The 144179-nt window shown below is 40.9% G+C and overlaps 1 long non-coding RNA gene across 2 annotated transcripts; it reads left to right on the forward strand.

Annotated features, from left to right (window-relative positions):
• Positions 1-39774: 39774 nt before the first annotated feature.
• On the forward strand, positions 39775-82839 carry LOC103104770 (uncharacterized). 2 transcript variants are annotated; one of them, XR_008913018.1, is made up of 5 exons: positions 39791-39901; positions 53935-54000; positions 54189-54311; positions 73124-73260; positions 76210-76514. It is a non-coding gene; the product is annotated as an uncharacterized LOC103104770 (long non-coding RNA). The 2 variants fall into 2 exon arrangements; XR_008913019.1 differs by lacking the exons at positions 73124-73260; positions 76210-76514 and adding an exon at positions 82546-82839 and having other exon boundaries at positions 39775-39901.
• The last annotated feature ends 61340 nt before the right edge of the window (positions 82840-144179 follow it).

Below are 144179 nucleotides of genomic sequence, written 5' to 3' on the forward strand. Positions count from 1 at the left end.
CCTGAGGACAAGGGTTTTGTGATTACTATTCTTAGGAAGTAGAACTGTTTTTATTCTTGATGTTAAGAACTATTATTCCCAAGGATAAGGGATATTGATATTCTTGTTAGACTTGACAGGGGCTATACTATTATTATCCTTGAGCACTCTATGGTTTCTTATGGCAGAGGCTTTGTGATCATTACTGTTCATGACAGTCTAAGTTGATTTCTTGAAGATGAGGTTATTTCAGTTAGAACTCATGAAGGCAGAGGCTACTTTTCCTCTCCCTAATTCTAACCTCATAGTACCCAGTCCTTGAACCTTAAGCAGCACTCAGTGAATATTGGTTGATTTTTATTGCCAGAATGTCCCCTGGTAATCCTCTATTGAAGAGATTCTAGACAAAAACACTGTTTCTTCTTGTCTATGTCTTTCTTATCATCCATCTCTTTTCTTCCTTTTCCTTTCCACTCACAAGAGGACCTCCTTCAATTCTGACACTCCTATTGATTTTTGTCCCTTAGCACCAGTCTTGAATCTGCTATTATCATAGTCCTCTCTTCTTGCCATTTAATTTCCTGAAATCTCAATTTGCCTTCAGAACTATATTGAATTCATCAGCATTTTCTATTTACTTTCTATGACTTCTCTCTGAATTGCTCTCTCCCCACCCCAGTTCTTGCTCATTGATTCTTGGACAGATTCCTATGCTATCACATATATATATTTGACCACCACTATTTTATTTTTTAAATAATGCTCAGTCTAGACCCAGGTTAGTTAGAAGAATGGGAGAGAGAAATAAAGGATAAATAAATTGAGAGAAATACAAATAATAATCACCATAATAACAATTGTGGATTAATTAGCAAAGGTACCACCAAGAGGGCGGTGGCCATGGAGTGCAAGTATGGCTGAGGCAAGAAGTCATCATAAACCATCCAAAGTTCATTACAGGTGTACGAGGAAGGGATAGAAAGAACTCCAAAGAATTCCTTCATTTCTGAGTCTCCCCCCACCTCAACCGCTCCCTCCAGGGAGAGGCTGAAGTCCTTGTTCCGAGACGCCTCATATCCCTTTCGCCTCTTGAGTAACAGTCTAGAGGAAGGGAGGAGAGAGCAGAGTGTCCAGAATTAAGATGAACAAAGTGACAGTGGGGCCGAGAGGGGGGAGGTGAAGCTCCCGCCAGGTCTTTGAGCCTCTGGCTCACTGGCTCGGTGGGATATGCAGGTCCATCGGAGGTGGGAATGGCTCTGGGAGGCTTTCTCCTACTCCTCCCAGGCTATGCACACCTGCTAACATCACTTTGAGGCCTCTCTGGGCAAGCTCGATGACAAGCTAGGGGTCCTGAGCGACGCAGAGGCCTAGCGCTACACTCCGCAGCCGCCGATGGTGTCCAGGAACAAGAGAGGAAATGAAGGAGACTCACATGTGTGGAAAGGATCTCAATCTATTCATATTTGTGTCTTGTGAAGTCAGTGGTGCTGGAGTCCCTTCTTTTATCTTCTAAAGATTATCTATCTCTGATATTCACTTTTTCCTACTGGAAAAACTGAAAAATAAAGGTGGCATTATCTCAGAAGGAGAAGTCTACTCAAGATCTGCTATTCCCATTTATACTCATGAGTTCTATTTGGCTTAGCTATACTCATTGGGGAACAAGGAGAAACAAAAGGAAATTGAGAAAACTGGTCTACATAATTTTTAAAGAATTTGACCGATATTTTTAATACACATTGAATCTTGATGATTGTTATTGTTTCTGAATTTTACTCTGTTATATCTCTAGAGTACTTTAGAAAGAGCGGTATGTGTGATCCTTCAACCTAAGAAAGGGAAAAAAAAACCCTCAAGAAAATTGGGTGAAACCTGAATAGCCAGTTCAGTGTCTAAGTGGGCAAAATACTGCTACATTTGGTGTCAGGCAGACATGAGTACCATGCTGCCTCAGTCAAATACTAGTTAGTTATGTGAGCCCAGTGAAGTTATATGGCTCTTGGTCTTTTCTAAACCATGTCATCATTCTCCTTTCTCTTATTCTACTTCCAACACAAACTCCTTGAGGACAAAAACTTGCTTGCTTTTCTTTATACTTAACTGAGATCCCCAAGGGACTAAAGATACCTAGAGACATTCCAGAGAAATAGAACAGACTTAGAAATTGGTAAAAAACAGTTATACAAAACATACAAAGTGAAATAAGCTGAACTAGGTAAACAATGTACAAATTCGCTACAGCAGTGTAAATGGAAAGTACAACCGCAAAACAACTGAAAATGAAACTTGTGAATTATAAAGAAAAAGCTTGACACCAGGAAGAGATGAGAAAATATCTTCCCACCCTCTATACCCACTTCCATGTCCATTCCATTCAAGAGATGAAAATCCATGGTTTCAGGATTTAAAAAAAATAAATTTTGGGGGTTTTGCTGGTTTTTTCCTCTTCTTTATCTCCTTAAATGTGGGAGGAGTAGGGATGCTTGTAGTGGGTTTTTGTTGTAATAATACATTTTAAGGTTAAAGGAGGTGGGGGAAAGGAAGGAAGAAAGGAAAATGAGGGATGGTGAGACGATTTTTGAGACTAAGATGAAAATAATTACAGCAGTCCAGTGTGTGATGCACACTTAACCCTCTCCACTTCTTCAGGTTCTTTCAGCCTCTTATTCCTAGAAGAATCATCAATTCATTATTCTTGTTGTTTCTGGAAGGGCATGACAGTTATCTGGTGATCGTGTTTACTCTTTTTTTTTTACATATATTTTATTTGCTCATTTCCAAGCATTATTCGTTAAAGACATAGATCATTTTCTTTTCCTCCCCCCCACTCCCCATAGCCGACGCGTAAATCCACTGGGCATTAGATGTTTTTTTGATTTGAACCCATTGCTTTATTGATAATATTTGCATTAGAGTGTTCATTTAGAGTCTCTCCTCTGTCATGTCCCCTCAACCGCTGTATTCAGACAGTTGCTTTTCCTCGGTGCTTCCACTCCCATAGTTTATCCTTTGCTTATGAATAGTGTTTTTTTCTCCTGGATCCCTGCAAATTGTTCAGGGACATTACACCGCCATTAATGGAGAAGTCCATTATGTTCGATTATACCACAGTGTTTTAGTCTCTGTGTACAATGTTCCCCTGGTTCTGCTCCTCTCGCTCTGCATCACTTCCTGGAGGTTGTTCCAGTCTCCATGGAATTCCTCCACTTTATTATTCCTTTTAGCACAATAGTATTCCATCACCAACATATACCACAGTTTGTTCAGACATTCCCAAATTGATGGGCATCCCCTCGTTTTCCAGTTTTGGGCCACCACAAAGAGCGCAGCTATGAATATTTTTGTACAAGTCTTTTTGTCCATTATCTCTTTGGGGTACAGACCCAGAAGTGCTATGGCTGGATCAAAAGGTAGATATTCTTTTGTAGCCCTTTGGGCATAGTTCCAAATTGCCCTCCAGAATGGTTGGATCAGTTCACAACTCCACCAGCAATGAATTAATGTCCCTACTTTGCCACATCCCCTCCAGCATTCATTACTTTCCTTTGCTGTTATGTTAGCCAATCTGCTAGGTGTGAGGTGATACCTCAGAGTTGTTTTGATTTGCATCTCTCTGATTATAAGAGATTTAGAACACTTCTTCATGTGCTTTTTAATAGTTTTGATTTCTTTATCTGAGAACTGCCTATCCATGTCCCTTGCCCATTTATCAATTGGAGAATGGCTTGATTTTTTGTACAATTGATTTAGCTCTTTGTAAATATGAGTAATTAAACCTTTGTCAGAGGTTTCTATGAAGATTTTTTCCCAATTTGTTGTTTCCCTTCTGATTTTAGTTACATTGGATTTGTTTGTACAACAGCTTTTTAGTTTGATGTAGTCAAAATGATTTATTTTACATTTTGTGATTCTTTCTATGTCTTGCTTGGTTTTAAAGCCTTTCCCCTCCCAAAGGTCTGACATGTATACTATTCTGTGTTTACCCAATTTACTTATGGTTTCCTTCTTTATGTTTAAGTCACTCACCGATTTTGAATTTATCTTGGTGTAGGGTGTGAGGTGTTGATCTATTCCTAGTCTCTCCCACACTGCCTTCTAATTTTCCCAGCAGTTTTTATCGAATAGTGGATTTTTGTCCCCAAAGCTGGGATCTTTGGGTTTATCGTATACTGTCTTGCTGAGGTCGCTTTCCCCCAGTCTATTCCACTGACCTTTCTTTCTGTTTCTTAGCCAGTACCAAGTTGTTTTGATGACTGCTGCTTTGTAATATAGTTTAAGGTCAGGGACTGCAAGGCCCCCATCATATGTGGTTTTTTTTTCATTATTTCCCTGGATATCCTTGATCTTTTGTTCTTCCAAATGAACTTTGTTATGGTTTTTTCTAAATCAGTGAAGAAGTATTTTGGTAGTTCAATGGGTATGGCACTAAATAGATAAATAAGTTTGGGTAGGATGGTCATTTTTATTATATTGGCTCGTCCTATCCATGAGCAGTTAATGTTTTTCCATTTGCTCAAGTCTAGTTTTAGTTGTGTGGAGAGTGTTTTGTAGTTGTGTTCATATAGTTCCTGTGTTTGTCTTGGGAGGTAGATTCCTAGGTATTTTATTTTGTCTAAGGTGATTTTGAATGGGATTTCTCTTTCTAGTTCTTGCTGCTGAGCTGTGTTGGAATTATATAGAAATGCTGATGATTTATGTGGGTTTATTTTGTATCCTGCAACTTTGCTAAAGTTGTTGATTATTTCAATTAGCTTTTTGGTTGCATCTCTAGGATTCTTTAAGTAGACCATCATGTCATCTGCAAAGAGTGATAACTTGGTCTCCTCCTTGCCTATTTTGATGCCTTCAATTCCTTTATCTTCTCTAATTGCTACTGCTAGTGTTTCTAGTACAATGTCAAATAGTAGAGGTGATAATGGGCATCCTTGTTTCACTCCTGATCTTATTGAGAATGCATCTAGTTTATCCCCATTGCAGATGATATTAGCTGATGGTTTTAGATATATACTGTTTATTATTTTTAGGAATGACCCTTCTATTCCTATGCTTTCTAGTGTTTTTAGTAGGAATGGGTGTTGTATTTTATCAAATGCTTTTTCTGCATCTATTGAGATAATCATGTGGTTCTTGCTAGTTTGCTTGTTGATGTGGTCAATTATGTGGATGGTTTTCCTAATGTTGAACCAGCCCTGCATCCCTGGTATGAATCCTACTTGATCATGGTGAATTATCCTTCTGATCACTTGCTGGAGTCTTTTTGCTAGTATCCTATTTAAGATTTTTGCATCTATATTCATTAGGGAAATTGGCCTATAGTTTTCTTTCTCTGTTTTTGACCTGCCTGGTTTTGGAATCAGTACCATGTTTGTGTCATAAAAGGAGTTTGGTAGAACTCCCTCTTTGCTTATTATGTAAAATAGTTTGTATAGTATTGGGATTAACTGTTCTCTGAATGTTTGATAGAATTCACAGGTGAATCCATCAGGCCCTGGGGACTTTTTCTTAGGAAGTTCTTTGATGGCTTGTTGGATTTCATTTTCTGATATGGGATTATTTAAGAATTCTATTTCCTCTTCTGTTAGTCTAGGCAGTTTGTATTTTTGTATATATTCATCCATTTCTCCTAAATTGGTGTATTTATTGCCATATAATTGGGCAAAGTAATTTCTAATGATTGCCTTAATTTCATCTTCATCGGAGGTGCTGTCCCCCTTTTCATCTTTAATGCTGTTAATTTGCTTTTCTTCCTTCCTTTTTTAAATTAGATTGACCAGTACTTTGTCTATTTTGTTTGTTTTTTCAAAGTACCAGCTTCTTGTCTTATTTATTAAATCAATAGTTCTATCACTTTCGATTTTATTAATTTCTCCCTTAATTTTTAGGATTTCTAGTTTGGTTTTCTGCTGGGGGGTTTTAATTTGATCGCTTTCGAGCTTTTTCATTTGCATTTCCAATTGATTGATCTCTGCTCTCCCTTGTTTGTTAATATAAGCATTCAGGGATATGAATTTACCTCTGATTACCACTTTGGCTGCCTCCCAAAAGGTTTGAAAGGATGTCTCTCCATTGTCATTTTCCTCGATGAAATTATTGTTTCTATGATTTCTTCTTTAACTAAATGGTTTTGGAGTATCATATTGTTTAACTTCCAATTGGTTTTAGATTTGGTTTTCCATGTACCATTACTAATCATTATTTTTATTGCCTTGTGATCTGAGAAGGCTGCATTCATTATTTCTGCTTTTCTGCATTTGTGTGCTATGTTTCTGTGACCTAATGTATGGTCAATCTTTGTGAATGTGCCATGTGGTGCTGAGAAGAAGGTGTATTCCTTTTTATCCCTATTTATTTTTCTCCATATGTCTATTAATTCTAATTTTTCTAAGATTTCATTCACTTCTTTTACCTCTTTCTTATTTATTTTTTGATTTGATTTATCTAAATTTGATAATGGTTGGTTTAAATCTCCCACTAGTATGGTTTTATTGTCTATTTCTTCCTTCAATTCTCCTAGTTTCTCCATTAGAAATTTGGGTGCTATATTATTTGGTGCATACATGTTGATTAATGATATTTCCTCATTGTCTAGAGTCCCTTTTAACAAAATATAATTACCTTCCCTATCCCTTTTGATCAGGTCTATTTTTGCATTGGCTTTATCAGATATCATGATTACCACTCCTGCCTTCTATCAGTTGAGGCCCAGAAGGTCTTACTCCATCCCTTAATTCTGACCTTGTGGGTGTCAACCCGCCTCATGTGTGTTTCTTGAAGACAACATATGGTAGGGTTTTGGATTCTAATCCATTCTGCTATTCGTCTACATTTTATGGGTGAGTTCATCCCATTCACATTCAAAGTTATGATTGTCATTTGTGGACTCCCTGGCATTTTGATAGCCTTCCCTAATTCTAACCTTTTCTTCTTCAGCTCTACCTTTTAGTCCAGTGATTTACTTTGAATCAGTCCCCCTTGTCCCCTCCCTTGATGTTTCCCTTTTTAGTCCCTCCCTTTTTGTTCCCTCTCCCTCCCCCCTCTCTTTCCCTCCCTTTTTGTTCTCCCTCTCCCCCTCCCCCCCTTGGTTTTCCCTTCTCCTTACCCTTGTTGGGTAAGATAGAATTCAAGATCCCAATGGATCTGGATGTTTTTCCCTCTCAGAGTTGATTTCCCTGAGATTAAGGTTTAAGTAAAAAAAAAACCCTCTCTTCCTCTCCTTCTTATAGTTTTCTTCCCCTCCCCTTCCCATGTGAATCTTTGTGTGAGAAAGATTATTCTATTTGGTCTTTCTTTACCCCCTATTTATACATTACATTTTCCCCACATATTAGTATACATAGATTGATATAAATGTAGTCCTTATAGAAGAGAGTTTGAGTAAAAGAAGAAGATAACATTTTTCCCCTTTCCTTAATATTTACCTTTTCAGGTATTCCTTGCTCTTTGATTTTCGGTATCAAACTTTCCACAGAGCTCTGGTCTTTTCTTTGCAAAAAGTTGGAAATCTTCTATTTTGTTGAATGCCCATACTTTCCCTTGGAAGTATATAGTCAGTTTTGCTGGGTAGCTGATTCTTGGTTGGAGACCCAGCTCTCTTGCCTTTCTGAAGATCATGTTCCATGCCTTACGATCATTCAGAGTAGAACTTGCAAGGTCTTGTGTGACCCTGATTGGCATTCCTTTATATCTAAATTGTCTTTTTCTGGCTTCCTGTAGGATTTTTTCTTTTGTTTGATAGCTTTGGAATTTGGCAATTACATTCCTGGGAGTTGTCTTTTGGGGGTTTAGTGTAGAAGGCGTTCTGTGAGCTCTGTCAGTGGCTGTATTGCCCCCTTGTTCTGGGCAATTTTCTTTGATTATATCTTGTATCACCATGTCAAGTTTGGTGTTTATTTCTGGCTTTTCTGGGAGTCCAATTATTCTTAAATTATCTCTTCTCCCTCTATTTTCCAGATCTGTCATCTTGTTGGTGAGATATTTTATGTTCTCTTCTAATTTCTTGGTGTTTTGGCTTTGCTTTATTAATTCTTGCTCTTTTACACGATCGTTGTCTTCCAGCTGCCTGATTCTGGCCTTTAAAGCCTGGTTTTCCTTTTCATTTTCATCACACCGGTTTTGTAGTTGCGTGAATTTCTTTTGCATTATTTCCAACTTTTCCTCCCAGAAGGCTTCCATCTTTTTGGTCATTTCTGATTCAAATTCTTCATGGGTTTGTGGAGAGTTTCCATTTCCTTTGGAAGGTTTTGGAGCAATTTCTCGTATATCATCTTCTATCTTCTCTGTATTTTGGTTCCATAGAATGTGTCCAAAGTCACCCCTTTCTTCTTATTTTTCTTGGAATTTTGGGGCTTCTGTGGAGTTTGCCATCTCTGAATGTGGAGGATTAGCTTTTCTTATCTCTGTCTGGTGTTCAGAGGCTTTAGTCCTGGGCAGATTGTCAGTTCTATGAGGTTTCCCTGGGTTAAATTGAGTATGCCTCACTGGAACTGGAGTGGAAGGATCGGACCAGGGGGCCACACTCTCCCCCGGCTCTCTGGGTCGGGTTGCTTTCCAGAAGTTGCCTCCAGAATAGCTGGCCGTGAGGCTGTTTCGTCGGCCTGTGGGGGGATGGGCTGCGGCTTCCCGGAACTCCGAGGGCAGTGACTTTCACTGAGACTTGGATAGCAGGATCCAGCCCGTGAGGATATCTTGCCCGCCCTGAGGGTTGCTGTTGTTTTTTCAGATGACCCTGCTCTCTGCGGGGGTGGGGGGAGCTCCAAGGGCAGTGACTTTCACTGGGACTCGGATAGAAGGCCCTGAGGGTTGTTGTTGTTTCAGAGGACCCTGCTCTCTGAGCGGGGCGGGGCTGCGGCTTCCCGGAGCCTTGGACTCTGTGCTCCTACCCCTTAGGTCCAAGTGATCTCGGGTTCTGGCTTTTGAGGGGGGCCGTACCTTCTGATCCAGGTCCACGTCCAGGAGGAGGATTCCCAGGGTCTATTCTGTTGATCGTCTTGAATTTCGGCGCCTTAGGAGCTTATATTTTGAGATCGGTCGGGAAGGGTTTTCCGGAGATCTGAACTTTAGCTTTCTCTAAGCCGCCATCTTGACTGGAAGTCCTTGATTGTGTTTACTCTTAAAAGTAACAGGGATATTTCCTTTGGGTTTGAAGCAAGATGATTCAGTTCAATCTTGTGAACTCCTAAAGTAGCATGGATTTTTAATTTATGTTTGCTGAGTAATACACATGTGAGATGATAAATTAAGAACAATTGTGTGAGAAGTGGATTTTTATTTTTATTTGATCAGAGATTTAGACTTCCCTTTCATTTGTTTTGAATTTGGGTCAAACAGCAACTAGGCAACATAGATACTGCCCCTCTGGGTGGTGTCAGGATAATTTCGGAACTGGGATTGGTTCCTGGGGAGTGATGTAAAAAAGCTAATGGATGTAGTAAGAATTTATAAGATGAAAGCCAGCAGGAAGTTCCGGGGGGGGGGGGGAGCATTTTCTGAGACTGAGATTCAGAGACAGACACTGAGTTGTTAGGCTCTGGGTTATTAGAGTAGGAAATTCTTCATCTCCTTTCTACATTTCTATCTTATTTTCTTTTTCTTATTAATAAATCTAGCTATTAACAGTCTTGTGTCTTAAGGGTTACAGTTTTTGGCGACCACCCATTCTAATCATCTGATCATTTTGGCTTGATCATTTTGGTCAACTGTAATCAGCTGGTGTGATCTTAACTCCTAAAGGTGTGGGGATTTTTCTTTTCAGTTAGTTAAGTTACATAGATGTGAAAGGACTAAAAAAGGTCAATTGAGATCACCTCATGATCTTGTAACATTCAATAGAAAAGTGACATTTCCTTCTATGTGGTTGAGGCCTTGAAGTGAAATGATTAGTTAAGGTCAATTGAATTCAGGTGGTGATGATTTTAACTCCAAAAGAAGCATGGCTTATTCTTTTGAGTGGATGCAGGATGATAAATGAAGGCCAATTTGATATCAGCTCTTGACCTTGTTCATTGAGGTCAATTTAAAAGAGCTGGTAATCTTGTTAACTTTTAAAGGGGTACAGCTTTCTCTTTTGAACTGGTTAAGTCTTAACTCATCACTAACCATAAGAGAAAACAACCCTAAATTTATTCATCCCTGACACACTAGTTATGCCAACCCTAATACTAAATTTAATGCTAACTCTATCCCTAACTTGATTAATTAGGGACAATTGAAATCATGTGGTAATCTTTTAACAATACACAGATGAGAGGATTAAGGCAAATTATAATCAGGTGGTGATCTTTAAAATCATACACAGGTGGGATGATTAAGGCCAATTGAAATCAGCTGATGATCTTTGTTCATTTAAATCAATTGAGATTAGCTGGTGTGATCTGGTTAATCCTTCAAAGGGCTGGGATTTTCTGCTTTGGCCTTATTAAGTCATTCAGATATCAAAGGTTCATTTAGGGTCAACTGAAAGGAGGTGGTAATCTTAACTATATACAGGTGAAGCGGTTAATTAAATCCACTTGTAATCAGGTTGTGATCTTTAAATTATACACAGGTGAGGTGAGATGATTTTAAGGATAGTTGAAATTAGCTGATGAACTTTGTTCATTTAAATCCATTGAGATTAGCTGGTGTGAATTTGTTAATACCTCAAGGGGAAGGGGTTTTCCACTTTGATCTCATTTAGTCATTCAAATGTCAAAGGTTCAATTAGAGTCAAAAATCTGGTGCTAATTGGTTAACTATACAGAGTGAGATGATTAATTGCGGTCAATTGAAATCAGCTGATGATCTTTGTTCATTTAGATCAATTGAGATTAGCTTGTGTGATCTTGTTAACTCCTGAAGCTTTTTATTTAATAATTTAACTATACATACATGAGATGATTAATTATGGTAAATTAAAATCAGGACATAATCTTTTAACTATGCACAGGTGAGGTGAATAAGGTCAATTGAAATCAGGTGTTGACCTTTAAGCTAGACAGGATTAATTAAATGGACCTTATTATCTCACAGGAAAGCTCCCTGAATTATTCAAAGTTCCTGGATCACCAAATGATCTGCCCTGATGGTTAGGAAACATTTCACAACTGTATTGGTGAAACAAAGCAAAAAAAATATTCCTGCATCCTTCTCTATTTTCAAGATCATCAGCTGGAGGTCCACAAAGGAACTGATAGTCTCAGAGAAAAGCTTCCTGAAGCATTTGGAGTTAGTAGATCAGCAAGTGATCTGTCTGGGCATTTAGGAAACATTTCACAATAGTATTGGTGAAAAAAAGCACAAGAAAAATCTCTATATCATTAGAAGTATTCAAGATCATCAGCTATGCATGATGGAACTTATCGTATCCCAAGAAAGTACCTTATCATTTGGAGCTACTCGATCACCAAGTGATCTGCTCAGACATTTAGGAAATATTTCACAACTCTATTGGTAAAAAAAAAGGAAAATAAACACACCTGCATTATTAGACATGGTCAAGGCCATCAACTGTCCACAATGGACCTGACTGTATCCCAGGAAAACTCCCTGAATCTTTAGGAGTTACCAGAGCACCAACTGATCTCCACTGGTATTCATGAAACATTTCAGAACTGTATAGATCAGGGGTCTCCAAACTATGGCCCGTGGGCCACATGTGATCCCCTAAGGCTATTTATCCAGCCCCCACTGCACTTCTGGAAGGGGCACCTCTTTCACTGGTGGTCAGTGAGAGAAGTACAGGATGTGACAGTGCTGCAAAGCATGGTGCTCACATACTGTATTACTTCCAGTAACATAATCCTTTGTGTGGAGCCTCATTCTGAGAGTAACTGAATGAGAATGAGGCTCCGCACAAAGGATCATGTGGCTGCACAATGGAAGACATCAGCATGGTGTACAGGAATCTGGTGATATCAGCATGGTGAGCAGGATCTAGGGGAAAGGATTCCACACTGTGTATACTGCTGCCTGGTATAGTGGTGGCAGTGATGGGTCTGTGCAAGGTGACAGAACCTATCACAGCCAGTGCTGCAGCCTCCACTATACCAGACAGCTGTAATCAGTGTCACAGGCCCATCACCGCTTCCAGTAGTATGCATAAGTATTTGTTCATACTTTGTTTTTTTATAGTCCAGCCCTCCAGTCATCTGAGGGACAGTGAACTGGCCCCCTGTGTAAAAAGTTTGGGGAACCCCCTGGTATAGCTTAACCAGAGCAGAAGAAATATCCCTTCCACATTAGGATAGTTCATGATTAACAACTGTTCTTAATGGGATTTATTTTGAAAAAGCAAAGAATTATGAGGGGAGGATTAAGAAAAAGGATTCCTTAGCTCTAATGAAATTCTCACTAGCCTCTCCCTTTTCTATACCACCTCATGGAGGTGTCTTCTGTTCTCAATGCTCTCTAGGCCCTGGCCTAGCTGATTAGATTTCCCAAACTTGCCAGCTAACCTGACACTACTTAATCCTCCCTAGTTGTTTATAGGATGAAATAAATCTTCTGGTCTCTTCAGGTTGAACTAGAGTTCAACCCTATTTGGACCAGGCCAGAGTTGCCTCAGGCCCTCATCACACAGTCTGTTTAGATCAAACTAGTAGTTTACAGATATTCTTCTTTTCAACAAGCAGCACTTCTCAGCAAACAGGTGCTATTTGATTTTCTCCAAATTTTTCTTCAAGTCAGGAAAAACCAAAGATACTCTTCTTTAACTCCAGGGGACAAGAAGTCACTCTCTCCTCAGCTCCAGAGACAGGAAGCTCAAGAGCTCTGAGAAACTGTTGGTGTCCACTCTTTATCCCTTCTCTGTATCCCAGAACTCCTTGTCACTTGGTTCCTAGCATGCAGTCGGCTCTCTTCTTGCAAAAATCTCTCTCACTTATTGCAACCCATTTCTCTTCTTCTCTTATTTCATATGAATGCTTGGAAGTCTTCTAGTTTATTAAGTGACCATACTTTCCCCTGCAAGAATATAGTCAATTTTGCTGGGTAGTTGATTCTTAGTTAATGGCCCAGTTCCCTTACTTTCCATAATATCATAGTCCATGCCTTCCATTCCTTCAGTGTGGATGCAGCCAGGTCCTGTGTTAGCCTAACTGACATCATTTGCTTCTAGTTGTTGGATTCTAATTTTTAAAGACTGAATTTCATCTTTGCCTCATTTTCAAGCTGGTCAATTCTGGTTTTCAAGACACTATTTTTTTTTAACCCTTACCTTCCACCTTTGTTAGATTTAAAATAGTTTTGAGCGTTAAATAGTTGTAGATAAGAGAGTGGGAGCCATAAACTGTGATAATTGAAATGTTTGGGAGCAAGGGAAATATATAACAATTATGACCACTGAAATATGTTTTCTACTGTGTCTTGGTTTTATATAAATATAAGATGGTCGCCAGGGAATATATTCCCAATTTATGAATATGCCCAAGCCAACTGGGTTTTATAGAGAAATTTAATTTATAATACACTGATTAATCAATAGAAAAAGAGAGAAAGTAAGAAAGGAATAAGAATGAAGGGTCTCAAGCCAATAAGGCCTAGACATCAGTCCTAAGAGATAAATCAGTTAGTTGGTTTTATCACTCACCCAAGATCTCTCTAGGTAAGGCTTCTCATGCCAACCTCAGGTTCCACCTTCAAGAGAGCCTCCTTTCAAGAAATGTTTCCAGAGAATTCTCCTCCTGACTCCTCCTGAGTTCTCCTTCCACAGCCTCCTTCAAGACCTCTCCAGGAGCTCTCCCTCCAGGACCTCTCTCCTCTCAGACCTCCTTCTGAGTTCTCCTTCCACAGCCTCCTTCAAGACCTCTCCAGGAGCTCTCCCTCCAGGACCAAAACCTCCTTCAGAGCAACCTCTCCTTTCAGACCTCCTTCAGAGCAAAACTTCTCAGAGCAAAACCTCCTCCTCTTCGTCCTCAGACCCTGCTCTCTTTAAGGAAACCTTTTAAGTTCCCTCCCCTCAGTTCTCACATCTACCAATCACTGTCGATCTCTCCCCTGTGCCAATGGTGGCTCTAGCTTAACCCTGGACCACCCAGAGGTCTGCCCCCCTTTGCACATGTCTGTTGAAGGTCATATTCTCAAATAATTAAATCTTGATCTTTGCTGCAGCCCTTCCTAAATCCTGTTACTCTGAGTAGGGTGGAGATTGTAAGTTCCAAGACCTGGTTCTATTATTTCAAGTATCTCTATTGTATCAATTCTAAAATAAATCATGACTCAAAGAACTTCCTGTTCTATGCTTAAGCATAGGTCAAAGCCCTTTCCATTGTTTAGCAAAAGGTTTCTGTCCTAAAGTAGTCTTAAGTAGGGAGGAGAAGGATCCTCCCATGCCAAGGAGTTTCATATTCCAATAGAGTTCTTACTATCAGTAGGAGATTTTTTCAAGTATGAAATTTCCCAATGGGGAAATTTCCAACATTCATAAGTCTAAGAAATTTTAAGGTTTACACCTTATGTATTGGTTCCAAGGCAGAAGAGTGGTAAGGGCTAGGCAATGGTTAAGTGACTTGCCCAGGGTCACACAGCTAGTAAGTGTCTGAGTCCAGATTTGAATGTAAGACCTCCCATCTCTAGGCTTGGTTCTCAACCCACTGAGCTACCCTGCTGCCCCAAGACACTATTTTCTTGTTCTAATTCATATGCCTCTGTTTCCAGATGACTTATTTTGTTTTTAAGTTCTTTTCCTCAATTGTCTTTAACTTCTCTTAATTGTTTTTTTGAATTGTATTTTGAGTTCTTACAAAGCTTGTGTCCAATTCCTGCATTTTTGTTTGCTGTTCCTTGGTCCTCCTCTGTTTCATTTATTCTTTGTTCAATACCTGACTAGAAGCTGTTGATTGTAATTTCTTTTTTCTTTTCCTGTTTACTCGTATTTTTTCCTTCTCCCCCTTTTCCCCATGCTGATCATTCTCTGTAATCTTGTTCTGTTTATTTGCTGTATCTGTGGTTTGGGCTATTTTGTCCTGAAGGGGCTTCTTCTCTGCTCTGATGATTAGTCAGTCAAGTCAAGATTAAGTTGATGGAGTATTAATGAGCCCTGAGGTCAGATCTTCCCCAACTGGCAACAGAAGCTGAAGTATAGGTAAAGTTGTGGAGGCTGAAGGGACTTTTCCCAATCCTCCTCTCTCTTTCTTTCTGCCCGCTGCCTCTTTGCCAGCTGTCGGGTCAGAGTTCTGGGCTTCCCACACTGTTATCAAGGTATTTTGTCCTGGTTACAGCCTTCACCTGGGATCTTAGTCAATCAGAGTCTTCCCCAGGCTCTCAGTGCAGTTGGTGTGGGAGGTATGTTGGAGATTGAGCTTCCTCTGAAGGCTTATCTGCCCTTTTGATAGACTAGATTAAAAGAGGCTGGGGGAGGGGGAGCAGATCTGCAGAGCTGAATATTCTCTGAGGCCAAAACCTCGAGATGGAGAGTGGTGACTGATCAGGCTGCTCCCCTCTCTGCACCTCTCCTCTAGCTGCCTCTCTGCCAGCTCTGGTCAGAGCCCTGTACCTCAAACAGCTGTAGCAGCAAGGCACACCCTCTGCGCTGGAGCCCTTGCCCTGATATTCCAGTGACTGCCCTAGGCTCAGCACAGTAGGTGGACAAGGGATTCTGTCCCCTTCCTTCTTCCTTTTCCTTAAACACAAGAATTCAGGCTCCTTTGCATAACTTTAAAAATGAATAGAGCTGGAGGGTCCCCAGGTTCTGTCCTCTTGTTATATTTGGTTTTCTGTCACCTGGAAGCAATTTGTTTTGGATTGGTTGTGGAAGGGTTTTCACAGAGCACTGGACTTTTGCTGTTTCTAAATGGCCATCTTGACTCCGTCCCCCAGCAGTTTAATTGAATTTTTATTGATATCTTTTGCTTTTACATAACTTAAATTTCCTCTTATGTCTTCTTGTCTTCCAGAGTGCCATTCCACAAATTAACATCATTTTTTAAAGAAAAAATTTTGAAAAGGAAGAGAAGAAAAATCAACCAACTTAATCAGTACATCAAAAAAGTCTGAAAACATAATCAGTGAACGTCACCTGTGGATCTCCCACCTCTACAGAGAAATTGAGAAAGGGTCTTACTTTAGGGATTTTCTTGTTTTGTAATTCTGCAAAAATTGCTCTTTTCATTTACATTGTTGTAGCCATGTCAATTCTCTGTATTCATCATGTTTATCCTTTCTTATAGCACAGTAATATTCCATTCCGTTTGTATACCACAATTTGTTTAGCCATTCCTCAGTCTCTTTGACCTTGTGCTCGATTGGCACTATGCAGTTTGGCTTTATGCTTCTTTGGCACTGTGCAGTGGCTCTTTTTGTACTCTCTTGTCCTAGAATCAGACAGAATCATTAAGTCCCACAATGTTTTATGAGATATAATTTAATTTTTACATACATTGTTCTCCCCAATGAAGCAGTTACACAGAACCAACTTAAATCTCTAAAGATCTTAACTAGAGGTACATACTTGCACTTTCTAAGGGGAAATTACAATAATTCATGGATAAGAGGTAAATAAAAGAGAAAGAAAACAAAACCAATGATTGCTAGACATATTGATTTAAAAAAAAAAACAATTAGGAGGCAGTCCTCTTCAGCATAAGACTGTATATTCAAAATAAGTGTGTTCAACCCCTCACAGTTCAATCTACTACATCCCAAAGTTCATTCTGGATCTTTTGGTGCCGTGTGTGGTTTCTTCAGGCATCTCTGTGGTGCCTTCTCTAAGCAGTTCACTTTCTTGATTTGGGGAGGTAGCAAGTTTCATATCCTAAAATACCTCTCAAACAAGAAAAATTTTTATAAATCTAGAATTTTATGTCAATAATACAAGTGTATTTGCACAATTCCAAAGTGCTTTCCAAAATATTTGTATGGATCTATAGTTCTACCTATAAAGCAAAAGAAAGGGCTGAGGACTGTGCAAGAGTATTAGGACTCTTATGAAGAAACTAAATTGCCCCATTTATAGTTGGGTGTTCTTTATGAAGTACAGATTATTGAAGAGCAAACAAATGTACTGTTCTACTCTTTATATAAAAATTATTATCTGGTTTCTAGCAAGTACTTTTTCTTTTTAGTTTGAAGTGACTGGGAAATATGAAGCCTGGCTTTTTGCAATTGAGTTCCAAATGGAGCTGCATTCCAAATGGAGCTATAATTGTATCAGAATGAATTCCAAGAACCTGCTGAGAATTGTTATTTTTATGATTGTACTGAATATTAAATTGGCGGTGGTAGTCAGAATTTTGATTTCTAAATCCCAAAATTAATTGTTAAAGTATAGTGGAATTTAAGGTAGTTTATTTTTACAATAGAGGGAAGATATTAAGGGAGAGAGAGAGAGAGAGAGGGAGGGTGGGAGGGAGGGAGGGAGGGAGAGAGAGAGAACACACATTCAAGACAACGATGGGCCTTTCTCAGGGGTTCACACCTCCAGAAAGGGCAAGGAAGGAAGCCTTTACACTCATCATGATGACCATCTAAAAGGAAAGCAGTCTGAGGTCTCCTGCAGGAGCTCCCCCAGGGTCCAGTTCCATGGCCATCTCACTCTTCAAGTCTGAGTGTCTCCACTCCAGTCCGAGTGACTGTACTCCGTGTGTCTCTGTTTCCACTATTTAAAGACCTTTTTATCTTATGTCACCTCTCCTAAATTTTACATCTACCAATCACAGCAGACATTTCTCTCCAGGACTGCCTACCTTTCACACATGGGTCACAGACCTCTCACTCAGTGTATGAAATAGGTGTTCACACCTTTTGTGGTTGAAATGGGTACATTTACTTTAAGTACTGGGTTTGTACATTGGGGATTAAAATCTAAAAATAGACAGGGGATTACAATTTAATCTTCACAATAAAGGAAGAGCTAAGTATATTCATTGTTACAATCACGGGAGAGCCAAATCTAATCTTCACAGTATATATGGACAAAGTAAAAAAGATTCTGAAGGAGACTTGTATAATGCTGATATATCATCACTGTGCTCTTTTTCAGGCCTGTAACTGTACCTCAAGAGTCCCTCATGATTATGGTAGAGAGGTAAACCTTGGTTATGTTCAAAGTCTGCCATCTAAACTGTAGCATTTTCTGCCATGCTTTAGGGATGCATATGTAAATTGTTCTCACAACTATGATTATGTGTCAATGAAGTTCATCCCCTCCCCCTCCTGAGTAACTTTACCTGTCTATCAAAGATTCCTGACATAGCAGAGTTGCACAGGGTTGCATGCCTCTATGTTCTGGATGTCAATAAAAGTCAAGGCTTTGGGCTCGAGGAAGGAGAACCATGAGAGAATTGAGAGAGGGAGAACCAAGAATGAAGAAGTCAGGAATAGAGCAGGCAGGTGAGGGGGGAAGGAGGAACAAGCATAGTAGGCTAAGTACCACGTGGTCAGGTTACTTAGGAGTAATTGTCTACCCTCCCTAATAAACTTTATTAAATATATATTTGGGTAGAAATATTATTCATTTCTTACAATTAAACAGGCATACAGGTTAATAGTTAAAATTTCTTAATCGTCTTGGTGACAACAGGAATATATATGAATCCCCCATCTGTTCCCTATCTACCCAACCTCCAATATCATCTGTTTATATCACCCTGATATCGTCTCTCAAAACTCTTAGCATTAACAGGCTTGTCTATCCTTCCCAAACCAAATTACTGGCCCTAAAATATTATACCTGAACTGAAAAGTTAACCTAGTTAATTCATTATATTTAAGTGTAAAAATAGTTATATCAAAACCCAACAGTGGTATGGCTGGATCAAAGGGCAGGCTTTCTTTTAAAGCCTTTTGTTCATTGTTCCAAACTGCCCTCCAGAATTTTTGGACCAATTCACAACTCCACCAGCAGTGTATCAGAGTTCCAGTTTTGAACATCCCCCCCCAACATTTATCACTTTCCTTTGCTGCCTTATTGGTCAGTCTGCTAGGTTTAAGGTGGTACCTCAAAGTTGTTTTAATTTGCATTTCTATCATCAGGAGAGATTCAGAACAATTTTTCATGTGCTTTTTGATAGTTTTGATTTCATCATATGAAAACTACCTATTCATGTCCTTTGACCATTTTTTTTTTTGAAAACCAGATTAAAATGTAGTTGGGAAATACTTAACAGAAGAAACAAAAAGAAACACAATGTTCCTAAGCAAGTCTGATTCTATTGAGCTAGGCTAATCCCACAGGATCCACAGGTAGAGGGAAGGGGGGCCAGGCAGGCAGTCAGGCAGGCAGTGCTACCTGGTGGTGATGGGGGAGGGGGGAAAGCTTGCAGCCACACTGTCCTCTCCATGACTTCACTTGGAAGGAGCAGCCCTGTGGCCTTCCCTCTTTTCAAACTTTCTGAGAGGGCCCAGACCTACCTTGACCCAACACATCAGTCCCATGGCTTGGCCAACTGGACAGGGGATGGCAGGGGCAGCACACAGCTACATCTATCTGAAGGGCAGCTGGGCTTAGTGTGAACAGGGATTCAGGCTGCCATGAAACTCCCAAATCATGCTGAGATAGATACAAGCTTGATTTTTTTGGTAAATTTAACTCAATTCCTTATATACTTGGGAAATTAAATCTTTGTCAGAGAGTTTTGATATAAAAATCTTCTCTTGTTGCTTTCCTTCTCATTTTGGTTGCATTGATTTTGTTTGTACAAAACCTTTTAAATTTGATATCATCAAAGTCATTCATTTTAGTTTGCAATGTTCTCTATCTCTTACTTGGTCTTAAATTCCTTCCTTTCCCACAGATCTGACAGGTATACGATTCTATGTTCACCTAAATTATTCATAATTTCACTCTAGTTTTCAACACTTAAAAAAAGAATTTGAGTCTCAAATTCTTACCTTCCTCACCCATATCTCCCAAACTGAGATGGTAAGCAGTCTGATATAGCTCTTGCATGTACAATCATGGAAAACATTTTCCTATATTAATCCTTTTGTGGAAGGAACAAACAAAAAAATCAATACAGAACATGAGAAAAGTTTGATTTCATCTAGATTTAGATTTAGATTTCATCTAGATTTCAGTTCTTTCTTGTAAGAGGGAAATTAGAGAGAGAAGTATAAGATGGACAGTTGGAAAGTGCCAAAGAATTTTAGAGAAAGTATTTTAGAAGCCATGGAGAAGGGTTAACTGATAAACAACTGTCACTTGGTCCAGAATCTTGGTCTTGGACTGAATTGTGGTCCTACCCAAAAGAGAGGGAGGACGAGCTGCTTCTAGGAGCTTTTTCTATCTCAACTCTTTGGGAGAACAAAGGTCAAAGGACAACCCTTCAATCCTTCCCTGTGGTTCCTGATCAGCTGAAGAGCAGTTTGGAGCAGATCTAATTATCCCTGCTGTCTGTATATGCCAATTTACGTGGGCTTTATTTTAAGTTACATTGGGCTTTGGGTCCCAACCCAGAGTAAAACCCTGCAGAGTAAGCTCTGTCATTCTGAACCACTGTTAACAAATCCCTGAAACCAATTTTTTGGAGTAAAAGGTGAATTTTAGCCAGGCAGATTATTTTGGGGGTGATTTAACTAGATCAGGGAGGTTTGTCAGCTAGCTTCAAGAAATCTAGGAGTTTTATCTTGTCACTAAATGTAGCCAAGGTGGGAAGAGAGAAGAAATTTAGAAGTAGGGACTCCTCTATCCCTAATGCTCATCTCCTAATTTCTTTTTAATTAAAGAGCTATTTTTATATATCTTAATATCTTATTGGTTTCAGGGTCTTGTACATTTTTGGCTCAATGAGTTTTGAAAGTGAGCATCTGCTTCACTTTCACTAGATGGTTTCCACTAAATTAAGACCTTGGTCCCCTTTTACTAATTTTTTTTTCATTCTCTGGAAGCAGATGACATTTTTAATCATGAGACCTTTGAGATTTTCTCATTGTATTGATGGGAATACTTCACAGGTGTTCATTGTATCATATACCTACATTTCCTTAAGTATGACATGCTAGTGGGGTTTGCAAAATCTAGATCTTCCCTTTGCTCCTCAGTTGGTCAACTAGTTAGGTTGTTATCAATTCTTGTCTTCTCAAGGAATTTGCCTTTGCTCATGGGGACTAAACAGTTCAGATAGGAGAAATTCTACATCTTCAAAGTCTGGGTCAGCAATCCTAAAAGCACGTTTCAATTCTTTCTGTGTTTCGAAAGGTGAAATTTGGAAAATTTGGAAAAACGTTTCTTTAGGGATTCAAGTTCCTGTGATGTAAACTGTCTGTGCACTTTAGATTGTAGTACACCAGTTGTACTGGATAGCTTGGTGACCTCCTTTAGTGGACAAATCTTTTCTAGTTCACTATCAGACAGTGCCCTTGTCACCTTCATTTCCCTTTGCATTGACCTCAGATTTCTTAGTCTTCTTTCTTTTTCTTTGGGTACACTATCTGCCTGTCCATTGTTGTTGTCCTTAACCTGGTCTAGCACTTTTTCCTTGATCAATTCCTCAAACAATCTCTTAATAATGTTTTCAAGGTTTTTATCCACCACCTGTATCTGTTCTGTCTTTTTGGGGATCACAAATTTAAAGATATTCTTTAAATGGATCAGCGTCTGTAAGGCTGCCATAGAAATGATGTACACTTGAATCAAAACCAACCAGAGTAAAGGTTTAGTCTGAAAAGGCAACAGCAGTATAAACATGGTTGTGTTGCCAATGTAATCCAGAGAATCAAATATCATATGTGTCATTTTGCTATAACGTATATTGTAGACCCCAAATCCAGTAATAGCTGCCATCACCACAGCTCCACAGATACTTTGCTTAAACATCTTTCCTACTGTTGTTTCTTAAGATTGTGTCTGTTTTAGGGGTGCCAATCGGTAATAGATAGATTTCTGAGGGGGTACATATTGATTGATACTAAATAACTAATGGATCAAGTTTTGCCTACCCTCCTCCCTTTATGTCTCCCTTCCTCCCCCTTTTCAATCTCCCTTTCCTCCCCTCTTTAGTAACACCCAGTGTGAACTATGATGCTCTAGAGGAAATATTCTTTTCTCTTCTTTAACTTACTCAAGTAAGGTTTATTTGGGGAAGACAGGAAAGGATGGAGAATAAGGTAAGAGGGATAGGGTTTCTCTATTCTCTACAGGGAGTCTAAGGTTGGAGATATTGAGGGTATGGCTATCCAGACATTTTTGTAAACAGAGTCAATCAGAGAAATATGCGGACAACTGTCTTTCTTCTTCTCCACCAATCAGCCTGGTAACCTCCAACTTGATTAATTCAAGTCCAGAGACACAAATAGCTTCTTCTCCACCATCAGCCACAAGCCAAAAGCCCAGAAGCCCAGTCCAAAAGCCTACCAGCCCAGTTCAGCCTTTGGCTTGGCTCCAACTGTCTTTCCCAGTAACATTCCAATGGAATCTTCATTTTGATTGACAGCTTCTGTCTCTAGCCTTTTGCCCTCTGCATGCATTGTAAATTCTCTCCTCCACACTCAGTCTCTCCCAAGAACCCTGGAGATGAGATCTAGCCTGGTGGACCTGATTTGGCAAGGTGAATGGTTTGGGAACTTAATGGCTATATTTAAACTGAGGGATTTTGTCGAATAAATGAAAAAGAAGCATTTATTAAGCATGTACTTCATGCCAGGCACTGGTCACAAAATTTAAAAAGTAAGACAATTCCTGCCCTCAAGGAACTTGCATTCTAAAAGTGAAAGACAACATAGAAAAAAGAGTAGTATCTAGAAAAAATAAAAGCATTCTTGTCTGGGACTCATATAGATGGTGAATGGCCAACTGTCATTCCCTTTTCAGAAGCAACAGGAATATTGAATTGATGTCTATTTCCAGAATAAGATGCTGAAAGGACCTGGAGAGGTAGAGAGAATTAAGTATGCATCAACCACTGGACTGCTGTAATTGTTTTCATCTTAATCTTAGAAATCCCTCATTCTTCCCTTCCCCAAAATGTATTATTACAATAACTGACTACAACTACCACCCCACCCCAAAATTTTACAAAGAGGAGCAAAAGGGAAAAAAACCATCAAAATCAAAAAGTTTCTTTTTTAAAATCCTGAAATCTTATGCAATGTTCCATACCTCTTGAAAACACTGGACATGGGAGTGGGAGTAGGGGGGTGGGGAGAGGTTCTCTCTTGTCTCTTCTTGGTGTTAAGTTTGATTCACAAATTTCATTTTCAATTGTTTTGTGGCTATACTTTCCACTTATACTCCTGTAGCAAATTTGTACATCACTTTGTATATTTGTGTAACTGTTTTACCTATTACTATGTCTGTTCTATTTCTCTAGGTAGTTATAGTCTTCTGGGGAATCTCCTGATCCTTCCTGAAGCAGTTAGGTGTAAAGAAAAGCAAGACAGTTATTGCCCTCAAGGAGTTTACTTATGTTAGAAGCAAGAAGGATGGGAGAGAGGAAAGAATGATATGTTTGGAAATGACAAAGAGCCATATAGCTTCACTGGGGTCACACAACTAGTATTTGACTGAGGCAGCATGGTACTCATGTCTGCCTGGCACCAAATGCAGGATTTTGTCTACTTAGACACTGAGCTGGTTCTTCAGGTTTTGCCTGATTTTCTTGAAGCTTTTTCCCTTTCATAGGATGAAGGCTCACACATACCTCTCTTTGTGCAGTACTCTAGAGATACAACAGAGTAAAATTCAGAAACAATAACAATCATCAAGATTCAAATCCCACCTAGCTAAGTGTTCCCAAACAGCTCTAAAGTTCAACCCCCAAACAGGGGTGATTGGTACTGAGGTTTCTCAAAAGGCAGAGGTAAACAGAGTCATCCAAATTTCTCATCAACAGAGACAACTCACCAGTAAGACCTTAGTTACCAAGTCCACATGCAAGTGGCAAAGGAAAACTTTTGATGTAATATGAAGAAAATCTTCTGACACAATAGAGTCATTCTGAAGCCAAATACCTTATGGATGGATCATTAGGGAAGAGAAATAACTGTGAGGGAGCCTAGAGACATGATGCCAATGCTTAGAGGCATAAAGTACATACATCATTGCACTCATTGATAGAGATGAGGAAGAGGAGAATAGAAAAGATGCCCTGCTTTGCTTACAATGTCTGCGCTTACAAATCAGGTCTTAAGACTAAAAATACAGTGCTCTTCCCAGGAAGCTGTGCTGCCTCTACTTCTCTTTGGAAGCCCAAGACATGTTATTACAGTGGGCTAAAGAGCAGAGGTGATCAGTCCCTGCTTGACACATAGAAGCATAAGTAGGCCACTTTCCTTTTTATTGTGAACATAAGATTCAGTAGCAAACAAAAGGCATACTGAAGTGGATTCCATAAGAAGTTCTCATAAGAACGTTTATGTGGCTTTGGCTTTTGTAATAGACAGTTAGAGATGTATTGTATTTAACAAGGCAATACCACATTGTCCTCTTCGTTGCTACCCCCTTCTGTAAGTTCTTTCTGTCCATTAAGAAATGTTTTTTTGGTACTCTTTTAAAAATATTTTTGTATCTATCACTATAGCTAGATAGATTGTCCAGCTATAGAATAAGGGAGACTTCAGAAAGAACAAAGCCAGTGACAACCTGGAAATGGTGGTGAAGGGATAAGAACAAATTAAGGAGCATCCTGCATATGATTGTACCTTTTTAGTGATCATTTTGGTTTCAAGAAAGTACAACATTGCCATCTAGCATTCATTTACAGTACTGGACCAACATGTGGTCTAGTCCCTGAAAACATTGAGCAAAACAAGGCTGAAGAGGATTCTCAGGAGTAACACACAAAACATCCACCTTGAATAGTTGTCAGGTCACTTCAAGAAAGATGGGGTGTAGGGGAAATTTGGGTAGCTCAGTGGATTGAGAGCCAGGCCTAGAGATGGGAGGTACTGGGTTCAAATCTGGTCTCAGACACTTCCCAGCTGTGTGACCCTGGGCAAGTCATTTAACCCCCATTGCCTAGCCCTTACCACTCTTCTGCCTTGGAACCAGCCAGTATTGATTCCAAGATGAAAGGTAAGGATTTTTAAAAAAGAAAGAAAGGTGGGGCATGTTTGTGCATAGTTCACATAGTTCTAGCAGCAACCCTTGTTTTTAGCTAGACCCGGCTATCTGATGACTTTTTCTATATTCTACCAACTCATCACCAGGTTTGTTCTTGATGAGACTTCACTTCATGAAAACTTTCTTTGATTTCTCTCCTAGGATTCACTATGAAATGCATATTGACATTTCATGCATAGTCTGTCATTTACTCAGTCCTTTCTTAACCAGAGGCAACTTAATTTACTGCCAAATTTCTGCCATTATAAACAATGTGCCTTTGAATTTTTGTGTGCATGTTAAGTCTTTTCTCCTATTCAAAACTACCCTTCAGGAACTTTGGGCAAGGTACAAAGTTTTATTACTTTTATTATATAATGTCCAGCTATTTTTTTCAAAATGTGCTTACTAATTGCGAGCTCCAAGATGAGTACATTAATTGGCTTGTTTTCCTGTAGTATTCCTTCAACACCCTCCCTTCATCTTTCATCCTCCTTCCCTATTTTATGTCTGATACAAAAGAGATCAATGATTTTCAATTATCAAATCTATGTTGCTATACTTTGTTTATATGCCATCTCTGTTTCTCCCAAAGCCCTCTACCTCTATTCTTCCAGAAAGGTCTTATGATTAAAATTATCTCAAGGGACTGATTTGGGGCAAATATAAGCTTATTGATTAGATCAGGTTTATTTGTTAAACCAACATAATAAGTGATAGACATCTTTTCATTGTCTCTCAAAAACTAGAGACAACCTCAAGCACCTTAAGAAGTCTAATAATTATTTAGGAGCTCATTATTCAGCTCTTTGACTTGACCATTCCAAGTTATCATTAATTGGTGATAACTAATTTAACTAACTAATTAATCTAAATTAAGAAGTGGTTTACTAACCCCTCCATCCCCACATTATGCGAAACACATACACAGGAAAAGAATTCCTTCAATTATTAACCAAATTCTGTTAAAAAGGAAGATATTCCTTTGAATTCCCAAAGACACACAAAAAATACAAAATGGAGCAGACTGCTCCCAGACAAAGGAATATTCAATAATTCCCCCTAATATATAGGAATTTAATATAAAATTTTCATTTTCAGCATATGAAAAATAAATTCCCACAAAGGCCTATTTTAGGTCATCATTTTAAAAGGATGTTGAGGATGGACAATTTGATAGAAGTAAATAATAGGATAAATGTTTTGTTTTTTTTTAAGTACTTTCATGGTTATGTGATGCATGTTCTTTTCCTTCTCTCCTCCCAGAGCCGGCAAACAATTCCCGTGGGTTATATATATGCTATCACTCAAAACCTATTTCCATATTATTAATTTTTGTAATAATCTTTGAAAATCAAAGTCCCAAATCATATACCCATATAAACAAGTGATAAATCATATGCTTTTCTTCTGCATTTCTACTCCCAAAGTTCTTGCTCTTGATGTAGCTAGCATTCTTTCTCATAACTCCCTCAAGATTGTCCTGGACAATTGCATTGCTATTCGTATTTAGTAAAGTCAATGAAATATGATAATCCCACAATGGTTCACTTTTTGTAGTTTTGTTCTCCTGGTTCTGCTCATCTCACTCATATGGAAATCAAGCTATTCACCATTTCTTACATAGTATTCCGGCACCTCATTTTCCAATTTTTGCCACCACAAAAGTGCAACTATAAATATTTTTGCACAAACAGGTCCATCCCCATTTTTTAAATCTTTTTGGGATACAAACCTAGTAGTGCTGGATCAAAGGGCATGCTTTCTTTTATAGCACTTTGGACATAATTCCAAATTGCCTTCCAGAATGTTTGGATCAATTCACAACTCCACCAACAATGCATTAGTGTCCCAATTTTGCTACATTCCCTCCAACATTTATTATTTACCTTTACTGTCATGTTGGCCAAGCTGCTAGATCTGAGGTGGTATCTCAGAGTTGTTTTGATTTGCATTTCTCTAATCAGGCGGGATTTAGAATACTTTTTCATGTGACTGATACTTTTGATTTCTTCATCTGATAACTGTCAAGATATGAGAAATGAAAATGAATCACCGTTCTTAATGGAGGACATGCTGAAAAGTTCCATATCAAAATATGATTGAAACTAGTTAGGACATATGCCATTCATTGTTTGGTTCCGTAGAAATACGAGTCCCCTCTGGGAGAAGGAGGCTTTCTATAGCTGAACACATGTGATTCTCACAATAATCTTGTGAGATGGGCACTACAGTTGATTCTAGTTATTTTTACAGGTGAGGCAGTTGAAGCTCAGGAAAGCTTAGGTGGCTTGCCCATGATCATGTAACTTGTCCAAGGAAGGATATGAACCTAGTTCTTTCAGATTCTTTTTTTTAAAGTTAATTTATTTAGTCAATTTAGAACATTATTCCTTGGTACAAGAATTATATTATTTCCCTCCCTCCCCCAACCCTTCCCATAGCTGCCACACATTTCACTGGGTATTACATGTGTCCTTGATCAGAACCTATTTCCATGTTGTTGGTGTTTGCACTAGTATGTTCATTTAGAGTCTACATTCCCAGTCATATCCGCTTGAGCCATGTAATCAAGCAGTTGTTTTTCTACAGTGTTTTTACTCCCACAGTGTTTCCTCTGAATGTGGATAGTGGTTTTTCTCGTAGGTTTCTCCAAGTTGTTCGGGATTACTGCATTGCCACTATTGGAGAAGTCCATTACATTTGATTGTACCACAGTGTATGAGTCTCTGTGTACAATGTTCTCCTGGTTCTACTCCTCTCACTCTGCATCAATTCCTGGAGGCTGTTCCAGTCCCCATGGAATTCCTCCACTTTATTATTCCTTTTAGCACAATAGTATTTCATCACCAACATATACCACAATTTGTTCAGCAATTCCCTAATTGAAGGACATCCCCTCATTTTCCAATTTTTGGCCACCACAAAGAGCGCAGCTATGAATATTCTTGTACAAGTCCTTTTCCTTATTATCTCTTTGGGGTACAAACCCAGCAGTGCTATGGCTGGGTCAAGGTCAGACAGTCTTTTGCCCTTTGGGCATAGTTTCAAATTGCCCTCTAGAATGGTTGGATCAATTCAAACTCCACCAGCAATGCATTAATGTCCTGACTTTGCCATATCCCCTCCAGCATTCGTTATTTTCCTTTGCTATCATGTTAGCCAATCTGCTAGGTGTGCGGTGATACCTCAGAGTTGTTTTGATTTGCATCTCTGATTATAAGAGATTTAGAACACTTTTTCATGTGCTTATTAATAGTTTTGATTCCTTTAACTGAAAATTGCCTATTCATGTCCCTTGCCCATTTATCAATTGGAGAATGGCTTGATTTTTTTTCAACTGGTTTAGCTCTTTATAAATTTTAGTAATTAGACCTTTGTCAGAGGTTTTTGTTATGAAAATTGTTTCTCAATTTGTTGCTTCCCTTCTAATTTTGTTTGCATTGGTTTTGTTTGTATGAAAACTTTTTTAATTTGATGTAATCAAAATTATTAATTTTACATTTTGTCATTTTTTTCTAGCTCTTGCTTGGGTTAAAAGTCTTTCCTTTCCCATAGATCGGACAAGTATACTATTTTGTGTTTGCCTAATTTGCTTATACTTTCCTTCTTTATATTCAGGTCATTCACACATTCTGAGTTTATCTTGGTGTAGGGTGCGAGATGTTGATCCAAACCTAAATTCTTTCTGACTCTAAAGACAGGGTTTTTTATCCAATATACCAACACTGCTTTCTACCATTTATCACTCTCCCAAATCTCCAGGCTTTTAGGAACAGGGTGGGTTTTTGTGTAAAAATTCAAGGATTAGAGGTTTCAGAAATAAAAACCACAGGAGAAGATATGGTTAAAGAACAGAAGAGGCAGGCAGGCATCAAAGAAGTTTCTAAGTAGAAGCACCATTCGAAGGCTGTGCTGAGCATCTGTCCTTTTCTCAATGTGAAGTCCAGGATGCTAAATAGAGATTTGATAATTCCTTTTTTTTTTCCCAAAGGGGATGTGCTCTTCTCAGAGGTCACCACGGATGGAAGTGGAGGAAATCACCTTCTCAGAAAATGGAAGGGAAAAGAGATCATCAAAAATACTGCATAATATATTTTAGAATTATACTGAATTTCCTATGAATTCTCCAGTGCTATGAGCCTGTGTCTATTGCAGGGGACTCTAACATGGAACTGAGGTTGACCATTGAAAGCAGCAGGTATGCTGGAAAAATGGAAGTTAAATTCCAGGGCTACTGGAGTCTGGTGTGTAATGATGTCTGGGGCAGAAATGAGATTTCTGTGATCTGCAAGCAGCTGGGGTGTCCATCTACCACCAATATTCCTCAGGAGAAGAATTGGAATATTGTTCTTCTGTCACCTAATGTTTCCTGTTATGGGAATAAATCTTCTCTCTGTCTTCTCAAAACCTCTAGTGAGAAAATCTCTTAAAAACATAATTCTGAGAATTAGGATTAGAGTTAGAATTAACTTTCAGGAACTGAATGAGAGAGTGGAAGGATAGTGCCTGAAGGAGCTGTTTCATGAGGGTTCTTCTCCCAAATCCCCAGTATTTTTAGAGGCCAAGTAAGAGATGGGAGTCACCTTCTCTGTGGGGCACATCGGACCCCAATTTTACCCCAGGAACTTGTCACTACTGATTACACTGGGACATTTTAAATCTTGGATCCATCAATGATTTTGGGGGAAGAGGGGATTTCCTTTTTTTTTTTTAATTTAAAATTTTTCCCCAATTATATATAAAAACAGTTCCTAACAGCTTTCAAAGAATATTTAGTCTCAAATTCTCTCCCTGCCTCTCTCTCCTCCAAGTCCCTACCCATCTTGAGATATTAAGCAATCCTAGATAGAGTTTACATGTACAGTCATGTGAAACATTTTCCCATATTAATCCTTTTGTGGAAAGAAAATCAAATTGAACAAAATCAAGAAAGTAAAAACAGTGTGCTTTGATCTAGATTCAGAGAGGGAGAGAGGGAGAAAAAAGTAAGGCGGTGGGGTGCAGCTGGGTAGCTCACTGGATTGAAAACCAGGCCCAAAGGTGGGAGATTCTAGCCTCAGACACTTCCTAGTTGCATAACCCTGTGCAAGTCACTTAACCTCCATTGCCTAGCCCTTACTGATCTGTCTTAGAACCAATACATAGTATTGATTCCAAGGCAGAAGATAAGGGTTAAAAACAAAACAAAACAAAATTCCTTCAGCATTATAAAATGTACCAAAATGAATCTAGAAGGTATCTAAATAAAAACCCATACAATGTTATAGTGGTAAGCACTTCCTCTGAATGGCAGGAAAAGATTGGAAGAGGTTCTCAATATGCATAATAAAAAAATGAAAACAGATTTTTTTTTAGTTGATAAAAACCTTTTGAAACAAATAGCAATACTAAAGGTTGACAATGAGTATAGGCTATTAGATTTGTCAAATGGAACAAAAAAATTGGTTTACCTCCAGATAGAGCCTCTGAAACTACTAAGATCCATGAATGTAATAAAAAGACCTTCCACATCTGCATGCATTCAAATAGTATGTCAAAAAAGAAGCATCAAACAAATGCTGAGTCATGCAGATTTATTTAGCAATGTGAAAGAAATTTTGCTTGCAATTCCAGATTAGGTCAACAAAAAGGTTTTCATGAGATTTACTGATCAATTTGAATTTCACAATGAAATAGTAAAAAAAATGTGCAATCTTTCACTGTAGATTACAGTCACTCACTATCCACTGGATATTTATTATATAAGCATGTAACTGGAATTATAAAGCAGAAGATTACTACAAATACAAATCCTAAATCTCCTTCAGAATTAAACAAACTCTATTGGAAGTGGAATAGCATTACAAAAGTAGTCGTTGCTTGCCCACTATTTCCAATGATCAGTTCGCTAAAAAGAAAGAATATTTAATAAAAATGAGATAATTATTATAAGAGAAATATTTAATAACAAAATAATCAAAGTAAGAATTATTTAATTAACCTACTAAATACTCAATCTCCAAAACATTTAGGAGGAAAAACCTTCAAAATATAAAGACATAGCAGAAGACATTAAAATTATATGGGGAAAAACCAGATCTATGATATTCCCGCCATCTCCTCTGCTGACTAAGGTTGTGCCAAAAATGCTTTCAGTGACTCTTTAAGTCAATGGCAAAAGGCAGTGTTTTTATTTATTCTGCAAAACACTGAATATAATAAAAGAATAATGGCTTGTCTGTTTCTATCTGAATCCCATTAAAAAAATTAGAAGAACAAAATACTTTGTATAGTTACTAATCTTTAAGAAAAAGGTAGAAAACCTGGAGATTAACAGTTTAACTGCATTAACAGAAGGAATCTATGTGAGACATTTAGAAAAGACTGACAGAACTTCACATATGAGGAAAAAGATAAATATCGTTAGAGAAATTCTATGAGACAATCTGTGGAAGATTACTAAACTAAATTACAGAACTAAATGAGTTTAACTGACTTCCTGATAAGAACTTAACTGAGTTAAACTTTATTCTACAGGGAAAGCAGTTAACTAGAATTTCTGAGGAGAATTAAGTAAAATTCTATTCTGAAAGAAACTGAGTAAACTACAATCTAAAAAGTACTTATTGGGTCAACTATGGTTCCAGTGTTTTGGAGGACTTGGCAGTTAATGATGAGATGAAGAATATTAGTGAATAGCTTCTTTCCCATTTCTCAGATCCCTCCAATACAGCTCAGCAGCAAGAACTAGAAAGAGAAATCCCATTCAAAATCACCTTAGACAAAATAAAATACCTAGGAATCTATCTCCCAAGACAAACACAGGACCTATATGGACACAACTACAAAACACTTTCCACACAACTAAAAAAAGAGGTAAAGATGTGAATGGCATCTTAGAAAAATTAGAGTTAATAGACATATGGAGAAAAATAAATAGGTACAAAAAGGAATACACCTTCTTCTCAACACCACATGGCACATTCACAAAGATTGATTATACACTAGGTCACAGAAACATGGCATACAAATGCAGAAAAGCAGAAATAATAAATGAAAACTTTTCAGATCATAAGGCAATAAAAATAATGATCAGTAAGGGTAGATGGAGAGCCAAATCAAAAATTAATTTGAAATTAAATAATGATACTCCAAAAATCAGAGAACAAATCATAGAAACAATAATTTCATTGAGGAAAATGACAATGGTGAGATATCCTTTCAAACCTTATAAAATACAGCCAAAGCAGTATTCAAAGGAAAATTCATATCTCTTAGTGCATATATTAACAAATTAGGGAGAGCAGAGATCAATGAATTGGAAATGTAAATAAAAAAATTGAAAGTGAACAAATCAAAACCCCCCAGAAGAAAACCAAACTAGAGATTCTAAAAACTAAGGGAGAAATTAATAAATTCGAGAGTGATAGAACTATTGAACTAATAAATAAGACTAGAAGCTGGTACTTTGAAAAAACAAACAAAATAGACAAAGTACTGGTCAATCTAATTAAAAAAAAGGAAGAAAAGCAAATTAACAGCATCAGAGATGAAAAGAAGGACCTCACCTCCAAAGAAGAGGAAATTAAGGCACTCATTAAAAACTACTTTGTCCAATTATATGGCAATAAATATACCAATCTAGGTGATATGGATGAATAGTTACAAAAATATAAATTACCTAGACTAAAAGAAGAAGAACTAGAAGTCTTAAATGATACCATATCAGAAAATGAAATCCAACAGGTGATCAAAGAACTTCCTAAGAAAAAATCCCCAGGACCTGATAGATTCACAAGTGAATTCTATCAAACATTCAAAGAAGAGCTAATCCCAATACTATACAAACTCATTGAAATAATAAGCAAAGAGGAAGTTCTCAAACATGGTACTGATTCTAAAGCCAGGCAGGGCAAAAACGGAGAAAGAAAATTATAGACCAATCTCCCTAATGAATATAGATGCAAAAATCCTAAATAGGAAGTTAGCAAAAAAGACTCCAGCAGTGATCAGGAGGGTCATTCACTATGATCAAGTAGCATTTATACCAGGAATGCAAGGCAGATTCAATATTAGGAAAACTATCCACATAATTGACCACATCAACAAGCAAACCAACAAGAACCACATGATTATCTCAATAGCCGCAGAAAAAGCCTTTGATAAAATACAACACCCATTCCTATTAAAAACACTAGAAAGTATAGGAATACAAGGACCTTTCCTAAAAATAATAAACAGTATATATCTAAAACTATCAGGAAACATCATCTGCAATGGGGATAAAAGCAAAGCCTTCCCAATAAGATCAGAAGTAACACGAGGATGCCCTTTATATAACCTTTACTATTTAATATTGTACTAGAAACTCTAGCAGTAGCATTTAGAGAAGAAAAAGAAATTGAAGGTATTAAAATTGGCAGTGAGGAGAACAAGCTATTACTCTTTGCAGATGATATAATGGAACCCTTAAGGCACCCTAGAGAATCAACCAAAAAGTGACTCGAAATAACAACTTTACCAAAGTTGCAGGATACAAAATAAACACGCATAAGTCATCAGCATTTCTATATATTTCTAATGCATTTCAGCAGCAAGAATTAGAAAGAAAAATACCATTTGAAATCACCCTAGACAATACAAAATATCTAGGAATCTATCTGCTGAGACAAACACAGGAACTATAGGAACACAACTACAAAACACTTACCACACAGTTAAAACTAGATCTAAACAATTGGAAAAACATTCAGTGCTCACGAATGGGACGAGCTGACATAATAAAAATGATAATCCTACCCAAATTAATTTACTTATTTGGTGCCATACCCATTGTACTACCAAAAAACTACTTTACTGAATTAGAAAAAAAACATAATTAAGTTCATTTGGAAGAACAAAAGGTAAAGGATATCCAGGGAAATCATGAAAAAAAAATGCAAAGGAAGGAGGACTTGAAGTCCCAGATCTCAAACTATACTGTAAAGCAGTGCTTATCAAAACAATTTGGTACTGGCTAAGAGACAGAAAGGAGGATCAGTGGAATAGACTTGGCATAAATGATCTCAGCAAGACAGTTTATGAGAAACCCCAAAACCCCAGTTTTTGAAACAAAAATCCATTATTTCATAAAACTACTGGGAAAATTGGAAGACAGTGTGGGAGAGATTAGGTTTGGATCAACCCCTTACACCCTACACCTGTGACAAGGGAATCACTTTAAAAGACTGATATATATTAATTTAAGGTCGCCAAGGAATCAGCTATGTAATTCCTAAATGAAAACTTAAGTCAGCCGTCAATCTTTTATAGAGTTTAATTACAATAGGAGGAAGTAATTAGAGATAGAGAGAGAGAAAAGGGAGAGAAGGAAATAGGGCTTAAATACCCCTTCTGTTTAGGCTGGGCCAAAAGGCCCAAGCCCTTAGATAGCTGAGGCAAAGAAAAAAGATCAGTCCCTATTACTCACGTGACCAAAATGGAGAAACAGTCTCAGAGGCCCCCACCTTCAGCTTCCTTCAGAGCAAGCTCCTCAGAGCCCACACGAACCACACCGACCAACTACTCAACCCCCTCTGGAGTCTTCAGACCCCCTATCTTTTAGGAAACCATCCAAGTTCCTCCCCTCCGTTCTCCCATCTACCAATCACTGTTCATCAATTTCCCTGTGCCAATGGAGGCTCTAGCTTAACCCAGGACCGCCCAGAGGTTTCTGGCTTTTGCACATGTCTGTTGAAGGTCATATTTTCAAATGATTAAATCTTTGCTCCTTTGCTACAGCCCTTTCTAAATCCTGTTAACCTGAGTAGGGTAGAGATTGGAATAATTAAATTTTGATCTAGGCTGCAGCCCTTACTCAATCCTGTTAGGACTGAATAGGGTGGAGATTGATTCCAAGTATCTCCATTGTATCAATTCTAAAATCAATCATGACTCAAAGAAATTCCTGTTCTATGCTTAAGCATAGGTCAAAGTCCTTTACATTGTTCAGCAAAAGGTTTCTGTCCTAAAGTAATCTTAAGAAGAGAAGAGAAGGAACCTCCCATGCCAATGGGGTTCCCATTCCAATAGACTATCAGTAAGAAATTTTCCAAGTATGAAATATCCCAATGGTGAAATTTCCAACATTTATAAGTCTAAGGAAATTTGAGGTTTACACACCAAGATAAATTCAGAATGGGTGAATGACTTGAACATAAATAAGAAAACTATAAGTAAATTAGGTGAACCCAGAATAGTATACATGTCAGACCATTGGGAAGGGAAAGACTTTAAAACCAAGCAAGACATAGAAAGAGTCACAAAATGTAAAATAAATAATTTTGACTACATAAAATTAAAAACTTTTGGTACAAACAAAACCAATGTAACTAAAATCAGAAGAGAAGCAACAAATTGGGAAACGATCTTCATGAAAACCTCTGACAAAGGTTTAATTACTCAAATTTACAAAGAGCTAAATCAGTTGAAAAAAAATCAAGTCATTCTCCAATTGATAAATGGGCAATGGACACGAACAGGCAATTCTCAGCCAAAGAAATCAAAACTATTAATAAGCACATGAAAAAGACTTCTACATCTCTTTTAATCAGAGAGGTGCAAATCAAAACACCCTAGACAATATAAAATACTTAGGAATCGATGTCCCGAGATAAACACAGCAACTATATGAACACAACTACAAAACACTCTCCACACAACTAAAACTAGACTTGAGCAATTGGGAAAACATCAACTGCTCGTGGGTAGGATATATATATATATATAATATATATATATATATATATATATATTATATATATATATATATATAATAAAAATGACCATTGTACCTAAACTTATTGATCTATTTAGTGTTATACCCATCGATCTTCCAAAAAAAGTTTTTACTGATTTAGAAAACAAACATAAAAAGTTCATTGAGAAGAACAAGGGATCAAGGATAGCCAGGAAATAATGAAAAAAAATACGAAGGAAGGTGGTCTTACAGACCCAGAGATCAAACTCTATTAGAAAGCAGTGGTCATCAAAACAATTTGGTACTGGCTAAAAGACAGAAAGGAGGATCAGTGGAATAGACTTGGGGTAAGTGACCTCAGCAAGACAGTCTATGACAAACCCAAAGACCCCAGACAGTGTAGGAGAGATTAGGTTTGGATAAACACCTCACACCCTACACCAAGATGAACTCAGAATGGGTGAATGACTTACACATAAAGAAGGAATCTATAAGTAAATTAGGTGAACTCAGAATAGTATAGATGTCAGACTTGTGGGAAGGGAACGAATTTAATACCAAGCAAGACATAGAAAGAGTCACAAAAGGTAAAATAAACAATTTTGAGTACATCAAATTAAAAAGGTTTTGTACAAAAAAATCCAATGTGACATAAATGAGAAGAGAAGCATAAATTGGGGGAAAAAATCTTCATAACAAAAACTTCTGACAAAAGTCTATTTACTCAAATTTATAAAGACCTAAATCAATTGTACAAAAAAAAAATCAAGACATTCTCCAATTGATAAATGGGCAAGGGACATGAACAGGCAGTTTTCAGCCAAAGAAATCAATACTATTAATAAGCACATGAAAAATTGCTCTAAATCCTGATAATCAGAGAGATGCAAATCAAAAGAACTCTGAGGTATCCCCTCACACCTAGCAGATTGGCTAACTGGCCAGCAAAGGAAAGTAATGAATGCTGGAGGGGATGTGGCAAAGTTGGGACAAGAATTCATTGCTGGTGGAGTTGTGACTTGATCCAACCATTCTGGAGGGCAATCTGGAACTATGCCCAAAGGGCGATAAAAGACTGTCTGCATTTGTTCCAGCCATAGCACTGCTGGGTTTGTGTCCCAAAGAGATAATAAGGAAAAAGACTTGTACAACAACTTGTACATAGCTGCGCTCTTTGTGGTGGCCAAAAATTGGAAAATGAGGGGATGCCCTTCAATTGGGGAGTGGCTAAACAAATTGTGGTATATGTTGGTGATGGAATACTATTGTGCAAAAAGGAATAAATAATAAGGTGGAGGAATTCCATGGAGACTGGAACAACCTCCAGGAAGTGATGCACAGCGAAAGGAGCAGAACCAGGAAAATATTGTACACAGAGACTGACACACTGTGGTACAATCGAGGTAATGGACTTCTCCATTGGTGTCAATGCAGTGTCCCTAAAACATTCTGCAGGCATCTAGGAGAAAAAACACTATCCACAAGCAGAGGACAGACGGTGGGAGTAAAAACACCGAGGAAAAGCAACTGACTACAGGGGTTGAGGGGGCATGATTGAGGAGAGACTCTAAATGAACACCCTAATGCAAATACCAACAACATGGAAATGGGTTCGAATCAAGAACACATGTGATACCCAGGGGAATCGTGCATTGGCTAAGGGAGGGGTGTTGGGAGGGGGGCAGGAAAAGAAAATGACCTTTGTTTCCAATGAAGGATGTTTGAAAATGACCAAATAAAATAATGTGGGGGAAAAAAAGCAACAAATTCAAATACGAACAAACAACGAAGACTCCTCAATCAAAGGCAGAATTCATGCTCTGTCCTATAAACCAACACTACAAAAACCTACAATACACCTAAAACTTGGGAAATCTCAGTGCCACAGTCATTTTTATATCAAAGTAAGACGAGGTTATACAAAGTATATTCATAATAACCTAAGCCATGGGTTTTAAGCTAATACAAAGCAAATAGGAGCAATAATTGCAATCTCTGAAACAAACTCAAATACAAACAAACATGAAGATTCTTCAATAAAAGGCAGAATTCATACTTTATACTATTTCCAGCAAAAGAACCTACAGTACACCTAAAGCTAAGGAAATCTCAGTCCCACAGTCTCTGGACAAATCACTGTACCCTGTTTGCTTCAGTTCCTCATCTGTCAAATGAGCTAGAGAAGGAAATGGTCAACCACTCCAGTATCTTTGCTAAGGAAACCTCAAATGGGATCATAAACAGTTGGATATGATCGAAACGAAACATCACAGTGGCCTGCAGGTAGAAAGGACTCCTTTTCCCTTTTCTCCCTTTCAAGAGACCTTGTGTCCTAGTCTCTTAGTTGAATTTATCTCAAAAACTTAATATTAGAGAATATGTTGCTTGTAGTGTGACTGATCCTGCATTCTGAAGTAGACCTGATGGGAAGGACACTAGGAGAGTCTTAGAACCTTGGAGGGGACCAGGCAAGCCTCTAATTGTTGGTTACTGATCTGGTTAATTGTCCTTCATTTTCAAAAAGGACCAATGACATCACAGGGTGACGTCTTGACTTGTACATGAATTGGATTCAAGTGAGGCAAAGATGCACAAAATTGTCAGCTTCATCCTCTCTTCCAGAGTTACTGAAGTCCAGAAGCAAGACAAAAGTTTAGCTTGGCATGCAATGGAGGACTGTGACATCTTCAATGTCTAAATTCTAATAATTCTACAGAGCCTGCTGTAGCTGCCTTCATGGCCACTGGAACAAATTGTTCTCATCTGCCCATTCTATTGGGGGCAATCTTCACATACTTGGGGTCGAGAGCCCCTAACACATTTAAGGGTTTGTGGCCCCTCAGTTCCCCTCAATCTGGTTTGGAGTGTACGGATGTGCAAGGAGGACTAGCCCCTCTGCTGAAAGGGCCTGCCAAACCTTGTTTAGGGCTGCTCATCCACCTTTGGTGTCCACTTGGCACTCGACTCTCACCTGTGGCTCAAAAAGTTTGTGACTTCGGGAGTGGCCACAGCCCAATAAACCATTTGGCAGATGGGTTATTGATCTGGTTTGATTTCATCCCAACCAAAGAATCGAAAGCATTTGTACTCAAACAGGTGGGATGCAACTTTCCAAAGAAAAAAAAAGTAAGGTCCTTTTGACTAATTCTCAACTAGGAAGTCAGATTGCTTAGGAAAGACAAGTGAGAGACAAGGGAAGCTGTGAAGGCAATGAGTGATGACTGCTTTTTGTAGCTTGGGTGAGAGGGGGAGAGATAGTATCAGTATAGGGAATATTTTATATACATACATATATATATATATATATATATATATATGACATAGGAATGCTTGATAGGCAGCAGAAAAGTCAGTAAATAACACAAAGTAGATAGTTGAAGCTATGAGTATTCTGAGGGCGAGAACATAAAAGAGCAGCTGGCCAAGGATTACATTTTTAGGAATAAACAGTTCAATGGGAAAAGGAGGAAGACAATCGTTGAAGAAAGTGGGAGCAGCTGGAGAAACAGAAGAATACTAGAGAGAATTTCAAGGATGGGGCGGGGATAATCAACAGTGCCAAATTCTGCAGAAAGACTGAAAAAAAGGTCACTGGATTTAGTGCTCATTATTGAAAGGGGCAAATTAATCCCTGATTTTAGTAATCACAGGGTAATCTGGATCTCTCCAGTTAACATTACTATTTCTCAGACGGGATCTTGTCCCATTCGAGTTGATTTTTATCATTTTTTCAACTGCAATAGATGTTTCTAAACTAGCAGTGGATGCAACTGAGAGCAAACGTTACAATAAACGGATTACCCCTTTCGGCGGGTCCTTTTCTAGCCCGAGGAAGTTAGTGAGGCACAAGAACTGGCAGACTGTTGCCGGCCTCTTCCACTTTCTCCTCCCCTAGCCCACTTCTCTTTCTGAACACCAAGAGTTCAGGCTCGTGGATTACGGCGCAGTTGAAGGGGGCGGGGATGAAAGCACCCTAGAGCCTTGGCTAGGGTGGGAGTGAGCGGAGCTTGATAGGCCAGGTGCACTGAGCCCGTCTCAAATCCTAAATAAGCGCCACCTGGCAGGGGGAAGGCGGAGAGGTTGGGAGCAGGGAATAAAAAAAGCTCCGCCTCATTCTCGCGAGAATCTTGAGTTGGAGGCGTGCCACTTGACGGCCGCGGTGGGCGGAGCCCGGGAAAGAAATGGGGCGGCCTCTTTAGGATCCGCTACCCGCTACTCCCCGGGCCGCGGCGGCGCCGCGATGGATTGACCAGGTGAGGCGAGGCAGGCAGACGGCGGGCCACGGAACCGAGGAGCTTTTTGCTTAACGGTTTGCTTGTTGCCCCGTGTGGGTCTTGGTCCTTGCCAGGTCCATACGGGGGGCTCCGGAGCATGGGGCTTGCTTGGTCCGCTACCACCTGGTCCACCTAGCAAATGCGGGGGTGGGGTAGGCGTGAGGCTCCAGTGATCTCTTGCAGTTGCGGGGATCTGTCCCCCTCACTCACGCGCCACTCACGCACTCTTGCACGCACACTTACAATTACAACACACTCGCACACATACTTACACATACACATTCCCTTGGGCGCGGGGTCTATGTAGTTCCTCTTGCCTCCCACCCTCCTGCACTGGGATCATTCCCGGGACCGTCCCGGCAAGAGAGATGCCTGGAGCTCTCGGTGGCCCGGACGCACCTCACCAGCTGCCAGTCTCCACCCTTCAGTCATTTAACATTTAGTCGGTGCGAGCCTAAGTGGCACGGAGCCAGAGGCTTCTTCCAACTTACCTTTCCAGTTCCTTTCTCCAGGGTTAATCTTCCTCTTCTTCCCTCCCTCTTTCACCACCTCTCCAAGCTTTTAAGACTTCAGCACCTAGGAGGGCGTGGAAAGGGAAAGTGCAAACACCTGGTCTTGCCTTCCCCTAAGGAAGCGTGGGAAGTGGATGCGGTGATTGGAAGCATCCCTTTGTAGCAGCTAGGACCTTGGATACAAAGTTCTGTGGAGAGAAAAATACTCCTGATGCCCCCCCCCTCCTATTACCTCTTCTCTTTCATAGCTTATAGCGTGTTCTAGTTTCTATTGAGAAGAATGAAGAATTCTAGGATCTATTTGCCCCCCTCAGGACTGTGAGCCATAACATCTCTGGAAATTTGTTGTAATTTACATTCAAATTAATCTACCACTCAACTTTTAGAGACTTGTCTTTGAAAATGTATGTGTAAATTCTCTATATAACATGTTTTTATATAAAATATGCATAAACAATATTTTATATAACAGCATACTTCTATACACATAGATGGGTATATATATATCTATGTGTGTATATCTACAAGCATACATGTGTGTTATGCATATGTACCCATAACAAATATTCTTAATAGCCACACGTTATGTGTAACGTGTTATATAAACATATACACATACATGCACATGTATCTGCACGTGCATATGTATATATATATGTGTGTGTGTGTAAATAGATGGATAGATAGATATCACCTGTGAATTTCCATTGGAGATTTACAAGGGAACTTGTTAGCTTCAAACTCCATCTCTTGAAACTAATAATTCTGAGCCTCTAGGAGTTGTAAATTCACCGTTATCAACCTAACTTTTCCATCAGCCTGGACATGTCTTCCTTTTTTATTCTTCCTTTCTTTCTTCAACCACTAGCCCGATTTTATAAATTTTGACTAAGTTCTCATAGAATTGTGTTGGTCTTTGCATTTTAAAAGTTGTCTTATTGGGAGAGGGAGTAGAACTTGACTAGCTGATATTCTATGGAGCTTTTTATTTGCACATTTATTAATCTGCTTCTGAGTCTGAAGGGAAAAAAAGTGTTTATTAAATAGCACAAAGATGTTTCAGTATTATAGATGGTGCTTTTTATTAGGTTTTTTTTTCCTTCCCAATTTAGTTCCCTCTAAGTTTTGTCAGAAAGAGGACCATGTCCCCAAAGTTGAATAAATACACTTGGTTCTTTGCAGGTACTTTCAAATGATAGGTTGTTTGGTTCTTCCTAGTTCCTTTGATAAAGCAACAGCTCTGCAGAATCTAGGATGATGTACTAAGGTTGTGGAATAGTGTTTTGTCAGTGACCTTTTGCTCCAGAACAGTTTTACCTCTTCAGCTAAAATAAACCATGTATTAGTTGCTAAGAGTAGAATGTATATCTTTCACTTCGGCTCTTAGCCACTAAGAAGACATCATTGGCAGACTGTTGGCATTTGTAGAGGTTTTGCCTGGCACTAAACACAACAAACCATAGTGTTTTGTATAATTATTAAATTATTTATTTTATATTCAACAACATAGAAGACCCAGTATGAGTAGTAATGTGAATGGCAAGCAAAGTGGATACATTCCTGTTATTATGAGTTAGTATTTCTTAATCTGTGTCTGTGCTCAAGATGCCAGAACTAAGATTTCAGGTATTCACTATCATTAACTCCTTTAACTTTTCCTTTGGTTTGATGTGGGAATAGGGAGTGCAGGGTAGGTGTATACCTACATATACAACTACCATATGTACCCTGAATTCTTCTCTTTCAAGAATCTGAAGAGCAGTTATGCGGCAAAGCGATGGAATTTGTTCTGTTTGTCTTCAAGGGGCAAACCTAGAAGTAGTGAGTTCATAAGTTGCAGAAAGGTCTCAATGTAAGGAAACACTTGAAACTGAGTAAAATGGTTTGACTCCGGAGTTTGTAGGCTCCCGTTTCTGAAAGTTTTCCACCAAAGGGGTGTACATAAGTGAGATTCCTCTTCTGGGATGGAATGAACTAGATGACCTTGAGGGGGGGGTTCCTTCCATCTCTGATTCTGTGCTTTCCTACTCTGTGCCATCTCTGCACATGATTTTGAGATGGATCAATGCTAATATCTGGATATGGAGGAAGAGAGAACAGAGTTATTAATAAATCAAAACTTCAAGGTAGAAATACCAATATTTTGAAAATTGCCTGAATAGATTTTGCCAATATTATTACCATAACATCTGTGAAGACCTTTGTAAATTACATGCAAATTAATGTGCTATTCAGCTATTCGTTAGATATGTGCCTTTGAAAATTAGTATTTGGAAACTTGTTTTGAAAAGGCTTATTAATCCCACTTCATCAGTATGTTGATTTGACAAAATTGGACATCTAAAAAAATTTCATTGTTGCTTTTAAGAATAATTGTTTTTGTTTTTTGCATAGAAGCTATCATTTTATTTTTCTTTAAGGTTTGTAAGTCAACTATCAATAAAATAGTTTAGTTTGCCACACTGTGCAAGGTGCTATAGACAGCATAGAAGCCAAGGACCTAGATGCCAAGAAACTTACAGTTTAGTTGAAGAAACAATTTCATTAATTATTTCCAAAAAAAATTATATCATCTTTTTATGTGAATAGATCATTCATTCCCCAATGTCTCCCTAATGAGTCCTCCTATGTACCAAAGGAAAAACAGTTTAGCAAAACGAATCAAACTATCATCCTACTCTGACAGAATATACGGGATTACATATCTATAGACCCACATCTTTGCAAAGAAGAGGTTTGTAGTTACTTTTTAATCACTAAATTATGAGGTATTTAGATGTCTTTATTGAGCTCTGCTTTTTTTTTTTAAATGAACACGTTGTACTGGATTTCTGAAGTGTCTTCCAGCTGTATAACTTCTGTGCTTAGAAAAGCACATTAATATAATGATCTTTAATGAGAAGGTGGGGCTTTGAATTGGATTTTGAAGAAAGAAATATTTGAAGAGAGTCAAGGAATGGCATTCTAGGCAGAAAAACAAAACAAAACAAATGAGGGGGCAGCTGGGTGGCTCAATGGATTGAGAGGCAGGCTTAGAGATGGGAGGTCCTGGGTTCAAATTTGGCCTCAGACACTGCCTAGCTGTGTGACCCTGGGCAAGTCACTTGTCCCCCATTGCCTAGCCCTTACCACTCTTCTGCCTTGGAACCAATACACAGTATTGATTCCAAGATGGAAGGTAAAGGATAAAAAAAAATGAGGTTAGAAATCAGCATAGCTTATCTTGGGGCTACTGAGGAAACCAGCCCGGATTAAAGAAAAATGGGAAATTAGATTAGACAGGTTATCACCAAATTCTAGAGGGCCTTGAAAACCAAGCAAAAGAATAGGGAGCCATTGCAAACTGTTGAGTAGAGAAAATAACATTTCAGAAAGGTCAGGTTGCCAATATGCTGAGATACTTCTTAATTAAGGGGGAAAGGTAGAGGTAGGCAATTTGGGAAGCTATTTCAGTCAGACAAACCCAAGAGAAGAAGGGTCAATATTTGGTTGTTGTAGTGGAAACAGAGAGGAATGGGGATAAGGGAAATCCAAGAGAGGTTTGAAGAGAAAAACAATAAGATTTTATAGCATTGTGTATATATGGATTCATTCCCAGCATTGATTAATTGGATGGGCTGGGGGAGCAATCTAATCAAACTATCAAAAATGCAGCTCTACTGATTTGTAGTTCATATTAACCATAATTATGAAATGTTAGCCATTTTACTGAGGATCTTTAGGATTTATAGTTTTGTTTTTTCCTGGGGTAGACACTGTTTTGACTGTCCAATGATAAGGCATTACAGAGGAATAAAAAAAGTGGTTCATTGCTTCAGAGAGCTTACAGTCTATTGGATCCAGGGGAAGGAAAGAGTAAAAGATGATTTCTAACGGTGAAATAGTGGAAAGATGATGACACTGATGAATTGGAGAACAAGGGAAGAAAAGTGAGTCCGGGTTCTGGGAATACAAAGACAAAAGTGAAACAGTCCTTGCTCTCAAGGAGCTTACATTCTAATGGAGATACACAGCTATAAACAACTTAGGAACAAAAGAGACAGAAGGTAGTTTTGGAAGGGAATGGTTGAGCTGCTGGGGTGATACTGAAGCTGAATCTTGCAGGAAGTATTTAAGTGTTTATTTCTTTAGTGGCAGACCACTTAGGATTCTCTAAAAAATCTAATGATAAATTGTTCTCAGGATAACTTTAAGTGTTAATTGAGTCACTTTGTATGGAAATGGAAGTGATGGATCAGGGAAAAAAGGAATAATCTCAAACTACAACTCTGCCATAACTCAGTAAAAGTCGGCTTTAGATATTCCATTTGAAAAGAGCCATAATGTAAGTGATGAATGAGACATAGTGAATCCAGAAGTAAATGTTGACAGCAGTAATAGAAACCACAGATTTTTGTTGGCTGCAGTTATGGGAATAGAAATGACATGAGTAACTAACATCTCTCCAAGGCTAAAAGTCCTTTTTTTCTTTCATAGACTGCTAATGAAGTGCCCCTTAAGTGTAACTCTCTTCTAGACTCTGAGAGCTGGTGCTTTCTAGAGTCTATAGACAGCTTTTCTCTCTGGTAAAAATTCTCACACTTCTTAAAATTACTTCATGGGGTAACTGTTTCCTCCCTTCCTCCCCTGATCCCCTAACTTCCTTCCCTTCCTTCCTTCCCTTCCTTCCCTTCCTTCCCTTCCTTCCCTTCCTTCCCTTCCTTCCCTTCCTTCCCTTCCTTCCCTTGCTTCCCTTCCTTCCCTTGCTTCCCTTGCTTCCCTTGCTTCCCTTGCTTCCCTTGCTTCCCTTGCTTCCCTTGCTTCCCTTGCTTCCCTTGCTTCCCTTGCTTCCCTTGCTTCCCTTGCTTCCCTTGCTTCCCTTGCTTCCCTTGCTTCCCTTGCTTCCCTTGCTTCCCTTCCTTATCTTCTATCTCAGTATAAGTCAGAAGAGTGGTAAGAGATAGGCAGCTGGGGTTAACTGACTGGCCCAGGCCATACAACTAGAAAGTATCTACCTAGCTGCCCTGTCCTTTTTTCTGTGTTTATATTTGTCCTTAGTTTGTCCTCTAGATACATTGTTGGCTAATGGTCCAGGTCTCTCTGATAACATTTCCACTAAAGGGGTAAGGTGGAAGGAGAAAGGAGGAAGGGAGAGAGAGAGAGAGAAGGGGGAGAGGGAAGGAAGGAAGGGAGAATGGAAAAGAGGGGTAGAGGGAAGAGAGAAAGAGGAAGAAGAGGAGAGAATGCTTTCCAAGAGCAATTTTCTCTCCTGGGCTTGACTGCAGCAGAAAATCTGATGTTTTTGAGCTCAAAATCGGACTTGCTACTCTTTTTGTCTGTAGCCCAAGATGTTTCTCCTATGTGGCATCGTATGCTTTCATCCAATGGCCCAAAGTGTTATGAGTCTTTCAGTTTGATTTAGAGTTTGTCCACACATTGTGATGAGATTATAGGAAAATTCCTTAATCCCTAATTGACTCTGCTTATTGATTGGTAGCAAATAAGTTTCTGTGATTTCATTCATAGAAGTGTCTGTGGAAGCATTCACTTTTGCACATAGACACAATGAAAACAAAAGAAATCCAAGGCAGTTAACCATAAGGTAATTGGAGGAGGAAGGACACTCCCTAGTAATTAGGGAATCTGGAAAGTCCTCATAGAGAAGTGGTGATTTGTTTTGAATAAAGACAATAAGCAAGGAGAAAGTGGACTTTGGGCATGGGAGATAGTCAGTGAAAAGGCCTAGAGTGGTGACTCAGTGGATTGAGAGCCAGGCCTAGCTAGAGATTAGAGGTCCTGGGTTCAAATCCAGTCTCAGACACTTCCTAAATGTGTGGTCCTAGGCAAGTCACTTTACCCCCATTACCTATCCCTTGCCACTTTTCTACTTTGGAACCAACACATGGTATTGATTCTCAGGCAGGAGGTAAGGGTTTAAAACAAACAAATAAAAATGAAAGGAATGGCCCACCCAAAACAGATGGGTCTGGTGGGTTTTTATAGGGTTCTTGTCCAGTAGGATTAGGCACTGTGGGAAGGGAGCAAGGAACCTTGATTGGAGTGATGGGAAATGGTCTTGTTTCATGTTAGTTGGGATAAGGGAAGACTCTTGGAGAACTGTCAACTAGTTGATATTTCAACTCCAACTTATGGGTTTGGGGCCATAGCTACTCGTTTACTTTTTAATTTTTAAACCCTCACCTTCCATCTTAGAATCACTACTGTATATTGATTCTAAAGCAGAAGAGCTGTAAGGGCTAGGCAATGGGGGTGAAGTACTTACCCAGAGTTACAAAATTAAGAAGTCTCAGGGCAGATTTGAACCTAGGACCTCCAGTCTTGAGGCCCGGCTCTCTGTCCACTGAGCCACTCAGCTGCCCCAAAACTTGCTTTTACTGAACTACTCAAGGGTTTTAAACTTTCCCAGGGTTGGTTGGTTTGGTTTGGTTTGGTTGTACGTGTGAGCCTGACTACATGGGTTCAAGGCTAAATGGCCACAGGTGCCCAGGCTATTTGGCTTGCTGTAGGGTTGATTAGCACACTCAGGCTGCTGATCTGAACCATGTACTTCAGGAGAAAGCTGAGGTTCAGAAAGCTTCCTTTGACAAAGGGCACTCCATCAACAAGTGCCTTCTTCTGTGACAAGCAGAGTGGAGAAGCTGGGGAAATGGATAATCTGTGCAAGTCCCAGCTGATTGAACCCCTTCTGCTGAGCCTCTCTTCCTTCCCTCAGTGACCAGAAAAAGCTCAGCTGAAAACAAGCCAGCAACCTTAATGAGGAAGCTGTTCAGTGGGTTGATTTCCAAAGGTGCTTCATGAGGATAGAAGGACTTCCCCAAAATGTCCCCAGGGAGGTACCTGAACTAAATAAAGAGTCCATGCTGTATCCACACCTGTTCTTACCCAGCTCTCTTTGTGGTCCCAGGATGGCTCCAATCTGAATAGAGCAAAACAGGTGGAACTGCATAAGGAGGATACCAGCAGAGACCAGCTTGACAATAGGAAAGACCTTCCTTGGGGAGCAAAATTTGAACTTCCCCCTATCGTCCTAGAGCCAGACAGGTAATGGAGAGATTTCTATCATTTCCATTGCCAGGGACCATAGCCTGAGAGGCATGTCCAATAATAATTCCTTTCTTGGCTTCCATTTTTAATATTAAAGGAATTTCTCAACCCCAGAATGAAGATTTTTTTCTTTTAGATGTTAATTATATTGTTTTAAAATGTGAATTCTATTCATAGATGCCAGTCAAGTTATTTCTTTCTTTATATATATATATATATTTTTTTTTTTTTATTTGGTCATTTCCAAGCATTATTCGTTAAAGAGATAGATCATTTTCTTTTCCTCCCCCCCACCCCTATAGCTGACGCGTAAGTCCACTGGGCATTAGATGTTTTCTTGATTTGAACCCATTGCTTTGTTGATAGTATTTGCATTAGAGTGTTCATTTAGAGTCTCTCCTCTGTCATGTCCCCTCAACCTCTGTATTCAGACAGTTGCTTTTCCTCGGTGTTTCCACTCCCATAGTTTATCCTTTGCTTATGAATGGTGTTTTTTTCTCCTGGATCCCTGCAAGTTGTTCAGGGACATTACACCGCCAGTAATGGAGAAGTCCATTACGTTCGATTATACCATAGTGTATTAGTCTCTGTGTACAATGTTCTCCTGGTTCTGCTCCTCTTGCTCTGCATCACTTCCAGTCTCCATGGAACTCCTCCACTTTATTATTCCTTTTAGCACAATAGTATTCCATCACCAACATATACCACAGTTTGTTCAGCCATTCCCCAATTGATGGGCATCCCCTCGTTTTCCAGTTTTGGGCCACCACAAAGAACGCAGCTATGAATATTTTTGTACAAGTCTTTTTGTCCATTATCTCTTTGGGGTACAGACCCAGCAGTGCTATGGCTGGGTCAAAGGGTAGATATTCTTTTGTCGCCCTTTGGGCATAGTTCCAAATTGCCCTCCAGAATGGTTGGATCAGTTCACAACTCCACCAGCAATGAATTAATGTCCCTACTTTGCCACATCCCCTCCAGCATTCATTACTTTCCTTTGCTGTTATGTTAGCCAATCTGCTAGGTGTGAGGTGATACCTCAGAGTTGTTTTGATTTGCATCTCTCTGATTATAAGAGATTTAGAACACTTCTTCATGTGCTTGTTAATAGTTTTGATTTCTTTATCTGAGAACTGCCTATCCATGTCCTTTGCCCATTTATCAATTGGGGAATGGCTTGATTTTTCATACAATTGATTTAGCTCATTATAAATATGAGTAATTAAACCTTTGTCAGAGGTTTCTATGAAGATTTTTTCCCAATTGTTGTTTCCCTTCTGATTTTAGTTACATTGGTTTTGTTTGTACAACAGCTTTTTAGTTTGATGTAGTCAAAATGATTTATTTTACATTTTGTGATTCTTTCTATGTCTTGCTTGGTTTTAAAGCCTTTCCCCTCCCAAAGGTCTGACATGTATACTATTCTGTGTTTACCCAATTTACTTATGGTTTCCTTCTTTATGTTTGTCACTCACCCATTTTGAATTTATCTTGGTGTAGGGTGTGAGGTGTTGATCTATTCCTAGTCTCTCCCACACTGTCTTCCAATTTTCCCAACAGTTTTTATCGAATAGTGGATTTTTGTCCCAAAAGCTGGGATCTTTGGGTTTATCATATACTGTCTTGCTGAGGTCGCTTTCCCCCAGTCTATTCCACTGATCTTCCTTTCTGTTTCTTAGCCAGTACCAAATTGTTTTGATGACTGCTGCTTTGTAATATAGTTTTAGGTCAGGGACTGCAAGGCCCCCATCATATGTGTTTTTTTTTCATTATTTCCCTGGATATCCTTGATCTTTTGTTCTTCCAAATGAACTTTGTTATGGTTTTTTCTAAATCAGTGAAGAAGTATTTTGGTAGTTCAATGGGTATGGCACTAAATAGATAAATAAGTTTGGGTAGGATGGTCATTTTTATTATACTGGCTCGTCCTATCCATGAGCAGTTAATGTTTTTCCATTTGCTCAAGTCTAGTTTTAGTTGTGTGGCGAGTGTTTTGTAGTTGTGTTCATATAGTTCCTGTATTTGTCTTGGGAGGTAGATTCCTAGGTATTTTATTTTTGTCTAAGGTGATTTTGAATGGGATTTCTCTTTCTAGTTCTTGCTGCTGAGCTGTGTTGGAGATATATAGAAAAGCTGATGATGCCAGTCAAGTTATTTCTACCAGTTTGAAGCTATTTAATTTCTGGATCCCTTATCTAAAGCAGAGGTTCTTCACCTGGGGTCCATGAACTTGATTAAAAAAAAAATAATCCTGACCTTCCTTCTTAGACTCAATACAGTGAATTAGTTCCAAAAGGCAAAAAGAGTGGTAAGGGCTAGGCAGTCAGTGAGGGTTAAGTGACTTGCCCAGGGTCACCCAGCTGAGAAGAGTCAGAGGCCAGTTTTGAACCCAGGACCTCCCGTTCTATGAACTTGGGCTTTTAAAAAATATTTTGACATTCAATTTTTCATCTGTTTATCTGGGTTAGGCCCTTACAAAAGTGAACAATATGGAACTATGTTTTACATGATAATACATGTATAACCCAGATCAAATTTCCTGCCAGCACTGGAAGAGGGAAGGGAAGGGAGGGAGGGGGATAAATTCAATCATCTAACTTGGGAAAACTTATGTGGAAATTTGTAATGAAATTACAATAGTATGTAATTGGTAATAAAGAAATAAAAATATTTTGACAACTTTGTTTTATTAAAATTGGCTTTCCTTATAACTTTGTGTATGCTATGCCTTTAAAAGTATTATTTTGGGGGGGCAGCTGGGTAGCTCAGTGGATTGAGAACCAGCCCTAGAGACGGGAGGTCCTAGGTTCAAATCTGGCCTCAGACACTTCCCAGCTGTGTGACCCTTGGCAAGTCACTTGACCCCCATTGCCTAGCCCTTACCACTCTTCTGCCTTATTGACTCCTAGACAGAAGGTAAGGGTTTAAAAAAAAAAGTATTATTTTGAAGGCAGCTAGGTAGCTCAGTGGCTTGAGAGCCAGGCCTCAAACAGAAGGTCCCAGATTCAAATCTGGCTTCAGACACTTCCTAGCTGTGTGACCCTTAAGCAAGTTACTTAACCCCCATTGCCTAGCCCTTATCACTCTTCTGCCTTGGAACCAAAACACACTATTGATTCCAAGGCAGAAGGTAAGGGTTTAAAAAATATATATATATATATGTATATATATATATATATATATATATATATATATATATATGTATAATTCTGAGATGGAGTCCATAGGCTTGAATAGACTGTCAAAGGAGCCCATGGCCACAAAAAAGATGAAGAATTCCTGATTTAGAGGGTTAGTGAAGGGCCTAGTCTCCTCTCACCATTTTTATAGGTCAGTTACAAGGTATCTTGAGCAGTGGCTGAATCGTAGGCTCCCCAGTAGACTAGACTTTCAATAGCCAAAATATGATCATGTTTAAAAGACTAAGATGTGACTCTCAGTCACAGCTACAACCATAAATGGGAGTTATGGCACTTGAGGCAAATTCTGTTGCTGGAAAGGGTTAGAGGGAAGTTGAGACCAGTGAGTCCCGTCATTGCTGTCGATCCTGGAAATGCTGCGTGGGGTTGGTTCCCGGGCCAGGCAGTCCACGGATAGCCTGGCCAAATCTCTGAGCTTTTCTGGAGAGATCTCATCAACTGTATCATCACTGTCTACTGTGGCACGATCAAATTCCAGGGAAAGACGAAGTAATCGTTACTGCCTTTTGTGAAGTTTCTACAATTTCTGTTTGTTCAAAATGGAATCTACTGGAAAAAGTGGCAGCTGGGTTGCTTAATGGATACAGCCAAGAAGACTCATCTACCTGAATTCAAATCTGGCCTTAGCGTATGGCCCTGAGTGAGTCACTTCACCCTGTTTGCCTCAGTTTCCTCATCTATCAAATGAGCTGGAGAAGGAAATGGCGAGCCACTCCAGGATCTTTGCCAAGCCCCAAATGGGGTCACAAAGTGTCAGATGTTACTGAACAAGAGTGGGAACAGATGATAGAAAGGAAACCGTTGCCACAGAATCCTAGCAAAATAAGACGAATGCTACATTGTATTTGTGATAACTAGTGCACACTTTCCAAAGTGCTTTTCTATATAATCTTATTGCATATTGCATGAGTTCGTATTGTAAGACCAGTGTGACACTTTATTGTTGAATGTTATGAGTGGTCGTAAGTTACCATCCTTAAACATTTCCATGTTTGCAATCCCAGAAGGATGGATCTACTTAGACTCTCTTTGTAATAGTTGCCCAACTGATTCGCCTGTCTTACGTCTCTCTCTTCTCTGGTCTATCCTTTATGCTGAAGCCAAGTGATTTTCCTGAAGAACACATTTCCAAAATTAAATATTTAAAATAAAAAAAGAACAAATGCACTGAACAAGTACATCCCCTGACCCGAGAAACTCCTTTACCTCTAGGATCAAATACAAAGTCTTCGGTTTCCTATTCAAAGTCCTTTACGGTGTGTGTGTGTCCAACCTACTTTTCATCCTTAAACAATATTCCCTTTCTCACATTTTACATCTTAGCCAAACTGGCCTTTTGAGAGCTAGTTCTCGTAGCTGACACTCTGTCACTTGTCTAGTACTGTGTCCACTACCCATGCCAGGGATGTGCTTCTTCAAGTCGTCTCTGTCTATTGGGATTCCCTATTTGCTTTCAAAACTTAGCTCAGGCTAAGCCTTTACATGAAGTCTTCCCTAATCTGCCCTCTCTCACGTGCTAATCTCTCTCCTCTCCCTATGACTTTGTATATATTTTGTGTATATGCTACATATACTTTTGTGGGCACTTCTTGTTTTCTTTGGTAGAACGCCCTTGAGGGCTGAGACTATTTCCTTTCTATCTTTGTATCCCTGTAGGCCTAGTAGTAGTGCTTGGCACATAGTAGGTGCTTAATGAACACTTAAAAAAATTAATTAATTAGTTTGTTACATTAAAATTCCCATGGGGACACTGAAGTGGTTCAGTGGATGGAGAGTCAGGCCTAGAGACGAGAGGTCCAGGGTTCAAATGTGGCCTCAGACACTTCCTAGCTGTGCGACTCTGGGCAAGTCACTTAACCTCCATTGCCTAGCCCTTACTGCTCTTCTGCCTTAGAACTAATACCCAGTATTGATTCTAAGACAGAAAGGAAAGGTTTTTTAAAAATCCCAGGTCTTTCCGTCCCTCCCCTGGACAAGGCATCATTTGACCAAAAAAGATAATAATAAATCTATATGTAAACTATGTCTTGTTTGTTTGTATTTATCAATTCTTTCTCTGGAGGTAGACGTATACAAGTCATTCTGCAAACACTATTTCTGTTGCTGTATATAAATGTTCTCTTGATTCTGTTTCTTTCATTATTCATAATTTCATGCAGGTTTTTCCATGTTTTTTTTAAATTAACTTGCAAAGGTGTCTTCAGAAAAACCTGGAAAGATTTACATGAACTGATGCAGAATGAAATGAGCAAAACCAGGGAAACATTGTATACAATATGAGCAATATTGTATGATGCTCGACTGTAAAAGGCTTAGTTATTCTCTGCAATACAATGATCCAAGATAGTTCTGAAGGATTGTGATGTGTAATAAGTAATGTTTAAAAATTTTTTTTCAAGTGAGGTGTGCATCCCTTCAAAACCTCTTCTCACGTGACTAGTAGATTCCTCACTATTTGCCTCTAAACCCATAATTGAGGCAGCCATTTCAGAAAGATGATCTATAAATGAAGCTGTATGTTCCCCTTTATTTTGCATGAGTTTGTCAACCCTTGCCCATGCATTGGGCTTCAAGCAACAGAGCTGAATAGCTTGGAGCAAGTCTTCCCTACATTTCCTGTGGTAGGTCATGCTTGTGGGATTTGCGAAATCAAGGTCTTCCCTTTGCTCCTGTCAACATGGCATTTAGGAATGCCAAACTTGTTACCTAGTGAGCTCTGATGAACCCCAATTTTCCGGACTAGCTTGGAGACCCCAAAGCTTGCACTTATTCCCTTTTCCCATGGGAATCAACCCTGAAGGGAATCCCAAGTGAGAAGTTTCAGACTGAGTTGGGGACCCTCTGGGGAATGACAATCCTAGTTGGGTGAGACTTCTCTTACACCTTAGCCTCTAGCTGACTGCTTTCCCAAGCTTGAATGTATCCTGTCAGTGTAGTGTGAACACTCCCATTTTCTCTGTAGCTATTGTGAGAGCAATCATCTTTCCTTGTCCCTGGACTCCCCAAATGGTATATAGGCTCCCCAAGTTCTTGTGTTCCTCGGAGTCCCTCTTGAGTCCCTCTTGAGTCGGTGGCACTCTTGAGTCGGTGGTCAGTGACCAGGGCGTCCAGACTCCGTGCACTCTCAGGGAGCAGCTCTGTTGTCACAACTTAGTAGCACTAACCTAACCCCTTTTCCCTCGATTAAAGAGTGATTTTTGACTATTTAATAGTTCTGCGTTTTGTTTTGTTTTTTTTCCTATTTGACATAATGGAGGTCCCACCAAGCTCCGAAGTCCCGGCGGCCTGAGCCCTCCCGCTAACGAGGACCCCGAGACTTGAGGTATGTCACACAAGCCGTTTGGGGTTGGGTCAGGAGGCCGGTGAGCAAGGGCATCTCGTGTTTGCGAGCCGCTCTTTAATTAAGGGATTATTAGTTGGGCATCTATGGGGTACACAGCCGCATCGTCCATAGCCATTCAGGTGCTATCGGACATGGGTAACAGCTTGTCTTTTGTCCCCCAACGAAAGGTGGGACAACAGCCCAAAGAACCACCTAGAAATCGAGCCGCAAGTTACATGGTTTCGAAGTATGGACCTGATGCAAGCAAGTATTTAGATAACTAGCAAACAGTGACAAAGGCCAATCCGAAGGTAAGCTGGCCAAGGTGGGGTTCATTTGATGAGGCAAGAATATTGTTTCTATAGTCTGTTTTAAGCAAAGCAGGTCGAGAGATTGAAGAAGAAGAAGAAGTCTTCAACCAATGGCTCGAGGAATGTACCTGAAGAAAAACCAGGGTCAGAACGGGAGAAGGGTAAGAACAAGAGAGAGGTGAGGGCCAGGAGAACTGGTCAGAGTGCCGAATGGTTGGCTGAAAGCTTTGAATGGGAAACTGGAGTTGGAGGGTGAAAGCTGAGTGTTCAATCGAGGGTTGATTAAAATAGATAAGTTTCTTCATGAATTAAAATTTTGGATTTCTTCCCAAATTTTCCTGTGGGCTTTTGCTTCTATTGTATTTCTAATGGGTGGTACTTGATAATTTAGTGACATCCTTTAGTGGAAAAATGTTTTCAGGTTCACTATCAGACTTTGTGTCCTTGTCACTGTCATTTCCCTTTGCATTAACCTTTGTTTTCTTTGCCTTTCTCTTTCTCTTTGGGTGCACTATCTGTCTGGCCATTGTTCTTGTCCTTAATCTGGTATAGCCTTGCTCAATTCCTCAAACATGTTCTTAAGAACATTTTCCAAGTTAGTCTCCACCACCATTATCTGTGCTGCCTTTTTGGGGATTACAAATCTATAGATATTCTTCAAATAGGTCAGAGTCTGTAAAGCTGCCATAGAAATGATGTCAACTTGAGTCAAAATCTGCCAGAGTATAGTTTTAGTTTGAAATGGCAACTGGAGTATGAACATTATGGTGTTGCCAAGAAAATCCAGAGAATCAACAATCATGGTGGTGAGTTTGCGACAGAGGATGTTAGAGACCTCAAAATCCAATAATGGCTGCAAGCACAAGAGCTCCACAGAGCATTTGCTTAAACATTTTTTCTGTTGTTTCTTAGGGATTGTAAAGTTCAGTCTTTTAGGGGTGCCACACTGTAATAGATGATATTGGAGGGTATATTTGGTGGCTACTAGAGAACTAATGGATCCGGTAGTTATCTTCTTTTTGCCTACCCTCCTCCCGTTTCTAAAACCTTCCTTCCACCCCTCTTCCAATCTTTCCTCCCCTCGGATGTGCACCCATGGGGTTCGGGAAGGATACCTTTCCCAAGAATGCAAGACTCCAATAGTTAGCTTAAAAACAAAAAGAGAAATGTATTCATTTGCAGAGTAATGTTTGCCACTCTGTAAATTCTCTCCCTGGGTCCTGGCCTCTCACCTCCAGCCTGAGTCCCCAAGTCCAGCCTTTATCCTCTGGGTTTTTAATAGTCAGGGAAAGGGGATTCCTGAAATCGAAGGGGATGTCCCAGGCCCTGCCTCGCTCCCTTTGTAATATGATATCGGGGGTCCTCCTGCCGCCACAGGGCTACAGTTCCACATCCCCACGCTGCACAATAGAATTCTCCCCCTGATTTGCATGATGGTGGCCCTGTAGATGGGCAAGCACAGACAGGAGCTTCTGATAGATACAGAGTCCCTGATGGGGTTGCACATGAAAGGGTCTGTGAGGGATCTGTCCATTCACTCCCAAATTAATCACACAAATCAAAAAAGGATTTTGAGGGTTTTTCTCCACCCGGGGGAGGTGGGGGAGGTGAGGGATGGGTGGCCTGAACAGTTTGAGTGAGAGTTTTCCTGAGCTTATCCAAAGGCTTTAGGGAAGAGAACAGATATTGGTTATCGCATTCAGTCAAATTTTCTAGTCCCAATTTAGGAAGGAGGGGAGGGGGGGGTCTACCAGACAGAATTTCAAATGGGGTAATACCTTGTGCATATGGGGTGCACCGGGCCCTCAGGAGGGCGAAGGGGAGGAGGCTTACCCAGTTCTCTATAGACTCTAGGACTAATTTTGTCATGGTCTCCTTCTAAGTGCTGAGTCACCCTGGCTACCAAAGCAGGCCCATTATCTGACCCTCGTCCCAATGGGAGTCCAAACCCAGGAATGCTCTCTGACATTCATTTCTTAACTACCACTGAGGCAGTTTCATGCTTTGTTGGATATGCTTCTACCCAACCTGAAAAGGTGTCTACCAGGACTAAAAGGCACTTGTACCCATATGTTCCTGCCTTGAATTCTGTAAAATCTGCCTCCCACTGTTCTCCTGGCTCCAGCCCTCTTCACCGGGTGCCTCTGGTTCCTTTGGTCCCCCCTTTCTGATGAACCCATGCACATGTTTCACATCTCTAAGTGATATCTTTGCAGATTGGGTGCATATTATGAAAGTCAAAGTGTCTGTCCAGCATATCACTGTTTTGTGCCTCGCCTATGTGCAGTGTCATGTATTCCTTTTGCTAGCTGTCTCCCCACTGCTTCTGGTAAGTGAGGCCTGCCATCTGGCAGGCCCAGCCATCCAAAGGGGAAGCACACAGCCTCCGGGAGGGCCAGAATCTCAGGCCCCACCTGGTTCAGTGCCCCCTGCTGTCCCATCTCCAAATATCTAAGGGAAAAAGGGCGAAGGTCCAGATCTTCTGTAGCTTCCTCAGTGCTGAGTATGGGTGTAGCTCTGTCCCTACCTATTGTCAGGAGAGGGGGATTGGCTCTAGGCAATGTCCAGGGCTTGCAGGCTGGAATGGTTGCCAAGTTTACAAATGCCTACGAACACATATCTCACAGGGGAGTAGCCAAAACTGGAACAGGGAGGAGAAGGCCGCAGACACAGGGTCTCTAGGGGCGGGTCCTCAGTGAATGCTGCGGTCCCAGGTCGGTGGAGACCCGCTTGGAGATCTGAAGGGTGTCCAGCCACCGCTTCCCCCAATGGGCAGAGACAGGTCACAAGGGGGCGAGCCAGCCCCTAAGACAGAAGTGCGGAAACCAGGACTGGGACAAAAACTAGAACAGCCGATAGAAATAGACCATTAATACAACAGCAATTAATATTACACATTTGCATTTGGGATGGTTCTGTTAAAGAATATCCCTTTGCAACATCTATAAACACTGGAGTAACCACATTTTACAGATGTATTCCTTTACCTCAGATTCTGGGGGAAATTCAAGAAAGCTTTGAGCTATACTTCCAAGCTCCAGATCCAAACTTCAAAAAAAAAAAAAAAGGCTGCAAATACAAGCCATCTATGAATAAACTTCACCTACTTCTCAAAGTATGTTCCTAACAATTTGAGAATTTCCAATTATTAGCGTTGTTTGAGGAAATGGAAACTTTAATATCACAATTTGCATTATGTGCTGATTATGGGAGTGCTGAATTAAGTAGCTCCATAGTAATTATAAAGCAGGGCTGTATCATCTCCTGGACCTAAGCCATCTGAAAGACTAAGACAAGGCCATGCAGGAATCACTTCAGGGTAACTGTCCGGAGAAATTAAAGAATCATGTGTGATTTTTCCCACAACACATATATTACTTTTATATATATTATCCCTAAATTACAGATCCGATTATGAGAGCAGAACACTTATCTGTTCTTTCATCTTCTCTCTCCCTCTGTGTGTGTCTCTCTGTCTCGCTCTCTCTTTCTTCCTTCAAAAACCCATTCTTGCTTTACAAACCCACATACTAAAGCTTTATGGACTTTAGCTCAAAGTCCCTTTCTTCCAAATTCAAATCCAACACACCATCCCACCTTCTCTGACTAACCTAAGTCAAACAAACATACTGGTGATATCGCTTCAATTGCTAATTGGTAACCCAAAGAATTCTGATTTAAAGGATGACATCATTGAACCACTATCTTTAGCAGAGTGCTCATCCAGTATAAATTTCAATTCATAGTACAAATTGGTAAACTGAGGTAACCACTGAGTAGTGAACAAAATCTATGGCACAGGTTTACAATGAGCTTTTGTTCACATCTAAACAATACTTAAACATATATTTTGGCAGCCACTCACATAACAATCATAAAATTCTGAGCAAGCATTTTTCACATGTATGCCATTTTTAACATCCTACCCACTCTTTGGCTACTCTTTGCAACATATATCCTTATACACATCAAAATGTAATCCAAATATCAACCATCAAATCTCCAAAACTCGTGTGAGGCAACTTATAAATTACATATCACTCAACTCATTTTATCATTCTGGACCTGGAATGTTTGCATTAAGGTTCCACAGCTTCAAACATGCTTCTTGGTCAGACAGGGCTGGCAATATTTGCTTGCTTGGGCACCTTAAAACCTCCAAATTATACAATTAAAATCTACTCATCTTTAAGTTCTATCACACAGTGATTGTTAACCTTTTAGATCCCTATTTCAGTCCCTAAGTATCTGTGCGGGAAAATTACAAGCACCTTTTTTCTCCATCCTGTGTACAAGGAAGGGGTTAATAGCTTCTGAGCAATTGATCCTAAGGCTGCTTGGCTTGATTTAGATTTTATTTTATTTTTTTTTAATATATATTTTATTTGATCATTTCCAAGCATTATTCGTTAAAGACATAGATCATTTTCTTTTCCTCCCCCCACCCCCCATAGCCGACGCGTAAGTACACTGGGCATTAGATGTTTTCTTGATTTGAACCCATTGCTTTGTTGATAGTATTTGCATTAGAGTGTTCATTTAGAGTCTATCCTCTGTCATGTCCTCTCAACCTCTGTATTCAGGCAGTTGCTTTTTCTCGGTGTTTCCACTCCCATAGTTTATCCTTTGCTTATGAATGGTGTTTTTTTCTCCTGGATCCCTGCAAGTTGTTCAGGGATATTACACCGCCACTAATGGAGAAGTCCATTACGTTCGATTATACCACAGTGTATTAGTCTCTGTGTACAATGTTCTCCTGGTTCTGCTCCTCTCGCTCTGCATCACTTCCTGGAGGTTGTTCCAGTCTCCATGGAACTTCTCCACTTTATTATTCCTTTTAGCACAATAGTATTCCATCACCAACATATACCACAGTTTGTTCAGCCATTCCCCAATTGATGGGCATCCCCTCGTTTTCCAGTTTTGGGCCACCACAAAGAGCGCAGCTATGAATATTTTTGTACAAGTCTTTGTGTCCATTATCTCTTTGGGGTACAGACCCAGCAGTGCTATGGCTGGGTCAAAGGGTAGATATTCTTTTAGCACCCTTTGGGCATAGTTCCAAATTGCCCTCCAGAATGGTTGGATCAGTTCACAGCTCCACCAGCAATGAATTAATGTCCCTATTTTGCCACATCCCCTCCAGCATTCATTACTTTCCTTTGCTGTTATGTTAGCCAATCTGCTAGGTGTGAGGTGATACCTCAGAGTTGTTTTGATTTGCATCTCTCTGATTATAAGAGATGTAGAACACTTCTTCATGTGCTTGTTAATAGTTTTGATTTCTTTCTCTGAGAACTGCCTATCCATTTCCCTTGCCCATTTATCAATTGGAGAATGGCTTGATTTTTTGTACAATTGATTTAGCTCATTATAAATATGAGTAATTAAACCTTTGTCAGAGGTTTCTATGAAGATTTTTTCCCAATTTGTTGTTTCCCTTCTGATTTTAGTTATATTGGTTTTGTTTGTACAACAGCTTTTTAGTTTGATGTAGCCAAAATGATTTATTTTACATTTTGTGATTCTTTCTATATCTTGCTTGGTTTTAAAGCCTTTCCCCTCCCAAAGGTCTGACATGTATACTATTCTATGTTTACCCAATTTACTTATGGTTTCCTTCTTTATGTTTAAGTCACTCACCCATTTTGAATTTATCTTGGTGTAGGGTGTGAGGTGTTGATCTATTCCTAGTCTCTCCCACACTGTCTTCCAATTTTCCCAGCAGTTTTTATCGAATAGTGGATTTTTGTCCCCAAAGCTGGGATCTTTGGGTTTATCGTATACTGTCTTGCTGAGGTCGCTTTCCCCCAGTCTATTCCACTGATCTTCCTTTCTGTTTCTTAGCCAGTACCAAATTGTTTTGATGACTGCTGCTTTGTAATATAGTTTTAGGTCAGGGACTGCAAGGCCCCCATCATATGTGTTTTTTTTTCATTATTTCCCTGGATATCCTTGATCTTTTGTTCTTCCAAATGAACTTTGTTATGGTTTTTTCTAAATCAGTGAAGAAGTATTTTGGTAGTTCAATGGGTATGGCACTAAATAGATAAATAAGTTTGGGTAGGATGGTCATTTTTATTATATTGGCTCGTCCTATCCATGAGCAGTTAATGTTTTTCCATTTGTTCAAGTCTAGTTTTAGTTGTGTGGCAAGTGTTTTGTAGTTGTGTTCATATAGTTCCTGTGTTTGTCTTGGGAGGTAGATTCCTAGGTATTTTATTTTGTCTAAGGTGATTTTGAATGGGATTTCTCTTTCTAGTTCTTGCTGCTGAGCTGTGTTGGAGATATATAGAAAAGCTGATGATTTATGTGGGTTTATTTTGTATCCTGCAACTTTGCTAAAGTTGTTGATTATTTCAATTAGCTTTTTGGTTGAATCTCTAGGATTCTTTAAGTAGACCATCATGTCATCCGCAAAGAGTGATAACTTGGTCTCCTCCTTGCCTATTTTGATGCCTTCAATTCCTTTATCTTCTCTAATTGCTACTGCTAGTGTTTCTAGTACAATGTCAAATAATAGAGGTGATAATGGGCATCCTTGTTTCACTCCTGATCTTATTGGGAATGCATCTAGTTTATCCCCATTGCAGATGATATTAGCTGTTGGTTTTAGATATATACTGTTTATCATTTTTAGGAATGACCCTTCTATTCCTATGCTTTCTAGTGTTTTTAATAGGAATGGGTGTTGTATTTTATCAAAGGCTTTTTCTGCATCTATTGAAATAATCATGTGATTCTTGCTAGTTTGCTTGTTGATGTGGTCAATTATGTGGATGGTTTTCCTAATGTTGAACCAGCCCTGCATCCCTGGTATGAATCCTACTTGATCATGGTGAATGATCCTTCTGATCACTTGCTGGAGTCTTTTTGCTAGTATCCTATTTAAGATTTTTGCATCTATATTCATTAGGGAGATTGGCCTATAGTTTTCTTTCTCTGTTTTTGACCTGCCTGGTTTTGGAATCAGTACAATGTTTGTGTCGTAAAAGGAGTTTGGTAGAACTCCCTCTTTGCTTATTATGTCAAATAGTTTGTATAGTATTGGGATTAACTGTTCTCTGAATGTTTGATAGAATTCACAGGTGAATCCATCAGGCCCTGGGGACTTTTTCTTAGGAAGTTCTTTGATGGCTTGTTGGATTTCAATTTCTGATATGGGATTATTTAGGAATTCTATTTCCTCTTCTGTTAGTCTAGGCAGTTTGTATTTTTGTATATATTCATCCATTTCTCCTAAATTGGTGTATTTATTGCCATATAATTGGGCAAAGTAATTTCTAATGATTGCCTTAATTTCCTCCTCATTGGAGGTGCTGTCCCCCTTTTCATCTTTAATGCTGTGAATTTGCTTTTCTTCCTTCCTTTTTTTAATTAGATTGACCAGTACCTTGTCTATTTTGTTTGTTTTTTCAAAGTACCAGCTTCTTGTCTCATTTATTAAATCAATAGTTCTATCACTTTCGATTTTATTAATTTATCCCTTAATTTTTAGGATTTCTAATTTGGTTTTCTGCTGGGGGGTTTTAATTTGATCGCTTTCCAGTTTTTTCATTTGCATTTCCAATTGATTGATCTCTGCTCTCCCTTGTTTGTTAATATAAGCATTCAGGGATATGAATTTACCTCTGATTACCGCTTTGGCTGCATCCCAAAAGGTTTGAAAGGATGTTTCGCCATTGTCATTTTCCTCAATGAAATTATTAATTGTTTCTATGATTTCTTCTTTAACTAAACGGTTTTGGAGTATCATATTGTTTAATTTCCAATTGGTTTTAGATTTGGTTTTCCATGTACCATTACTAATCATTATTTTTATTGCCTTGTGATCTGAGAAGGCTGCATTCATTATTTCTGCTTTTCTGCATTTGTGTGCTATGTTTCTGTGACCTAATGTATGGTCAATTTTTGTGAATGTGCCATGTGGTGCTGAGAAGAAGGTGTATTCCTTTTTATCCCTATTTATTTTTCTCCATATGTCTATTAATTCTAATTTTTCTAAGATTTCATTCACTTCTTTTACCTCTTTCTTATTTATTTTTTGATTTGATTTATCTAAATTTGATAATGGTTGGTTTAAGTCTCCCACTAGTATGGTTTTATTGTCTATTTCTTCCTTCAATTCTCCTAGTTTCTCCATTAGAAATTTGGGTGCTATATTATTTGGTGCATACATATTGATTAATGATATTTCCTCATTGTCTATAGTCCCTTTTAACAAAATATAATTACCTTCCCTATCCCTTTTGATCAGGTCTATTTTTGCATTGGCTTTATCAGATATCATGATTACCACTCCTGCCTTCTTTCTATCAGCTGAAGCCCAGAAGGTCTTACTCCATCCTTTAATTCTGACCTTGTGGGTGTCAACCCGCCTCATGTGTGTTTCTTGAAGACAACATATGGTAGGGTTTTGGATTCTAATCCATTCTGCTATTCGTCTACGTTTTATGGGTGAGTTCATCCCATTCACGTTCAAAGTTATGATTGTCATTTGTGGACTCCCTGGCATTTTGATAGCCTTCCCTAATTCTAACCTTTTCTTCTTCGGCTCTACCTTTTAGTCCAGTGATTTACTTTGAATCAGTCCCCCTTGTCCCCTCCCTTGATGTTTCCCTTTTTAGTCCCTCCCTTTTTGTTCCCTCCCCCTCCCCCCTCTCTTTCCCTCCCTTTTTGTTCTCCCTCTCCCCCTCCCCCCCTTGGTTTTCCCTTCTCCTTACCCTTGTTGGGTAAGATAGAATTCAAGATCCCAATGGATCTGGATGTTTTTCCCTCTCAGAGCTGATTTCCCTGAGATTGAGGTTTAAGTAACCCCCCCCTCTCTTCCTCTCCTTCTTATAGGAGTTTTCTTCCCCTCCCCTTCCCATGTGAATCTTTGTGTGAGAATGATTATTCTATTTGGTCTTTCTTTACCCCCTATTTATACATTACATTTTCCCCACATATTAGTATACATAGGTTGATATAAATGTAGTCCTTATAGAAGAGAGTTTGAGTAAAGGGAGAAGATAACATTTTCCCCTTTCCTTAATATTTACCTTTTCAGGTATTCCTTGCTCTTTGATTTTCGGTATCAAACTTTCCACAGAGCTCTGGTCTTTTCTTTGCAAAAAGTTGGAAGTCTTCTATTTTGTTGAATGCCCATACTTTCCCTTGGAAGTATATAGTCAGTTTTGCTGGGTAGCTGATTCTTGGTTGGAGACCCAGCTCTCTTGCCTTTCTGAAGATCATGTTCCATGCCTTACGATCATTCAGAGTAGAACTTGCAAGGTCTTGTGTGACCCTGATTGGCATTCCTTTATATCTAAATTGTCTTTTTCTGGCTTCCTGTAGGATTTTTTCTTTTGTTTGATAGCTTTGGAATTTGGCAATTACATTCCTGGGAGTTGTCTTTTGGGGGTTTAGTGTAGAAGGTGTTCTGTGAGCTCTGTCAGTGGCTGTATTGCCCCCTTGTTCTAGCATCTCTGGGCAATTTTCTTTGATTATATCTTGTATCACGATGTTGAGTTTGGTGTTTATTTCTGACTTTTCTGGAAGTCCAATTATTCTTAAATTATCCCTTCTCCCCCTATTTTCCAGATCTATCACCTTGTCAGTGAGATATTTTATGTTCTCTTCTAATTTCTTGGTATTTTGGCTTTGCTTTATTAATTCTTGCTCTTTTACACGATCGTTGTCTTCCAGCTGCCTGATTCTGGCCTTTAAAGCCTGGTTTTCCTTTTCAGTTTCATCATACCGGTTTTGTAGATGCGTGAATTTCTTTTGCATTATTTCCAACTTTTCCTCCCAGAAGGCTTCCATCTTTTTGGTCATTTCTGATTCAAATTCTTCATAGGTTTATGGAGAGTTTCCATTTCCTTTGGAAGGTTTTGGAGCATTTTCTTTTATATTATCTTCTATCTGCTCTGTATTTTGTATTTTGGCTCCATAGAATGTGTCCAAAGTCGCCCCTTTCTTCTTATTTTTCTTGGTATTTTGGGGCTTCTGTGGTTCTGTGGAGTTTGCCATTTCTGAATGTGGAGGATTAGTTTTTCTTGTCTCTGTCTGGTGTTCAGAGGCTTTAGTCCTGGGCAGATGGTTCTATGAGCTTTCCCTGGGTTAAACTGAATATGCCTCACTGGAATTGGAATGGAAGGGTCGGACCACGAGGCCACACTCTCCCCCCGGCTCGCTTTCCGGAAGTTGTCTTCAGAATCGCTGGCCGTGAGGCTGTTTCGTCGGCCTTCGGGGGGATGGGCTGCAGCTTTCCCAAGCTCTAGGGCAAGGACTTTCACTGAGACTTGGATAGCAGGATCCAGCCCATGAGGCTGTCTTGCCCACCCTGAGGGTTGCTGTTGTTTCGACCAGCTCTCTGCAGCGGAAGCCCCAGGCAGTAACTTTCACCGGGACTGTAGAAGGCCCTGAGGGTTGTTGTTCTGCGGCGGACCCTGCTCTCTGAGCCCGGCCGGGCTGCGGCTTCCGGGAGCCTTGGACTCTGCGCTCCTACCCCTGAGGTCCGAGGGATCTCGGGTTCTGGCTTTTGAGAGGAGCCGTACCTTTTGAACCGGGTCCAGGTCCAGGAGGAGGGTTCCCAGGGTCTGTGCTGTTGATCGTTTTGAATTTCGGCGCCTTAGGAGCTTATAGTTTGAGATCGGTCGGGAAGGGTTTTCCGGAGATCTGAACTTTAGCTTTCTCTAAGCTGCCATCTTAACCGGAAGTCGATTTAGATTTTATTACATAGGAACCTTGTTCCATTCCCTCTTTAACCAGTGAGCTCACTATAATGTAAAAGTTTGAATGTATCAAACCCCCTTCATCCTAATTTAGTCTCAGTGGATTTCAGTTTGAATCCCACACTTCCAAATAACTCTGACTAAGTCCTTTAGTAATGTTTCAGTGCGACCAAACTGAGGTGCAAAGCATTTACCTGTACTTCTCTCAAACCTGTCTAAAGTAGAATAGACCCTCCAGTTTAGTCTCTTTCTAGCTCAAAACATTGCTACATTCCTAATTTAAATCCATCAACATTATTCCAATTTATAATTTGTTGTGTCTGTTTCACGAACTAGAAGTCATAGTATCAATTAGTAGCTCTATTCATTACTCTTATTGAAGTGGAGCACTTCATAAAATGAATCCAGACACCCCCAAATTCAATTATTAACTTATATAGATAGGTGATAAGACATAAAGTTATTTCCCTTCCCATGTACTTACTCACTTTTCCCTAGTTAGCTTCATGTTACCTGGCATTCCAGCCTGACCTTTGATATATCTGAAGCTGGACTGTATTTAATCCCCATGACAAGCCCGCTTGATTTCAGGGCTGGTTAAATTTGTCTTGTTAAGGGAGGACATACAGTTTGTATATCATATACCCTTAACCTATTTTGGTGGAAAACTTAATTCTCTTCATAATACAAATGCATACATAGTTTGCATTCACTCAGCATTACTAATTTCCAGCATTTGGTATCCGAATACATACATGTTCAGCTCTAGATTACAAATTCCTTCCTATACATTTTGCACATTTAAAAACAATTCATATAACCTCGATCAGAGACAACATCATTTAAAAACTTCCTCTTTTGTAAAATATCAAATTCTTAGCACTTATATCATTAAATCCCATGCACAGATTAACCACTTTAAGAGCTTCTTGTGTCATATGATTTCTTGCTGTTAGTTCTGACAGCACCTACATTAAAAGAAATCTGATTTGAAAGATTCCAAAGTTTAAATTCTAGAATAAGTTCTCATCAACATAACAACTTTTTCTGAATGACTTTTCCATCTATAAAGTAGCCAGTACAATTTCTGCCCATGCAGAATAAACGTTCCTCTATCAATCACACTTGGACAATTCTCAAATTCACTGAAACCATTATGCATTGCAAGGTTTAACAAAACAGACTTCTAACGAGGAGTTTTTGTGCTCAATGAAAATCTGGCAACATTTCACACTTCACTTGACAAACAGTAACGCATAAAATTACATTTGTACCATATCAAAAGCATTAGCAATCCTCCCAAATTGAGAATTCATTCTCAATGAAAATTGCTAACTGTGGAGTAAGAATCTCCCTTTTCTGCTCAGAATTTTCTCTCTTTGGCTCCTTTGGGGGCCCATCTAAAGGGCAAAAGAGGGAAAAATCATTGAACAGGTATTTGCTTTTGTCCTCTGCTGAGGATTTTTGACAGCGGAAAGTTCAAGCTTGCAACTCCCCCTTTTTACATAGAGACGAGACTGTGACAAAGACAAAGATAAACAGTAACATACAATGCTGCATGCTTTAAGAGGAAAAAAATAGGTGTTTATAGGATCTATTCTTAAGGAAAAAAATTTTTTTGCAGGGAGAAAATTCATTAAAACAGTTTCAGAATACTTGGAGAAGCTGTGATGAGCTAAGCCATCTGATTTGCTGAGCTGAGGATCTTTTCGGAACTGATCTCTCAAAACTGACTTTTTTTTTTTTTAATGATTTCTACCAAAATGCTCTTGTAGTATCTGGACAAAACTATCTGCTCCCAATAGGGTTGGAGGTGAGCTTTCCTGAGGCTGGCTGGTTTTTTCAAGGAAGGACTTGTAAATCCCCTCCTCTTCAGCTTGCCCTGGGACACAGCCCAGCCCTTCTCCCATAGTCTGCCTTGTTGGGATGCAGTTGGAGGGAGCAGGGAACAGCCACTACAAAAGAAATTCCCGTCTGCACCTTAAACTCTTTTTGCCTCTTTCTTTGTTTCATTTAACCACACAAAAACAACAAAGACTCAACAGAGACCTATAGGCCACACTCTCTCACACATTCATACACCTTTGAACCCGAAGGTTCCCCAGAAGTCACTGAAAGACGTCTCTTTAGTGACCTGGCTGTGGGACTAAGCTGCGTCCAGCAACCCAACAGCCTCTACTGAATCCGGATTTGCAGAACAGAATAGCACTCCATGGCCAACAGGACTCTAGGGCCCAAACAGAACTTCAGGACTGAACCTTCAAGCAGGCAGACTACTAGAGTAAAACAGGCCCTGGGACAAAACAAAACAGAATTCTAGAGAAACAGAGCTAACTTACCAGAGCAGAGCAGAACAGAACAGATGTTCCAAAATCAGCCTAAATTTTGGTCAAAAGCTTCAAATACCAGAACCAGGGGCGGGCTCCAGAGAGGACACCATTCACTTCCTTGGATTTCTGACCGGGATTTGGGAAATGCATACTCTCCAAGTCCGCACTCAGAAACACCCCCGAAGGGGATAAGGGCTCAAGTCTCCTTCACAGGCCCCGGCATAGCTAAAGCTGCCCAAGTATAATTTGGGTTACAACCCCAGCTGTTCAACCGTAAGCCGTGGACCCAGAGACTTGTTCCCACGCAAGAATACACACACTCTTACAGCAGCCCTCTCCAAAGTCCCGAGGCTTGATAGCTCGCTGCGGGGCTCCCACTGAAACGGGACACTTCACAAATGAGTTCAAACACCTAGAATATTGATTATTGGAACCATAATGTATTAATAAATAAGAGAAAGAAAGAATCTACCAGCTGGGACAGAATTCCCTAATGGAATACTGCGTTGGTTTGACATTCAAGACCAGAGTATATACACTGCAGAGTTCTTCTCTAACAAACAAACCTTAACACAGGAATGTGGGGTCTGAGATGGGAGGGACTCTTCTTAGAATTAGGATGGGGCTGTTAACCAAGGAGTGTTTATCTTAGTCAAATGTTAGTTCACTGGCCCTTTGCTATTCCTGAAATTCCTCTTTTGTCTCTTGCCACCCAAACTGAGCAGAAAGCATTTTGTTATCTGCCCCAAACATCTTGTCCTTCTGGAGGGAAGGAAACACCAGGTCTGTCCCCTAAAAATGTGGACAGGGGTACTTTTTCCATCTGTGGTCTTTTGGGGGCTACTTCAGATGCCCAGGGAAAGAGGAAGTAATTAGGAAATAATATTTTCATAGCTAATAATCCATTTAATCACAGTGATATTTCCCCATGAACTAGGCTACCGAGTGTTCCAGCCAAGCAGAACTTGTACGGTGTCATAGCTATAATACGCCTAAAGCTTGCAAAAGCTCAGTGCCACAGTCATTATTATATCACAGTAAGATGCAGTTATACAAAGCATATTAAGAGTAACCTAAATCAGAGGTTTCGAGCTAATACAAAGCAAATAGGAGCAATAAGTCAATCTCTGTTCCAAATAGAACTCTCACGATGAAACAAGCTCAGCTACGAACAAACAGGAAGACTCTTCAATAAAAGGCATACTGTATACTCAATCCTATCCCTAGTTCTACAAAACCCTATAATACACCTACAGCTAAGGAAATCTCAGTCCCACAGTCATTCTTATATCGTGTCAAGACCCAGTTATACATCGTATATGAATGTTAACCTTAACCATTGGTTTTAAACTAATACAAAGCAATTAGGACCCAAAACTCACTCTCCCAAATGTAACTCTCACGATGAAACTAATTCAAATATGATCATAAAGGTTCTTCAATAAAAGGCAGAATTCATACTTCATCCTATCCGCAGCACAAAAAAAAAAAAAACAACCTATACTACACCAAAAGCCTGTGAAAGCTCAGTGCCAGGGTCATTCTTAAAGAACAAAGACGCAGTGATAGGTTTTAGGCTAATACAAAGTAAATAGGAGTAATAAATCAATCTCTGTCCCAAATGTAACTATCTCAATGAAACAGACGCAAATACAAACATGAAGACTCTGAAATGAAAGGCAGAATCCATACTTGATATTATTTCCAGCACTACAAAAACGTACACTAGACCCAACGATAAGGAAAGCTAATACAAGGAAAATTGGACCAAGAACTCCAACTCTGTTCCATATGTAACTCTCTCGATGAAACAGACTCAACTACGATGAAACATGAAGACGCTTCAATTAAAGGTTGAAATCACACTTTATTCTATCCCTACACTTACAAAAAGCTACAATACACCTAAAGCTTAGGAAGTCTCAGTCCCACATCATTCTGAAACCAAAATGAGACCCAATTCAACAAAGTATATTAATATAAAATCAACCATAGGCTTTAAACAAATAGAAAGCAAACACGAGCAATAACTCCATCTCTGTCCCAAATGAAACAAACTCAAATCCGAACAAACATGAAAACTCTTCAATGAAAGACAGAAATCACACTTTATCATATACCTAGGCACTACAAAAAGCTGTAATACACTAAACCTTGGGAAATTTCAGTCCCACATCATTCTGAATCCAACCCCCCCTCCCCTTCTTCAATGAATAGTAATATTTAACCTCAACCATAGGTTTAAAAATAATAGAAATCAAATAGAAGGAATAACTCCATCTCTGTCCCAAATGTAATTATCTAAATGAAATAAACTCAAATCCGAACAAACATGAAGACTCTTCAATAAAAGGGGAAAATCACACTGTATCCGTTCCCTGCCCTTCAAAAACCTACAATGCACCGAAAGCGTAGGAAATCTCGGTACCACATCATGCTGAAACCAAAATAAGACCAAATACTTCAATGTATATTAATATTAACCTCAAACGTAGGTTTAAAATACTAGACAGCAAATAGGAGCAATAACTCCATCTCTGTCCAAATGTAACTATCTCGATGAAATAAAATCGAATCCGAAAAATTTGAAGACTCTTCAATAAAGGGAAAAATACACCTACAGCTTGGGAAAATCTCAGTCCCACATCATTCTCAAACCAAACTAAGACCCAATACTTCAATGTATATTAATCTTAACCTTAACCATAGGGTTTTAATGAATAGAAACAAATAGGAGCAATAACTCAATCTTTGTCCGTAATGTAACTATCTCGATGAAACAAACGCAAATCTGAACAAATATGAATACTCTTCAATGAAAGGCAGAAACCACACTTTATCCTATCCCGAGTGTTACAAACAGCTACAATACACCTAATGCTTGGGAAATCTCAGTCTCACAACATTCTAAGAACAAAAATCAGAACAATTCAACAAAGTATAGTTATATTAACCTCAACCATAGGTTTTAAACTAATGGAAAGAAAACAGGAGCAGTCACTCCATCTGTGTCCGGAATGAAACTATCTCGATGAAACAAACGCAAATCCGAACATGAAGACTCTTCAATATAAAGCAGAAATCACACTGTAGCTAATCCCTACAAAAAGCACCTAATGCTTGGGAAATCGCAGTCCCACGACATTCTAAGAACAAGTCAACAAATAGTAGTTATAGTAACCTAAAACATAGGTTGAAAACGAAGAGAAAGCAAATAGGAGCAATAAGTCAATCACTGTCCCAAATGTAACTATCGCTATGAAACAAACTCAAATCCGACCAACACGATGACCCCTCACTAAAACGCAGAAATCCTATTTTAGCCTACATCTAGAACTACAAATAGGTACAATACACTTCAAGCTTTGGAAATCTCAGTCCCACATCCTTCTGAGAACAAAGTATGACCCAATTCAACAAGTTTGTTCATTTTAACTTCATCCGTAGGTTTTAAACTATAGAAAGCAAGGAGGAACAATAACGTAATCTCTGTTCCAAATGTAACAATCTCGATGAAACAAACTCAACTCAAATACGAACCGACATGAAGACTCTTCAATAAAAGGCAGAAATCATACTTTATCACTACAAAAACCTACACTACACCTAAAGTTTGGGAAATCTCAGTCCCACATCATTTTGAAACCAAAATAAGAACCAATACTTAAATGTATATTAATTTTAACATCATAGGTTTTTAACTAATACAAAACAAATAGGAGCAATCACTCCACCTCTGTCCATAATGTAACTTTTTGTCAATGAAACAGACGCAAATCCGAACAGGATTACTCTTCAATACAAAAGAGAAATAACACTTTAGTTTATCCCTACCCATACAAACAGCTACAATATACCTAATGCTGGGGAAATCTCCGTCCCACAACATTGTAAGAATAAAATAAGAACAATTCAACAAAGTATAGTTGGATTTACCTAAAACGTAGATTTTAAACTAAGAGAAAGCAAATAGGAGCAATAAATCAATCTCCATCCCAAATGTAACTTTCGCGCTCAACCAAACTCACGTCCGCCAAACATGAACAATCAAAACAAAAGAAGACTCAATACTTCAATGTATATTCATATTAACCTTAACCATAGGTTGTAAACTAAGAGGAAGCAAATAGGAGCAATAAGTGAATAGCCGTCCCAAATGTAACTTTCGCGCTCAACCAAACTCAAGTCCGACAAACATGAACAATCAAAACAAAAAAAGACTAAATACTTCAATGTATATTCAATCACATAGTGATGAGATTATAGGAAAAGTCCTTAATACCTAATTGACTCTGCTTATTGATTGGTATCAAATAAGATTCTGCGCCTTCTGTGATTTCATTCATAGGAGTGTCTGTGGAAGCATTCACCTTTGCACATAGACACAATAAAAACAAAATAAATCCCAGGTAGTTGGAGGAGGAAGGACACTCACTAGTAATGAGGGAACCTGGCAGGTCCTCATAGAGAAGTGGTGATTTGTTTTGAATGAAGACAAAAAGCAAGGAGAAAGTGGACTTTGGGCATGGTAGATAGTCAGTGAAAAGGCCTAGAGTGGTGACTTAGTGGATTGAGAGCCAGGCCTAGCTAGAGATTGGAGGTCCTGGGTTGAAATCCAGTCTCAGACACTTCCTAAATGTGTGGTCCTGGGCAAGTCACTTTACCCCCATTACCTATCCCTTAACACTTTTCTGCTTTGGAACCAATACATGGCATTGATTCTAAGGCAGGAGGTAAGGGTTTAAACCAAACAAAGAAAGAAATAAATAAATAAAACTGAAAGGAATGGACCACCCAAAACTGATGGGTCTGGTGGGTTTTTATAGGGTCCTTGTCTTGGTCCAGTAGGATTAGGCACTGTGGGAAGGGAGCAAGGAACCTTGATTGGAGTGATGGGAAATGGTCTTGATTCAAGTTAGTTGGGATGAGGGAAGACTCTTGGAGAGCTGTCAACTAGTTGCTATTTAAACTCCAACTTATGGGTTTGGGGCCATAGCTACTGGGCTTACTTTTTACTTTTGAAAACCTCACCTTCCATCTTAGAATCAATAGCGTATATTGATTCTAAAGCAGAAGAGCTGTAAGGGCTAGGCAAGGGGGGTGAAGTACTTACCCAGAGTTACAAAATGAAGAAAAGTCTCGGGTCAGATTTGAACATAGGACCTCTGGTGTTGAGGCCCGGCTCTCTGTCCACTGAGCCACTCAGCTGCCCTCAAACTTCCTTTTACTGAACTACTCAAGGGTTTTAAACTTTCCCAGGGTTGGTTGGTTTGGTTTTTTGGTAGCTATGAGCCTGACTACATGGCTTCAAGGCTAAATGGCCACAGGTGCCCAGGCTATTTGGCTTGCTGTAGGGTTCATTCATTAGGACACTCAAAAAGGCTGCTGATCTGAACCATGGACTTCAGGAGAAGCCTGAGCTTCAGAAAGCTTCCTTTGACAAAGGGCACTCCATCAACAAGTGCCTTCTTCTTCTGGGACAAGCACAATGGAGAAGCTGGGGAAATGGCTAATCGGTGCATGTCCCAGCTGATTCAACCCTTTCTGCTGAGCCTCTCTTCCTTCCCTCCGTGGCCACAAAAAGCTCAGCTGAAAACAAGCCATAACCCTTCATGAGGAAGCTCTTCAGTGGGTTGATTTCCAAAGGTGCTGCATGAGGATAGAAGGAAGGACTTCCCCAAAAGGTCCCCAGGGAGGTATCTGAACTAAATAAAGTGTCCATGCTGTATCCACACCTGCTCTTGCCCAGCTCTCTTTGTGGTCCCAGGATGGCTCCGATCTGAATAGAGCTCAACAGGTGGAACTGCATAAGGAGGATACCAGCAGAGACCAGCTTGACAATAGGAAAGAACTTCCTTGGGGAGCAAAATTGGAACTGCCACCTATGGTCATAGAGCCAGACAGGTAGTGGAGAGATTTCTATCATTTCCATTGCCTGAGAGGGATGTCCAATAATAATTCCTTTCTTGGCTTCTATTTTTAATATTAAAGGGATTTCTCAACCCCAGGATGAATATTTTTTCTTTTAGATGTTAATTATCTTGTTTTAAAATGTTAATTCTATTCATCGATGCCAGTCAAGTTATTTCTTTTTTTTAAACCCTTATATATATATATATATACTGTGTATTGGCTCCAAGGCAGAAGAGTGGTAAGGGCTAGGCAATGGGGGTCAAGTGACTTGTCCAGGTTCACACAGCTGGGAAGTGGCTGAAGCCAGATTTGAACCTAGGACTTCCGATCTCTAGGCTTGGCTCTCAATACACTGACCTACACAGCGCCCCCCCCTTTATGATTCTTTAAAAAATCTAATGATAAATTGTTCTCAGGATGAATTTAAGTGTTCATTGAGTAACTTTGTATGGAAATTGAAGTTATGGATCACGAACAAAAGGAAATAATCTCAAACTACAACTCTGCCATAACTCAGTAAAAGTCGGCTTTAGATATTCCATTTTGAAAGAGCCATAATGTAAGTGATGAATGAGACACAGTGACTCCAAAAGCAAATGTTGACAGCAGTAATAGAAACTACAGATTTTTGTTGGCTGCAGTTATGGGACTAGAAATGACATGAGTAACTAACATTTCTCCAAGGCTAAAAGTTCTTTTTTTCTTTCATAGACTGCTAATAAAGTGCCCCTTAAGTGTAACTCTCTTCTAGACTCTGAGAGCTGCTGCTTTCTAGAGTCTATAGACAGCTTTTCTCTCTGGAGTAATGTCTCATACTTCTTAAAATTACTTCCTTCATAGGGTAACTATGTTTCCTTCCTTCCTCCCCTCCCTCCCCTCCCTCCCCTTCCTCCCTTTCCTCCCTTCCTTCCCTTCCATCTCAGTATAAGTTCTAAGTCAGAAGTGTGGTAAGAGCTAGGCAGCTGGGGTTAAGTGACTGGCCCAGGCCATACAACTAGAAAGTATCTACCTAGCTGCCCTGTCCTTTTTTCTGTACTCATATTTGTCCTTAGTTTGTCCTCTAGATACATTGTTGTCTAGGTCTCTCTGACATCATTTCAACTAAAGTGGAAGGGGAAAGGAGAGAGAGGGAGAGAGGGAGAGAGGGATAGAGGGAGAGAGAGAAAAGGAGGGAAGGAAGGAAGGATGGAAAGGAGAGGGGAAAAGAGGGATAGAGGGAAAGAGGAAGAAGAGGAGAGAATGCTTTCCAAGAGCAATTTTCTCTCATGGGCTTGACTGCAGCAGAAAATCTGATGTTTTTGAGCTCAAAATTGGACTTGCTAACTCTTTTTGTCTGTAGCCCAAGATGTTTCTCCTATGTGGCATCGTATGCTTTCATCCAATGGCCCAAAGTGTTATGAGTCTTTCAGTTTGATTTAGTTTGTCCACACATTGTGATGAGATTATAGGAAAAGTCCTTAATACCTAATTGACTCTGCTTATTGATTGGTATCAAATAAGTTTCTGTGCCTTCTGTGATTTCATTCATAGGAGTGTCTGTGGAAGCATTCACCTTTGCACATAGACACAATAAAAACAAAATAAAACCCAGGTAGTTGGAGGAGGAAGGACACTCACTAGTAATGAGGGAACCTGGCAGGTCCTCATAGAGAAGTGGTGATTTGTTTTGAATGAAGACAAAAAGCAAGGAGAAAGTGGACTTTGGGCATGGGAGATAGTCAGTGAAAAGGCCTAGAGTGGTGACTTAGTGGATTGAGAGCCAGGCCTAGCTAGAGATTGGAGGTCCTGGGTTGAAATCCAGTCTCAGACACTTCCTAAATGTGTGGTCCTGGGCACTTACCCCCATTACCTATCCCTTACCACTTTTCTGCTTTGGAACCAATACATGGCATTGATTTTAAGGCAAGGAGGTAAGGGTTTAAACCAAACAAAGAAATAAATAAATAAAAATGAAAGGAATGGACCACCCAAAACTGATGGGTCTGGTGGGTTTTTATAGGGTTCTTGTCTTGGTCCAGTAGGATTAGGCACTGTGGGAAGGGAGCAATGAACCTTGATTGGAGTGATGGGAAATGGTCTTGATTCAAGTTAGTTGGGATGAGGGAAGACTTTTGGAGAGCTGTCAACTAGTTGCTATTTAAACTCCAACTTATGGGTTTGGGGCCATAGCTACTGGGCTTACTTTTTACTTTTGAAACCCTCACCTTCCATCTTAGAATCAATAGTGTATATTGATTCTAAAGCAGAAGAGCTGTAAGGGCTAGGCAAGGGGGGTGAAGTACTTACCCAGAGTTACAAAATGAAGAAAAGTCTCGGGTCAGATTTGAACCTAGGACCTCTGGTGTTGAGGCCCGGCTCTCTGTCCACTGAGCCACTCAGCTGCCCTCAAACTTCTTTTTACTGAACTACTCAAGGGTTTTAAACTTTCCCAGGGTTGGTTGGTTTGGTTTTTTGGTAGCTATGAGCCTGACTATATGGGTTCAAGGCTAAATGGCCACAGGTGCCCAGGCTATTTGGCTTGCTGTAGGGTTCATTCATTAGGACACTCAAAAAGGCTGCTGATCTGAACCATGTACTTCAGGAGAAGCCGGACTTTCAGAAAGCTTCCTTTGACAAAGGGCACTCCATCAACAAGTGCCTTCTTCTTCTGTGACAATCAGAATGGAGAAGGTGGGGAAATGGGTAATCTCTGCAAGTCCCAGCTGATTGAACCCTTTCTGCTGAGCCTCTCTTCCTTCCCTCCGTGGCCACAAAAAGCTCAGCTGAAAACAAGCCATAAACCTTAATGACGAAGCTGTTCAGTGGGTTGATTTCCAAAGGTGCTTCCTGAGGATAGAAGGAAGGACTTCCCCAAAAGGTCCCCAGGGAGGTACCTGAAATAAATAAAGAGTCCATGCTGTGTCCACACCTGCTCTTACCCAGCTCTCTTTCTGGTCCCAGGATGGCTCCGATCTGAATAGAGCTCAACAGGTGGAACTGCAGAAGGAGGATACCAGCAGAGACCAGCTTGACAATAGGAAAGAACTTTCTTGGGGAGCTAAATTGGAACTACCACCTATGGTCATAGAGCCAGACAGGTAGTGGAGATATTACTATCATTTCCATTGCCTGAGAGGGATGTCAAATAATAATTCCTTTCTTGGCTTCTATTTTTAATATTAAATGGATTTCTCAAACCCAGGATGAATATTTTTTTCTTTTAGATGTTAATTATATTGTTTTAAAATGTTAATTCTATTCATCGATGCCAGTCAAGTTATTTCTTTTTTTTAAACCCTTATATATATACTTATATATATATATATATGTATATATATATATATATATGTATATATATATATATATATATATATATATATATATATATATACATATATATATATATATATACTGTGTATTGGCTGCAAGGCAGAAGAGTGGTAAGCGCTAGGCAATGGAGGTCAAGTGACTTGCCCAGGTTCACACAGCTGGAAGTGGCTGAAGCCAGATTTGAACCTAGGACCTCCCATCTCTAGGCTTGGCTCTCAATACACTGAGCTACCCAGCCGCCCCCCCCTTATGATTCTTTAAAAAATCTAATGATATATTGTTCTCAGGATAAATTTAAGTGTAAATTGAGTAACTTTGTATGGAAATTGAAGTTATGGATCAGGAACAAAAGGAAATAATCTCAAACTACAACTCTGCCATAACTCAGTAAAAGTCGGCTTTAGATATTCCATTTTGAAAGAGCCATAATATAAGTGATGAATGAGACACAGTGACTCCAAAAGAAAATGTTGACAGCAGTAATAGAAACTACAGATTTTTGTTGGCTGCAGTTATGGGAATAGAAATGACATGAGTAACTAACATTTCTCCAAGGCTAAAAGTCCTTTTTTTCTTTCATAGACTGCTAATAAAGTGCCCCTTAAGTGTAACTCTCTTCTAGACTCTGAGAGCTGCTGCTTTCTAGAGTCTATAGACAGCTTTTCTCTCTGGTGTAATGTCTCATACTTCTTAAAATTACTTCCTTCATAGGGTGACTATGTTTCCTTCCTTCCTCCCCTCCCTCCCCTCCCTCCCCTTCCTCCCTTTCCTCCCTTCCTTCCCTTCCATCTCAGTATAAGTTCTAAGTCAGAAGTGTGGTAAGAGCTAGGCAGCTGGGGTTAAGTGACTGGCCCAGGCCATACAACTAGAAAGTATCTACCTAGCTGCCCTGTCCTTTTTCTGTACTCATATTTGTCCTTAGTTTGTCCTCTAGATACATTGTTGTCTAGGTCTCTCTGACATCATTTCCACTAAAGTGGAAGGGGAAAGGAGAGAGAGGGAGAGAGGGAGAGAGAGAAAAGGAGGGAAGGAAGGAAGGAAGGATGGAAAGGAGAGGGGAAAAGAGGGATAGAGGGCAAGAGGAAGAAGAGGAGAGAATGCTTTCCAAGAGCAATTTTCTCTCATGGGCTTGACTGCAGCAGAAAATCTGATGTTTTTGAGCTCAAAATTGGACTTGCTAACTCTTTTTGTCTGTAGCCCAAGATGTTTCTCCTATGTGGCATCGTATGCTTTCATCCAATGGCCCAAAGTGTTATGAGTCTTTCAGTTTGATTTAGTTTGTCCACACATTCTGATGAGATTATAGGAAAAGTCCTTAATACCTAATTGACTCTGCTTATTGATTGGTATCAAATAAGTTTCTGTGCCTTCTGTGATTTCATTCATAGGAGTGTCTGTGGAAGCATTCACCTTTGCACATAGACACAATAAAAACAAAATAAATCCCAGGTAGTTGGAGGAGGAAGGACACTCACTAGTAATGAGGGAATCTGGCAGGTCCTCATAGAGAGGTGGTGATTTGTTTTGAATGAAGACAAAAAGCAAGGAGAAAGTAGACTTTGGGCATGGGAGATAGTCAGTGAAAAGGCCTAGAGTGGTGACTTAGTGGATTGAGAGCCAGGCCTAGCTAGAGATTGGAGGTCCTGGGTTGAAATCCAGTCTCAGACACTTCCTAAAAGTGTGGTCCTGGGCAAGTCACTTTACCCCCATTACCTATCCCTTACCACTTTTCTGCTTTGGAACCAATACATGGCATTGATTCTAAGGCAGGAGGTAAGGGTTTAAACCAAACAAAGAAAGAAATAAATAAATAAAACCGAAAGGAATGGACCACCCAAAACTGATGGGTCTGGTGGGTTTTTATAGGGTTCTTGTCTTGGTCCAGTAGGATTAGGCACTGTGGGAAGGGAGCAAGGAACCTTGATTGGAGTGATGGGAAATGGTCTTGATTCAAGTTAGTTGGGATGAGGGAAGACTCTTGGAGAGCTGTCAACTAATTGCTATTTAAACTCCAACTTATGGGTTTGGGGCCATAGCTACTGGGCTTACTTTTTACTTTTGAAACCCTCACCTTCCATCTTAGAATCAATAGTGTATATTGATTCTAAAGCAGAAGAGCTGTAAGGGCTAGGCAATGGGGGTGAAGTACTTACCCAGAGTTACAAAATGAAGAAAAGACTCGGGTCAGATTTGAACCTAGGACCTCTGGTGTTGAGGCCCGGCTCTCTGTCCACTGAGCCACTCAGCTGCCCTCAAACTTCCTTTTCCTGAACTACTCAAGGGTTTTAAACTTTCCCAGGGTTGGTTGGTTTGGTTTTTTGGTAGCTATGAGCCTGACTACATGGGTTCAAGGCTAAATGGCCACCGGTGCCCAGGCTATTTAGCTTGCTGTAGGGTTCATTGATTAGTACACTAAAAAAGGCTGCTGATCTGAACCATGTACTTCAGGAGAAGCCTGACATTCAGAAAGCTTCCTTTGACAAAGGGAACTCCATCAACACGTGCCTTCTTCTTCTGTGACAAGCAGAATGGAGAAGCTGGGGAAATGGGTAATCTCTGCAAGTCCCAGCTGATTGAACCCTTTCTGCTGAGCCTCTCTTCCTTCCCTCCGTGGCCACAAAAAGCTCAGCTGAAAACAAGCCATAAACCTTAATGATGAAGCTGTTCAGTGGGTTGATTTCCAAAGGTGCTTTCTGAGGATAGAAGGAAGGACTTCCCCAAAAGGTCCCCAGGGAGGTACCTGAACTAAATAAAGAGTCCATGCTGTGTCCACACCTGCTCTTGCCCAGCTCTCTTTGTGGTCCCAGGATGGCTCCGATCTGAATAGAGCTCAACAGGTGGAACTGCAGAAGGAGGATACCAGCAGAGACCAGCTTGACAATAGGAAAGAACTTCCTTGGGGAGCTAAATTGGAACTACCACCTATGGTCATAGAGCCAGACAGGTAGTGGAGAGATTTCTATCATTTCCATTGCCTGAGAGGGATGTCCAACAATAATTCCTTTCTTGGCTTCTATTTTTAATATTAAAGGGATTTCTCAACCCCAGGATGAATATTTTTTTTCTTTTAGATGTTAATTATATTGTTTTAAAATGTTAATTCTATGCATCGATGCCAGTCAAGTTATTTCGTTTTTTTAAACCCTTATATATGTATATACTTATATATATACTTATATATATATATATATATGTGTGTGTGTGTGTGTGTGTGTGTGTGTGTGTGTGTGTGTGTGTGTGTGTGTGTGTGTATTGGCTCCAAAGCAGAAGAGTGGTAAGGGCTAGGCAATGGGGGTCAAGTGACTTGCCCAGGTTCACACAGCTGGGAAGTGGCTGAAGCCAGATTTGAACCTAGGAACTCCCATCTCTAGGCTTGGCTATCAATCCACTGAGCTACCCAGCCGCCCCCCCCTTATGATTCTTTAAAATATCTAATGATAAATTGTTCTCAGGATAAATTTAAGTGTTCATTGAGTAACTTTGTATGGAAATTGAAGTTATGGATCACGAACAAAAGGAAATAATCTCAAACTACAACTCTGCCATAACTCAGTAAAAGTCAGCTTTAGATATTCCATTTTGAAAGAGCCATAATATAAGTGATGAATGAGACACAGTGACTCCAAAAGAAAATGTTGACAGCAGAAATAGAAACTACAGATTTTTGTTGGCTGCAGTTATGGGAATAGAAATGACATGAGTAACTAACATTTCTCCAAGGCTAAAAGTCCTTTTTTTCTTTCATAGACTGCTAATAAAGTGCCCCTTAAGTGTAACTCTCTTCTACACTCTGAGAGCTGGTGCTTTCTAGAGTCTATAGACAGCTTTTCTCTCTGGTGTAATGTCTCATACTTCTTAAAATTACTTCCTTCATAGGGTAACTGTTTCCTTCCTTCCTCCCCTCCCTCCCCTTCCTCCCCTTCCTCCCTTTCCTCCCTTCCTTCCCTTCCATCTCAGTATAAGTTCTAAGTCAGAAGTGTGGTAAGAGCTAGGCAGCTGGGGTTAAGTGACTGGCCCAGGCCATACAACTAGAAAGTATCTACCTAGCTGCCCTGTCCTTTTTTCTGTACTCATATTTGTCCTTAGTTTGTCCTCTAGATACATTGTTGTCTAGGTCTCTCTGACATCATTTCCACTAAAGTGGAAGGGGAAAGGAGAGAGAGGGAGAGAGGGAGAGAGAGAAAAGGAGGGAAGGAAGGAAGGATGGAAAGGAGAGGGGAAAAGAGGGATAGAGGGCAAGAGGAAGAAGAGGAGAGAATGCTTTCCAAGAGCAATTTTCTCTCATGGGCTTGACTGCAGCAGAAAATCTGATGTTTTTGAGCTCAAAATTGGACTTGCTAACTCTTTTTGTCTGTAGCCCAAGATGTTTCTCCTATGTGGCATCGTATGCTTTCATCCAATGGCCCAAAGTGTTATGAGTCTTTCAGTTTGATTTAGTTTGTCCACACATTGTGATGAGATTATAGGAAAAGTCCTTAATACCTAATTGACTCTGCTTATTGATTGGTATCAAATAAGTTTCTGTGCCTTCTGTGATTTCATTCATAGGAGTGTCTGTGGAAGCATTCACCTTTGCACATAGACACAATAAAAACAAAATAAATCCCAGGTAGTTGGAGGAGGAAGGACACTCACTAGTAATGAGGGAACCTGGCAGGTCCTCATAGAGAAGTGGTGATTTGTTTTGAATGAAGACAAAAAGCAAGGAGAAAGTGGACTTTGGGCATGGTAGATAGTCAGTGAAAAGGCCTAGAGTGGTGACTTAGTGGATTGAGAGCCAGGCCTAGCTAGAGATTGGAGGTCCTGGGTTGAAATCCAGTCTCAGACACTTCCTAAATGTGTGGTCCTGGGCAAGTGACTTTACCCCCATTACCTATCCCTTACCACTTTTCTGCTTTGGAACCAATACATGGCATTGATTCTAAGGCAGGAGGTAAGGGTTTAAACCAAACAAAGAAAGAAATAAATAAATAAAACTGAAAGGAATGGACCACCCAAAACTGATGGGTCTGGTGGGTTTTTATAGGGTTCTTGTCTTGGTCCAGTAGGATTAGGCACTGTGGGAAGGGAGCAAGGAACCTTGATTGGAGTGATGGGAAATGGTCTTGATTCAAGTTAGTTGGGATGAGGGAAGACTCTTGGAGAGCTGTCAACTAATTGCTATTTAAACTCCAACTTATGGGTTTGGGGCCATAGCTACTGGGCTTACTTTTTACTTTTGAAACCCTCACCTTCCATCTTAGAATCAATAGTGTATATTGATTCTAAAGCAGAAGAGCTGTAAGGGCTAGGCAATGGGGGTGAAGTACATACCCAGAGTTACAAAATGAAGAAAAGTCTCGGGTCAGATTTGAACCTAGGACCTCTGGTGTTGAGGCCCGGCTCTCTGTCCACTGAGCCACTCAGCTGCCCTCAAACTTCTTTTTACTGAACTACTCAAGGGTTTTAAACTTTCCCAGGGTTGGTTGGTTTGGTTTTTTGGTAGCTATGAGCCTGACTATATGGGTTCAAGGCTAAATGGCCACAGGTGCCCAGGCTATTTGGCTTGCTGTAGGGTTCATTCATTAGGACACTCAAAAAGGCTGCTGATCTGAACCATGTACTTCAGGAGAAGCCGGACTTTCAGAAAGCTTCCTTTGACAAAGGGCACTCCATCAACAAGTGCCTTCTTCTTCTGTGACAATCAGAATGGAGAAGGTGGGGAAATGGGTAATCTCTGCAAGTCCCAGCTGATTGAACCCTTTCTGCTGAGCCTCTCTTCCTTCCCTCCGTGGCCACAAAAAGCTCAGCTGAAAATAAGCCATAAACCTTAATGACGAAGCTGTTCAGTGGGTTGATTTCCAAAGGTGCTTCCTGAGTATAGAAGGAAGGACTTCCCCAAAAGGTCCCCAGGGAGGTACCTGAACTAAATAAAGAGTCCATGCTGTGTCCACACCTGCTCTTACACAGCTCTCTTTGTGCTCCAAGGATGGCTCCGATCTGAATAGAGCTCAACAGGTGGAACTGCAGAAGGAGGATACCAGCAGAGACCAGCTTGACAATAGGAAAGAACTTTCTTGGGGAGCTAAATTGGAACTACCACCTATGGTCATAGAGCCAGACAGGTAGTGGAGATATTACTATCATTTCCATTGCCTGAGAGGGATGTCAAATAATAATTCCTTTCTTGGCTTCTATTTTTAATATTAAAGGGATTTCTCAACCCCAGGATGAATATTTTTTTCTTTTAGATGTTAATTATATTGTTTTAAAATGTTAATTCTATTCATCGATGCCAGTCAAGTTATTTCTTTTTTTTAAACCCTTATATATATACTTATATATATATATATATATATATATATATATATATATATACTGTGTATTGGCTGCAAGGCAGAAGAGTGGTAAGCTCTAGGCAATGGAGGTCAAGTGACTTGCCCAGGTTCACACAGCTGGAAGTGGCTGAAGCCAGATTTGAACCTAGGACCTCCCATCTCTAGGCTTGGCTCTCAAAACACTGAGCTACCCAGCCGCCCCCCCCTTATGATTCTTTAAAAAATCTAATGATATATTGTTCTCAGGATAAATTTAAGTGTAAATTGAGTAACTTTGTATGGAAATTGAAGTTATGGATCAGGAACAAAAGGAAATAATCTCAAACTACAACTCTGCCATAACTCAGTAAAAGTCGGCTTTAGATATTCCATTTTGAAAGAGCCATAATATAAGTGATGAATGAGACACAGTGACTCCAAAAGAAAATGTTGACAGCAGTAATAGAAACTACAGATTTTTGTTGGCTGCAGTTATGGGAATAGAAATGACATGAGTAACTAACATTTCTCCAAGGCTAAAAGTCCTTTTTTTCTTTCATAGACTGCTAATAAAGTGCCCCTTAAGTGTAACTCTCTTCTAGACTCTGAGAGCTGGTGCTTTCTAGAGTCTATAGACAGCTTTTCTCTCTGGTGTAATGTCTCATACTTCTTAAAATTACTTCCTTCATAGGGTGACTATGTTTCCTTCCTTCCTCCCCTCCCTCCCCTCCCTCCCCTTCCTCCCTTTCCTCCCTTCCTTCCCTTCCATCTCAGTATAAGTTCTAAGTCAGAAGTGTGGTAAGAGCTAGGCAGCTGGGGTTAAGTGACTGGCCCAGGCCATACAACTAGAAAGTATCTACCTAGCTGCCCTGTCCTTTTTTCTGTACTCATATTTGTCCTTAGTTTGTCCTCTAGATACATTGTTGTCTAGGTCTCTCTGACATCATTTCCACTAAAGTGGAAGGGGAAAGGAGAGAGAGGGAGAGAGGGAGAGAGAGAAAAGGAGGGAAGGAAGGAAGGAAGGATGGAAAGGAGAGGGGAAAAGAGGGATAGAGGGCAAGAGGAAGAAGAGGAGAGAATGCTTTCCAAGAGCAATTTTCTCTCATGGGCTTGACTGCAGCAGAAAATCTGATGTTTTTGAGCTCAAAATTGGACTTGCTAACTCTTTTTGTCTGTAGCCCAAGATGTTTCTCCTATGTGGCATCGTATGCTTTCATCCAATGGCCCAAAGTGTTATGAGTCTTTCAGTTTGATTTAGTTTGTCCACACATTGTGATGAGATTATAGGAAAAGTCCTTAATACCTAATTGACTCTGCTTATTGATTGGTATCAAATAAGTTTCTGTGCCTTCTGTGATTTCATTCATAGGAGTGTCTGTGGAAGCATTCACCTTTGCACATAGACACAATAAAAACAAAATAAATCCCAGGTAGTTGGAGGAGGAAGGACACTCACTAGTAATGAGGGAATCTGGCAGGTCCTCATAGAGAGGTGGTGATTTGTTTTGAATGAAGACAAAAAGCAAGGAGAAAGTAGACTTTGGGCATGGGAGATAGTCAGTGAAAAGGCCTAGAGTGGTGACTTAGTGGATTGAGAGCCAGGCCTAGCTAGAGATTGGAGGTCCTGGGTTGAAATCCAGTCTCAGACACTTCCTAAAAGTGTGGTCCTGGGCAAGTCACTTTACCCCCATTACCTATCCCTTACCACTTTTCTGCTTTGGAACCAATACATGGCATTGATTCTAAGGCAGGAGGTAAGGGTTTAAACCAAACAAAGAAAGAAATAAATAAATAAAACCGAAAGGAATGGACCACCCAAAACTGATGGGTCTGGTGGGTTTTTATAGGGTTCTTGTCTTGGTCCAGTAGGATTAGGCACTGTGGGAAGGGAGCAAGGAACCTTGATTGGAGTGATGGGAAATGGTCTTGATTCAAGTTAGTTGGGATGAGGGAAGACTCTTGGAGAGCTGTCAACTAATTGCTATTTAAACTCCAACTTATGGGTTTGGGGCCATAGCTACTGGGCTTACTTTTTACTTTTGAAACCCTCACCTTCCATCTTAGAATCAATAGTGTATATTGATTCTAAAGCAGAAGAGCTGTAAGGGCTAGGCAATGGGGGTGAAGTACTTACCCAGAGTTACAAAATGAAGAAAAGTCTCGGGTCAGATTTGAACCTAGGACCTCTGGTCTTGAGGCCCGGCTCTCTGTCCACTGAGCCACTCAGCTGCCCTCAAACTTCCTTTTACTGAACTACTCAAGGGTTTTAAACTTTCCCAGGGTTGGTTGGTTTGGTTTTTTGGTAGCTATGAGCCTGACTACATGGGTTCAAGGCTAAATGGCCACCGGTGCCCAGGCTATTTAGCTTGCTGTAGGGTTCATTGATTAGTACACTAAAAAAGGCTGCTGATCTGAACCATGTACTTCAGGAGAAGCCTGACATTCAGAAAGCTTCCTTTGACAAAGGGAACTCCATCAACACGTGCCTTCTTCTTCTGTGACAAGCAGAATGGAGAAGCTGGGGAAATGGGTAATCTCTGCAAGTCCCAGCTGATTGAACCCTTTCTGCTGAGCCTCTCTTCCTTCCCTCCGTGGCCACAAAAAGCTCAGCTGAAAACAAGCCATAAACCTTAATGATGAAGCTGTTCAGTGGGTTGATTTCCAAAGGTGCTTTCTGAGGATAGAAGGAAGGACTTCCCCAAAAGGTCCCCAGGGAGGTACCTGAACTAAATAAAGAGTCCATGCTGTGTCCACACCTGCTCTTGCCCAGCTCTCTTTGTGGTCCCAGGATGGCTCCGATCTGAATAGAGCTCAACAGGTGGAACTGCAGAAGGAGGATACCAGCAGAGACCAGCTTGACAATAGGAAAGAACTTCCTTGGGGAGCTAAATTGGAACTACCACCTATGGTCATAGAGCCAGACAGGTAGTGGAGAGATTTCTATCATTTCCATTGCCTGAGAGGGATGTCCAACAATAATTCCTTTCTTGGCTTCTATTTTTAATATTAAAGGGATTTCTCAACCCCAGGATGAATATTTTTTTTCTTTTAGATGTTAATTATATTGTTTTAAAATGTTAATTCTATGCATCGATGCCAGTCAAGTTATTTCGTTTTTTTAAACCCTTATATATGTATATACTTATATATATATATATATATGTGTGTGTGTGTGTGTGTGTGTGTGTGTGTGTGTGTGTGTGTGTGTGTGTGTATTGGCTCCAAAGCAGAAGAGTGGTAAGGGCTAGGCAATGGGGGTCAAGTGACTTGCCCAGGTTCACACAGCTGGGAAGTGGCTGAAGCCAGATTTGAACCTAGGAACTCCCATCTCTAGGCTTGGCTATCAATCCACTGAGCTACCCAGCCGCCCCCCCCTTATGATTCTTTAAAATATCTAATGATAAATTGTTCTCAGGATAAATTTAAGTGTTCATTGAGTAACTTTGTATGGAAATTGAAGTTATGGATCACGAACAAAAGGAAATAATCTCAAACTACAACTCTGCCATAACTCAGTAAAAGTCAGCTTTAGATATTCCATTTTGAAAGAGCCATAATATAAGTGATGAATGAGACACAGTGACTCCAAAAGAAAATGTTGACAGCAGAAATAGAAACTACAGATTTTTGTTGGCTGCAGTTATGGGAATAGAAATGACATGAGTAACTAACATTTCTCCAAGGCTAAAAGTCCTTTTTTTCTTTCATAGACTGCTAATAAAGTGCCCCTTAAGTGTAACTCTCTTCTAGACTCTGAGAGCTGGTGCTTTCTAGAGTCTATAGACAGCTTTTCTCTCTGGTGTAATGTCTCATACTTCTTAAAATTACTTCCTTCATAGGGTAACTGTTTCCTTCCTTCCTCCCCTCCCTCCCCTCCCTCCCCTTCCTCCCTTTCCTCCCTTCCTTCCCTTCCATCTCAGTATAAGTTCTAAGTCAGAAGTGTGGTAAGAGCTAGGCAGCTGGGGTTAAGTGACTCGCCCAGGCCATACAACTAGAAAGTATCTACCTAGCTGCCCTGTCCTTTTTTCTGTACTCATATTTGTCCTTAGTTTGTCCTCTAGATACATTGTTGTCTAGGTCTCTCTGACATCATTTCCACTAAAGTGGAAGGGGAAAGGAGAGCGAGGGGAGAGGGAGAGAGAGAAAAGGAGGGAAGGAAGGAAGGATGGAAAGGAGAGGGGAAAAGAGGGATAGAGGGCAAGAGGAAGAAGAGGAGAGAATGCTTTCCAAGAGCAATTTTCTCTCATGGGCTTGACTGCAGCAGAAAATCTGATGTTTTTGAGCTCAAAATTGGACTTGCTAACTCTTTTTGTCTGTAGCCCAAGATGTTTCTCCTATGTGGCATCGTATGCTTTCATCCAATGGCCCAAAGTGTTATGAGTCTTTCAGTTTGATTTAGTTTGTCCACACATTCTGATGAGATTATAGGAAAAGTCCTTAATACCTAATTGACTCTGCTTATTGATTGGTATCAAATAAGTTTCTGTGCCTTCTGTGATTTCATTCATAGGAGTGTCTGTGGAAGCATTCACCTTTGCACATAGACACAATAAAAACAAAATAAATCCCAGGTAGTTGGAGGAGGAAGGACACTCACTAGTAATGAGGGAACCTGGCAGGTCCTCATAGAGAAGTGGTGATTTGTTTTGAATGAAGACAAAAAGCAAGGAGAAAGTGGACTTTGGGCATGGTAGATAGTCAGTGAAAAGGCCTAGAGTGGTGACTTAGTGGATTGAGAGCCAGGCCTAGCTAGAGATTGGAGGTCCTGGGTTGAAATCCAGTCTCAGACACTTCCTAAATGTGTGGTCCTGGGCAAGTGACTTTACCCCCATTACCTATCCCTTACCACTTTTCTGCTTTGGAACCAATACATGGCATTGATTCTAAGGCAGGAGGTAAGGGTTTAAACCAAACAAAGAAAGAAATAAATAAATAAAACTGAAAGGAATGGACCACCCAAAACTGATGGGTCTGGTGGGTTTTTATAGGGTTCTTGTCTTGGTCCAGTAGGATTAGGCACTGTGGGAAGGGAGCAAGGAACCTTGATTGGAGTGATGGGAAATGGTCTTGATTCAAGTTAGTTGGGATGAGGGAAGACTCTTGGAGAGCTGTCAACTAATTGCTATTTAAACTCCAACTTATGGGTTTGGGGCCATAGCTACTGGGCTTACTTTTTACTTTTGAAACCCTCACCTTCCATCTTAGAATCAATAGTGTATATTGATTCTAAAGCAGAAGAGCTGTAAGGGCTAGGCAATGGGGGTGAAGTACATACCCAGAGTTACAAAATGAAGAAAAGTCTCGGGTCAGATTTGAACCTAGGACCTCTGGTGTTGAGGCCCGGCTCTCTGTCCACTGAGCCACTCAGCTGCCCTCAAACTTCTTTTTACTGAACTACTCAAGGGTTTTAAACTTTCCCAGGGTTGGTTGGTTTGGTTTTTTGGTAGCTATGAGCCTGACTATATGGGTTCAAGGCTAAATGGCCACAGGTGCCCAGGCTATTTGGCTTGCTGTAGGGTTCATTCATTAGGACACTCAAAAAGGCTGCTGATCTGAACCATGTACTTCAGGAGAAGCCGGACTTTCAGAAAGCTTCCTTTGACAAAGGGCACTCCATCAACAAGTGCCTTCTTCTTCTGTGACAATCAGAATGGAGAAGGTGGGGAAATGGGTAATCTCTGCAAGTCCCAGCTGATTGAACCCTTTCTGCTGAGCCTCTCTTCCTTCCCTCCGTGGCCACAAAAAGCTCAGCTGAAAATAAGCCATAAACCTTAATGACGAAGCTGTTCAGTGGGTTGATTTCCAAAGGTGCTTCCTGAGGATAGAAGGAAGGACTTCCCCAAAAGGTCCCCAGGGAGGTACCTGAACTAAATAAAGAGTCCATGCTGTGTCCACACCTGCTCTTACACAGCTCTCTTTGTGCTCCAAGGATGGCTCCGATCTGAATAGAGCTCAACAGGTGGAACTGCAGAAGGAGGATACCAGCAGAGACCAGCTTGACAATAGGAAAGAACTTTCTTGGGGAGCTAAATTGGAACTACCACCTATGGTCATAGAGCCAGACAGGTAGTGGAGATATTACTATCATTTCCATTGCCTGAGAGGGATGTCAAATAATAATTCCTTTCTTGGCTTCTATTTTTAATATTAAAGGGATTTCTCAACCCCAGGATGAATATTTTTTTCTTTTAGATGTTAATTATATTGTTTTAAAATGTTAATTCTATTCATCGATGCCAGTCAAGTTATTTCTTTTTTTTAAACCCTTATATATATACATATACATATATATATATATATATATATATATATATATATATATATATATACTGTGTATTGGCTGCAAGGCAGAAGAGTGGTAAGCTCTAGGCAATGGAGGTCAAGTGACTTGCCCAGGTTCACACAGCTGGAAGTGGCTGAAGCCAGATTTGAACCTAGGACCTCCCATCTCTAGGCTTGGCTCTCAAAACACTGAGCTACCCAGCCGCCCCCCCCTTATGATTCTTTAAAAAATCTAATGATATATTGTTCTCAGGATAAATTTAAGTGTAAATTGAGTAACTTTGTATGGAAATTGAAGTTATGGATCAGGAACAAAAGGAAATAATCTCAAACTACAACTCTGCCATAACTCAGTAAAAGTCGGCTTTAGATATTCCATTTTGAAAGAGCCATAATATAAGTGATGAATGAGACACAGTGACTCCAAAAGAAAATGTTGACAGCAGTAATAGAAACTACAGATTTTTGTTGGCTGCAGTTATGGGAATAGAAATGACATGAGTAACTAACATTTCTCCAAGGCTAAAAGTCCTTTTTTTCTTTCATAGACTGCTAATAAAGTGCCCCTTAAGTGTAACTCTCTTCTAGACTCTGAGAGCTGGTGCTTTCTAGAGTCTATAGACAGCTTTTCTCTCTGGTGTAATGTCTCATACTTCTTAAAATTACTTCCTTCATAGGGTGACTATGTTTCCTTCCTTCCTCCCCTCCCTCCCCTCCCTCCCCTTCCTCCCTTTCCTCCCTTCCTTCCCTTCCATCTCAGTATAAGTTCTAAGTCAGAAGTGTGGTAAGAGCTAGGCAGCTGGGGTTAAGTGACTGGCCCAGGCCATACAACTAGAAAGTATCTACCTAGCTGCCCTGTCCTTTTTTCTGTACTCATATTTGTCCTTAGTTTGTCCTCTAGATACATTGTTGTCTAGGTCTCTCTGACATCATTTCCACTAAAGTGGAAGGGGAAAGGAGAGAGAGGGAGAGAGGGAGAGAGAGAAAAGGAGGGAAGGAAGGAAGGAAGGATGGAAAGGAGAGGGGAAAAGAGGGATAGAGGGCAAGAGGAAGAAGAGGAGAGAATGCTTTCCAAGAGCAATTTTCTCTCATGGGCTTGACTGCAGCAGAAAATCTGATGTTTTTGAGCTCAAAATTGGACTTGCTAACTCTTTTTGTCTGTAGCCCAAGATGTTTCTCCTATGTGGCATCGTATGCTTTCATCCAATGGCCCAAAGTGTTATGAGTCTTTCAGTTTGATTTAGTTTGTCCACACATTGTGATGAGATTATAGGAAAAGTCCTTAATACCTAATTGACTCTGCTTATTGATTGGTATCAAATAAGTTTCTGTGCCTTCTGTGATTTCATTCATAGGAGTGTCTGTGGAAGCATTCACCTTTGCACATAGACACAATAAAAACAAAATAAATCCCAGGTAGTTGGAGGAGGAAGGACACTCACTAGTAATGAGGGAATCTGGCAGGTCCTCATAGAGAGGTGGTGATTTGTTTTGAATGAAGACAAAAAGCAAGGAGAAAGTAGACTTTGGGCATGGGAGATAGTCAGTGAAAAGGCCTAGAGTGGTGACTTAGTGGATTGAGAGCCAGGCCTAGCTAGAGATTGGAGGTCCTGGGTTGAAATCCAGTCTCAGACACTTCCTAAAAGTGTGGTCCTGGGCAAGTCACTTTACCCCCATTACCTATCCCTTACCACTTTTCTGCTTTGGAACCAATACATGGCATTGATTCTAAGGCAGGAGGTAAGGGTTTAAACCAAACAAAGAAAGAAATAAATAAATAAAACCGAAAGGAATGGACCACCCAAAACTGATGGGTCTGGTGGGTTTTTATAGGGTTCTTGTCTTGGTCCAGTAGGATTAGGCACTGTGGGAAGGGAGCAAGGAACCTTGATTGGAGTGATGGGAAATGGTCTTGATTCAAGTTAGTTGGGATGAGGGAAGACTCTTGGAGAGCTGTCAACTAATTGCTATTTAAACTCCAACTTATGGGTTTGGGGCCATAGCTACTGGGCTTACTTTTTACTTTTGAAACCCTCACCTTCCATCTTAGAATCAATAGTGTATATTGATTCTAAAGCAGAAGAGCTGTAAGGGCTAGGCAATGGGGGTGAAGTACTTACCCAGAGTTACAAAATGAAGAAAAGTCTCGGGTCAGATTTGAACCTAGGACCTCTGGTCTTGAGGCCCGGCTCTCTGTCCACTGAGCCACTCAGCTGCCCTCAAACTTCCTTTTACTGAACTACTCAAGGGTTTTAAACTTTCCCAGGGTTGGTTGGTTTGGTTTTTTGGTAGCTATGAGCCTGACTACATGGGTTCAAGGCTAAATGGCCACCGGTGCCCAGGCTATTTAGCTTGCTGTAGGGTTCATTGATTAGTACACTAAAAAAGGCTGCTGATCTGAACCATGTACTTCAGGAGAAGCCTGACATTCAGAAAGCTTCCTTTGACAAAGGGAACTCCATCAACACGTGCCTTCTTCTTCTGTGACAAGCAGAATGGAGAAGCTGGGGAAATGGGTAATCTCTGCAAGTCCCAGCTGATTGAACCCTTTCTGCTGAGCCTCTCTTCCTTCCCTCCGTGGCCACAAAAAGCTCAGCTGAAAACAAGCCATAAACCTTAATGATGAAGCTGTTCAGTGGGTTGATTTCCAAAGGTGCTTTCTGAGGATAGAAGGAAGGACTTCCCCAAAAGGTCCCCAGGGAGGTACCTGAACTAAATAAAGAGTCCATGCTGTGTCCACACCTGCTCTTGCCCAGCTCTCTTTGTGGTCCCAGGATGGCTCCGATCTGAATAGAGCTCAACAGGTGGAACTGCAGAAGGAGGATACCAGCAGAGACCAGCTTGACAATAGGAAAGAACTTCCTTGGGGAGCTAAATTGGAACTACCACCTATGGTCATAGAGCCAGACAGGTAGTGGAGAGATTTCTATCATTTCCATTGCCTGAGAGGGATGTCCAACAATAATTCCTTTCTTGGCTTCTATTTTTAATATTAAAGGGATTTCTCAACCCCAGGATGAATATTTTTTTTCTTTTAGATGTTAATTATATTGTTTTAAAATGTTAATTCTATGCATCGATGCCAGTCAAGTTATTTCGTTTTTTTAAACCCTTATATATGTATATACTTATATATATATATATATATATGTGTGTGTGTGTGTGTGTGTGTGTGTGTGTGTGTGTGTGTGTGTGTGTATTGGCTCCAAAGCAGAAGAGTGGTAAGGGCTAGCTAATGGGGGTCAAGTGACTTGCCCAGGTTCACACAGCTGGGAAGTGGCTGAAGCCAGATTTGAACCTAGGAACTCCCATCTCTAGGCTTGGCTATCAATCCACTGAGCTACCCAGCCGCCCCCCCCTTATGATTCTTTAAAATATCTAATGATAAATTGTTCTCAGGATAAATTTAAGTGTTCATTGAGTAACTTTGTATGGAAATTGAAGTTATGGATCACGAACAAAAGGAAATAATCTCAAACTACAACTCTGCCATAACTCAGTAAAAGTCAGCTTTAGATATTCCATTTTGAAAGAGCCATAATATAAGTGATGAATGAGACACAGTGACTCCAAAAGAAAATGTTGACAGCAGAAATAGAAACTACAGATTTTTGTTGGCTGCAGTTATGGGAATAGAAATGACATGAGTAACTAACATTTCTCCAAGGCTAAAAGTCCTTTTTTTCTTTCATAGACTGCTAATAAAGTGCCCCTTAAGTGTAACTCTCTTCTAGACTCTGAGAGCTGCTGCTTTCTAGAGTCTATAGACAGCTTTTCTCTCTGGTGTAATGTCTCATACTTCTTAAAATTACTTCCTTCATAGGGTAACTGTTTCCTTCCTTCCTCCCCTCCCTCCCCTCCCTCCCCTTCCTCCCTTTCCTCCCTTCCTTCCCTTCCATCTCAGTATAAGTTCTAAGTCAGAAGTGTGGTAAGAGCTAGGCAGCTGGGGTTAAGTGACTCGCCCAGGCCATACAACTAGAAAGTATCTACCTAGCTGCCCTGTCCTTTTTTCTGTACTCATATTTGTCCTTAGTTTGTCCTCTAGATACATTGTTGTCTAGGTCTCTCTGACATCATTTCCACTAAAGTGGAAGGGGAAAGGAGAGCGAGGGGAGAGGGAGAGAGAGAAAAGGAGGGAAGGAAGGAAGGATGGAAAGGAGAGGGGAAAAGAGGGATAGAGGGCAAGAGGAAGAAGAGGAGAGAATGCTTTCCAAGAGCAATTTTCTCTCATGGGCTTGACTGCAGCAGAAAATCTGATGTTTTTGAGCTCAAAATTGGACTTGCTAACTCTTTTTGTCTGTAGCCCAAGATGTTTCTCCTATGTGGCATCGTATGCTTTCATCCAATGGCCCAAAGTGTTATGAGTCTTTCAGTTTGATTTAGTTTGTCCACACATTCTGATGAGATTATAGGAAAAGTCCTTAATACCTAATTGACTCTGCTTATTGATTGGTATCAAATAAGTTTCTGTGCCTTCTGTGATTTCATTCATAGGAGTGTCTGTGGAAGCATTCACCTTTGCACATAGACACAATAAAAACAAAATAAATCCCAGGTAGTTGGAGGAGGAAGGACACTCACTAGTAATGAGGGAACCTGGCAGGTCCTCATAGAGAAGTGGTGATTTGTTTTGAATGAAGACAAAAAGCAAGGAGAAAGTGGACTTTGGGCATGGTAGATAGTCAGTGAAAAGGCCTAGAGTGGTGACTTAGTGGATTGAGAGCCAGGCCTAGCTAGAGATTGGAGGTCCTGGGTTGAAATCCAGTCTCAGACACTTCCTAAATGTGTGGTCCTGGGCAAGTGACTTTACCCCCATTACCTATCCCTTACCACTTTTCTGCTTTGGAACCAATACATGGCATTGATTCTAAGGCAGGAGGTAAGGGTTTAAACCAAACAAAGAAAGAAATAAATAAATAAAACTGAAAGGAATGGACCACCCAAAACTGATGGGTCTGGTGGGTTTTTATAGGGTTCTTGTCTTGGTCCAGTAGGATTAGGCACTGTGGGAAGGGAGCAAGGAACCTTGATTGGAGTGATGGGAAATGGTCTTGATTCAAGTTAGTTGGGATGAGGGAAGACTCTTGGAGAGCTGTCAACTAATTGCTATTTAAACTCCAACTTATGGGTTTGGGGCCATAGCTACTGGGCTTACTTTTTACTTTTGAAACCCTCACCTTCCATCTTAGAATCAATAGTGTATATTGATTCTAAAGCAGAAGAGTTGTAAGGGCTAGGCAATGGGGGTGAAGTACATACCCAGAGTTACAAAATGAAGAAAAGTCTCGGGTCAGATTTGAACCTAGGACCTCTGGTGTTGAGGCCCGGCTCTCTGTCCACTGAGCCACTCAGCTGCCCTCAAACTTCTTTTTACTGAACTACTCAAGGGTTTTAAACTTTCCCAGGGTTGGTTGGTTTGGTTTTTTGGTAGCTATGAGCCTGACTATATGGGTTCAAGGCTAAATGGCCACAGGTGCCCAGGCTATTTGGCTTGCTGTAGGGTTCATTCATTAGGACACTCAAAAAGGCTGCTGATCTGAACCATGTACTTCAGGAGAAGCCGGACTTTCAGAAAGCTTCCTTTGACAAAGGGCACTCCATCAACAAGTGCCTTCTTCTTCTGTGACAATCAGAATGGAGAAGGTGGGGAAATGGGTAATCTCTGCAAGTCCCAGCTGATTGAACCCTTTCTGCTGAGCCTCTCTTCCTTCCCTCCGTGGCCACAAAAAGCTCAGCTGAAAATAAGCCATAAACCTTAATGACGAAGCTGTTCAGTGGGTTGATTTCCAAAGGTGCTTCCTGAGGATAGAAGGAAGGACTTCCCCAAAAGGTCCCCAGGGAGGTACCTGAACTAAATAAAGAGTCCATGCTGTGTCCACACCTGCTCTTACACAGCTCTCTTTGTGCTCCAAGGATGGCTCCGATCTGAATAGAGCTCAACAGGTGGAACTGCAGAAGGAGGATACCAGCAGAGACCAGCTTGACAATAGGAAAGAACTTTCTTGGGGAGCTAAATTGGAACTACCACCTATGGTCATAGAGCCAGACAGGTAGTGGAGATATTACTATCATTTCCATTGCCTGAGAGGGATGTCAAATAATAATTCCTTTCTTGGCTTCTATTTTTAATATTAAAGGGATTTCTCAACCCCAGGATGAATATTTTTTTCTTTTAGATGTTAATTATATTGTTTTAAAATGTTAATTCTATTCATCGATGCCAGTCAAGTTATTTCTTTTTTTTAAACCCTTATATATATACTTATATATATATATATATATATATATATATATATATATACTGTGTATTGGCTGCAAGGCAGAAGAGTGGTAAGCTCTAGGCAATGGAGGTCAAGTGACTTGCCCAGGTTCACACAGCTGGAAGTGGCTGAAGCCAGATTTGAACCTAGGACCTCCCATCTCTAGGCTTGGCTCTCAAAACACTGAGCTACCCAGCCGCCCCCCCCTTATGATTCTTTAAAAAATCTAATGATATATTGTTCTCAGGATAAATTTAAGTGTAAATTGAGTAACTTTGTATGGAAATTGAAGTTATGGATCAGGAACAAAAGGAAATAATCTCAAACTACAACTCTGCCATAACTCAGTAAAAGTCGGCTTTAGATATTCCATTTTGAAAGAGCCATAATATAAGTGATGAATGAGACACAGTGACTCCAAAAGAAAATGTTGACAGCAGTAATAGAAACTACAGATTTTTGTTGGCTGCAGTTATGGGAATAGAAATGACATGAGTAACTAACATTTCTCCAAGGCTAAAAGTCCTTTTTTTCTTTCATAGACTGCTAATAAAGTGCCCCTTAAGTGTAACTCTCTTCTAGACTCTGAGAGCTGGTGCTTTCTAGAGTCTATAGACAGCTTTTCTCTCTGGTGTAATGTCTCATACTTCTTAAAATTACTTCCTTCATAGGGTGACTATGTTTCCTTCCTTCCTCCCCTCCCTCCCCTCCCTCCCCTTCCTCCCTTTCCTCCCTTCCTTCCCTTCCATCTCAGTATAAGTTCTAAGTCAGAAGTGTGGTAAGAGCTAGGCAGCTGGGGTTAAGTGACTGGCCCAGGCCATACAACTAGAAAGTATCTACCTAGCTGCCCTGTCCTTTTTTCTGTACTCATATTTGTCCTTAGTTTGTCCTCTAGATACATTGTTGTCTAGGTCTCTCTGACATCATTTCCACTAAAGTGGAAGGGGAAAGGAGAGAGAGGGAGAGAGGGAGAGAGAGAAAAGGAGGGAAGGAAGGAAGGAAGGATGGAAAGGAGAGGGGAAAAGAGGGATAGAGGGCAAGAGGAAGAAGAGGAGAGAATGCTTTCCAAGAGCAATTTTCTCTCATGGGCTTGACTGCAGCAGAAAATCTGATGTTTTTGAGCTCAAAATTGGACTTGCTAACTCTTTTTGTCTGTAGCCCAAGATGTTTCTCCTATGTGGCATCGTATGCTTTCATCCAATGGCCCAAAGTGTTATGAGTCTTTCAGTTTGATTTAGTTTGTCCACACATTGTGATGAGATTATAGGAAAAGTCCTTAATACCTAATTGACTCTGCTTATTGATTGGTATCAAATAAGTTTCTGTGCCTTCTGTGATTTCATTCATAGGAATGTCTGTGGAAGCATTCACCTTTGCACATAGACACAATAAAAACAAAATAAATCCCAGGTAGTTGGAGGAGGAAGGACACTCACTAGTAATGAGGGAATCTGGCAGGTCCTCATAGAGAGGTGGTGATTTGTTTTGAATGAAGACAAAAAGCAAGGAGAAAGTAGACTTTGGGCATGGGAGATAGTCAGTGAAAAGGCCTAGAGTGGTGACTTAGTGGATTGAGAGCCAGGCCTAGCTAGAGATTGGAGGTCCTGGGTTGAAATCCAGTCTCAGACACTTCCTAAATGTGTGGTCCTGGGCAAGTCACTTTACCCCCATTACCTATCCCTTACCACTTTTCTGCTTTGGAACCAATACATGGCATTGATTCTAAGGCAGGAGGTAAGGGTTTAAACCAAACAAAGAAAGAAATAAATAAATAAAACTGAAAGGAATGGACCACCCAAAACTGATGGGTCTGGTGGGTTTTTATAGGGTTCTTGTCTTGGTCCAGTAGGATTAGGCACTGTGGGAAGGGAGCAAGGAACCTTGATTGGAGTGATGGGAAATGGTCTTGATTCAAGTTAGTTGGGATGAGGGAAGACTCTTGGAGAGCTGTCAACTAATTGCTATTTAAACTCCAACTTATGGGTTTGGGGCCATAGCTACTGGGCTTACATTTTACTTTTGAAACCCTCACCTTCCATCTTAGAATCAATAGTGTATATTGATTCTAAAGCAGAAGAGCTGTAAGGGCTAGGCAATGGGGGTGAAGTACTTACCCAGAGTTACAAAATGAAGAAAAGTCTCGGGTCAGATTTGAACCTAGGACCTCTGGTCTTGAGGCCCGGCTCTCTGTCCACTGAGCCACTCAGCTGCCCTCAAACTTCCTTTTCCTGAACTACTCAAGGGTTTTAAACTTTCCCAGGGTTGGTTGGTTTGGTTTTTTGGTAGCTATGAGCCTGACTACATGGGTTCAAGGCTAAATGGCCACCGGTGCCCAGGCTATTTAGCTTGCTGTAGGGTTCATTGATTAGTACACTAAAAAAGGCTGCTGATCTGAACCATGTACTTCAGGAGAAGCCTGACATTCAGAAAGCTTCCTTTGACAAAGGGAACTCCATCAACACGTGCCTTCTTCTTCTGTGACAAGCAGAATGGAGAAGCTGGGGAAATGGGTAATCTCTGCAAGTCCCAGCTGATTGAACCCTTTCTGCTGAGCCTCTCTTCCTTCCCTCCGTGGCCACAAAAAGCTCAGCTGAAAACAAGCCATAAACCTTAATGATGAAGCTGTTCAGTGGGTTGATTTCCAAAGGTGCTTTCTGAGGATAGAAGGAAGGACTTCCCCAAAAGGTCCCCAGGGAGGTACCTGAACTAAATAAAGAGTCCATGCTGTGTCCACACCTGCTCTTGCCCAGCTCTCTTTGTGGTCCCAGGATGGCTCCGATCTGAATAGAGCTCAACAGGTGGAACTGCAGAAGGAGGATACCAGCAGAGACCAGCTTGACAATAGGAAAGAACTTCCTTGGGGAGCTAAATTGGAACTACCAACTATGGTCATAGAGCCAGACAGGTAGTGGAGAGATTTCTATCATTTCCATTGCCTGAGAGGGATGTCCAACAATAATTCCTTTCTTGGCTTCTATTTTTAATATTAAAGGGATTTCTCAACCCCAGGATGAATATTTTTTTTCTTTTAGATGTTAATTATATTGTTTTAAAATGTTAATTCTATGCATCGATGCCAGTCAAGTTATTTCGTTTTTTTAAACCCTTATATATATATACTTATATATATACTTATATATATACTTATATATATATAGATGTGTGTGTGTGTGTGTGTGTGTGTGTGTGTGTGTGTGTGTGTATTGGCTCCAAAGCAGAAGAGTGGTAAGGGCTAGGCAATGGGGGTCAAGTGACTTGCCCAGGTTCACACCGCTGGGAAGTGGCTGAAGCCAGATTTGAACCTAGGAACTCCCATCTCTAGGCTTGGCTATCAATCCACTGAGCTACCCAGCCGCCCCCCCCCTTATGATTCTTTAAAATATCTAATGATAAATTGTTCTCAGGATAAATTTAAGTGTTCATTGAGTAACTTTGTATGGAAATTGAAGTTATGGATCAGGAACAAAAGGAAATAATCTCAAACTACAACTCTGCCATAACTCAGTAAAAGTCGGCTTTAGATATTCCATTTTGAAAGAGCCATAATATAAGTGATGAATGAGACACAGTGACTCCAAAAGAAAATGTTGACAGCAGTAATAGAAACTACAGATTTTTGTTGGCTGCAGTTATGGGAATAGAAATGACATGAGTAACTAACATTTCTCCAAGGCTAAAAGTCCTTTTTTTCTTTCATAGACTGCTAATAAAGTGCCCCTTAAGTGTAACTCTCTTCTAGACTCTGAGAGCTGGTGCTTTCTAGAGTCTATAGACAGCTTTTCTCTCTGGTGTAATGTCTCATACTTCTTAAAATTACTTCCTTCATAGGGTAACTATGTTTCCTTCCTTCATCCCCTCCCTCCCCTCCCTCCCCTTCCTCCCTTTCCTCCCTTCCTTCCCTTCCATCTCAGTATAAGTTCTAAGTCAGAAGTGTGGTAAGAGCTAGGCAGCTGGGGTTAAGTGACTGGCCCAGGCCATACAACTAGAAAGTATCTACCTAGCTGCCCTGTCCTTTTTTCTGTACTCATATTTGTCCTTAATTTGTCCTCTAGATACATTGTTGTCTAGGTCTCTCTGACATCATTTCCACTAAAGTGGAAGGGGAAAGGAGAGAGAGGGAGAGAGGGAGAGAGAGAAAAGGAGGGAAGGAAGGAAGGATGGAAAGGAGAGGGGAAAAGAGGGATAGAGGGCAAGAGGAAGAAGAGGAGAGAATGCTTTCCAAGAGCAATTTTCTCTCATGGGCTTGACTGCAGCAGAAAATCTGATGTTTTTGAGCTCAAAATTGGACTTGCTAACTCTTTTTGTCTGTAGCCCAAGATGTTTCTCCTATGTGGCATCGTATGCTTTCATCCAATGGCCCAAAGTGTTATGAGTCTTTCAGTTTGATTTAGTTTGTCCACACATTGTGATGAGATTATAGGAAAAGTCCTTAATACCTAATTGACTCTGCTTATTGATTGGTATCAAATAAGTTTCTGTGCCTTCTGTGATTTCATTCATAGGAGTGTCTGTGGAAGCATTCACCTTTGCACATAGACACAATAAAAACAAAATAAATCCCAGGTAGTTGGAGGAGGAAGGACACTCACTAGTAATGAGGGAACCTGGCAGGTCCTCATAGAGAAGTGGTGATTTGTTTTGAATGAAGACAAAAAGCAAGGAGAAAGTGGACTTTGGGCATGGTAGATAGTCAGTGAAAAGGCCGAGAGTGGTGACTTAGTGTATTGAGAGCCAGGCCTAGCTAGAGATTGGAGGTCCTGGGTTGAAATCCAGTCTCAGACACTTCCTAAAAGTGTGGTCCTGGGCAAGTGACTTTACCCCCATTACCTATCCCTTACCACTTTTCTGCTTTGGAACCAATACATGGCATTGATTCTAAGGCAGGAGGTAAGGGTTTAAACCAAACAAAGAAAGAAATAAATAAATAAAACTGAAAGGAATGGACCACCCAAAACTGATGGGTCTGGTGGGTTTTTATAGGGTTCTTGTCTTGGTCCAATAGGATTAGGCACTGTGGGAAGGGAGCAAGGAACCTTGATTGGAGTGATGGGAAATGGTCTTGATTCAAGTTAGTTGGGATGAGGGAAGACTCTTGGAGAGCTGTCAACTAATTGCTATTTAAACTCCAACTTATGGGTTTGGGGCCATAGCTACTGGGCTTACTTTTTACTTTTGAAACCCTCACCTTCCATCTTAGAATCAATAGTGTATATTGATTCTAAAGCAGAAGAGCTGTAAGGGCTAGGCAATGGGGGTGAAGTACTTACCCAGAGTTACAAAATGAAGAAAAGTCTCGGGTCAGATTTGAACCTAGGACCTCTGGTCTTGAGGCCCGGCTCTCTGTCCACTGAGCCACTCAGCTGCCCTCAAACTTCCTTTTCCTGAACTACTCAAGGGTTTTAAACTTTCCCAGGGTTGGTTGGTTTGGTTTTTTGGTAGCTATGAGCCTGACTACATGGGTTCAAGGCTAAATGGCCACCGGTGCCCAGGCTATTTAGCTTGCTGTAGGGTTCATTGATTAGTACACTAAAAAAGGCTGCTGATCTGAACCATGTACTTCAGGAGAAGCCTGACATTCAGAAAGCTTCCTTTGACAAAGGGAACTCCATCAACACGTGCCTTCTTCTTCTGTGACAAGCAGAATGGAGAAGCTGGGGAAATGGGTAATCTCTGCAAGTCCCAGCTGATTGAACCCTTTCTGCTGAGCCTCTCTTCCTTCCCTCCGTGGCCACAAAAAGCTCAGCTGAAAACAAGCCATAAACCTTAATGATGAAGCTGTTCAGTGGGTTGATTTCCAAAGGTGCTTCCTGAGGATAGAAGGAAGGACTTCCCCAAAAGGTCCCCAGGGAGGTACCTGAACTAAATAAAGAGTCCATGCTGTGTCCACACCTGCTCTTACCCAGCTCTCTTTGTGGTCCCAGGATGGCTCCGATCTGAATAGAGCTCAACAGGTGGAACTGCATAAGGAGGATACCAGCAGAGACCAGCTTGACAATAGGAAAGAACTTCCTTGGGGAGCAAAATTGGAACTACCACCTATGGTCATAGAGCCAGACAGGTAGTGGAGAGATTTCTATCATTTCCATTGCCTGAGAGGGATGTGCAACAATAAATCCTTTCTTGGCTTCTATTTTTAATATTAAAGGGATTTCTCAACCCCAGGATGAATATTTTTTTTCTTTTAGATGTTAATTATATTGTTTTAAAATGTTAATTCTATGCATCGATGCCAGTCAAGTTATTTCGTTTTTTTAAACCCTTATATATGTATATACTTATATATATACTTATATATATATATGTGTGTGTGTGTGTGTGTGTGTGTGTGTGTGTGTGTGTGTGTGTGTGTGTGTGTGTGTGTTTGTATTGGCTCCAAAGCAGAAGAGTGGTAAGGGCTAGGCAATGGGGGTCAAGTGACTTGCCCAGGTTCACCCAGCTGGGAAGTGGCTGAAGCCAGATTTGAACCTAGGAACTCCCATCTCTAGGCTTGGCTATCAATCCACTGAGCTACCCAGCCGCCCCCCCCTTATGATTCTTTAAAATATCTAATGATAAATTGTTCTCAGGATAAATTTAAGTGTTCATTGAGTAACTTTGTATGGAAATTGAAGTTATGGATCACGAACAAAAGGAAATAATCTCAAACTACAACTCTGCCATAACTCAGTAAAAGTCAGGTTTAGATATTCCATTTTGAAAGAGCCATAATATAAGTGATGAATGAGACACAGTGACTCCAAAAGAAAATGTTGACAGCAGTAATAGGAACTACAGAATTTTGTTGGCTGCAGTTATGGGAATAGAAATGACATGAGTAACTAACATTTCTCCAAGGCTAAAAGTTCTTTTTTTCTTTCATAGACTGCTAATAAAGTGCCCCTTAAGTGTAACTCTCTTCTAGACTCTGAGAGCTGGTGCTTTCTAGAGTCTATAGACAGCTTTTCTCTCTGGTGTAATGTCTCATACTTCTTAAAATTACTTCCTTCATAGGGTGACTATGTTTCCTTCCTTCCTCCCCTCCCTCCCCTCCCTCCCCTTCCTCCCTTTCCTCCCTTCCTTCCCTTCCATCTCAGTATAAGTTCTAAGTCAGAAGTGTGGTAAGAGCTAGGCAGCTGGGGTTAAGTGACTGGCCCAGGCCATACAACTAGAAAGTATCTACCTAGCTGCCCTGTCCTTTTTTCTGTACTCATATTTGTCCTTAATTTGTCCTCTAGATACATTGTTGTCTAGGTCTCTCTGACATCATTTCCACTAAAGTGGAAGGGGAAAGGAGAGAGAGGGAGAGAGGGAGAGAGAGAAAAGGAGGGAAGGAAGGAAGGATGGAAAGGAGAGGGGAAAAGAGGGATAGAGGGCAAGAGGAAGAAGAGGAGAGAATGCTTTCCAAGAGCAATTTTCTCTCATGGGCTTGACTGCAGCAGAAAATCTGATGTTTTTGAGCTCAAAATTGGACTTGCTAACTCTTTTTGTCTGTAGCCCAAGATGTTTCTCCTATGTGGCATCGTATGCTTTCATCCAATGGCCCAAAGTGTTATGAGTCTTTCAGTTTGATTTAGTTTGTCCACACATTGTGATGAGATTATAGGAAAAGTCCTTAATACCTAATTGACTCTGCTTATTGATTGGTATCAAATAAGTTTCTGTGCCTTCTGTGATTTCATTCATAGGAGTGTCTGTGGAAGCATTCACCTTTGCACATAGACACAATAAAAACAAAATAAATCCCAGGTAGTTGGAGGAGGAAGGACACTCACTAGTAATGAGGGAACCTGGCAGGTCCTCATAGAGAAGTGGTGATTTGTTTTGAATGAAGACAAAAAGCAAGGAGAAAGTGGACTTTGGGCATGGTAGATAGTCAGTGAAAAGGCCGAGAGTGGTGACTTAGTGTATTGAGAGCCAGGCCTAGCTAGAGATTGGAGGTCCTGGGTTGAAATCCAGTCTCAGACACTTCCTAAAAGTGTGGTCCTGGGCAAGTGACTTTACCCCCATTACCTATCCCTTACCACTTTTCTGCTTTGGAACCAATACATGGCATTGATTCTAAGGCAGGAGGTAAGGGTTTAAACCAAACAAAGAAAGAAATAAATAAATAAAACTGAAAGGAATGGACCACCCAAAACTGATGGGTCTGGTGGGTTTTTATAGGGTTCTTGTCTTGGTCCAATAGGATTAGGCACTGTGGGAAGGGAGCAAGGAACCTTGATTGGAGTGATGGGAAATGGTCTTGATTCAAGTTAGTTGGGATGAGGGAAGACTCTTGGAGAGCTGTCAACTAATTGCTATTTAAACTCCAACTTATGGGTTTGGGGCCATAGCTACTGGGCTTACTTTTTACTTTTGAAACCCTCACCTTCCATCTTAGAATCAATAGTGTATATTGATTCTAAAGCAGAAGAGCTGTAAGGGCTAGGCAATGGGGGTGAAGTACTTACCCAGAGTTACAAAATGAAGAAAAGTCTCAGGTCAGATTTGAACCTAGGACCTCTGGTCTTGAGGCCCGGCTCTCTGTCCACTGAGCCACTCAGCTGCCCTCAAACTTCCTTTTCCTGAACTACTCAAGGGTTTTAAACTTTCCCAGGGTTGGTTGGTTTGGTTTTTTGGTAGCTATGAGCCTGACTACATGGGTTCAAGGCTAAATGGCCACCGGTGCCCAGGCTATTTAGCTTGCTGTAGGGTTCATTGATTAGTACACTAAAAAAGGCTGCTGATCTGAACCATGTACTTCAGGAGAAGCCTGACATTCAGAAAGCTTCCTTTGACAAAGGGAACTCCATCAACACGTGCCTTCTTCTTCTGTGACAAGCAGAATGGAGAAGCTGGGGAAATGGGTAATCTCTGCAAGTCCCAGCTGATTGAACCCTTTCTGCTGAGCCTCTCTTCCTTCCCTCCGTGGCCACAAAAAGCTCAGCTGAAAACAAGCCATAAACCTTAATGATGAAGCTGTTCAGTGGGTTGATTTCCAAAGGTGCTTCCTGAGGATAGAAGGAAGGACTTCCCCAAAAGGTCCCCAGGGAGGTACCTGAACTAAATAAAGAGTCCATGCTGTGTCCACACCTGCTCTTACCCAGCTCTCTTTGTGGTCCCAGGATGGCTCCGATCTGAATAGAGCTCAACAGGTGGAACTGCAGAAGGAGGATACCAGCAGAGACCAGCTTGACAATAGGAAAGAACTTCCTTGGGGAGCAAAATTGGAACTACCACCTATGGTCATAGAGCCAGACAGGTAGTGGAGAGATTTCTATCATTTCCATTGCCTGAGAGGGATGTGCAACAATAAATCCTTTCTTGGCTTCTATTTTTAATATTAAAGGGATTTCTCAACCCCAGGATGAATATTTTTTTTCTTTTAGATGTTAATTATATTGTTTTAAAATGTTAATTCTATGCATCGATGCCAGTCAAGTTATTTCGTTTTTTTAAACCCTTATATATGTATATACTTATATATATACTTATATATATATATATATGTGTGTGTGTGTGTGTGTGTGTGTGTGTGTGTGTGTGTGTGTGTGTGTGTGTGTGTGTTTGTATTGGCTCCAAAGCAGAAGAGTGGTAAGGGCTAGGCAATGGGGGTCAAGTGACTTGCCCAGGTTCACACAGCTGGGAAGTGGCTGAAGCCAGATTTGAACCTAGGAACTCCCATCTCTAGGCTTGGCTATCAATCCACTGAGCTACCCAGCCGCCCCCCCCCCCTTATGATTCTTTAAAATATCTAATGATAAATTGTTCTCAGGATAAATTTAAGTGTTCATTGAGTAACTTTGTATGGAAATTGAAGTTATGGATCACGAACAAAAGGAAATAATCTCAAACTACAACTCTGCCATAACTCAGTAAAAGTCGGCTTTAGATATTCCATTTTGAAAGAGCCATAATATAAGTGATGAATGAGACACAGTGACTCCAAAAGAAAATGTTGACAGCAGTAATAGAAACTACAGATTTTTGTTGGCTGCAGTTATGGGAATAGAAATGACATGAGTAACTAACATTTCTCCAAGGCTAAAAGTCCTTTTTTTCTTTCATAGACTGCTAATAAAGTGCCCCTTAAGTGTAACTCTCTTCTAGACTCTGAGAGCTGGTGCTTTCTAGAGTCTATAGACAGCTTTTCTCTCTGGTGTAATGTCTCATACTTCTTAAAATTACTTCCTTCATAGGGTAACTATGTTTCCTTCCTTCATCCCCTCCCTCCCCTCCCTCCCCTTCCTCCCTTTCCTCCCTTCCTTCCCTTCCATCTCAGTATAAGTTCTAAGTCAGAAGTGTGGTAAGAGCTAGGCAGCTGGGGTTAAGTGACTGGCCCAGGCCATACAACTAGAAAGTATCTACCTAGCTGCCCTGTCCTTTTTTCTGTACTCATATTTGTCCTTAGTTTGTCCTCTAGATACATTGTTGTCTAGGTCTCTCTGACATCATTTCCACTAAAGTGGAAGGGGAAAGGAGAGAGAGGGAGAGAGGGAGAGAGAGAAAAGGAGGGAAGGAAGGAAGGATGGAAAGGAGAGGGGAAAAGAGGGATAGAGGGCAAGAGGAAGAAGAGGAGAGAATGCTTTCCAAGAGCAATTTTCTCTCATGGGCTTGACTGCAGCAGAAAATCTGATGTTTTTGAGCTCAAAATTGGACTTGCTAACTCTTTTTCTCTGTAGCCCAAGATGTTTCTCCTATGTGGCATCGTATGCTTTCATCCAATGGCCCAAAGTGTTATGAGTCTTTCAGTTTGATTTAGTTTGTCCACACATTGTGATGAGATTATAGGAAAACTCCTTAATACCTAATTGACTCTGCTTATTGATTGGTATCAAATAAGTTTCTGTGCCTTCTGTGATTTCATTCATAGGAGTGTCTGTGGAAGCATTCACCTTTGCACATAGACACAATAAAAACAAAATAAATCCCAGGTAGTTGGAGGAGGAAGGACACTCACTAGTAATGAGGGAACCTGGCAGGTCCTCATAGAGAAGTGGTGATTTGTTTTGAATGAAGACAAAAAGCAAGGAGAAAGTGGACTTTGGGCATGGTAGATAGTCAGTGAAAAGGCCTAGAGTGGTGACTTAGTGGATTGAGAGCCAGGCCTAGCTAGAGATTGGAGGTCCTGGGTTGAAATCCAGTCTCAGACACTTCCTAAAAGTGTGGTCCTGGGCAAGTCACTTTACCCCCATTACCTATCCCTTACCACTTTTCTGCTTTGGAACCAATACATGGCATTGATTCTAAGGCAGGAGGTAAGGGTTTAAACCAAACAAAGAAAGAAATAAATAAATAAAACTGAAAGGAATGGACCACCCAAAACTGATGGGTCTGGTGGGTTTTTATAGGGTTCTTGTCTTGGTCCAGTAGGATTAGGCACTGTGGGAAGGGAGCAAGGAACCTTGATTGGAGTGATGGGAAATGGTCTTGATTCAAGTTAGTTGGGATGAGGGAAGACTCTTGGAGAGCTGTCAACTAATTGCTATTTAAACTCCAACTTATGGGTTTGGGGCCATAGCTACTGGGCTTACTTTTTACTTTTGAAACCCTCACCTTCCATCTTAGAATCAATAGTGTATATTGATTCTAAAGCAGAAGAGCTGTAAGGGCTAGGCAATGGGGGTGAAGTACTTACCCAGAGTTACAAAATGAAGAAAAGTCTCAGGTCAGATTTGAACCTAGGACCTCTGGTCTTGAGGCCCGGCTCTCTGTCCACTGAGCCACTCAGCTGCCCTCAAACTTCCTTTTCCTGAACTACTCAAGGGTTTTAAACTTTCCCAGGGTTGGTTGGTTTGGTTTTTTGGTAGCTATGAGCCTGACTACATGGGTTCAAGGCTAAATGGCCACCGGTGCCCAGGCTATTTAGCTTGCTGTAGGGTTCATTGATTAGTACACTAAAAAAGGCTGCTGATCTGAACCATGTACTTCAGGAGAAGCCTGACATTCAGAAAGCTTCCTTTGACAAAGGGAACTCCATCAACACGTGCCTTCTTCTTCTGTGACAAGCAGAATGGAGAAGCTGGGGAAATGGGTAATCTCTGCAAGTCCCAGCTGATTGAACCCTTTCTGCTGAGCCTCTCTTCCTTCCCTCCGTGGCCACAAAAAGCTCAGCTGAAAACAAGCCATAAACCTTAATGATGAAGCTGTTCAGTGGGTTGATTTCCAAAGGTGCTTCCTGAGGATAGAAGGAAGGACTTCCCCAAAAGGTCCCCAGGGAGGTACCTGAACTAAATAAAGAGTCCATGCTGTGTCCACACCTGCTCTTACCCAGCTCTCTTTGTGGTCCCAGGATGGCTCCGATCTGAATAGAGCTCAACAGGTGGAACTGCAGAAGGAGGATACCAGCAGAGACCAGCTTGACAATAGGAAAGAACTTCCTTGGGGAGCAAAATTGGAACTACCACCTATGGTCATAGAGCCAGACAGGTAGTGGAGAGATTTCTATCATTTCCATTGCCTGAGAGGGATGTGCAACAATAAATCCTTTCTTGGCTTCTATTTTTAATATTAAAGGGATTTCTCAACCCCAGGATGAATATTTTTTTTCTTTTAGATGTTAATTATATTGTTTTAAAATGTTAATTCTATGCATTGATGCCAGTCAAGTTATTTCGTTTTTTTAAACCCTTATATATGTATATACTTATATATATACTTATATATATATATATATATGTGTGTGTGTGTGTGTGTGTGTGTGTGTGTGTGTGTGTTTGTATTGGCTCCAAAGCAGAAGAGTGGTAAGGGCTAGGCAATGGGGTTCAAGTGACTTGCCCAGGTTCACCCAGCTGGGAAGTGGCTGAAGCCAGATTTGAACCTAGGAACTCCCATCTCTAGGCTTGGCTATCAATCCACTGAGCTACCCAGCCGCCCCCCCCCTTATGATTCTTTAAAATATCTAATGATAAATTGTTCTCAGGATAAATTTAAGTGTTCATTGAGTAACTTTGTATGGAAATTGAAGTTATGGATCACGAACAAAAGGAAATAATCTCAAACTACAACTCTGCCATAACTCAGTAAAAGTCAGGTTTAGATATTCCATTTTGAAAGAGCCATAATATAAGTGATGAATGAGACACAGTGACTCCAAAAGAAAATGTTGACAGCAGTAATAGAAACTACAGATTTTTGTTGGCTGCAGTTATGGGAATAGAAATGACATGAGTAACTAACATTTCTCCAAGGCTAAAAGTTCTTTTTTTCTTTCATAGACTGCTAATAAAGTGCCCCTTAAGTGTAACTCTCTTCTAGACTCTGAGAGCTGGTGCTTTCTAGAGTCTATAGACAGCTTTTCTCTCTGGTGTAATGTCTCATACTTTTTAAAATTACTTCCTTCATAGGGTGACTATGTTTCCTTCCTTCATCCCCTCCCTCCCCTCCCTCCCCTTCCTCCCTTTCCTCCCTTCCTTCCCTTCCATCTCAGTATAAGTTCTAAGTCAGAAGTGTGGTAAGAGCTAGGCAGCTGGGGTTAAGTGACTGGCCCAGGCCATACAACTAGAAAGTATCTACCTAGCTGCCCTGTCCTTTTTTCTGTACTCATATTTGTCCTTAGTTTGTCCTCTAGATACATTGTTGTCTAGGTCTCTCTGACATCATTTCCACTAAAGTGGAAGGGGAAAGGAGAGAGAGGGAGAGAGGGAGAGAGAGAAAAGGAGGGAAGGAAGGAAGGATGGAAAGGAGAGGGGAAAAGAGGGATAGAGGGCAAGAGGAAGAAGAGGAGAGAATGCTTTCCAAGAGCAATTTTCTCTCATGGGCTTGACTGCAGCAGAAAATCTGATGTTTTTGAGCTCAAAATTGGACTTGCTAACTCTTTTTGTCTGTAGCCCAAGATGTTTCTCCTATGTGGCATCGTATGCTTTCATCCAATGGCCCAAAGTGTTATGAGTCTTTCAGTTTGATTTAGTTTGTCCACACATTGTGATGAGATTATAGGAAAAGTCCTTAATACCTAATTGACTCTGCTTATTGATTGGTATCAAATAAGTTTCTGTGCCTTCTGTGATTTCATTCATAGGAGTGTCTGTGGAAGCATTCACCTTTGCACATAGACACAATAAAAACAAAATAAATCCCAGGTAGTTGGAGGAGGAAGGACACTCACTAGTAATGAGGGAACCTGGCAGGTCCTCATAGAGAAGTGGTGATTTGTTTTGAATGAAGACAAAAAGCAAGGAGAAAGTGGACTTTGGGCATGGTAGATAGTCAGTGAAAAGGCCTAGAGTGGTGACTTAGTGGATTGAGAGCCAGGCCTAGCTAGAGATTGGAGGTCCTGGGTTGAAATCCAGTCTCAGACACTTCCTAAAAGTGTGGTCCTGGGCAAGTCACTTTACCCCCATTACCTATCCCTTACCACTTTTCTGCTTTGGAACCAATACATGGCATTGATTCTAAGGCAGGAGGTAAGGGTTTAAACCAAACAAAGAAAGAAATAAATAAATAAAACTGAAAGGAATGGACCACCCAAAACTGATGGGTCTGGTGGGTTTTTATAGGGTTCTTGTCTTGGTCCAGTAGGATTAGGCACTGTGGGAAGGGAGCAAGGAACCTTGATTGGAGTGATGGGAAATGGTCTTGATTCAAGTTAGTTGGGATGAGGGAAGACTCTTGGAGAGCTGTCAACTAATTGCTATTTAAACTCCAACTTATGGGTTTGGGGCCATAGCTACTGGGCTTACTTTTTACTTTTGAAACCCTCACCTTCCATCTTAGAATCAATAGTGTATATTGATTCTAAAGCAGAAGAGCTGTAAGGGCTAGGCAATGGGGGTGAAGTACTTACCCAGAGTTACAAAATGAAGAAAAGTCTCAGGTCAGATTTGAACCTAGGACCTCTGGTCTTGAGGCCCGGCTCTCTGTCCACTGAGCCACTCAGCTGCCCTCAAACTTCCTTTTCCTGAACTACTCAAGGGTTTTAAACTTTCCCAGGGTTGGTTGGTTTGGTTTTTTGGTAGCTATGAGCCTGACTACATGGGTTCAAGGCTAAATGGCCACCGGTGCCCAGGCTATTTAGCTTGCTGTAGGGTTCATTGATTAGTACACTAAAAAAGGCTGCTGATCTGAACCATGTACTTCGGGAGAAGCCTGACATTCAGAAAGCTTCCTTTGACAAAGGGAACTCCATCAACACGTGCCTTCTTCTTCTGTGACAAGCAGAATGGAGAAGCTGGGGAAATGGGTAATCTCTGCAAGTCCCAGCTGATTGAACCCTTTCTGCTGAGCCTCTCTTCCTACCCTCCGTGGCCACAAAAATCTCAGCTGAAAACAAGCCATAAACCTTAATGATGAAGCTGTTCAGTGGGTTGATTTCCAAAGGTGCTTCCTGAGGATAGAAGGAAGGACTTCCCCAAAAGGTCCCCAGGGAGGTACCTGAACTAAATAAAGAGTCCATGCTGTGTCCACACCTGCTCTTACACAGCTCTCTTTGTGCTCCCAGTATGGCTCCGATCTGAATAGAACTCAACAGGTGGAACTGCAGAAGGAGGATACCAGCAGAGACCAGCTTGACAATAGGAAAGAACTTCCTTGGGCAGCTAAATTGGAACTACCACCTATGGTCATAGAGCCAGACAGGTAGTGGAGAGATTTCTATCATTTCCATTGCCTGAGAGGGATGTCCAACAATAATTCCTTTCCTGGCTTCTATTTTTAATATTAAAGGGACTTCTCAACCCCAGGATGAATATTTTTTTTCTTTTAGATGTTAATTATATTGTTTTAAAATGTTAATTCTATGCATCGATGCCAGTCAAGTTATTTCGTTTTTTTAAACCCTTATATATATATATATACTTTTATATATATATATATATATGTGTGTGTGTGTGTGTGTGTGTGTGTGTGTGTGTGTGTGTGTGTGTGTATTGGCTCCAAAGCAGAAGAGTGGTAAGGGCTAGGCAATGGGGGTCAAGTGACTTGCCCAGGTTCACCCAGCTGGGAAGTGGCTGAAGCCAGATTTGAACCTAGGAACTCCCATCTCTTGGCTTGGCTATCAATCCACTGAGCTACCCAGCCGCCCCCCCCCTTATGATTCTTTAAAATATCTAATGATAAATTGTTCTCAGGATAAATTTAAGTGTTCATTGAGTAACTTTGTATGGAAATTGAAGTTATGGATCAAGAACAAAAGGAAATAATCTCAAACTACAACTCTGCCATAACTCAGTAAAAGTCAGGTTTAGATATTCCATTTTGAAAGAGCCATAATATAAGTGATGAATGAGACACAGTGACTCCAAAAGAAAATGTTGACAGCAGTAATAGAAACTACAGATTTTTGTTGGCTGCAGTTATGGGAATAGAAATGACATGAGTAACTAACATTTCTCCAAGGCTAAAAGTCCTTTTTTTCTTTCATAGACTGCTAATAAAGTGCCCCTTAAGTGTAACTCTCTTCTAGACTCTGAGAGCTGGTGCTTTCTAGAGTCTATAGACAGCTTTTCTCTCTGGTGTAATGTCTCATACTTCTTAAAATTACTTCCTTCATAGGGTAACTATGTTTCCTTCCTCCATCCCCTCCCTCCCCTCCCTCCCCTTCCTCCCTTTCCTCCCTTACTTCCCTTCCATCTCAGTATAAGTTCTAAGTCAGAAGTGTGGTAAGAGCTAGGCAGCTGGGGTTAAGTGACTGGCCCAGGCCATACAACTAGAAAGTATCTACCTAGCTGCCCTGTCCTTTTTTCTGTACTCATATTTGTCCTTAGTTTGTCCTCTAGATACATTGTTGTCTAGGTCTCTCTGACATCATTTCCACTAAAGTGGAAGGGGAAAGGAGAGAGAGGGAGAGAGGGAGAGAGAGAAAAGGAGGGAAGGAAGGAAGGATGGAAAGGAGAGGGGAAAAGAGGGATAGAGGGCAAGAGGAAGAAGAGGAGAGAATGCTTTCCAAGAGCAATTTTCTCTCATGGGCTTGACTGCAGCAGAAAATCTGATGTTTTTGAGCTCAAAATTGGACTTGCTAACTCTTTTTGTCTGTAGCCCAAGATGTTTCTCCTATGTGGCATCGTATGCTTTCATCCAATGGCCCAAAGTGTTATGAGTCTTTCAGTTTGATTTAGTTTGTCCACACATTGTGATGAGATTATAGGAAAAGTCCTTAATACCTAATTGACTCTGCTTATTGATTGGTATCAAATAAGTTTCTGTGTCTTCTGTGATTTCATTCATAGGAGTGTCTGTGGAAGCATTCACCGTTGCACATAGACACAATAAAAACAAAATAAATCCCAGGTAGTTGGAGGAGGAAGGACACTCACTAGTAATGAGGGAACCTGGCAGGTCCTCATAGAGAAGTGGTGATTTGTTTTGAATGAAGACAAAAAGCAAGGAGAAAGTGGACTTTGGGCATGGTAGATAGTCAGTGAAAAGGCCTAGAGTGGTGACTTAGTGGATTGAGAGCCAGGCCTAGCTAGAGATTGGAGGTCCTGGGTTGAAATCCAGTCTCAGACACTTCCTAAAAGTGTGGTCCTGGGCAAGTGACTTTACCCCCATTACCTATCCCTTACCACTTTTCTGCTTTGGAACCAATACATGGCATTGATTCTAAGGCAGGAGGTAAGGGTTTAAACCAAACAAAGAAAGAAATAAATAAATAAAACTGAAAGGAATGGACCACCCAAAACTGATGGGTCTGGTGGGTTTTTATAGGGTTCTTGTCTTGGTCCAGTAGGATTAGGCACTGTGGGAAGGGAGCAAGGAACCTTGATTGGAGTGATGGGAAATGGTCTTGATTCAAGTTAGTTGGGATGAGGGAAGACTCTTGGAGAGCTGTCAACTAATTGCTATTTAAACTCCAACTTATGGGTTTGGGGCCATAGCTACTGGGCTTACTTTTTACTTTTGAAACCCTCACCTTCCATCTTAGAATCAATAGTGTATATTGATTCTAAAGCAGAAGAGCTGTAAGGGCTAGGCAATGGGGGTGAAGTACTTACCCAGAGTTACAAAATGAAGAAAAGTCTCAGGTCAGATTTGAACCTAGGACCTCTGGTCTTGAGGCCCGGCTCTCTGTCCACTGAGCCACTCAGCTGCCCTCAAACTTCCTTTTCCTGAACTACTCAAGGGTTTTAAACTTTCCCAGGGTTGGTTGGTTTGGTTTTTTGGTAGCTATGAGCCTGACTACATGGGTTCAAGGCTAAATGGCCACCGGTGCCCAGGCTATTTAGCTTGCTGTAGGGTTCATTGATTAGTACACTAAAAAAGGCTGCTGATCTGAACCATGTACTTCAGGAGAAGCCTGACATTCAGAAAGCTTCCTTTGACAAAGGGAACTCCATCAACACGTGCCTTCTTCTTCTGTGACAAGCAGAATGGAGAAGCTGGGGAAATGGGTAATCTCTGCAAGTCCCAGCTGATTGAACCCTTTCTGCTGAGCCTCTCTTCCTTCCCTCCGTGGCCACAAAAAGCTCAGCTGAAAACAAGCCATAAACCTTAATGATGAAGCTGTTCAGTGGGTTGATTTCCAAAGGTGCTTCCTGAGGATAGAAGGAAGGACTTCCCCAAAAGGTCCCCAGGGAGGTACCTGAACTAAATAAAGAGTCCATGCTGTGTCCACACCTGCTCTTACCCAGCTCTCTTTGTGGTCCCAGGATGGCTCCGATCTGAATAGAGCTCAACAGGTGGAACTGCAGAAGGAGGATACCAGCAGAGACCAGCTTGACAATAGGAAAGAACTTCCTTGGGGAGCAAAATTGGAACTACCACCTATGGTCATAGAGCCAGACAGGTAGTGGAGAGATTTCTATCATTTCCATTGCCTGAGAGGGATGTGCAACAATAAATCCTTTCTTGGCTTCTATTTTTAATATTAAAGGGATTTCTCAACCCCAGGATGAATATTTTTTTTCTTTTAGATGTTAATTATATTGTTTTAAAATGTTAATTCTATGCATCGATGCCAGTCAAGATATTTCGTTTTTTTAAACCCTTATATATGTATATACTTATATATATACTTATATATATATATATGTGTGTGTGTGTGTGTGTGTGTGTGTGTGTGTGTGTGTGTGTTTGTATTGGCTCCAAAGCAGAAGAGTGGTAAGGGCTAGGCAATGGGGTTCAAGTGACTTGCCCAGGTTCACCCAGCTGGGAAGTGGCTGAAGCCAGATTTGAACCTAGGAACTCCCATCTCTAGGCTTGGCTATCAATCCACTGAGCTACCCAGCCGCCCCCCCCCTTATGATTCTTTAAAATATCTAATGATAAATTGTTCTCAGGATAAATTTAAGTGTTCATTGAGTAACTTTGTATGGAAATTGAAGTTATGGATCACGAACAAAAGGAAATAATCTCAAACTACAACTCTGCCATAACTCAGTAAAAGTCAGGTTTAGATATTCCATTTTGAAAGAGCCATAATATAAGTGATGAATGAGACACAGTGACTCCAAAAGAAAATGTTGACAGCAGTAATAGAAACTACAGATTTTTGTTGGCTGCAGTTATGGGAATAGAAATGACATGAGTAACTAACATTTCTCCAAGGCTAAAAGTTCTTTTTTTCTTTCATAGACTGCTAATAAAGTGCCCCTTAAGTGTAACTCTCTTCTAGACTCTGAGAGCTGGTGCTTTCTAGAGTCTATAGACAGCTTTTCTCTCTGGTGTAATGTCTCATACTTCTTAAAATTACTTCCTTCATAGGGTGACTATGTTTCCTTCCTTCCTCCCCTCCCTCCCCTCCCTCCCCTTCCTCCCTTTCCTCCCTTCCTTCCCTTCCATCTCAGTATAAGTTCTAAGTCAGAAGTGTGGTAAGAGCTAGGCAGCTGGGGTTAAGTGACTGGCCCAGGCCATACAACTAGAAAGTATCTACCTAGCTGCCCTGTCCTTTTTTCTGTACTCATATTTGTCCTTAGTTTGTCCTCTAGATACATTGTTGTCTAGGTCTCTCTGACATCATTTCCACTAAAGTGGAAGGGGAAAGGAGAGAGAGGGAGAGAGGGAGAGAGAGAAAAGGAGGGAAGGAAGGAAGGATGGAAAGGAGAGGGGAAAAGAGGGATAGAGGGCAAGAGGAAGAAGAGGAGAGAATGCTTTCCAAGAGCAATTTTCTCTCATGGGCTTGACTGCAGCAGAAAATCTGATGTTTTTGAGCTCAAAATTGGACTTGCTAACTCTTTTTGTCTGTAGCCCAAGATGTTTCTCCTATGTGGCATCGTATGCTTTCATCCAATGGCCCAAAGTGTTATGAGTCTTTCAGTTTGATTTAGTTTGTCCACACATTGTGATGAGATTATAGGAAAAGTCCTTAATACCTAATTGACTCTGCTTATTGATTGGTATCAAATAAGTTTCTGTGCCTTCTGTGATTTCATTCATAGGAGTGTCTGTGGAAGCATTCACCTTTGCACATAGACACAATAAAAACAAAATAAATCCCAGGTAGTTGGAGGAGGAAGGACACTCACTAGTAATGAGGGAACCTGGCAGGTCCTCATAGAGAAGTGGTGATTTGTTTTGAATGAAGACAAAAAGCAAGGAGAAAGTGGACTTTGGGCATGGTAGATAGTCAGTGAAAAGGCCTAGAGTGGTGACTTAGTGGATTGAGAGCCAGGCCTAGCTAGAGATTGGAGGTCCTGGGTTGAAATCCAGTCTCAGACACTTCCTAAAAGTGTGGTCCTGGGCAAGTGACTTTACCCCCATTACCTATCCCTTACCACTTTTCTGCTTTGGAACCAATACATGGCATTGATTCTAAGGCAGGAGGTAAGGGTTTAAACCAAACAAAGAAAGAAATAAATAAATAAAACTGAAAGGAATGGACCACCCAAAACTGATGGGTCTGGTGGGTTTTTATAGGGTTCTTGTCTTGGTCCAGTAGGATTAGGCACTGTGGGAAGGGAGCAAGGAACCTTGATTGGAGTGATGGGAAATGGTCTTGATTCAAGTTAGTTGGGATGAGGGAAGACTCTTGGAGAGCTGTCAACTAATTGCTATTTAAACTCCAACTTATGGGTTTGGGGCCATAGCTACTGGGCTTACTTTTTACTTTTGAAACCCTCACCTTCCATCTTAGAATCAATAGTGTATATTGATTCTAAAGCAGAAGAGCTGTAAGGGCTAGGCAATGGGGGTGAAGTACTTACCCAGAGTTACAAAATGAAGAAAAGTCTCAGGTCAGATTTGAACCTAGGACCTCTGGTCTTGAGGCCCGGCTCTCTGTCCACTGAGCCACTCAGCTGCCCTCAAACTTCCTTTTCCTGAACTACTCAAGGGTTTTAAACTTTCCCAGGGTTGGTTGGTTTGGTTTTTTGGTAGCTATGAGCCTGACTACATGGGTTCAAGGCTAAATGGCCACCGGTGCCCAGGCTATTTAGCTTGCTGTAGGGTTCATTGATTAGTACACTAAAAAAGGCTGCTGATCTGAACCATGTACTTCAGGAGAAGCCTGACATTCAGAAAGCTTCCTTTGACAAAGGGAACTCCATCAACACGTACCTTCTTCTTCTGTGACAAGCAGAATGGAGAAGCTGGGGAAATGGGTAATCTCTGCAAGTCCCAGCTGATTGAACCCTTTCTGCTGAGCCTCTCTTCCTACCCTCCGTGGCCACAAAAAGCTCAGCTGAAAACAAGCCATAAACCTTAATGATGAAGCTGTTCAGTGGGTTGATTTCCAAAGGTGCTTCCTGAGGATAGAAGGAAGGACTTCCCCAAAAGGTCCCCAGGGAGGTACCTGAACTAAATAAAGAGTCCATGCTGTGTCCACACCTGCTCTTACACAGCTCTCTTTGTGCTCCCAGTATGGCTCCGATCTGAATAGAGCTCAACAGGTGGAACTGCAGAAGGAGGATACCAGCAGAGACCAGCTTGACAATAGGAAAGATCTTCCTTGGGCAGCTAAATTGGAACTACCACCTATGGTCATAGAGCCAGACAGGTAGTGGAGAGATTTCTATCATTTCCATTGCCTGAGAGGGATGTGCAACAATAAATCCTTTCTTGGCTTCTATTTTTAATATTAAAGGGATTTCTCAACCCCAGGATGAATATTTTTTTTCTTTTAGATGTTAATTATATTGTTTTAAAATGTTAATTCTATGCATCGATGCCAGTCAAGTTATTTCGTTTTTTTAAACCCTTATATATATATATATATACTTTTATATATATATATATATGTGTGTGTGTGTGTGTGTGTGTGTGTGTGTGTGTGTGTGTGTGTATTGGCTCCAAAGCAGAAGAATGGTAAGGGCTAGGCAATGGGGGTCAAGTGACTTGCCCAGGTTCACCCAGCTGGGAAGTGGCTGAAGCCAGATTTGAACCTAGGAACTCCCATCTCTTGGCTTGGCTATCAATCCACTGAGCTACCCAGCCGCCCCCCCCCCTTATGATTCTTTAAAATATCTAATGATAAATTGTTCTCAGGATAAATTTAAGTGTTCATTGAGTAACTTTGTATGGAAATTGAAGTTATGGATCACGAACAAAAGGAAATAATCTCAAACTACAACTCTGCCATAACTCAGTAAAAGTCAGGTTTAGATATTCCATTTTGAAAGAGCCATAATATAAGTGATGAATGAGACACAGTGACTCCAAATGAAAATGTTGACAGCAGTAATAGAAACTTCAGATTTTTGTTGGCTGCAGTTATGGGAATAGAAATGACATGAGTAACTAACATTTCTCCAAGGCTAAAAGTCCTTTTTTTCTTTCATAGACTGCTAATAAAGTGCCCCTTAAGTGTAACTCTCTTCTAGACTCTGAGAGCTGGTGCTTTCTAGAGTCTATAGACAGCTTTTCTCTCTGGTGTAATGTCTCATACTTCTTAAAATTACTTCCTTCATAGGGTAACTATGTTTCCTTCCTTCATCCCCTCCCTCCCCTCCCTCCCCTTCCTCCCTTTCCTCCCTTCCTTCCCTTCCATCTCAGTATAAGTTCTAAGTCAGAAGTGTGGTAAGAGCTAGGCAGCTGGGGTTAAGTGACTGGCCCAGGCCATACAACTAGAAAGTATCTACCTAGCTGCCCTGTCCTTTTTTCTGTACTCATATTTGTCCTTAGTTTGTCCTCTAGATACATTGTTGTCTAGGTCTCTCTGACATCATTTCCACTAAAGTGGAAGGGGAAAGGAGAGAGAGGGAGAGAGGGAGAGAGAGAAAAGGAGGGAAGGAAGGAAGGATGGAAAGGAGAGGGGAAAAGAGGGATAGAGGGCAAGAGGAAGAAGAGGAGAGAATGCTTTCCAAGAGCAATTTTCTCTCATGGGCTTGACTGCAGCAGAAAATCTGATGTTTTTGAGCTCAAAATTGGACTTGCTAACTCTTTTTGTCTGTAGCCCAAGATGTTTCTCCTATGTGGCATCGTATGCTTTCATCCAATGGCCCAAAGTGTTATGAGTCTTTCAGTTTGATTTAGTTTGTCCACACATTGTGATGAGATTATAGGAAAAGTCCTTAATACCTAATTGACTCTGCTTATTGATTGGTATCAAATAAGTTTCTGTGCCTTCTGTGATTTCATTCATAGGAGTGTCTGTGGAAGCATTCACCATTGCACATAGACACAATAAAAACAAAATAAATCCCAGGTAGTTGGAGGAGGAAGGACACTCACTAGTAATGAGGGAACCTGGCAGGTCCTCATAGAGAAGTGGTGATTTGTTTTGAATGAAGACAAAAAGCAAGGAGAAAGTGGACTTTGGGCATGGTAGATAGTCAGTGAAAAGGCCTAGAGTGGTGACTTAGTGGATTGAGAGCCAGGCCTAGCTAGAGATTGGAGGTCCTGGGTTGAAATCCAGTCTCAGACACTTCCTAAAAGTGTGGTCCTGGGCAAGTGACTTTACCCCCATTACCTATCCCTTACCACTTTTCTGCTTTGGAACCAATACATGGCATTGATTCTAAGGCAGGAGGTAAGGGTTTAAACCAAACAAAGAAATAAATAAATAAAAATGAAAGGAATGGACCACCCAAAACTGATGGGTCTGGTGGGTTTTTATAGGGTTCTTGTCTTGGTCCAGTAGGATTAGGCACTGTGGGAAGGGAGCAAGGAACCTTGATTGGAGTGATGGGAAATGGTCTTGATTCAAGTTAGTTGGGATGAGGGAAGACTCTTGGAGAGCTGTCAACTAATTGCTATTTAAACTCCAACTTATGGGTTTGGGGCCATAGCTACTTGGCTTACTTTTTACTTTTGAAACCCTCACCTTCCATCTTAGAATCAATAGTGTATATTGATTCTAAAGCAGAAGAGCTGTAAGGGCTAGGCAATGGGGGTGAAGTACTTACCCAGAGTTACAAAATGAAGAAAAGTCTCAGGTCAGATTTGAACCTAGGACCTCTGGTCTTGAGGCCCGGCTCTCTGTCCACTGAGCCACTCAGCTGCCCTCAAACTTCCTTTTCCTGAACTACTCAAGGGTTTTAAACTTTCCCAGGGTTGGTTGGTTTGGTTTTTTGGTAGCTATGAGCCTGACTACATGGGTTCAAGGCTAAATGGCCACCGGTGCCCAGGCTATTTAGCTTGCTGTAGGGTTCATTGATTAGTACACTAAAAAAGGCTGCTGATCTGAACCATGTACTTCAGGAGAAGCCTGACATTCAGAAAGCTTCCTTTGACAAAGGGAACTCCATCAACACGTGCCTTCTTCTTCTGTGACAAGCAGAATGGAGAAGCTGGGGAAATGGGTAATCTCTGCAAGTCCCAGCTGATTGAACCCTTTCTGCTGAGCCTCTCTTCCTTCCCTCCGTGGCCACAAAAAGCTCAGCTGAAAACAAGCCATAAACCTTAATGATGAAGCTGTTCAGTGGGTTGATTTCCAAAGGTGCTTCCTGAGGATAGAAGGAAGGACTTCCCCAAAAGGTCCCCAGGGAGGTACCTGAACTAAATAAAGAGTCCATGCTGTGTCCACACCTGCTCTTACCCAGCTCTCTTTGTGGTCCCAGGATGGCTCCGATCTGAATAGAGCTCAACAGGTGGAACTGCAGAAGGAGGATACCAGCAGAGACCAGCTTGACAATAGGAAAGAACTTCCTTGGGGAGCAAAATTGGAACTACCACCTATGGTCATAGAGCCAGACAGGTAGTGGAGAGATTTCTATCATTTCCATTGCCTGAGAGGGATGTGCAACAATAAATCCTTTCTTGGCTTCTATTTTTAATATTAAAGGGATTTCTCAACCCCAGGATGAATATTTTTTTTCTTTTAGATGTTAATTATATTGTTTTAAAATGTTAATTCTATGCATCGATGCCAGTCAAGTTATTTCGTTTTTTTAAACCCTTATATATGTATATACTTATATATATACTTATATATATATATATATGTGTGTGTGTGTGTGTGTGTGTGTGTGTGTGTGTGTGTGTGTGTGTGTGTGTGTTTGTATTGGCTCCAAAGCAGAAGAGTGGTAAGGGCTAGGCAATGGGGTTCAAGTGACTTGCCCAGGTTCACCCAGCTGGGAAGTGGCTGAAGCCAGATTTGAACCTAGGAACTCCCATCTCTAGGCCTGGCTATCAATCCACTGAGCTACCCAGCCGCCCCCCCCTTATGATTCTTTAAAATATCTAATGATAAATTGTTCTCAGGATAAATTTAAGTGTTCATTGAGTAACTTTGTATGGAAATTGAAGTTATGGATCAAGAACAAAAGGAAATAATCTCAAACTACAACTCTGCCATAACTCAGTAAAAGTCAGGTTTAGATATTCCATTTTGAAAGAGCCATAATATAAGTGATGAATGAGACACAGTGACTCCAAATGAAAATGTTGACAGCAGTAATAGAAACTACAGATTTTTGTTGGCTGCAGTTATGGGAATAGAAATGACATGAGTAACTAACATTTCTCCAAGGCTAAAAGTTCTTTTTTTCTTTCATAGACTGCTAATAAAGTGCCCCTTAAGTGTAACTCTCTTCTAGACTCTGAGAGCTGGTGCTTTCTAGAGTCTATAGACAGCTTTTCTCTCTGGTGTAATGTCTCATACTTCTTAAAATTACTTCCTTCATAGGGTGACTATGTTTCCTTCCTTCCTCCCCTCCCTCCCCTCCCTCCCCTTCCTCCCTTTCCTCCCTTCCTTCCCTTCCATCTCAGTATAATTTCTAAGTCAGAACTGTGGTAAGAGCTAGGCAGCTGGGGTTAAGTGACTGGCCCAGGCCATACAACTAGAAAGTATCTACCTAGCTGCCCTGTCCTTTTTTCTGTACTCATATTTGTCCTTAGTTTGTCCTCTAGATACATTGTTGTCTAGGTCTCTCTGACATCATTTCCACTAAAGTGGAAGGGGAAAGGAGAGAGAGGGAGAGAGGGAGAGAGAGAAAAGGAGGGAAGGAAGGAAGGATGGAAAGGAGAGGGGAAAAGAGGGATAGAGGGCAAGAGGAAGAAGAGGAGAGAATGCTTTCCAAGAGCAATTTTCTCTCATGGGCTTGACTGCAGCAGAAAATCTGATGTTTTTGAGCTCAAAATTGGACTTGCTAACTCTTTTTGTCTGTAGCCCAAGATGTTTCTCCTATGTGGCATCGTATGCTTTCATCCAATGGCCCAAAGTGTTATGAGTCTTTCAGTTTGATTTAGTTTGTCCACACATTGTGATGAGATTATAGGAAAAGTCCTTAATACCTAATTGACTCTGCTTATTGATTGGTATCAAATAAGTTTCTGTGCCTTCTGTGATTTCATTCATAGGAGTGTCTGTGGAAGCATTCACCTTTGCACATAGACACAATAAAAACAAAATAAATCCCAGGTAGTTGGAGGAGGAAGGACACTCACTAGTAATGAGGGAACCTGGCAGGTCCTCATAGAGAAGTGGTGATTTGTTTTGAATGAAGACAAAAAGCAAGGAGAAAGTGGACTTTGGGCATGGTAGATAGTCAGTGAAAAGGCCTAGAGTGGTGACTTAGTGGATTGAGAGCCAGGCCTAGCTAGAGATTGGAGGTCCTGGGTTGAAATCCAGTCTCAGACACTTCCTAAAAGTGTGGTCCTGGGCAAGTCACTTTACCCCCATTACCTATCCCTTACCACTTTTCTGCTTTGGAACCAATACATGGCATTGATTCTAAGGCAGGAGGTAAGGGTTTAAACCAAACAAAGAAAGAAATAAATAAATAAAACTGAAAGGAATGGACCACCCAAAACTGATGGGTCTGGTGGGTTTTTATAGGGTTCTTGTCTTGGTCCAGTAGGATTAGGCACTGTGGGAAGGGAGCAAGGAACCTTGATTGGAGTGATGGGAAATGGTCTTGATTCAAGTTAGTTGGGCTGAGGGAAGACTCTTGGAGAGCTGTCAACTAATTGCTATTTAAACTCCAACTTATGGGTTTGGGGCCATAGCTACTGGGCTTACTTTTTACTTTTGAAACCCTCACCTTCCATCTTAGAATCAATAGTGTATATTGATTCTAAAGCAGAAGAGCTGTAAGGGCTAGGCAATGGGGGTGAAGTACTTACCCAGAGTTACAAAATGAAGAAAAGTCTCAGGTCAGATTTGAACCTAGGACCTCTGGTCTTGAGGCCCGGCTCTCTGTCCACTGAGCCACTCAGCTGCCCTCAAACTTCCTTTTCCTGAACTACTCAAGGGTTTTAAACTTTCCCAGGGTTGGTTGGTTTGGTTTTTTGGTAGCTATGAGCCTGACTACATGGGTTCAAGGCTAAATGGCCACCGGTGCCCAGGCTATTTAGCTTGCTGTAGGGTTCATTGATTAGTACACTAAAAAAGGCTGCTGATCTGAACCATGTACTTCAGGAGAAGCCTGACATTCAGAAAGCTTCCTTTGACAAAGGGAACTCCATCAACACGTGCCTTCTTCTTCTGTGACAAGCAGAATGGAGAAGCTGGGGAAATGGGTAATCTCTGCAAGTCCCAGCTGATTGAACCCTTTCTGCTGAGCCTCTCTTCCTACGCTCCGTGGCCACAAAAAGCTCAGCTGAAAACAAGCCATAAACCTTAATGATGAAGCTGTTCAGTGGGTTGATTTCCAAAGGTGCTTCCTGAGGATAGAAGGAAGGACTTCCCCAAAAGGTCCCCAGGGAGGTACCTGAACTAAATAAAGAGTCCATGCTGTGTCCACACCTGCTCTTACACAGCTCTCTTTGTGCTCCCAGTATGGCTCCGATCTGAATAGAGCTCAACAGGTGGAACTGCAGAAGGAGGATACCAGCAGAGACCAGCTTGACAATAGGAAAGAACTTCCTTGGGCAGCTAAATTGGAACTACCACCTATGGTCATAGAGCCAGACAGGTAGTGGAGAGATTTCTATCATTTCCATTGCCTGAGAGGGATGTCCAACAATAATTCCTTTCCTGGCTTCTATTTTTAATATTAAAGGGATTTCTCAACCCCAGGATGAATATTTTTTTTCTTTTAGATGTTAATTATATTGTTTTAAAATGTTAATTCTATGCATCGATGCCAGTCAAGTTATTTCTTTTTTTTAAACCCTTATATATATATATATACTTTTATATATATATATATATATGTGTGTGTGTGTGTGTGTGTGTGTGTGTGTGTGTGTGTGTGTGTGTGTGTGTGTGTATTGGCTCCAAAGCAGAAGAGTGGTAAGGGCTAGGCAATGGGGGTCAAGTGACTTGCCCAGGTTCACCCAGCTGGGAAGTGGCTGAAGCCAGATTTGAACCTAGGAACTCCCATCTCTATGCTTGGCTATCAATCCACTGACCTACCCAGCCGCCCCCCCCTTATGATTCTTTAAAATATCTAATGATAAATTGTTCTCAGGATAAATTTAAGTGTTCATTGAGTAACTTTGTATGGAAATTGAAGTTATGGATCACAAACAAAAGGAAATAATCTCAAACTACAACTCTGCCATAACTCAGTAAAAGTCAGCTTTAGATATTCCATTTTGAAAGAGCCATAATATAAGTGATGAATGAGACACAGTGACTCCGAAAGAAAATGTTGACAGCAGTAATAGAAACTACAGATTTTTGTTGGCTGCAGTTATGGGAATAGAAATGACATGAGTAACTAACATTTCTCCAAGGCTAAAAGTCCTTTTTTTCTTTCATAGACTGCTAATAAAGTGCCCCTTAAGTGTAACTCTCTTCTAGACTCTGAGAGCTGGTGCTTTCTAGAGTCTATAGACAGCTTTTCTCTCTGGTGTAATGTCTCATACTTCTTAAAATTACTTCCTTCATAGGGTGACTATGTTTCCTTCCTTCCTCCCCTCCCTCCCCTCCCTCCCCTTCCTCCCTTTCCTCCCTTCCTTCCCTTCCATCTCAGTATAAGTTCTAAGTCAGAAGTGTGGTAAGAGCTAGGCAGCTGGGGTTAAGTGACTGGCCCAGGCCATACAACTAGAAAGTATCTACCTAGCTGCCCTGTCCTTTTTTCTGTACTCATATTTGTCCTTAGTTTGTCCTCTAGATACATTGTTGTCTAGGTCTCTCTGACATCATTTCCACTAAAGTGGAAGGGGAAAGGAGAGAGAGGGAGAGAGGGAGAGAGAGAAACGGAGGGAAGGAAGGAAGGAAGGATGGAAAGGAGAGGGGAAAAGAGGGATAGAGGGCAAGAGGAAGAAGAGGAGAGAATGCTTTCCAAGAGCAATTTTCTCTCATGGGCTTGACTGCAGCAGAAAATCTGATGTTTTTGAGCTCAAAATTGGACTTGCTAACTCTTTTGTCTGTAGCCCAAGATGTTTCTCCTATGTGGCATCGTATGCTTTCATCCAATGGCCCAAAGTGTTATGAGTCTTTCAGTTTGATTTAGTTTGTCCACACATTGTGATGAGATTATAGGAAAAGTCCTTAATACCTAATTGACTCTGCTTATTGATTGGTATCAAATAAGTTTCTGTGCCTTCTGTGATTTCATTCATAGGAGTGTCTGTGGAAGCATTCACCTTTGCACATAGACACAAGAAAAACAAAATAAATCCCAGGTAGTTGGAGGAGGAAGGACACTCACTAGTAATGAGGGAATCTGGCAGGTCCTCATAGAGAGGTGGTGATTTGTTTTGAATGAAGAAAAAAAGCAAGGAGAAAGTAGACTTTGGGCATGGGAGATAGTCAGTGAAAAGGCCTAGAGTGGTGACTTAGTGGATTGAGAGCCAGGCCTAGCTAGAGATTGGAGGTCCTGGGTTGAAATCCAGTCTCAGTCACTTCTTAAAAGTGTGGTCCTGGGCAAGTCACTTTACCCCCATTACCTATCCCTTACCACTTTTCTGCTTTGGAACCAATACATGGCATTGATTCTAAGGCAGGAGGTAAGGGTTTAAACCAAACAAAGAAAGAAATAAATAAATAAAACTGAAAGGAATGGACCACCCAAAACTGATGGGTCTGGTGGGTTTTTATAGGGTTCTTGTCTTGGTCCAGTAGGATTAGGCACTGTGGGAAGGGAGCAAGGAACCTTGATTGGAGTGATGGGAAATGGTCTTGATTCAAGTTAGTTGGGATGAGGGAAGACTCTTGGAGAGCTGTCAACTAATTGCTATTTAAACTCCAACTTATGGGTTTGGGGCCATAGCTACTGGGCTTACTTTTTACTTTTGAAACCCTCACCTTCCATCTTAGAATCAATAGTGTATATTGATTCTAAAGCAGAAGAGCTGTAAGGGCTAGGCAATGGGGGTGAAGTACATACCCAGAGTTACAAAATGAAGAAAAGTCTCAGGTCAGATTTGAACCTAGGACCTCTGGTCTTGAGGCCCGGCTCTCTGCCCACTGAGCCACTCAGCTGCCCTCAAACTTCCTTTTCCTGAACTACTCAAGGGTTTTAAACTTTCCCAGGGTTGGTTGGTTTGGTTTTTTGGTAGCTATGAGCCTGACTACATGGGTTCAAGGCTAAATGGCCACCGGTGCCCAGGCTATTTAGCTTGCTGTAGGGTTCATTGATTAGTACACTAAAAAAGGCTGCTGATCTGAACCATGTACTTCAGGAGAAGCCTGACATTCAGAAAGCTTCCTTTGACAAAGGGAACTCCATCAACACGTGCCTTCTTCTTCTGTGACAAGCAGAATGGAGAAGCTGGGGAAATGGGTAATCTCTGCAAGTCCCAGCTGATTGAACCCTTTCTGCTGAGCCTCTCTTCCTACCCTCCGTGGCCACAAAAAGCTCAGCTGAAAACAAGCCATAAACCTTAATGATGAAGCTGTTCAGTGGGTTGATTTCCAAAGGTGCTTCCTGAGGATAGAAGGAAGGACTTCCCCAAAAGGTCCCCAGGGAGGTACCTGAACTAAATAAAGAGTCCATGCTGTGTCCACACCTGCTCTTACCCAGCTCTCTTTGTGGTCCCAGGATGGCTCCGATCTGAATAGAGCTCAACAGGTGGAACTGCAGAAGGAGGATACCAGCAGAGACCAGCTTGACAATAGGAAAGAACTTCCTTGGGGAGCTAAATTGGAACTACCACCTATGGTCATAGAGCCAGACAGGTAGTGGAGAGATTTCTATCATTTCCATTGCCTGAGAGGGATGTCCAACAATAATTCCTTTCGTGGCTTCTATTTTTAATATTAAAGGGATTTCTCAACCCCAGGATGAATATTTTTTTTCTTTTAGATGTTAATTATATTGTTTTAAAATGTTAATTCTATGCATCGATGCCAGTCAAGTTATTTCGTTTTTTAAACCATTATATATGTATATACTTATATATATACTTATATATATATATATATGTGTGTGTGTGTGTGTGTGTGTGTGTGTGTGTGTGTGTGTGTGTGTGTTTGTATTGGCTCCAAAGCAGAAGAGTGGTAAGGGCTAGGCAATGGGGGTCAAGTGACTTGCCCAGGTTCACACAGCTGGGAAGTGGCTGAAGCCAGATTTGAACCTAGGAACTCCCATCTCTAGGCTTGGCTATCAATCCACTGATCTACCCAGCCGCCCCCCCCTTATGATTCTTTAAAATATCTAATGATAAATTGTTCTCAGGATAAATTTAAGTGTTCATTGAGTAACTTTGTATGGAAATTGAAGTTATGGATCACAAACAAAAGGAAATAATCTCAAACTACAACTCTGCCATAACTCAGTAAAAGTCGGCTTTAGATATTCCATTTTGAAAGAGCCATAATATAAGTGATGAATGAGACACAGTGACTCCAAAAGAAAATGTTGACAGCAGTAATAGAAACTACAGATTTTTGTTGGCTGCAGTTATGGGAATAGAAATGACATGAGTAGCTAACATTTCTCCAAGGCTAAAAGTCCTTTTTTCTTTCATAGACTGCTAATAAAGTGCCCCTTAAGTGTAACTCTCTTCTAGACTCTGAGAGATGCTGCTTTCTAGAGTCTATAGACAGCTTTTCTCTCTGGTGTAATGTCTCATACTTCTTAAAATTACTTCCTTCATAGGGTGACTATGTTTCCTTCCTTCCTCCCCTCCCTCCCCTCCTTCCCCTTCCTCCCTTTCCTCCCTTCCTTCCCTTCCATCTCAGTATAAGTTCTAAGTCAGAAGTGTGGTAAGAGCTAGGCAGCTGGGGTTAAGTGACTGGCCCAGGCCATACAACTAGAAAGTATCTACCTAGCTGCCCTGTCCTTTTTTCTGTACTCATATTTGTCCTTAGTTTGTCCTCTAGATACATTGTTGTCTAGGTCTCTCTGACATCATTTCCACTAAAGTGGAAGGGGAAAGGAGAGAGAGGGAGAGAGGGAGAGAGAGAGAAAAGGAGGGAAGGAAGGAAGGATGGAAAGGAGAGGGGAAAAGAGGGATAGAGGGCAAGAGGAAGAAAAGGAGAGAATGCTTTCCAAGAGCAATTTTCTCTCATGGGCTTGACTGCAGCAGAAAATCTGATGTTTTTGAGCTCAAAATTGGACTTGCTAACTCTTTTTGTCTGTAGCCCAAGATGTTTCTCCTATGTGGCATCGTATGCTTTCATCCAATGGCCCAAAGTGTTATGAGTCTTTCAGTTTGATTTAGTTTGTCCACACATTGTGATGAGATTATAGGAAAAGTCCTTAATACCTAATTGACTCTGCTTATTGATTGGTATCAAATAAGTTTCTGTGCCTTCTGTGATTTCATTCATAGGAGTGTCTGTGGAAGCATTCACCTTTGCACATAGACACAATAAAAACAAAATAAATCCCAGGTAGTTGGAGGAGGAAGGACACTCACTAGTAATGAGGGAACCTGGCAGGTCCTCATAGAGAGGTGGTGATTTGTTTTGAATGAAGACAAAAAGCAAGGAGAAAGTGGACTTTGGGCATGGTAGATAGTCAGTGAAAAGGCCGAGAGTGGTGACTTAGTGGATTGAGAGCCAGGCCTAGCTAGAGATTGGAGGTCCTGGGTTGAAATCCAGTCTCAGACACTTCCTAAAAGTGTGGTCCTGGGCAAGTGACTTTACCCCCATTACCTATCCCTTACCACTTTTCTGCTTTGGAACCAATACATGGCATTGATTCTAAGGCAGGAGGTAAGGGTTTAAACCAAACAAAGAAAGAAATAAATAAATAAAACTGAAAGGAATGGACCACCCAAAACTGATGGGTCTGGTGGGTTTTTATAGGGTTCTTGTCTTGGTCCAGTAGGATTAGGCACTGTGGGAAGGGAGCAAGGATCCTTGATTGGAGTGATGGTAAATGGTCTTGATTCAAGTTAGTTGGGATGAGGGAAGACTCTTGGAGAGCTGTCAACTAATTGCTATTTAAACTCCAACTTATGGGTTTGGGGCCATAGCTACTGGGCTTACTTTTTACTTTTGAAACCCTCACCTTCCATCTTAGAATCAATAGTGTATATTGATTCCAAAGCAGAAGAGCTGTAAGGGCTAGGCAATGGGGGTGAAGTACATACCCAGAGTTACAAAATGAAGAAAAGTCTCAGGTCAGATTTGAACCTAGGACCTCTGGTCTTGAGGCCCGGCTCTCTGTCCACTGAGCCACTCAGCTGCCCTCAAACTTCCTTTTCCTGAACTACTCAAGGGTTTTAAACTTTCCCAGGGTTGGTTGGTTTGGTTTTTTGGTAGCTATGAGCCTGACTACATGGGTTCAAGGCTAAATGGCCACCGGTGCCCAGGCTATTTAGCTTGCTGTAGGGTTCATTGATTAGTACACTAAAAAAGGCTGCTGATCTGAACCATGTACTTCAGGAGAAGCCTGACATTCAGAAAGCTTCCTTTGACAAAGGGAACTCCATCAACACGTGCCTTCTTCTTCTGTGACAAGCAGAATGGAGAAGCTGGGGAAATGGGAAATCTTTGCAAGTCCCAGCTGATTGAACCCTTTCTGCTGAGCCTCTCTTCCTACCCTCCGTGGCCACAAAAAGCTCAGCTGAAAACAAGCCATAAACCTTAATGATGAAGCTGTTCAGTGGGTTCATTTCCAAAGGTGCTTCCTGAGGATAGAAGGAAGGACTTCCCCAAAAGGTCCCCAGGGAGGTACCTGAACTAAATAAAGAGTCCATGCTGTGTCCACACCTGCTCTTACACAGCTCTCTTTGTGCTCCCAGTATGGCTCCGATCTGAATAGAGCTCAACAGGTGGAACTGCAGAAGGAGGATACCAGCAGAGACCAGCTTGACAATAGGAAAGAACTTCCTTGGGCAGCTAAATTGGAACTACCACCTATGGTCATAGAGCCAGACAGGTAGTGGAGAGATTTCTATCATTTCCATTGCCTGAGAGGGATGTGCAACAATAATTCCTTTCTTGGCTTCTATTTTTAATATTAAAGGGATTTCTCAACCCCAGGATGAATATTTTTTTTCTTTTAGATGTTAATTATATTGTTTTAAAATGTTAATTATATGCATCGATGCCAGTCAAGTTATTTCTTTTTTTTAAACCCTTATATATATATATATATACTTTTATATATATATATATATATATATGTGTGTGTGTGTGTGTGTGTGTGTGTGTGTGTGTGTGTGTGTGTGTGTGTATTGGCTCCAAAGCAGAAGAGTGGTAAGGGCTAGGCAATGGGGGTCAAGTGACTTGCCCAGGTTCACCCAGCTGGGAAGTGGCTGAAGCCAGATTTGAACCTAGGAACTCCCATCTCTATGCTTGGCTATCAATCCACTGACCTACCCAGCCGCCCCCCCCTTATGATTCTTTAAAATATCTAATGATAAATTGTTCTCAGGATAAATTTAAGTGTTCATTGAGTAACTTTGTATGGAAATTGAAGTTATGGATCACAAACAAAAGGAAATAATCTCAAACTACAACTCTGCCATAACTCAGTAAAAGTCAGCTTTAGATATTCCATTTTGAAAGAGCCATAATATAAGTGATGAATGAGACACAGTGACTCCAAAAGAAAATGTTGACAGCAGTAATAGAAACTACAGATTTTTGTTGGCTGCAGTTATGGGAATAGAAATGACATGAGTAACTAACATTTCTCCAAGGCTAAAAGTCCTTTTTTTCTTTCATAGACTGCTAATAAAGTGCCCCTTAAGTGTAACTCTCTTCTAGACTCTGAGAGCTGGTGCTTTCTAGAGTCTATAGACAGCTTTTCTCTCTGGTGTAATGTCTCATACTTCTTAAAATTACTTCCTTCATAGGGTGACTATGTTTCCTTCCTTCCTCCCCTCCCTCCCCTCCCTCCCCTTCCTCCCTTTCCTCCCTTCCTTCCCTTCCATCTCAGTATAAGTTCTAAGTCAGAAGTGTGGTAAGAGCTAGGCAGCTGGGGTTAAGTGACTCGCCCAGGCCATACAACTAGAAAGTATCTACCTAGCTGCCCTGTCCTTTTTTCTGTACTCATATTTGTCCTTAGTTTGTCCTCTAGATACATTGTTGTCTAGGTCTCTCTGACATCATTTCCACTAAAGTGGAAGGGGAAAGGAGAGAGAGGGAGAGAGGGAGAGAGAGAAACGGAGGGAAGGAAGGAAGGAAGGATGGAAAGGAGAGGGGAAAAGAGGGATAGAGGGAAAGAGGAAGAAGAGGAGAGAATGCTTTCCAAGAGCAATTTTCTCTCATGGGCTTGACTGCAGCAGAAAATCTGAAGTTTTTGAGCTCAAAATTGGACTTGCTAACTCTTTTTGTCTGTAGCCCAAGATGTTTCTCCTATGTGGCATCGTATGCTTTCATCCAATGGCCCAAAGTGTTATGAGTCTTTCAGTTTGATTTAGTTTGTCCACACATTGTGATGAGATTATAGGAAAAGTCCTTAATACCTAATTGACTCTGCTTATTGATTGGTATCAAATAAGTTTCTGTGCCTTCTGTGATTTCATTCATAGGAGTGTCTGTGGAAGCATTCACCTTTGCACATAGACACAAGAAAAACAAAATAAATCCCAGGTAGTTGGAGGAGGAAGGACACTCACTAGTAATGAGGGAATCTGGCAGGTCCTCATAGAGAGGTGGTGATTTGTTTTGAATGAAGACAAAAAGCAAGGAGAAAGTAGCCTTTGGGCATGGGAGATAGTCAGTGAAAAGGCTTAGAGTGGTGACTTAGTGGATTGAGAGCCAGGCCTAGCTAGAGATTGGAGGTCCTGGGTTGAAATCCAGTCTCAGTCACTTCTTAAAAGTGTGGTCCTGGGCAAGTCACTTTACCCCCATTACCTATCCCTTACCACTTTTCTGCTTTGGAACCAATACATGGCATTGATTCTAAGGCAGGAGGTAAGGGTTTAAACCAAACAAAGAAAGAAATAAATAAATAAAACTGAAAGGAATGGACCACCCAAAACTGATGGGTCTGGTGGGTTTTTATAGGGTTCTTGTTTTGGTCCAGTAGGATTAGGCACTGTGGGAAGGGAGCAAGGAACCTTGATTGGAGTGATGGGAAATGGTCTTGATTCAAGTTAGTTGGGATGAGGGAAGACTCTTGGAGAGCTGTCAACTAATTGCTATTTAAACTCCAACTTATGGGTTTGGGGCCATAGCTACTGGGCTTACCTTTTACTTTTGAAACCCTCACCTTCCATCTTAGAATCAATAGTGTATATTGATTCTAAAGCAGAAGAGCTGTAAGGGCTAGGCAATGGGGGTGAAGTACTTACCCAGAGTTACAAAATGAAGAAAAGTCTCAGGTCAGATTTGAACCTAGGACCTCTGGTCTTGAGGCCCGGCTCTCTGTCCACTGAGCCACTCAGCTGCCCTCAAACTTCCTTTTACTGAACTACTCAAGGGTTTTAAACTTTCCCAGAGTTGGTTGGTTTGGTTTTTTGGTAGCTATGAGCCTGACTACATGGGTTCAAGGCTAAATGGCCACCGGTGCCCAGGCTATTTAGCTTGCTGTAGGGTTCATTGATTAGTACACTAAAAAAGGCTGCTGATCTGAACCATGTACTTCAGGAGAAGCCTGACATTCAGAAAGCTTCCTTTGACAAAGGGAACTCCATCAACACGTGCCTTCTTCTTCTGTGACAAGCAGAATGGAGAAGCTGGGGAAATGGGTAATCTTTGCAAGTCCCAGCTGATTGAACCCTTTCTGCTGAGCCTCTCTTCCTACCCTCCGTGGCCACAAAAAGCTCAGCTGAAAACAAGCCATAAACCTTAATGATGAAGCTGTTCAGTGGGTTGATTTCCAAAGGTGCTTCCTGAGGATAGAAGGAAGGACTTCCCCAAAAGGTCCCCAGGGAGGTACCTGAACTAAATAAAGAGTCCATGCTGTGTCCACACCTGCTCTTACACAGCTCTCTTTGTGCTCCCAGGATGGCTCCGATCTGAATAGAGCTCAACAGGTGGAACTGCAGAAGGAGGATACCAGCAGAGACCAGCTTGACAATAGGAAAGAACTTCCTTGGGGAGCTAAATTGGAACTACCACCTATGGTCATAGAGCCAGACAGGTAGTGGAGAGATTTCTATCATTTCCATTGCCTGAGAGGGATGTCCAACAATAATTCCTTTCTTGGCTTCTATTTTTAATATTAATGGGATTTCTCAACCCCAGGATGAATATTTTTTTTCTTTTAGATGTTAATTATATTGTTTTAAAATGTTAATTATATGCATCGATGCCAGTCAAGTTATTTCGTTTTTTAAACCCTTATATATGTATATACTTATATATATACTTATATATATATATATATATATATATGTGTGTGTGTGTGTGTGTGTGTGTGTGTGTGTGTGTGTGTGTGTGTGTGTTTGTATTGGCTCCAAAGCAGAAGAGTGGTAAGGGCTAGGCAATGGGGGTCAAGTGACTTGCCCAGGTTCACCCAGCTGGGAAGTGGCTGAAGCCAGATTTGAACCTAGGAACTCCCATCTCTAGGCTTGGCTATCAATCCACTGATCTACCCAGCCGCCCCCCCCTTATGATTCTTTAAAATATCTAATGATAAATTGTTCTCAGGATAAATTTAAGTGTTCATTGAGTAACTTTGTATGGAAATTGAAGTTATGGATCACGAACAAAAGGAAATAATCTCAAACTACAACTCTGCCATAACTCAGTAAAAGTCGGCTTTAGATATTCCATTTTGAAAGAGCCATAATATAAGTGATGAATGAGACACAGTGACTCCAAAAGAAAATGTTGACAGCAGTAATAGAAACTACAGATTTTTGTTGGCTGCAGTTATGGGAATAGAAATGACATGAGTAGCTAACATTTCTCCAAGGCTAAAAGTCCTTTTTTTCTTTCATAGACTGCTAATAAAGTGCCCCTTAAGTGTAACTCTCTTCTAGACTCTGAGAGCTGCTGCTTTCTAGAGTCTATAGACAGCTTTTCTCTCTGGTGTAATGTCTCATACTTCTTAAAATTACTTCCTTCATAGGGTGACTATGTTTCCTTCCTTCCTCCCCTCCCTCCCCTCCCTCCCCTTCCTCCCTTTCCTCCCTTCCTTCCCTTCCATCTCAGTATAAGTTCTAAGTCAGAAGTGTGGTAAGAGCTAGGCAGCTGGGGTTAAGTGACTGGCCCAGGCCATACAACTAGAAAGTATCTACCAAGCTGCCCTGTCCTTTTTTCTGTACTCATATTTGTCCTTAGTTTGTCCTCTAGATACATTGTTGTCTAGGTCTCTCTGACATCATTTCCACTAAAGTGGAAGGGGAAAGGAGAGAGAGGGAGAGAGGGAGAGAGAGAAAAGGAGGGAAGGAAGGAAGGAAGGATGGAAAGGAGAGGGGAAAAGAGGGATAGAGGGCAAGAGGAAGAAGAGGAGAGAATGCTTTCCAAGAGCAATTTTCTCTCATGGGCTTGACTGCAGCAGAAAATCTGATGTTTTTGAGCTCAAAATTGGACTTGCTAACTCTTTTTGTCTGTAGCCCAAGATGTTTCTCCTATGTGGCATCGTATGCTTTCATCCAATGGCCCAAAGTGTTATGAGTCTTTCAGTTTGATTTAGTTTGTCCACACATTGTGATGAGATTATAGGAAAAGTCCTTAATACCTAATTGACTCTGCTTATTGATTGGTATCAAATAAGTTTCTGTGCCTTCTGTGATTTCATTCATAGGAGTGTCTGTGGAAGCATTCACCTTTGCACATAGACACAAGAAAAACAAAATAAATCCCAGGTAGTTGGAGGAGGAAGGACACTCACTAGTAATGAGGGAATCTGGCAGGTCCTCATAGAGAAGTGGTGATTTGTTTTGAATGAAGACAAAAAGCAAGGAGAAAGTAGACTTTGGGCATGGGAGATAGTCAGTGAAAAGGCCTAGAGTGGTGACTTAGTGGATTGAGAGCCAGGCCTAGCTAGAGATTGGAGGTCCTGGGTTGAAATCCAGTCTCAGACACTTCCGAAATGTGTGGTCCTGGGCAAGTCACTTTACCCCCATTACCTATCCCTTACCACTTTTCTGCTTTGGAACCAATACATGGCATTGATTCTAAGGCAGGAGGTAAGGGTTTAAACCAAACAAAGAAAGAAATAAATAAATAAAACTGAAAGGAATGGACCACCCAAAACTGATGGGTCTGGTGGGTTTTTATAGGGTTCTTGTCTTGGTCCAGTAGGATTAGGCACTGTGGGAAGGGAGCAAGGAACCTTGATTGGAGTGATGGGAAATGGTCTTGATTCAAGTTAGTTGGGATGAGGGAAGACTCTTGGAGAGCTGTCAACTAATTGCTATTTAAACTCCAACTTATGGGTTTGGGGCCATAGCTACTGGGCTTACTTTTTACTTTTGAAACCCTCACCTTCCATCTTAGAATCAATAGTGTATATTGATTCTAAAGCAGAAGAGCTGTAAGGGCTAGGCAATGGGGGTGAAGTACTTACCTAGAGTTACAAAATGAAGAAAAGTCTCAGGTCAGATTTGAACCTAGGACCTCTGGTCTTGAGGCCCAGCTCTCTGTCCACTGAGCCACTCAGCTGCCCTCAAACTTCCTTTTCCTGAACTACTCAAGGGTTTTAAACTTTCCCAGGGTTGGTTGGTTTGGTTTTTTGGTAGCTATGAGCCTGACTACATGGGTTCAAGGCTAAATGGCCACCGGTGCCCAGGCTATTTAGCTTGCTGTAGGGTTCATTGATTAGTACACTAAAAAAGGCTGCTGATCTGAACCATGTACTTCAGGAGAAGCCTGACATTCAGAAAGCTTCCTTTGACAAAGGGAACTCCATCAACACGTGCCTTCTTCTTCTGTGACAAGCAGAATGGAGAAGCTGGGGAAATGGGTAATCTCTGCAAGTCCCAGCTGATTGAACCCTTTCTGCTGAGCCTCTCTTCCTACCCTCTGTGGCCACAAAAAGCTCAGCTGAAAACAAGCCATAAACCTTAATGATGAAGCTGTTCAGTGGGTTGATTTCCAAAGGTGCTTCCTGAGGATAGAAGGAAGGACTTCCCCAAAAGGTCCCCAGGGAGGTACCTGAACTAAATAAAGAGTCCATGCTGTGTCCACACCTGCTCTTACACAGCTCTCTTTGTGCTCCCAGGATGGCTCCGATCTGAATAGAGCTCAACAGGTGGAACTGCATAAGGAGGATACCAGCAGAGACCAGCTTGACAATAGGAAAGAACTTCCTTGGGGAGCTAAATTGGAACTACCACCTATGGTCATAGAGCCAGACAGGTAGTGGAGAGATTTCTATCATTTCCATTGCCTGAGAGGGATGTCCAACAATAATTCCTTTCTTGGCTTCTATTTTTAATATTAAAGGGATTTCTCAACCCCAGGATGAATATTTTTTTTCTTTTAGATGTTAATTATATTGTTTTAAAATGTTAATTCTATGCATCGATGCCAGTCAAGTTATTTCGTTTTTTTAAACCCTTATATATGTATATACTTATATATATACTTATATATATGTGTGTGTGTGTGTGTGTGTGTGTGTGTTTGTATTGGCTCCAAAGCAGAAGAGTGGTAAGGGCTAGGCAATGGGGGTCAAGTGACTTGCCCAGGTTCACCCAGCTGGGAAGTGGCTGAAGCCAGATTTGAACCTAGGAACTCCCATCTCTAGGCTTGGCTATCAATCCACTGAGCTACCCAGCCGCCCCCCCCCCTTATGATTCTTTAAAATATCTAATGATAAATTGTTCTCAGGATAAATTTAAGTGTTCATTGAGTAACTTTGTATTGAATTTGAAGTTATGGATCACGAACAAAAGGAAATAATCTCAAACTACAACTCTGCCATAACTCAGTAAAAGTCAGCTTTAGATATTCCATTTTGAAAGAGCCATAATATAAGTGATGAATGAGACACAGTGACTCCAAAAGAAAATGTTGACAGCAGTAATAGAAACTACAGATTTTTGTTGGCTGCAGTTATGGGAATAGAAATGACATGAGTAACTAACATTTCTCCAAGGCTAAAAGTCCTTTTTTTCTTTCATAGACTGCTAATAAAGTGCCCCTTAAGTGTAACTCTCTTCTAGACTCTGAGAGCTGGTGCTTTCTAGAGTCTATAGACAGCTTTTCTCTCTGGTGTAATGTCTCATACTTCTTAAAATTACTTCCTTCATAGGGTGACTATGTTTCCTTCCTTCCTCCCCTCCCTCCCCTCCCTCCCCTTCCTCCCTTTCCTCCCTTCCTTCCCTTCCATCTCAGTATAAGTTCTAAGTCAGAAGTGTGGTAAGAGCTAGGCAGCTGGGGTTAAGTGACTGGCCCAGGCCATACAACTAGAAAGTATCTACCTAGCTGCCCTGTCCTTTTTTCTGTACTCATATTTGTCCTTAGTTTGTCCTCTAGATACATTGTTGTCTAGGTCTCTCTGACATCATTTCCACTAAAGTGGAAGGGGAAAGGAGAGAGAGGGAGAGAGGGAGAGAGAGAAACGGAGGGAAGGAAGGAAGGAAGGATGGAAAGGAGAGGGGAAAAGAGGGATAGAGGGCAAGAGGAAGAAGAGGAGAGAATGCTTTCCAAGAGCAATTTTCTCTCATGGGCTTGACTGCAGCAGAAAATCTGATGTTTTTGAGCTCAAAATTGGACTTGCTAACTCTTTTGTCTGTAGCCCAAGATGTTTCTCCTATGTGGCATCGTATGCTTTCATCCAATGGCCCAAAGTGTTATGAGTCTTTCAGTTTGATTTAGTTTGTCCACACATTGTGATGAGATTATAGGAAAAGTCCTTAATACCTAATTGACTCTGCTTATTGATTGGTATCAAATAAGTTTCTGTGCCTTCTGTGATTTCATTCATAGGAGTGTCTGTGGAAGCATTCACCTTTGCACATAGACACAAGAAAAACAAAATAAATCCCAGGTAGTTGGAGGAGGAAGGACACTCACTAGTAATGAGGGAATCTGGCAGGTCCTCATAGAGAGGTGGTGATTTGTTTTGAATGAAGAAAAAAAGCAAGGAGAAAGTAGACTTTGGGCATGGGAGATAGTCAGTGAAAAGGCCTAGAGTGGTGACTTAGTGGATTGAGAGCCAGGCCTAGCTAGAGATTGGAGGTCCTGGGTTGAAATCCAGTCTCAGTCACTTCTTAAAAGTGTGGTCCTGGGCAAGTCACTTTACCCCCATTACCTATCCCTTACCACTTTTCTGCTTTGGAACCAATACATGGCATTGATTCTAAGGCAGGAGGTAAGGGTTTAAACCAAACAAAGAAAGAAATAAATAAATAAAACTGAAAGGAATGGACCACCCAAAACTGATGGGTCTGGTGGGTTTTTATAGGGTTCTTGTCTTGGTCCAGTAGGATTAGGCACTGTGGGAAGGGAGCAAGGAACCTTGATTGGAGTGATGGGAAATGGTCTTGATTCAAGTTAGTTGGGATGAGGGAAGACTCTTGGAGAGCTGTCAACTAATTGCTATTTAAACTCCAACTTATGGGTTTGGGGCCATAGCTACTGGGCTTACTTTTTACTTTTGAAACCCTCACCTTCCATCTTAGAATCAATAGTGTATATTGATTCTAAAGCAGAAGAGCTGTAAGGGCTAGGCAATGGGGGTGAAGTACATACCCAGAGTTACAAAATGAAGAAAAGTCTCAGGTCAGATTTGAACCTAGGACCTCTGGTCTTGAGGCCCGGCTCTCTGCCCACTGAGCCACTCAGCTGCCCTCAAACTTCCTTTTCCTGAACTACTCAAGGGTTTTAAACTTTCCCAGGGTTGGTTGGTTTGGTTTTTTGGTAGCTATGAGCCTGACTACATGGGTTCAAGGCTAAATGGCCACCGGTGCCCAGGCTATTTAGCTTGCTGTAGGGTTCATTGATTAGTACACTAAAAAAGGCTGCTGATCTGAACCATGTACTTCAGGAGAAGCCTGACATTCAGAAAGCTTCCTTTGACAAAGGGAACTCCATCAACACGTGCCTTCTTCTTCTGTGACAAGCAGAATGGAGAAGCTGGGGAAATGGGTAATCTCTGCAAGTCCCAGCTGATTGAACCCTTTCTGCTGAGCCTCTCTTCCTACCCTCCGTGGCCACAAAAAGCTCAGCTGAAAACAAGCCATAAACCTTAATGATGAAGCTGTTCAGTGGGTTGATTTCCAAAGGTGCTTCCTGAGGATAGAAGGAAGGACTTCCCCAAAAGGTCCCCAGGGAGGTACCTGAACTAAATAAAGAGTCCATGCTGTGTCCACACCTGCTCTTACCCAGCTCTCTTTGTGGTCCCAGGATGGCTCCGATCTGAATAGAGCTCAACAGGTGGAACTGCAGAAGGAGGATACCAGCAGAGACCAGCTTGACAATAGGAAAGAACTTCCTTGGGGAGCTAAATTGGAACTACCACCTATGGTCATAGAGCCAGACAGGTAGTGGAGAGATTTCTATCATTTCCATTGCCTGAGAGGGATGTCCAACAATAATTCCTTTCGTGGCTTCTATTTTTAATATTAAAGGGATTTCTCAACCCCAGGATGAATATTTTTTTTCTTTTAGATGTTAATTATATTGTTTTAAAATGTTAATTCTATGCATCGATGCCAGTCAAGTTATTTCGTTTTTTAAACCATTATATATGTATATACTTATATATATACTTATATATATATATATATGTGTGTGTGTGTGTGTGTGTGTGTGTGTGTGTGTGTGTGTGTGTGTGTTTGTATTGGCTCCAAAGCAGAAGAGTGGTAAGGGCTAGGCAATGGGGGTCAAGTGACTTGCCCAGGTTCACACAGCTGGGAAGTGGCTGAAGCCAGATTTGAACCTAGGAACTCCCATCTCTAGGCTTGGCTATCAATCCACTGATCTACCCAGCCGCCCCCCCCCTTATGATTCTTTAAAATATCTAATGATAAATTGTTCTCAGGATAAATTTAAGTGTTCATTGAGTAACTTTGTATGGAAATTGAAGTTATGGATCACAAACAAAAGGAAATAATCTCAAACTACAACTCTGCCATAACTCAGTAAAAGTCGGCTTTAGATATTCCATTTTGAAAGAGCCATAATATAAGTGATGAATGAGACACAGTGACTCCAAAAGAAAATGTTGACAGCAGTAATAGAAACTACAGATTTTTGTTGGCTGCAGTTATGGGAATAGAAATGACATGAGTAGCTAACATTTCTCCAAGGCTAAAAGTCCTTTTTTCTTTCATAGACTGCTAATAAAGTGCCCCTTAAGTGTAACTCTCTTCTAGACTCTGAGAGATGCTGCTTTCTAGAGTCTATAGACAGCTTTTCTCTCTGGTGTAATGTCTCATACTTCTTAAAATTACTTCCTTCATAGGGTGACTATGTTTCCTTCCTTCCTCCCCTCCCTCCCCTCCTTCCCCTTCCTCCCTTTCCTCCCTTCCTTCCCTTCCATCTCAGTATAAGTTCTAAGTCAGAAGTGTGGTAAGAGCTAGGCAGCTGGGGTTAAGTGACTGGCCCAGGCCATACAACTAGAAAGTATCTACCTAGCTGCCCTGTCCTTTTTTCTGTACTCATATTTGTCCTTAGTTTGTCCTCTAGATACATTGTTGTCTAGGTCTCTCTGACATCATTTCCACTAAAGTGGAAGGGGAAAGGAGAGAGAGGGAGAGAGGGAGAGAGAGAGAAAAGGAGGGAAGGAAGGAAGGATGGAAAGGAGAGGGGAAAAGAGGGATAGAGGGCAAGAGGAAGAAAAGGAGAGAATGCTTTCCAAGAGCAATTTTCTCTCATGGGCTTGACTGCAGCAGAAAATCTGATGTTTTTGAGCTCAAAATTGGACTTGCTAACTCTTTTTGTCTGTAGCCCAAGATGTTTCTCCTATGTGGCATCGTATGCTTTCATCCAATGGCCCAAAGTGTTATGAGTCTTTCAGTTTGATTTAGTTTGTCCACACATTGTGATGAGATTATAGGAAAAGTCCTTAATACCTAATTGACTCTGCTTATTGATTGGTATCAAATAAGTTTCTGTGCCTTCTGTGATTTCATTCATAGGAGTGTCTGTGGAAGCATTCACCTTTGCACATAGACACAATAAAAACAAAATAAATCCCAGGTAGTTGGAGGAGGAAGGACACTCACTAGTAATGAGGGAACCTGGCAGGTCCTCATAGAGAGGTGGTGATTTGTTTTGAATGAAGACAAAAAGCAAGGAGAAAGTGGACTTTGGGCATGGTAGATAGTCAGTGAAAAGGCCGAGAGTGGTGACTTAGTGGATTGAGAGCCAGGCCTAGCTAGAGATTGGAGGTCCTGGGTTGAAATCCAGTCTCAGACACTTCCTAAAAGTGTGGTCCTGGGCAAGTGACTTTACCCCCATTACCTATCCCTTACCACTTTTCTGCTTTGGAACCAATACATGGCATTGATTCTAAGGCAGGAGGTAAGGGTTTAAACCAAACAAAGAAAGAAATAAATAAATAAAACTGAAAGGAATGGATCACCCAAAACTGATGGGTCTGGTGGGTTTTTATAGGGTTCTTGTCTTGGTCCAGTAGGATTAGGCACTGTGGGAAGGGAGCAAGGATCCTTGATTGGAGTGATGGTAAATGGTCTTGATTCAAGTTAGTTGGGATGAGGGAAGACTCTTGGAGAGCTGTCAACTAATTGCTATTTAAACTCCAACTTATGGGTTTGGGGCCATAGCTACTGGGCTTACTTTTTACTTTTGAAACCCTCACCTTCCATCTTAGAATCAATAGTGTATATTGATTCCAAAGCAGAAGAGCTGTAAGGGCTAGGCAATGGGGGTGAAGTACATACCCAGAGTTACAAAATGAAGAAAAGTCTCAGGTCAGATTTGAACCTAGGACCTCTGGTCTTGAGGCCCAGCTCTCTGTCCACTGAGCCACTCAGCTGCCCTCAAACTTCCTTTTCCTGAACTACTCAAGGGTTTTAAACTTTCCCAGGGTTGGTTGGTTTGGTTTTTTGGTAGCTATGAGCCTGACTACATGGGTTCAAGGCTAAATGGCCACCGGTGCCCAGGCTATTTAGCTTGCTGTAGGGTTCATTGATTAGTACACTAAAAAAGGCTGCTGATCTGAACCATGTACTTCAGGAGAAGCCTGACATTCAGAAAGCTTCCTTTGACAAAGGGAACTCCATCAACACGTGCCTTCTTCTTCTGTGACAAGCAGAATGGAGAAGCTGGGGAAATGGGAAATCTTTGCAAGTCCCAGCTGATTGAACCCTTTCTGCTGAGCCTCTCTTCCTACCCTCCGTGGCCACAAAAAGCTCAGCTGAAAACAAGCCATAAACCTTAATGATGAAGCTGTTCAGTGGGTTGATTTCCAAAGGTGCTTCCTGAGGATAGAAGGAAGGACTTCCCCAAAAGGTCCCCAGGGAGGTACCTGAACTAAATAAAGAGTCCATGCTGTGTCCACACCTGCTCTTACACAGCTCTCTTTGTGCTCCCAGGATGGCTCCGATCTGAATAGAGCTCAACAGGTGGAACTGCAGAAGGAGGATACCAGCAGAGACCAGCTTGACAATAGGAAAGAACTTCCTTGGGCAGCTAAATTGGAACTACCACCTATGGTCATAGAGCCAGACAGGTAGTGGAGAGATTTCTATCATTTCCATTGCCTGAGAGGGATGTGCAACAATAATTCCTTTCTTGGCTTCTATTTTTAATATTAAAGGGATTTCTCAACCCCAGGATGAATATTTTTTTTCTTTTAGATGTTAATTATATTGTTTTAAAATGTTAATTATATGCATCGATGCCAGTCAAGTTATTTCTTTTTTTTAAACCCTTATATATATATATATACTTTTATATATATATATATATATATATGTGTGTGTGTGTGTGTGTGTGTGTGTGTGTGTGTGTGTGTGTGTGTGTGTATTGGCTCCAAAGCAGAAGAGTGGTAAGGGCTAGGCAATGGGGGTCAAGTGACTTGCCCAGGTTCACCCAGCTGGGAAGTGGCTGAAGCCAGATTTGAACCTAGGAACTCCCATCTCTATGCTTGGCTATCAATCCACTGACCTACCCAGCCGCCCCCCCCTTATGATTCTTTAAAATATCTAATGATAAATTGTTCTCAGGATAAATTTAAGTGTTCATTGAGTAACTTTGTATGGAAATTGAAGTTATGGATCACAAACAAAAGGAAATAATCTCAAACTACAACTCTGCCATAACTCAGTAAAAGTCAGCTTTAGATATTCCATTTTGAAAGAGCCATAATATAAGTGATGAATGAGACACAGTGACTCCAAAAGAAAATGTTGACAGCAGTAATAGAAACTACAGATTTTTGTTGGCTGCAGTTATGGGAATAGAAATGACATGAGTAACTAACATTTCTCCAAGGCTAAAAGTCCTTTTTTTCTTTCATAGACTGCTAATAAAGTGCCCCTTAAGTGTAACTCTCTTCTAGACTCTGAGAGCTGGTGCTTTCTAGAGTCTATAGACAGCTTTTCTCTCTGGTGTAATGTCTCATACTTCTTAAAATTACTTCCTTCATAGGGTGACTATGTTTCCTTCCTTCCTCCCCTCCCTCCCCTCCCTCCCCTTCCTCCCTTTCCTCCCTTCCTTCCCTTCCATCTCAGTATAAGTTCTAAGTCAGAAGTGTGGTAAGAGCTAGGCAGCTGGGGTTAAGTGACTCGCCCAGGCCATACAACTAGAAAGTATCTACCTAGCTGCCCTGTCCTTTTTTCTGTACTCATATTTGTCCTTAGTTTGTCCTCTAGATACATTGTTGTCTAGGTCTCTCTGACATCATTTCCACTAAAGTGGAAGGGGAAAGGAGAGAGAGGGAGAGAGGGAGAGAGAGAAACGGAGGGAAGGAAGGAAGGAAGGATGGAAAGGAGAGGGGAAAAGAGGGATAGAGGGAAAGAGGAAGAAGAGGAGAGAATGCTTTCCAAGAGCAATTTTCTCTCATGGGCTTGACTGCAGCAGAAAATCTGAAGTTTTTGAGCTCAAAATTGGACTTGCTAACTCTTTTTGTCTGTAGCCCAAGATGTTTCTCCTATGTGGCATCGTATGCTTTCATCCAATGGCCCAAAGTGTTATGAGTCTTTCAGTTTGATTTAGTTTGTCCACACATTGTGATGAGATTATAGGAAAAGTCCTTAATACCTAATTGACTCTGCTTATTGATTGGTATCAAATAAGTTTCTGTGCCTTCTGTGATTTCATTCATAGGAGTGTCTGTGGAAGCATTCACCTTTGCACATAGACACAAGAAAAACAAAATAAATCCCAGGTAGTTGGAGGAGGAAGGACACTCACTAGTAATGAGGGAATCTGGCAGGTCCTCATAGAGAG

Source organism: Monodelphis domestica, chromosome 6 (genome assembly GCF_027887165.1).
Source record: "Monodelphis domestica isolate mMonDom1 chromosome 6, mMonDom1.pri, whole genome shotgun sequence".
NCBI classification, from domain to species: domain Eukaryota; kingdom Metazoa; phylum Chordata; class Mammalia; order Didelphimorphia; family Didelphidae; genus Monodelphis; species Monodelphis domestica.